Genomic DNA, 144,179 nt, shown 5'->3' on the forward strand with positions numbered 1-144,179 from the left:
AATACCAACTATATATATTATTTGTGAATGTTATTTCCTTGCCCTGTGGGGCACAGCTGAATAGCTATAGACCTGATTCAGCTGGCAAACACTACTGTTATTTGTTGTCGTCGTCCACTGCTCGAGCCCATCAGAAAGAAAACGAGAACACCTGCCGTCAGCAGCTCTAATATCTACACAAGTTGATGCCAAGACACTGCCAGAAGAAGAAGATGATTGGTGGACTATGATTAGCATCCAAGTTGCAGCCTAACACCTTTATTCAGCAACAAAAATAAAGAGTGTGCGACCACAAAAAACCATCCAAGTTTCCTTTCAAAAGACGCTGAAAGGTTTTGCTGAAATTTTTGTAGTTTTGCACCTCAAATTACTTTTTTAACTTAATTCTAGTGCAATCAAAATTGCCTTTGATATATATATATATATATTAGTAAATGGGTACATTGAGTGTAGTTGTCATGGTTTTTAGCACTTCCTTTTTTATGAATTAATTAAATTAATCGTAATATATGTATAAACATTTTTGGTATGAAGATTTTTATAAGATAGTTATCTTATAAAAAATCGTCATAAATACACTCCTGGAAATGGAAAAAAGAACACATTGACACCGGTGTGTCAGACCCACCATACTTGCTCCGGACACTGAGAGAGGGCTGTACAAGCAATGATCACACGCACAGCACAGCGGACACACCAGGAACCGCGGTGTTGGCCGTCGAATGGCGCTAGCTGCGCAGCATTTGTGCACCGCCGCCGTCAGTGTCAGCCAGTTTGCCGTGGCATACGGAGCTCCATCGCAGTCTTTAACACTGGTAGCATGCCGCGACAGCGTGGACGTGAACCGTATGTGCAGTTGACGGACTTTGAGCGAGGGCGTATAGTAGGCATGCAGGAGGCCGGGTGGACGTACCGCCGAATTGCTCAACACGTGGGGCGTGAGGTCTCCACAGTACATCGATGTTGTCGCCAGTGGTCGGCGGAAGGTGCACGTGCCCGCAGCGACGCACGGATGCACGCCAAGACCGTAGAATCCTACGCAGTGCCGTAGGGGACCGCACCGCCACTTCCCAGCAAATTAGGGACACTGTTGCTCCTGGGGTATCGGCGAGGACCATTCGCAACTGTCTCCATGAAGCTGGACTACGGTCCCGCACACCGTTAGGCCGTCTTCCGCTCACGCCCCAACATCGTGCAGCCCGCCTCCAGTGGTGTCGCGACAGGCGTGAATGGAGGGACGAATGGAGACGTGTCGTCTTCAGCGATGAGAGTCGCTTCTGCCTTGGTGCCAATGATGGTCGTATGCGTGTTTGGCGCCGTGCAGGTGAGCGCCACAATCAGGACTGCATACGACCGAGGCACACAGGGCCAACACCCGGCATCATGGTGTGGGGAGCGATCTCCTACACTGGCCGTACACCACTGGTGATCGTCGAGGGGACACTGAATAGTGCACGGTACATCCAAACCGTCATCGAACCCATCGTTCTACCATTCCTAGACCGGCAAGGGAACTTGCTGTTCCAACAGGACAATGCACGTTCGCATGTATCCCGTGTCACCCAACGTGCTCTAGAAGGTGTAAGTCAACTACCCTGGCCAGCAAGATCTCCGGATCTGTCCCGCATTGAGCATGTTTGGGACTGGATGAAGCGTCGTCTCACGCGGTCTGCACGTCCAGCACGAACGCTGGTCCAACTGAGGCGCCAGGTGGAAATGGCATGGCAAGCCGTTCCACAGGACTACATCCAGCATCTCTACGATCGTCTCCATGGGAGAATAGCAGCCTGCATTGCTGCGAAAGGTGGATATACACTGTACTAGTGCCGACATTGTGCATGCTCTGTTGCCTGTGTCTATGTGCCTGTGGTTCTGTCAGTGTGATCATGTGATGTATCTGACCCCAGGAATGTGTCAATAAAGTTTCCCCTTCCTGGGACAATGAATTCACGGTGTTCTTATTTCAATTTCCAGGAGTGTATAATATAATTAAATTAATATAATGTTATTGTAATATAAGTAATTTAATTATTTTGTAAGTAAGGACTTTAATAAGAAACATGAAAGTGCACTGTATGTATTCACTTATGACTCCTTCATTCTGCTGCATCCTCATTAGTTCAGGAAGTATATTGTCTTCTTCATATGGTCGTCGAGTACCATTGCTTCCCAAGCATCGTGCAGGCAGCTATGGACACAGTCCTCAGCTGCATTATTACAGGTAACATAGCTGTTAAACTCTTTTTTGTCCAACACAGCCATGTCACCCATTGAACATATCATACAAAATAAAGGCTTAGGTCTGTCCTGTATGGCAGCTCAGCACAGACTGAAGCTCCTTCACAAATTGAGGAGGAGAGGGAGAATGGGAGAGAGGGAAATGGGTAGGTCCAACAGCGCCCTCTGGTGGTAGTGTGGTGAACTAGGTCAGCTTGTCTCCAAACCTCAATGTGAACACACACAATTTGATATTCCCACCAATAAATTTGAATTTCCCACTATTTCCAAAGGTGGGAGTGGTGAGGGGAGGGGAAGGAAGGGAGGAGATGTAGCACCAATTTCCCTATTTTCTTATCATCAACACTTATATCTACATCTACATATATGCTCCACAATCCACCATACGGTGCGTGGTGGAGGGTACCTCCTACCACAACTAGCATCTTCTCTCCCTGTTCCACTCCCAAACAGAACGAGGGAAAAATGACTGCCTATATGCCTCTGTATGAGCCCTAATCTCTCTTATCTTATCTTTGTGGTCTTTCCGCGAAATGTAAGTTGGTGGCAGTAAAATTGTACTGCAGTCAGCATCAAGTGCTGGTTCTCTAAATTTCCTCAGTCGCTATTCACGAAAAGAATGCCTCCTTTCCTCTAGAGACTCCCACCCGAGTTCCTGAAGCATTTCCGTAACACTCGCGTGATGATCAAACCTACCAGTAACAAATCTAGCAACCCGCCTCTGAATTGCTTCTATGTCCTCCCTCAATCCGACGTGACAGGGATCCCAAACACTCGAACAGTACTCAAGAATAGTTCGTATTAGCGTTTTATAAGCGGTCTCCTTTACAGATGAACCACATCTTCCCAAAATTCTACTGCCGACCGCGGTGGTCTAGCGGTTCTGGCGCTGCAGTCCGGAACCGCGGGACTGCAACGGTCGCAGGTTCGAATCCTGCCTCGGGCATGGGTGTGTGTGATGTCCTTAGGGTAGTTAGGTTTAAGTAGTTCTAAGTTATAGGGGACTTATGACCTAAGATGTTGAGTCCCATAGTGCTCAGAGCCATTTTCAAAATTCTACCAATGAACCGAAGACGACTATCCGCCTTCCCCACAACTGCCATTACATGCTTGTCCCACTTCATATCTCTCTGCAATGTTACGCCCAAATATTTAATCGACGTGACTGTGTCAAGCGCTACACTACTAATGGAGTATTCAAACATTATGGGATTTCCTATTCATCTGCATTAATTTACATTTATCTACATTTAGAGTTAGCTGCCATTCTTTACACCAATCACAAATCCTGTCCAAGTCATCTTGTATCCTCCTACAGTCACTCAACGACGACACCTTCCCGTACACCACAGCATCATCAGCAAACAGTCGCACATTGCTATCCACCCTATCCAAAAGATCATTAATGTAGATAGAAAACAACAGCAGACCCACAACACTCCCCTGGGGCACTCCAGATGATACCCTCACCTCCGACGAACACTCACCGTCGAGGACAACATGCTGGGTTCTATTGCTTAAGAAGTCTTCGAGCCACTCACATATTTGGGAATGTAATTCACATGACGGCTTGCCTGCACCACCTGTAATGAATCCATAGACATCCCACTCTATACTAGGTAGGTTGAAGTCGCCTCCGACTAATACAACATGATCCGGGTACTTCTGCAATACAGAGTGTAGACTCCCTTTGAATGGTTCTAGAACTGTCAAGGTGGAACCTGGTGGCTGGTAATAACACCCAACAATTAACTTTATTTCTCCTAGCCTTCTTAAACGTATTCAGATAACTTCACAATCACACTCTACTTCGACCTTAGTAGACACAAAATTTTTGTCAACTGCAATGAAGACACCACCACCTACGGTGTCTAATCTGTCTTTCCGATACACGTTCCCACCCTCACTAAATATTTCAGAACTTCCTATCTCAGGGTTCAGCCAGGTCTCAGTCCCGAGAATAATTTGCGCGCCACACGCTTCCTGGAGGGCACTAAATTCAGGAACTTTATTCTGAACAATCTGAAAATTTACTACTAATATCTTAATAGCTGAAGGTCTTTACACTGAGTGCGTCCTGATTTCCCTGCCTGCACATCGACTGGTGAGTGTTCATCAGGACACCTCACACTACTGCCTAGCCTAAAAATCCCCGTGTGCATGCCACAAGTACTCTACTACCCGAGTAGGTGCTTCCTTTGTGTAGTGCACCCCTGACCCATCTATGGGGGTCCTACACTTCCCCACCCAATAGCGCAAGTCTAGAAATCTTCAGCCAAGACTATCACAGAGTCGACGAAGCCTCTGGTTGAGACCCTCCACTCGGCTCCAAACCAAAGGACCGTAATCCACTCTGTGAACGATGCTGCAAATAGAGAGCTCTGCTTGCACCCTGCGTGCGAGGCCAGCGGTCTTCACCAAATCCACCAGCTGCCTGTACGAACTGAGGATCGCCTCAGAACCCAAGCGACAGGCATCATTGGTGCCGACGTGAGCTACTACTTGCAGGTGACTGCACCCCGTACGCTCGATAGCCGCAGGCAAGGCCACCTCCACATCTTGGATGAGGGCCCCCGGCAGACAAACCGAGTGCACGTTGGAATTCTATCCAACCCTGTAACCTATTTCCCTAAGGGGCTCCATCACCCACCTAACGTTGGAGCTCCCAATAACCAGCAAGCCTTTGCCCCCGTGTGCCTGCTCGGGCCTGCTGAAGGAGCGGCCACCTGCCCACTGACAGGATGAACGGGCGAGGCCAGCCTCCACATTGACCCTCTGCCTCGAGCAATGCGAACGCGTTGCAGTCCGCCACTCACCCTGAGGTGAGGGCGGCCCAAACGTGCCGGGTACACTAGAAGGTGCCTCGACGGCCGAGTCAGCGGACGCAGCAAGCGACACCTGGGGTGTCTCAAACGACGCGCCAGACCCTCCACCATCGCTGCACCTCGAGGCAGCAGCCTGAAGGCGGCTGACCATGGCCAACAGCACACTCAGCTGCTCACAAACCGCAGCCAGCTCCTCCTGCACCCGCACATAGCATACACACACCCTGTCCGTCCTACTGCTAATATCTGGACGTATAGAGTTGCGACAAATAAAACAGCAATATGCGACTGCACAGTTGCGTCACCAGCGCCAGATTGAGCTGCGATATATGAACAATTACTTACGAACCAAGCAATCAAATGACCACGACTACGCCACTATACAGATACTACAATGTGATCGTACCCCTGTCTTAGTACAAATGACAACCGCCTAAGCAATGTTACACTCTACCGTTATTAGAATTTGATACTATCCCTTTCTAATTCGAAAATACGCAAAGATCCGAAAAATTTCACCATGCAAGCACACAAACACACAAAGTAATTTGAATTAAAACTGCGGAACTAATACGAAAAATTGAGTATATGATTAGTTTCTGCTACTGCTGCTCGCACATGTCACTCTGCAAGCACAAATGAAACTGCACTAGCCTCTGTCTGCTGCTAAGTGACTCTACGAAATAAACAGAAAGTACTGGCTGTCCAAAACAAACAACTGACTAACGACTCCGCGAATTTATACATTACAGCTATCAAAAAACAATATAACTCCTCTCAAATACGAGAATACGCAAGGATTTTATGTAATTAAATATGCAAGCGCACAAACACTCGGAAAGAAATTAAGAATCAAACTACAAAACAAATATGACAGCTAAATATGTGCCTTGCTACTGCACTGCTGCTGCACTACCGCTGCACTGATACTTCACCAGCAGCTGCTTATCAGAATCTGAATGTCCCTCAATTTTTTCTAGGTGGGTGTTGGGGGAAAACCTATGATGTTATAGGAGCATAGGTAATTAATTGGTCAATTAACTAATTAATTTGATGAATTAATTTGATAGCTATTTGATATAAAAAATGCACCAGTACCATATTTATTCCACTACTGACAGTAACAGTATTTGAAGGCACTGAATGTATGAATGGGCCTGAAACACTAACTGATCAAGTTGATTGATTGTTTGGGGAAGGAGACCAGACAGCGTGGTCATCGGTCTCATCGGATTAGGGAAGGATGGGGAAGGAAGTCGGCCGTGCCCTTTCAGAGGAACCATCCTGGCATTTGCCTGGAGTGATTTAGGGAAATCACGGAAAACCTAAATCAGGATGGCTGGACGCGGGATTGAACCGTCGTCCTCCCGAATGCGAGTCCAGTGTCTAACCACTGCGCCACCTCGCTCGGTACTGATCAAGTATTTGCCGATAAGAAGAAGTCTAATCATATCACTGAAGTAATAGATACTGGGTTCTCAGATCATAAGGAAGTCGTTTGACCTTAAATAACATAGCCAATAAGAATCCATTCGTCTGTGATAAATACAGAGATAGGAGAATTATTAATGAAGACAGCATAAGACTCTATAATTAAATGTTAAAAAATATGACTTGGGACGTGGAATTAACCTGTGATGTATAAAAGAAATTAGAGTCATTTCTTGCAAGTTATAGGCATTGTTATGATGTCTCACTTCGTATCAAGTGAACTAGAATTAAAATTAAAGCAAAGGCATCGGTAACCCAGTGAAAAACCATATCAGCATAGACCCTCAGTAAGTTGACCAGTCTGCCAGAAATACTAGTGCATTAAAGCCATATGTGAAAATTTACAAGAAATTATGTAAGCCTGCCGGAGTGGCCGAGCGGTTCTAGGCACTACAGTCTGGAACCGCACGACTGCTGCGGTCGGAACTTCGAATCCTGCCTCGGGAATTGGTGTTTGTGATGTCCTTAGGTTAGTTAGGTTTAAGTAGTTCTGAGTTCTAGGGGACTGATGACCACAGCAGTTTAGTCCCATAGTGCTCAGAGCCATTTGAGCCAAATTATGTAAGAAAGTTACAATAGCAGCTAAGAAACTTAATGATGACACATATATCAGGAAAGGTGGCGTCAAAATAACATCAAACTAGGAGATAATAAATAGGAACATAAGTAAACAAAAAAGAAAAAAACAACAAAGTGAAGGGAAGACTGTTGAGTACCCACTGCATATAGCCAACATATTCAACAAATGTACACAAATACAGCAGCAAAACTAACTCAAAGTAAATTCAATTTCAGCTCAGTAGTGTAACTCCCTATGAATGATAAAACCATGTTTCTATATCCTGTTATTGCTTTTAGAGGTAGGAAATGCTGTAAATATGTTCAATATAAAATGTCATGTAGCAGTGATGATATTCCAGAAAAAGTAATGATGCAAAGTGGAAGATACATAGATTCCCAGCTTGCTGACATAATTAATGTATCATTTAACACAGGATTCTTCCCAGAAAAGATAAAATATTCCACTGTCAAGCCAATGTACGAGAAGGTTGAACAGTCTGATGTTATCATTTACCGACCTGTATCACCGTTATCTGTATTTACAAAAGTAATTGAAGGGGTAATACGAAATAGACTGTCTCATTTTCTTAATAAAAATCAAATATTAGTTGTTGCCTTGCCTTTTATAAGCCCATATTCACTCGGCGGCAGGATCTGATTTATTTCCAACCACCATTCTAAGCGATTTTTAACCAGGCGCTCTAAAGCTCTGCCGATGCACAAATAACGAGAAGTAAGTCTATATGACGTGGTCTACAACCCATATTTATGTGGCTTCAATATAGGTATCACGACTTGAGTTGGTCAGTCTTCTATTACTGCTTTCTTCATCCAAATCTGGTTAAATACGTATAATACTTTTCTGAGTACTACGTCAGGGCGATTTTCTGTCATCCGGCAGAAAAAAAAACTTTAATTTTTTCCATGGATCAGCGAGGACGATAAATAGTTTAAACAAGAAGAGAATAGAAGCTTTCGAAGTGTGGTGCTACAGAAGAATGCTGAAGATTAGATGGGTAGATCACATAACTAATGAGGAGGTATTGAATAGACTTGGGGAGAAGAGAAATTTGTGGCGCAACTTGACTACAAGAAGGGATCGGTTGGTAGGACATATTCTGAGGCATCAAGGGATCACCAATTTAGTATTGGAGGGCAGCGTGGAGGGTACAAATCGTAGAGGGAGACCAAGAGATGAATACACTAAACAGATTCAGAAGGATGTAGGTTGCAGTAGGTACTGGGAGATGAAGAAGCTTGCACAGGATAGAGTAGCACGGAGAGCTGCAACAAACCAATCTCAGGACTGAAGACCACAACAACAACAACAACAACAACAGATTAGCGAGACTAACACTATTATTTAAGGATTTGGAAACATTTTTCCAGCTATTCTTTTTACAATCTTCTAACTGTCTTCTAACTCTCGCATCTATTTTTGATATGCAACGACGTTTTCCAACGTGGATTATTTCCGAAAATTACTGAACGCAAGTTTTCTTTGTGCTATAGCTCTAGAGCATTCTGACGTCCACCAGACAGGGGTCGATGCTACAAAACAATTACTTTCTTCTTTAGTGGAATGGTAGTTGTTGCAGCTGCTTCAGTAATTGATATGAGCTGTTGAAAGGCAGCTTTCGGACCAGACAAATTGTTACAAGACTGAAGCTCCTCCTGGACTGTAGAAGTGTACTTTAGCCAGTCAGCTTCCTTGATATGCCACCTGCTGTTTTGATGTATAATGTTAACTGGACTGATAGAATAACCTATCGCAGTTTCCATTGGGAGACGATCCGAGCCAAGAGAGTCACGTTTGACTGTCTACTTCGTTACAAGGCAAAAATCAGCAGAGCGCAACGTCAAATGAACGGCTGACGGTCGTCTGTAAGGATGATGTATCATGGTAGGGGAGCCATCGTTTACAAGTACTAAACTGAGGTTTTCGAGAAGTGTAAGCAAATGTTTGGCAACTACGTCGTCTATTTTACGTTGAAGTCTGCATAAAGGAGAAATGGTGTTTGAAGCTAGCCAATAATCTGATCCAGAACGCGGTTTCGTCATTTACAGTGGAGAGATTTGTAAATGACGGCAATGGTAAATGCGCCGTTGGGAGGATGAATTCCAGCGTCTACTACTTGGCTGCCTGCCGCCCTAAGATTGATGTCAAATTTTTCAAACTGACTTGTATCCCTGATTAAAATGGACACACCTCCTTTTCCATCCTCTCTGTCGTATCTAAAGGCCTGGCCAGACAGAATCCGGCCTGCCGCTGAGACGGACGGCGCAACGGGAGGCCGGACCCGACAGCGGCCATGGACGCCACACAGGCAACGGCCGGCCGCAGCGACTCTTGATGCGTCAGCTGTTACACTGTGGAAAGGGCCGAACCCCATTATTAAACTTGCATGCGTAGCGCGATTGTCTTGGCGTTAGACGATTTGGAAGCTTCACGCGGGACGCGTTATCTTTGTGCGAGGAAATGAGTATCTCGCACTAGCGATACGAAATGGCACCAAGGAGAGGAGATGTTGGGTGCATGACATTAATAGCAAGAGAGAAAGCTTAGGAGAATACCATCGTCTGTGTATTGATCTAGAGTATGACGAAGATAGGTTCTTCATATATTTTCGTATGTCGCGAGAATGTTTCGAGGAACTGCATCGCCTGATAAAAACGTAGCACCGAGAAGTGCGCAACGAACTGGAGGAAGCCAGTTCATACAAGGCACACACTAGCCATTTGTTTGAGGTAAGTTTTACCACTTGTGGCCTCTCTGTTCTTAAAACAGAAGTCATATAATTTATTCCATTTCAGTTTTGCTGTATCATATGACATGTTCGGCGGAAGAAAGTGCTATCCCACAACGTAGTTAGGAGTGGAGTGATAAATTTATCTGCAGTGTTTACGAATACAGCAAACGATAGTAACATCTAGTTCCGTATGTTCCGCTAGAGAGAACTTTCTACTTAATAGAGTGCTTTGTTTCATTGTATTCATAACATTGTCATTGAATTTAAACAAACATATCTTTGGTCGTTAACTTATCCATTCGTTCTATCGGCATAATTTATTTTAATCTTTTCAACATACTTGACTACAGGCGACAGTCACCAGACCACAGCTTTTTCTTTTCGGTTAGGACGTTCAACAGTCTCAGAAATTGTGAAACAAGTGAGCCAGGTAATATGGACTGTTCTACAACCCAAGTATTTACCTACTCCTACAACAGAGATGCGGAAGAAATCTGAAGAAGGATTTCTAGAACTTTGGGGGTTTCCGAACTGCCTTGGAAGCATAGACGGAAAGTGTATCAGGTTAAAATGCCCGAAGGATAGTGGATCCCAGTTCTTCTGTTACAAACAATTCTTTTCGTTGGTTCTCCTGGCAATCGTTGATCCATACTACGAGTTTACAGTAGTTGATATTGGAAATTATGAACGCCACAATGACAACACTATTTCTGAGAATTCAGCTTTCTATCAAGAGTATATCGAGGGCAAAAGTATTCTACCACCAAATCAGGATCGCGTGTATCGTACAAGAAGTTGTATTGTCTCACCTCCTCTATAAGTCTGTGTTCATGATGCGTGCACTACGAGCTGCAAGACAAAAACCGCCTCACGCTGCTGCTTCCAGTGTGACAGCAGAGCGGTTGACTGCGCCAACAGAGGCAACCAGCCGCTCCGGCTTGCGGCGAATCTGTAATCTGTGGCAACCCGGCGGCGGCCGGTGCGGCAGCCCGCACGCCGGTGCGTCAGACCCGCACTCTGTGACCGCCGCCATACAATAACGAGAGATTCAACAGTGCGGCCTGCCCGCTGCGGTTCAAGGCCACAGGCCGGACGGCCAGGCCGCGTTCTGTCTGGCCAGGTCTTAAGTCCACCCCCGTTAACTGAGCGGTTAGCGCGGCGGCACCCGGGTTCGATTCCCGGCTGAGGCAGGAGATTTTCTCCGCTCAGGGATCGGGTGTTGTGTTGTCCTCATCATCATTTCATCACCATCTCCAACGCGCAAGTCGCCCAGTGTGGCGTCGAATGCAATAAGTACTTGCCCTCGGAGGCCGAACTTCCCCGAATGGGGGACTCCCGGCCCACAATGCCGTACGCTCATTTCCATTTGTCGTATATATGCATTGCATGACCTTTGAATTGTATTTGATGGAGTGGCTTAAACCAAGTTTCGTAAAGACACGCGACGGATATGTGGCTGCAGCTAAGTTCCAAACGAAGACTTTCTCTATTCGTGATAGCCGATCGTGAATTCCACTGGAAGGCTTTAAAAGACATTGTCAGATTTGCAGATGTCTTCAACAGCATTCCCTATGAGATCCCGTGTCGTTGTCATGTCTATTTCAGTTTTTACGGAAAGAAAAATCCGTAGTATTAAAGTACAAAAGCTGTCAATTACAGCTTTTCAGTCTCTTTGAGATGTGACTTGGGAGGGTGCTGGTTGTTTCGTACTGAACTCTGTGGACTCTGAAATTCGTATATCATGTCAGAACGGCCGCGCTTGTACGGACTGCTAGTGGTTGTTTTATTTTTGTAAGACCTGGGAGCTGAAACCCTTATAACTGCATGCTTAGGCCTCTGCTGTAGCAAGTTTTCTGCCATGTTCAGAGCTTCTGGTTTCCTCCATAGCTTAGGCCAGGCACTAGGGGCGAGCACTCGAATTGGCAGTAGCATGCACAAAAATATGGACTCTGGGGCGGAGCATCAAACGCTTAGAAGTGTTGCAGGCTTCGCTACGCTAAGCTTTCATATGCTGGTGGTAAACTGGGCAAGAGTGGTCGGTAGTGGCGTTGTTTCTGTTACAATACAAACAACTGAGCGCTCCTCTATGTGAGCACTATGAGGCTCCCGTGCATCTGGCACAACAAGCACTACTAACACATAATGTACTTATATGGAAATATCTAAGACCATCATGCTACTGCAAAGCTGACTGGACATAAGGTCCTACCGGGCAGTGATTAACGCACAAACACACGTGCTGGGGAAATTGGTGAAATTTAAGTGTTATGACGCATGTAGGTGTGGGAAGGTATTTCACCTCAACGTCTTCAATTATTTTTTTGGGAACCTTTTCGCTCTTGTGACTAAATGTTCAGACTTTATTTCTGCAAGGATGCCATCGTTAAATAACCGTTACCAACTCTTCGAATAACGCCCCGCCTCTTTGTGAGACAATTGGGGGTGTAAGAATCCACACCTTACTGATGAAATAAATCAAGCAACTGCAACATATTTGCTGACTGTCGAGTTTTGGTTCCAGTTTTACACCTGTTTGTGCAAATTGTTCAGATAAGAATTGCATGCCTTAAATTGTTATTTTCTTTAATCAAAATTCTTCCCAGGGCCATTGGCGCCGACCGCTGTGGCCGAATTTGCATGATGCCACTACATTGATTGCCTCTTCGTCTCTGGTGAAAAATGATGGAGCCATGTTTCATCACCTGCCAGAATTCTTACAAAAAATTCATCTCCACCGTTCTTGTACTGTTCCAAAAGTTCGCTGCATACCGTTTTTATTGTTTCTTTGTGAGCCACTGTCAACATCCTGGGAACCCACCTGGTACAAACCTTTTTTTTAACGTCAACAGTTTCAGTATTCTGCAAACACTTCCTTCCCCTATCCCAACGTAGCGTGACAATTCGTTCACTGAGATGCGTCTGTCAACAGTCACCAATTCATTAACTCTCTGCACATTGTCTGGAGTGTGTGCAGTACGAGGCCTGCCGCTGCGAGGACAATCCTCAATTTTGCCGTGCCCCCTTTTTCGCGTAACCTGCTTGCCCACCGACTAACTGTACTGCGATCGACAGCAGCATCTCCATACACCTTTTTCAACCTCTTGTGGATGTTTCCCACTGTCTCTTTTTCGCAGCACAGGAATTCTATGATAGCACGTTGTTTCTGACGAACGTACAGTGTAGCAGCCATTTTGAAGACATGCTGTGACGGCGCCACTCACGGGAACAGGTCGAACTAAGTTTGAAAACAAGCGGGAAGGACATATCTACACAATGTAAAACTTTCACACATGCAGAATGAAAACTGTATTTTTCCAGAAATAGTGTGCATTTCTTTTACAGTGACCCTCGTATCACAGACACATCCATTTGACTCTTTAGAGCTGTCATTAAACCCGCCCAAAGATATAAACAACCATGCATGAACAGCAACTATTAGACGGAGGGGGTCCGACAGCCGATCAGTTCCAGTCATTCCACCAGGAAGGCGGTACACAGCTCGTGTTTTCTGTAGTTCAACCATGCCTATACGGTCAATACGGCGGTTCGATCGCGTCGGCATTGTTAATTTGTGCCAGAAAGAGCTTTCAGCAAGGGAATTGTCCAGGCGTCTCGGAGTGAACCAAAGCGATGTTGTTCGAACATGGAGGAGATACAGAGAGACAGGAAATGACTATGACATGCCTTGCTCAGGCCACCCAAGGCCTACTACTGCAGTGGATGACCGCTAACTACGGATTATGGCTCGGAGGAACCATGACAGCAACGCCACCATGTTGAATAGAGCTTTTCGTGCAGCCACAGGACGTTGTGTTAAGACTCAAACTGTGTGCAAAAGGCTGCATGATGCGCAACTTCACTGCCGTCGTCCACGGCGCGGTTCATCTTTGCAACCACGACACCATGCAGCGCGGTACAGATGGGCCCAACAACATGCCGAATGGACCGCTCAGGATTGGCATCACGTTCTCTTCACCGATGAGTGTCGCATATGCCTTCAACAAGACAATCTTCGGAGACGTGTTTGGAGACAACCCAGTCAGGCTGAACGCCTTAGACACACTGTTCAGCGAGTACAGCAAGGTGGATGTTCCCTGCTGGTTTGAGGTGGCACTATGGGGGGCAGACGTGCGTCGCTAGTGGTCACGGAAGGTGCCGTAACGGCTGTACGATACGTGAATGCCATCCTCCGACCGATAGTGCAACCATATCGGCAGCATATTGGCGAGGCATTCATCTTCATGGACGACAATTTGCACCCCCATCGTGCATATCTTGTGAATGACTTCCTTCAGGATAACGACATCGCTTGACTAGAGGGGCCAGCATCTTCTCGAGACATGAAGCCTATCGAACATGCCTGGGATAGATTGAAGAGGGCTGTTTATGGACGACGTGACCCACCAACCACTCTGAGGGATCTACGCCGAATTGCCGTTGAGGAGTGAGACAATCTGGACCAACAGTGCCTTGATGAACTTGTGGATAGTAAGCCACGACGAATACAGGCATGCATCAACGCAAGAGGATGTGCTACTGGGTATTAGAGGTACCGGTGTCTACAGCAATCTGGACCACCACCTCTTAAGATCTCCCTGTATGGTGGTACAACATGCAATGTGTGGTTTTCATGAGCAATAAAAAGGGCGGAAATGATGTTTATGTTGATCTCTATTCCAATTTTCTGTACAGGTTCCGGAACTCTCGTGACCGAGGTGATGCAAACTTTTTTTGATGTGTGTACTTAAATAATCATTTTGTTTACAACACAGCAGTAAGCAAGTGCTTTGTGAAATTAAATCTTTATTTCATTTTCTTAAACAAAACAAAGCTGACAGTTGTTAACTAATTTACTTTATCACTTAGTTCACTGTCTTTTAAAGGCAATTAGGTTCATGTTTTGCATCTAGCTCTATTTCTCTGGACTAATATTTTCAGCATTCTCACTAGTTGAGCAGTATAGACCGTAATGGCTTTTGTCAGTAATGGCAAGTGATTATCAGGTTACCATTGACGTCTCACGTGGCCGTGATGTGAATGCTTGACGTCGAATTCGGTCAGTGTTAACTTTGCAGAAACCTCAGCACATGCTATCCTATATTTTGTTTGTTTGCCATCTTTTCGACGCAATGGCTTGATCCAGAAGCAGTCCTTACACCGTCATTCGTGAACCTGCGTATTATAAACATAAAACTTGGAAGTCACTGAGTGCACAGAACGAAACAAAATGTCACATTTAAACTAAAAGTATACATTTAGATACAGTATTCACTCACAGAACATAACAGCTAACTTTCCGCTTCTGCTTGTGCTTCCGTAGGTAACACAAAAACAAAACAAACACGGTCCGAACGGGCCGTCGACGCCCAACGGTACCGACCAGCCGCCGTGTCATCTTCAGCCCTTAAGCCGTCGGCACACGGACCGTGCATCCGAACGTTGAGCGTTGAGCGTGCCGAGTTTCTGACGTCATAGCGTGGCATAGCACGTTCGAGAGTCTTTCCGAACGTGCAGAGCAATATCTGGCATGTCAGATATTCTGAGCGTGCGTCTCAGCGTTGACCAATGAGATGGCACAACGCCACCCACGTCACACGCACGCCGTCTCCCTTCAGTACGCCATATTGGCGTTCATTTCAAGCCTATATGTATATATGCTGTTTCTAAGCACCAACAAACTGAGAATCACTGGAAAGCCGTTGTTAGTTGTGTGATTCGTTCCAATAAAATAATGAGAAACATCATATTCGTGCCAAAAGAATTATTGTAACTTGGGTATTATGAGATTAGGCTATTTGAAGGCAGCGACACACTGAAGATCCACCAAAAACGCATTGTCCTTCGTACAATTTGATATAATTAAATTTAAATTAGTAACATAATTATCTACATTAAGGTTTTTAGCAAGGGATAAGACATATGGTTACGCACAAAGCGTGAATTGTTTGTTTAGCGTAATGAGTAGCGTCCGTGCACACATTTGGTATTTTGTTGGAGCGGTGGTTCGCGTCTTTACACTTCCAAATTTTTTTTCAAACATTTGCGTTTTTATTAGGTTCTGATACTTTATTAATAGTTTAATATAAGTTTATGCTATAATATTTGTTGTTATGTAAATATAAGTTCGCCTTTTTTTGAGGGTCGACTTTGTTCGATTGGCTTAATCAACAGGACAGGTTGTGCTACTTGTATGAAGATATTTTGCTCCTTTTTCTTTTACGCTTCGTAATTCACTTGTTGCTAAGATTCTGTTACTGGGTAGGAACAGTGATTAAGTAAGACTGACCTTGGGGTTTTACTAAAATGTGGGAATGATGAAATAATGTTTATCTTTTGTGGAGAACTATTGCAAATTTGTATCGCACTGTTTGTAATGGAACTTTTATAAGCCTGCGTCCTTATTGATTGGACATGGTACTTTCCTTTTCGTGGACGATGGAGGGAATGTGCGTTTTAATAGAGCTAACGTGGGAATTTTACGCGCTCCCGTTGAGTAAACAGTGTGACTTACGAACTAGAAACATCCCTCAACTACCGCTGGAGTGCGTTGCGATCGCGTATACCACGTTGGGGCCCACGTACCGTATGCACAAGTCGCATCGTTTCTGAGCGTTCAGCAGCACGTTGAACTCGGCACGCTCAACGTTAACGTTCAACAGCACGGTCCGTGTGCCGACGGCTTTAGGCGTCACGAGGGGCATATGGTCAGCACATCGCTCTCCCGGCCGTTGTCAGTTTACGTGATCGGTGCCACTACTTCTCAATCGAAGTAGCTCTTCAATTGGCCTCACAAGGGCTGAGTGCACCCCGCTTGGCAGCAGCACTCAGCATACCCAGACGGTGACCTATCCAAGTGTTAGCCAGCGCTTTAACTCCGGTGACCTGACGAGAAACAGTGTCACCAGTGCGGCAAGCTGTAGGCAACACAAGTAATAATTTTTTCATTTCAAGTTATTATTTCGATGAATAACACAGAAATATATTTGCGCTACTCGCAGTGTCTTGATCTCCACAGCATGGCGGAGTGCGTAAGTCGCTGGCTTCACATTTACGGCGTGGGGCGTCTCCATAGATTCTAACCTTCTCTCTATGTATTCTCTACCCTATTCATCGCTGGGACACAGAAGAGTCAACATGGCAGCGAGCTTAGTGCTTGGCGCCGCGCGGGATTAGCCGAGCGGTCACAGGCGCTGCAGTCATGGACTGTGCGGCTGGTCCCGGCGGAGGTTCGAGTCTTCCCTCGGGCATGGGTGTGTGTGTTTGTCCTTAGGATAATTTAGGTTAAGTACTGTGTAAGCTTAGGGACTGATGACCTTAGCAGTTAAGTCCCATAAGATTTCACACACATTTGAACATTTTATTTTAGTGCTTGGCAATATACTTTTCTTGATGTATCAGTAGTGCGCTTGGATTCACGAGTTAGTTAAGTGCTGATCATTACAGCTAACAAATCGTTCATAACAAGTGTTTACATAAGTCAGTGACAGATTACTCTCAGCGGCTATAGTTAAAATGAAAACTATGACGTGATCCCAGCCGATACCATCCAAGGCACTGCATACAGACCATGCCATCAGGCCAATGATGACGCAATCTCCGACAACAGTGCACATTACAGACCAGCGTCAGAATTATCGAATGGAAGGAGAACATCCTTCATCGCGTACAATTGTCTTGTTGCAGTCGGCGACACACAACACCCAGCGACAAAAGCCAGACCGGCCGGGGTGGCCGAGCGGTTCTAGGCGCTACAGTCTGGAACCGCACGACCGCTACGGTCGCAGGGTCGAATCCTGCCTCGGGCATGGGTGTGTGTGATGTCCTTAGGTTGAAGTAGTTCTAAGTTCTAGGGGACTGATGACCTCAGCAGTTAAGTCCCATAGTGCTCAGAGCCATTTTTTGACAAAAGCCAAGTCACCAATCACCACCATAACAACAGATACCAGCTCCTGATGCAAATGGGCCAAAGGACGCCAAGCAAAGTGAGATGTATAGTAGTAAGGCTATAGTGGATGTTGTGTGGTAGTTGTAGCCGAAAACAATAACTTGTGTGCTGCTTCATTAAATAGTCAATGCAATGGGCAACATATTCCCCAACAGTCGGGTAGTAACAACTTTGACGTTTCAATGCCCACAGTGGCCACTCCTGCAGGAAGTAGCACATTCCCTAGCAACAGGAAATATGCTATTGTGGATAATACATATCAATTAACAGACATGGCTCCATCTGTTGTATATGCAGAAGACAGCAATGACAATGCTGGAAAGTTATATCCAATGGCTCAAAATGGTTCAAATGCCTCTGAGCACTATGAGACTTAACATCTGAGGTCATCAGTCCCCTAGACTTAGAACTACTTAAATCTAACCAACCTAAGGACATCACACACATCCATGCCCGAGGCAGGAATCGAACCTGCGATCGTAGCAGCCACTTGGTTCCGGACTGAAGCGCCTAGAACCGCTTGGCCACTCCGGCCGGCTAGAATCCTATAGAAACGGGCAATGATCGCTGCATTCCCGTATTTGTCGGAGAGTTTGAAAGGTCTCTGTTGGATTCCTTTCATGTTAATTTCTTAAATCTGTTGTCATTTACGGCATAAATTCCTCTTCTAAAATTTACTGTGGCGTTTCTGACTAACTGGGAGGAGACTGAGTAGTGGAACGTGTTACTTTTACACATAAACAAGAACGATCTATCACACTACTGCACTTTAAAACACAGTTTACATGTAATTCATGTCACACAGTCTCATACGGAACCTACATCCGCTTTCTTTTATATACTGTATATGATAAGATACTGTCATCCCCCTTCCCTTCTGTGTGAGAGGATGAATGAGCAAACGTATTTCTAGTTGCATGCTTGAGGGTAGCAGACAACCTGTCTGCTAGAGAACAGTAGGACCAACGCCGAAACAGATAGCTACGCTTTCTAAAATCAAAGAGGTTTCTATCCTTAGTATGGTCCTGTCCGTCTCTTGTCATGTTGGTATAGGAAGCTGCCCCTCTGGCCACTTCCGTTTGTATTTGTGAGCCACCCTCAGAAAGGGACCAGGTCAGTCTGTCCGTGGCGAGCGTCTGAAGTGGTAAGATCTCCAGCTAAGCGCGTGTCTGCTAAGTCTGTAGGACAATGGATTTCTTAAGTTCAGCCTGGTTTAGCTCTAAAATATCTAATGTTATCTTAAATTGCAACGCAGTGTATTTCGAGTGTGAAGTTCAGAATATCTTCCAGTAGTTACTTTGTCACTACTTTGTGAGTAAAGTGGAACCACGTGTTGATCAGTAACTCTAACTAAGATCATCAATCTTAAATGCGAATGTGCGTGAGATTATAACGTCTCATCTTGACAATATTTTTCAATGTAGCAACTTTTCTTTATGTTCAACCCACGTGGGGTGTACTTTGTGAGACCAGTACCACGTGCTTATACAATTGTTTGACCCATCAGGTTAATAGTAAGACGTTAGTAACCAGTTCGAGGTTTCTCTTTTGTAAATTGCTTTTCGATCTAATTTATTTTAATTATCAAAATTATTGTGAAGTTACACTCTTTGTGTAAACCAAGTTGACCACGTGAAGCATGTGGTGTATTCATCAAAGTAGCCCTCAGCTATTCTTTTCGGGAAGATTTCACAGAGAGTTAGTGTGTATTTAGTATTCCAGTCTGTGGTAATTACATGACGGACAGGATTGCGCTACGAACGTAACTTCTTTGGGTGAAAATTGAATCGGTTGGTTGTGGTTAATTTCCTCTTGCATATGTTTCAACGTTCTTCGTGTGTTATTTTATGAATGCAGTGTTGTATGTAGTCTCCCAATCTTGGCTCCCTATTTGATGTGTTCCGTAAGATTACAAACTCACATTTACACAATCCTAAATAAGGTACCAGCTTAGTTATGACTCAAGTTTAATATGCTTAAATTTCAATGATCAATGTTAAAATAAATTTCCAAAGATAAACTGATTTATTTCTTTTTATTTAAATTCTCTTTTTTATATACATATCACCGGTTGTCGTATGACTATTAAAAGATTATAATTAATGTTAGTCTGGTTGGGAATTTGGTAAGCTAGACTGGATACCTGGTGAAACAGTTGCGCAGTAATGCAAGGTTAACTTCCCCAGACAGCTCACAGCTTTTAAACCGCTTTTATTGTCTATCACCACCGCTTACACCACAAATAAAGCAACAAAGTTACAAGTTTTCACTTCTGTGCTTCTAATACTTGGGCAAAATCCTTCAAGAAAAAATATTCGGTAAGCCGGAAAAATATCATGAATTCGTCAGCAAAAGTGATGTCGCAACTTTGGACGAAACAGTGGCAGCAGGAGAGAAGTTTCGTATGCAGATGAGACATCTAATGCCACATTTCAACATCGACTATACATATAATTAACACCGACCAGACCGGATGCCAGAATGAGTCAACGTACAACAGGTCTCAGGATGTCAAAGGGGCAAAGATTCTTATGGTGAAGAAGTCAATCTATCGAAGACCACCCACTCTTACACAGCGCAGTACAGTTTAACTGCTTCAGGGAAATGTTTACCCTTGTGTTTTTATGTTTGCAAGAGCCTGCGAATAAATTCAGTCCTAGGGTTGCCGCCACTCTCAAAAAATTAGAAGGCGCATATGGAAATGTTGTCGTTACTTGTTCTATGTCAGGGAAACGAACAAAAGAGCTTTATGCAACATTCTTGGAAACAACATTGACGCCATACGCCGCAGACAATTAATTTCTTCTGTTGGTGGATTCTTGGAGCGGCCAAAGAGATTTAACATTGTATGATGAGACATTTACGAATGAGCTAGGCGAAGCAATGTGTACCATGAAGGTCATTCCACCAAAATGTACACCGCTGGTTCAACCGTATCATGTATATTTCTATCGCCAAGTCAAAATTCGAATTAAAAGACTGCAAAGTGCCCCTGAATTGCTCCGACAACAGCGAGAAATATCATCAAGAGAGGGTGCAATTAAAATACATTCGATCGTGCAGCATCAATTCAGTGCTCCTGTGTTCACCCCTATGATCCAGTACGCTTGGTTTGCATCCTAACTGATAGCGGACAAACCGTAGTTTCAAAACTAGAATGAAGTGTCCTTTCCAATGACCCATGTTTCGGCAAAATGTAACTGCTCAAACAATGCCTCCATTAAACGTGCCTGGTGTGAAACATATATACGTTTCACATGTTTTTATGATAGATGTCATCATAACAATTGCAAACCTTCTACTGTGATAATGAATAAAAAGTAGCACATGCAATCACAAGAATCTTTGGAAACTTTATTTTCATTAACACTTTCGCCTAGTTATATAAATATACTGCTTGAATGTGTTTAATTTCTACGGAAGAAACGAAGTAAAATAAACATGGGAAAAAACAGAAAAAGAACTGACGAAGCAGCTGGGATCGAACCCAGGTAGCTTGTTATGTAAGCAATGCGCTTCACCATTACGCTACGCCGTTAACGACAAGCAGAGTGCCGAATAAGATATATGTTATTGGAAAAACTTTCGAAAGCATTTTCTCTTTCCTAAGGCCCACTCAGTCGAAATATTTAATGCAAGTGTTGTGGAGGCCCACCTCCTTCTACACAAAGAATTTGGGAGAAATCGGTGTGTCCCGATTAGCGACATCCCCTTGTAAGTTAAAATCATAACTGAAATATACACTGAAGAGCCAAAGAAACTGGTACATCTGCCTAATACCATGTAAGGCCCCCGCGAGCACGCAGAAGTGCCGCAGCAAGAGGTGGCATGGTCTCGACTATTGTCTGAAGTACGCCTCGAGGGAACTGATACCATGAATCCTGCAGGGGTGTCCACAAATCCGTAAGAGTACGAGGATGTGGAGATCTCTTCTGAACAGCTTGTTAAATGGCATCTCATATATCCTCAATAATGTTCATGTCTGCGGAGTTTGGTGGCCAGTAGAAGTGTTTAAAGTCAGAAGAGTGTTCTTGAAGCTCTGTAGCAATTGCGGATGTGTAGGTTGTCGCATTGTCCTGCTGGAATTGCCCACGTTCTTCAGAATGCACAATGGACATGAATGGATGCAAGTGATCAGACAGGATGCGTACGTACGTGTCACCTGTCAGAGTCGTATCTAGATGTATCAGGGCTCCCATATCACTCCAATTGCACACGCCCCACACCATTACAGAGCCTCCACCAGCTTGGACAGTCCCCTGCTGACATGCAGGGTCCATGGATTCGTGAGGTTGTCTCCATACCCGTACACATCCATCCGCTCTATACACTTTGAAACGAGACTCATCCGACAAGGCAACGTGTTTCGAGTCGTCAACAGTCCAATGTCGGTGTTGACCGGCTCAGGCGGGGTGTAAAACTTCGTGTCGTGCAGTCATCAAGGGTACACGAGTGGGCCTTCGGCTCCAAAGGCCAATATCGATGATGTTTCGTTGAATGGTTCGCACAGTGACACTTGTTGATGGCCCAATATTGACATATGCAACAATTTGCGGAAGGTTTGCAAATTGCTTCAGTCATCGTTGGTCCCATTCTTGCAAGATCTTTTTCTGGCCGCAGTGATGTCGGAGATTTGATGTTTTATCGGATTCCTGATATTCTCAGTACACTCGTGAAATGGTCGTACGGGAAAATTTCCACTTCATCACTACATCGGAGATGCTGTGTCCCATCGCTCGTGCGCCAATTATAACACCACGTTCCAACTCAGTTAAATCTTGCAGCAGCATTAACCGATCGCCGGCCGGAGTGACCGAGCGGTTAAAGGCGCTACAGTCTGGAATCGCACGACCGCTACGGTCGCAGGTTCGAATCCTGCCTCGGGCATGGATGTGTGTGATGTTCTTAGGTTAGTTAGGTTTAAGTAGTTCTAAGTTCTAGGGGACTTATGACCACAGCAGTTGAGTCCCATAGTGCTCAGAGCCATTTGAACCATTTGAACCATTAACCGAGCTAACAATAGCGCCAGAGACTTGTCTTATACAGGCGTTGCCGACTGCAGCGTCGAATTCTGCCTGTTTATATACCTCTGTATTTGAATACGCATGCGTATACCACTTTCTTCGGCACTTCAGTGTATATCTATGATTATGCAAAACTGTCAAACGAAATTTGTTGTACGTAAAATGACAAAACGTTCTTAGAGGGGGGAAAAGGTGTAAGAGAAACTGAGGCTGTACCTGAAGGTAAGTGAACCTTTTTATTTTAACGGGATTGTTTAAATGTAGCTAAGCTCAGACAATTTCCATGTGATATTCTTGTGTTCTTCCGACAAAAAGCACAATTTCAGTGGTGACATTATGGAATTCATTTTGTTAGCGAACTGATCGGAAGGATCTCGTACTGTGAACTAATACAGCTAATACGAGGGTTGCCCAGAAAGTAATGCACCACATTTTTTTTTCTCAGCCGAAAACAGTGCTACGAATGCGAAACGTTGCGTATGTACTTATTGAAGTCTCCTGAGCGGGCCAGCAGGTGTGGCCGTGCGGTTCTAGGCGCTTCAGTCTGGAACCGCGTGACCGCTACGGCCGCAGGTTCGAATCCCGCCTCGGGCATGGATGTGTGTGATGTCCTTAGGTTAGTTAGGTTTAAGTAGTTCTAACTTCTAGGGGACAGATGACCGCAGATGTTAAGTCCCATAGTGCTCAGAGCCATTTGAACCATTTTTCCTGTGTGAGTTTCCGTCATTTCCGACAGACAACGTAGGTGCAGGGCAGTTTCAAAATGGCGTCTGTAGGTGATGTACGTTTCAAGAAACGTGCAGAGAAAGAAACTGTGGGGAATATTCACAAACGCTTGTGCAAAGTCTATGGAGCATCTGCTGTCGACGGAAGTACAGTTAGCCGCTGGGCACGGAGGGTGAGGTCATCAGAAGGCGGTTCGGCGGAGCTCCACGATTTGCATCGGTCGGGGAGACCATCCACGGCTGTCACACCTGACATGATGCAGCGAGCTGATGCTGTCAGTCGGGAGGACAGACGTATTACGACTCGGCAGTGGGCGCTGCATCTGCCAATCAGGTAAGGAAGTTAAGGGGACCACACCGTGGTTCAGGTCGAAAAAATTAATTTTCAGTTCTCATCATATTTCGATAGATTTAGGTTTTATTCAAGCTCTCTGAAAAGGATTGCGCCGAAAAATTTTTTTTCGTGCATTTAAAGACCATTTTCCTACCACGTGTGTTTATGTGTCACACCCACTTTTCTGCATATATTTTAGATCTTTATATCCCCTACATTGCATGTAAGGGAGGTTTTTTTTTTTTTTTTTTTTTTTTTTTTACTCCCGAGTGTGTTGGCTATCCTTGGAATGCAACGGTCGGTATTCTTTTGTTTCTGCTGTTTGTAAACAACATGCTTTTAAACACGCGGCTAGTTCTGCTCAAGTGTGATTGCGTGTAGTTGTTATATTTACGTTTGCAGTGCTTGTTTACGTGTGTTTTGTTGTGTTTATTGAAGATAGGCATTTTCAAGAAAGGACAATTTAGAGGAAACAAGTTTAGAAAGTTTCTGTACAAGGGGTTATGTCATAGATTGTGTCGATCAGGAGAAAATTCGTGGTGCAAATACAATAGGGCTCAGGCAACTGGAGAATCTTTTTCTCGCCAGCATCCTCTTCCTGCTGCAGTTATTACAGCAATTAAACCTATTTTCAGAGACTTGGCTCATCCTGACCTTCTAAGGAAATGTCTGCATGGGCAGGCACAGAACCCAAATGAATGTTTCAACAGCATAATTTGGAACCGCCTTCCTAAAACTGTATTTGTAAGCATGCATACAATGAAACTAGGAGTTCATGATGCTGTTATTACATTCAATTGTGGTACTATTGGAAAGTGTTGGGTACTGAAAAAGCTGGGAATTAATCCTGGTGAAAATATGATCACTGGGCTGCAACACTGCGATAAAATGAGGATAGCCCATGCAGACAGGACTGCATCTAATATGGCCAAGAAAGCAAGACAAACATCCAGGAAGGTGAAAAAGAAGCTGGAAGACCTACTAGAGGCCAAAAGAAGGACCATCATATGTAGCAGGACAGTTTTCATTAACTGTAAGTAACAAATTTCAAAAGTTTTTTCTTTAAAGTCAATTTCCCACAAACTAAAATTTTCAGGACATATGTCCCATTATATGAGAAACTGTCACAGATAAATGCACGAAACTTTCAGACAGTCTGCATAACATAAAAAGCCACCTCTCGTACTACATTCATTAATATTCCTCCATTAGGAAGTTCACAAAAAATATTTTCTGCAGAAAAAACTTAATATTTTCTGTTAATAAATTTAAAAATGTATTCCTTAAAATCTATAAAATGGATAAAGTAGATTTTAGTACAGTTGACTCTATTAGCCTCATGCAGCATACAGTAAAAATATTAAGGTCCTGCATCAAATAGTTTTTTTTCAGAAATGGGTCAAATACTTGTCTAAATTAACATGGGTTAGATAGGCAGGGTGTGGTCCCCTTAACACAGTGAAGCACTGGCTCCGTCACCAGGACAAGGACTGGTACCGACAGGGCATACACGCCCTTGTTTCGCGCTGGAGGAAGGCCGTAGAATGGGATGGAGATTATGTGCAAAAATAGGGTGTGTAGATAAAACACCATTCTTTCGTGTGTGTAATTCTCATTATATTCAATAAACAATTGTTGTAAAAAACTGCGGTGCATTACTTTCAGGGCAACCCTCGTAGTTAGTCTTAAAAGAAAACGATTGGCTGTTGTTCGATGATGTAATCCACACTCAACGAATGAAATTTCCTATCAAAGAATTAAGTTCTCAACTCTTTGCCTATCAGCATTCCTTCACGTAAGTATGTCGTACCTAAGTAAACTCTTTTACGTAAACCTTACCAGTGACCGGTTGCCACAAGTCCGCGCCTATTGGGAGCGACTAGGGGAGTGGCCAGGGTGAGTAACGTCCAATGAAGCTGACTGATTGGAAAACGTGACATCATCAGTTTGTGTAGTTGCGATGTCACGCCTTTCCACCAATCAGCATGTAAGACGTTGTGGGTTATTCTGGTTGCACCAGTGATCTCATGAAGCATGACTCCCACTTCGAACTGTGCGCCGATGGCCAGCAGAGACGTGTGTGGAAACGTCCTGGGCAGCGGTGGGATACCAACCTGATTGTCGCCCGCTGTATGGCACGAAAATCAGGAATAATAGTGGTGAGTTCCATTTCTTTTCATAGAATACCACCGAGCGAGGTGGCGCAGTGGTTAGACACTGGACTCGTATTCGGGAAGACGACGGTTCAATCCCGCGTCCGGCCATCCTGATTTAGGTTTTCCGTGATTTCCCTAAATCACTCCAGGCAAATGCCGGGATGGTTCTTCTGAAAGGGCACGGCCGACTTCCTTCCCCATCCTTCCCTAATCCGATGAGACCGATGACCACGCTGTCTGGTCTCCTTCCCCAAACAACCAACCAACCAACCAACCATAGAATACCCGTTTGGTTGTCATCCGCGGCATCCTTACTGTACAGCGCAGTGGTAGATCGACGATATTCTACATCCTGTTTCGTTGTCCTTCGTGGCAAGACAACCTGGGCTCATATTTCAGCAAGATAATGCCTGCCCATGCACAGCGGGAATTTCTGCTACTTGTCGTCGTTCTTATCAAACCGCATCTTGGCCAACAAGGTCAGCGGATCTCCCCAGTTGAGAACGTTTGGAGCATTATGGGCAGGGCCTTCCAACCAGCTCAGGATTCTGACTATCTAATGTGGCAATTGGACAGAATTTGACACGATATCCCTCAATGAGATCATGTAATAACTCTTTCAATCTATGCTAAGCCGAAGAACTGCTTGCATAGGGGAAACTATGCAGTTTTTCTGAACTTGTAATCCTATGTTTGTTTGTACAAGTAAATCACATCTACCGATTTTCCTCCCATTCGGATAATTCCTTTGTGGTGCGTCGTTTTTTCTGCTTGGACTGTATTTGTTCAAATCTAATTGTACTTTTAACCAAATCTGAAGCTACTAACTCTCCTTGCTACGAAAGCTAGTTGTCCGTGTCAAACGCAGGAACTTCCTAGTATGGTGTTTGCATCTAGTGAACAGTTAATATAACTGTTTTAAACGATTTCAGCTATTCCAGAAAAACTATTAATAGAAAATACCAGCCACAAGAACACTTGCTTCTCTATCCGAATATTTTTGTGACAGTAGCCTAAAAAATTATCACATCACCCTATTTTGAGCTCATGAGTATGAAATGATCGAAGGTGTAGTAGTTTTTGATATTCAGAACTTATTACATTGGAATGTAGGCTTCCACGAATGGAAGGATTGCAGAAATGTAGTGCCTAATAAATATGTAACAACTTTATGTAAAATACTAGTCAGCTGTTCCACACTTGCATCAGATCTTATGGTTTATTATAGATTACACGCCTTGTCCATTGAATCTGGTGAATAAAACACAAAACACAAAAAACTTTAACATTTTCTGTCACATTTGCATTACAAAGAACCATCAAGCGTATGATTAGTTTTATTCTGGATTTTTTTCTCTCATAAGTTAAACAACCACTGGGATATTTCACCAGTTCACTTGCATAAAAACAAGAACCAGTTTAAATTTCTTACTTCGCAAATTCTGCTTGACAGTTTCTGAATATGTAATGAAAAGAACATTTCAGGATTCAAGTAGCAGAAAGAAACTGTCAGCTGTTTTTCATCTCAACACACACACACACACACACACACACACACACACACACACACACACACACACACATATATATATATATATATATATGACAAGCGAAACTGAATTTCTTATTTGTCCTTTTGCCAACTTTGCATAGTAATGGACATGCCACAAAAGTAGAAATATTAACATACAAACAGGAAGGTAGAAGAGGGTTTGCTGCTAAAGTGAGCACACCGTCGTGTCCAAAACGTGACTACTCTCTCAGATTCAGAATAAGAGAATTTGCCAGTTGACCGTCGTGAGAGGGAGACTTGATCTGGTTTCATTGTTAAATTCCCTTGTATGCAAGGTAAGGAATGGGAAGTGACTTGGAAAATAAACCCCGTTAGAAGCGATTAACAACTCCTAAGTTTATTCAGAACTATTACAACGCCAAGCTAACTGCCCTGGCTGAGATGTAACCAAGAAGTGGCCAAGTCTTAACACAGAGACGATGATGGCCTATCATCGTATTGTTTGCTTTACAGTGAATCTGTCAGCGGCACCCACTACAAACAGAGTCCCACAGCGCACTGCCTAAAATCTCATCAGATCTGGCCACTACCCTTGCAGCGACCTCTGACTAGTTCTTCCAGCTGCCTGCAGCTTCTCACTTCAGCCTATAACTCCTGAAGTCCTAACTTCTGCCTTAGAGCGTCTTGCTCCCCAATTTTGTCCATCCCTTCGATCCGCCTGCCCCTGACATGGCGTCATGACGGAGGTCTCTCGACACCGCATTGGCTCTTTTTAGGCGTTGTTCTTCAGTGGGTCTTCAGAGGCTGAGTGGAGGGGTAGAGTCCGTTTTATTAATAATTTTGATGTAAGACCTGGCTTTTTCTGTGCCCAGAATGCACAAGGATGGGAGCAGCAAATCGGCCATGGCCTTGTCAACGGAACAGTCTCAGGATTCACCTTAAGAAATTTAGGGAAACCACAGAAAACATAAATTGGAGTGGCCAGATAGGGGTTGGATCCCCACTCATATGAATATGGGTGCAGTGCTTTAACCACTGTGTCACATTGCTTGGTATGCCTAAAGGGTGAATAATTTACATGATAAATTACACACACATTGCAACAAAGTTCTGTTGCACTCACCGAAGCAGCACAGAACATTATTTCATCGTGTAAAACTTCGTGGTAAATCGATCATGAACTTTTCTAGATTTCTGCTAACAAAATTTTCAATTATCCTACGCCTGTCCAAATATTTATATATGATATGCACTCTAAGAAAAAAATACTCACCACTAAGGAATTACTGAATGGGATGCAAACTGGTACATGTGATGTAATTTACAGACAAACGTACGATTACAATTTCAGAAAAATTGGATGATTTATTCAAGAGAAAGAAATTGACAAATTGAGCAAGTTAATAACGCGTTTGTTCACCTCTGGCCCATATACAGACGGTTATTCGGCTTGGCATTGATTGATAGAGTTGTTGGATGTCCTCCTGGGAGATATCGCACCAAATACTGTCCAACTGGCGCGTTAGATCGTCAAAATTCGGAGCTGAGTGGAGGGCCTTAGCCATAATGCGAAACGTGTTCTCAACTGGGAAGGGACCTGGCGACCTAGCTGGCCAAGGTATGGTTTGACAGGTACGAAGACAGGCAGTAGAAACTCTCACCGTGTGTGGGCAGGCATTATCTTGTTGAAATATAAGGACAGGTTGGCTTGCCATGGAGGAAAATAAAATGGGGAGTAGAATATCGTCAATTTACGATTGTGCCGTAAGGGTGCCGTGAATGACAATCAAACGGGTCCTGGTATGAAAAGAAATGGCACCCCAGAATGGCACTCCTTGTCGCGGTCGAAAGTCATGTTGGTATTCCGCCGCTGTCCGAGGCATCTCCACTCATGTTATTGCTGGTCATCAGCTCTCAGTCTGAAGTCGTCTCATCACTGGTTACAATTCTACTCCAGTCAATGAAATACCATATTCATGGCGGATAGCAATTATCGAAATGTTCTACACTACTGGCCATTAAAATTGCTACACCAAGAAGAAATGCAGATGATAAACGGGTATTCATTGGACAAACATATTATACTAGAACTGATATGTGATTACATTTTCACGCAGATTGGATGCATAGATCCTGAGAAATCAGTACCCAGAACAACCACCTCTGGCCGTAATAACGGCCTTGATAAGCCTGGACATTGAGTCAAACAGAGCTTGGATGGCGTGTACAGGTACAGCTGCCCATGCAATTCAACACGATACCACAGTTCATCAAGAGTAGTGACTGGCATATTGTGACGAGCCAGTTGCTCGGCCACCACTGACCAGACGTTTTCGGTTGGTGAGAGATCTGGAGAATGTGCTGGCCAGGGCAGCAGTCGAACATTTTCTGTACCCAGAAAGGCCCGTACAGGACCTGCAATATGTGGTCGTGTATTATCCTGCTGAAATGTAGGGTTTTGCAGGGATCGAATGAAGGGCAGAGCCACGGGTCGTAACACATCTGAAATGTAACGTCCACTGTTCAAAGTGCCGTCAGTGCGTACTAGAGGTGACCGAGACGTGTAATCAATGGCACCCCATACCATCACACCGGGTGATACGCCAGTATTGCGATGACGAATACACGCTTCCAATGTGCGTTCACCGCGATGTCGCTAAACACGGATGCGACCATCATGATGCTGTAAACAGAAGCTGGATTCAGCCGAAAAAAATGACGTTTTGCCATTGGTGCACCCAGGTTCGTCGTTGAGTGCACCATCGCAGGTGCTCCTGCCTGTGATGCAGCGTCGAGGGTAACCGCAGCCATGGTCTCCGAGCTGGTAGTCCATGCTGCTGCAAACGTCGGCGAACTGTTCATGCAGATGGTTGTTGTCCTGCAAACGGCCCCAACTGTTAACTCAGGGATGGAGACGTGGCTGCACGATCCGTTACAGCCATGCGGATAAGATGCCTGTCATCTCGACTGGTAGTGATACGAGGCTGTTGGGATCCAGAACGGCGTTCCGTATTACCCTCCTGAACCCACCGATTCCATATTCTGCTAACAGTCATTGGATCTCGACCAACGCGAGCAGCAATGTCGCGATACGATAAACCGTAATCGCGATAGGCTACAATCCGTCCTTTATCAAAGTCGGAAACGTGATGGTACGCATTTCTCCTCGTTACACGAGGCATCACAGCAACGTTTCACCAGGCAACGCCGGTCAACTGCTGTTTGTGTATGCGAAAGCGGTTGGGAACGTTCTTCATGTCAGCACGTTGTAGGTGTCGCCACCGGCGCCAACCTTGTGTGAATGCTCTGAAAAGCTAAGCATTTGCATATCACATCATCTTCTTCCTGTCGGTTAAATTTCGCGTCTGTAGCACGTCATATTGTGTCTGTTGTAGTAGAGAGAATACACGATATAATCTGTAGGTGACTTTGAGGTGTACTGGGGGCAATATGTAGTACATGGAGCTGCCACCTCTGGAAGTAATATTGCTCTAGCTGGCTAGAGATCGGTTCAAACTGATCATGGATGCCAGGCACTGGTACGTCATTCCCTGGCTTCAACTCCATTCCAGAGTTCAACAATCTTCGTGGCTGTTGAATGATGATGTGCCAAACTTCGGCAAGTCAAGACGTGATATTTGCAATGGGTGAAAAACCTGTGAAATTTTTTGGGCTGGACCACACTCGAACACCTTCTGTATTGAGGTTCAACAGGACAGGACAGCACAGGCAACATGCTACTTTTCGTTACCTTGGTGAAAGACAACGTCACGGACACGCTGAAGTTGAGGCACACTTTCTACATACATACATACATACATAAATACTTGTTCCATAGATCATGAATACGACATTTCGTAATGATGTGAATCGTTTTACTATAACGCAAGTTTTCTTTACACAAAAAATTAACAATTTTTATACAGTTACTACTTCATATCTAAAAATTCATCTGTTGAGTAGAAGGAGTTGCCATTCAGAAATTCTTCTAATTTGTTTTTAAATGTTAGTTGGCTGTCTGTCAGACTTTTAATGCTATTTGGCAAATGACCAAAGATTTTTGTGGCAGCGTAATTCACCCCTTTCTGTGCCAAAATTAGATTTAACCCGGAATAGTGAATGTCATCATTTCTTCTAGTGTTGTACCTATGCACTTCCCTGTCATTTTTGAATTGCCATGGGTTAGTAATAACAATTTCATACGTGAACATATGTATTGTAAAGGTACTGAGAATATCCCTAGTTCCTTAAATAAATGTCTGCAAGGTGATCTTGGGTGGGCTCCAGTTATTATTCTGATTACATGCCTTTGTGCAATGAACACTTTGCCTCTTAGTGATATATTACCCCAAAATATGATGCCATGAAAACAGTGAATGGCATAGTAGGCTAACTTACTGATATCTTTATCACCAAAATTTGCAATAAACCTAATAGCATAATTAGCTGAATCTAACCGTTTCAGCGGATCATCAATGTGTTTCTTCCCATTTAATTTCTCATCAATGCACACACCAAAAAATTTTGAATGTTCTGCCTTAGCAACAGGCTTCTGTTCATAGTCTCTATTTATCAATAGTGTTACACCATTTGCTGCACAGAATTGTATATACCGCGTTTTCTCAAAATTTAGTGAGACTCCATTTGCAGAGATAACCACTTAATAATTTTCTGAGAGACATTATTTACAATTTCTTCAGCTGGTTCTTGGTTATTGGGTGTGATTACTATACATATTCATGAATATAGAGTGGCAAGTCATTAATATATATTAAGAACAATAAGAGGCCCAAGACTGAACCATGTGGGAGACCATTCTTGATATGTCCGCAGTTAGAGGACTGCTGATTTTTTCAGACTATCTGTACAGTTAATTTCAACCTTCTGCATTCTTCCTGTTAAATATGAATTGAACCATGCCACAATACTTAAACTTACCTAGAAGAATTTCATGATTCACACAATCAAAAGCCTTTGAGAGATCACAAAATATCCAAACGGTTGACATTTGGTTATTCAATGCATTGAACAGTTGATCAGTGAAAGCATGTATAGCATTTTCTGTTGAAAAGCCTTTCTGAAAACCAAACTGACATTTTTTTAGCACTTCATTTTTAGAAATATGTGATGCTGCTCTTGAATACATTACTTTTTCAAGAATTTTTGGATAAAGCTGTCAGAAGTGAGATTGGGTGGTAGTTGTTAGCATCAGACCTATCCCCTTTTTTATGCAATGGTTTAACAATAATGTATTGCAGTCCATCTGGGAAAATGCCCTGTTTCAGTTAGCTACTACATTTGCTGTTGAGAATCCTACTTATCTGTTGGGAACAAGCTTTTAGTACTCTGTTGGAAATAACATAAAATTCATGTGAGTTTTTACTTTTGAGTGAACTTATTATTTTCCTAATTTCAGTAGGAGAGATGGGTTGAATTTCAGATTTATCAAATTGCAGAGGTATTGCCTCTTCCATGTACTGCCTTACATTTTCTTATGAATAGCTGGATTCTATTTTCTCTACAACACTTAAAAAATGATTATTAAAAATGTTTTCTACTTATGACTTCTTGTTCACAAACTTTTCATTGAGTTCGATAGAAATACAGTCTTCCTGTGCTCTCAGTTACCTTGTTTCCGTTTTGATCATATTCCAGATTGTTTTAATTTTGTTATCGGATGTGCTAATCTCAGACATAACGCACATACTTCTGGACTTTTTAATAAGTTTCTTTAAAGCAGTGCAGTAGTTCGGGAGTGGAATGGTAGAGAGATAGTATGATTGTGGTTCGATGAACCCTCTGCCAAGCACTTAAATGTGAATTGCAGAGTAATCATGTAGATGTAGATGTAGATGTTTCACTGTTTCTGGATTATTATTCCTCCTAGCTATAAGATATATTTCCCTTTTCTGTTTATAAGATATTATTATCCCTTTAGTAAGCCACGGCTTTTTAGATGGTTTCTTACAATTATATTTCACTGTTTTCTTAGGCAAATTGTTTTCAAATATACTCACATAGGTCTCATGAAATAGGTTAAATTTTAAATTAGCATCAGGTTTCCCATACACCTCATCCCAGTCTAAATGTTGCAAGCTTTCCCTAAAATTTTCAATTGTTAAATCGTTAACTGAATGCACTGTTTTGGAGGACTGTTTAGCATTACTGTATGCTCCTGACCTTAAGACGTCAGAAGTGTAATGGCTGCACTCCAAATTAACAGCTATGAGAGTCAGAGGTAATAGTTTTGTATACACAACGTGAGGCATAGCACCTTACATCGTGCGTATTGAAATCGCACATAACAGCAGTGAACAGAAGTGCAGTATGTGTCACGTGCAGTACAGGTGGCGTCAGGTGCCCGAGTGTATGTAGTTTTTATGCGATGTGGTAGAGATAGCTAGCGGACGGACACTGTTTGAATTGCAGTCAAAATACTGTCATTTTTATTTGCAGTTCTGTTTGTTTAATTTTCTAATTGTTTATTCGTCGTCGTCGGCTGATACTCGTATCCGAGTTTTCATTTCTCTCCTGAGATTTCCTTTGTTACGGTTCAGGCGTGGAAGTGTCGTTGATGGCTTATGTCATGTATTGGAAAATTTGACTCGTTCCACATCATTACGAAATATCGTATTCATGTTCCATGGAACTAGTATTAATCTAATCTAATCTAATCTAATCTAATCCAATCCTAGCGTGGAACAGGCGGCCACAGACATTGCAGCTGATCGAAGGTGGAGGACGTGGCTGAGCCTGGAGGAGTTTACGTCTCCGGCGTTTGCCATTCTCCATTCTTCGACGTTCCAGCTCAAAGTTTTGAAGAGCATTTGAGGTAACTGAGCGCCAGCAACTTCGGTCTTCTGCTATTGTGGACCAGTTACTCGGATCGATGTTCAAGTTTTTCAGATTTTTCTCGTACTGATCCTTATAACGTTTGAGAGGGGCACCTCGTGGCCTTTTACCTGTGCTCACTTCGCTGTACAGCATTTGGCGTGGAAGTCTGTCATTTTTCATCCGCTGGACATGTCCGACCCATCTGAGTTGATGCCCAATGATAAGAGCTTCCATGCTATACATTTTTGCTTTCTCAAGAACAGCCGTGTTGGATATGAAGTCATCCCATTTCAGGTTCATGATATATCTTAGCTTCTGTTGGTTGAAGCGATCTAGTTTCTTCAGATCACAGCGATATAACGTCCAGGTTTCGCAACCATATAGCAGGTGGAAATGATAACAGCTTTGTATACCATCAGTTTGGTGTACAGTGTTTGCTCTTCATTCAGGAAGACACGCTCTGTAAGACGTCCAAATGCTACATGGGCAGCACGTAATCTATTCTCTACATCTTTTCCAGATGAGCAGTTAGATGACAGTATGCTTCCCAGGTAGAGGAAATGGTCCACTTGTTCCAAGGGTGTATCATAAATGGATATGCTGAAGTCAGGAACGGAGGAGCCAGGAGTTGGTTGCGCCATCACCTTTGTCTTTGGAATATTGATGGAGAGACCAAATCGTTCGTACGCCCTGCTGAAGGAATCAACTGACAGCTGCAAATCTGCAGATGAATGAGCTAGAGAAGAATTGTCATCAGCATACTGCAGCTCTGTCACACGAGTGGTACTGGTGAACCTTTTTGAATGGAGTCTGGACTGGTTGAATAATCCTCCATCAAACCTGTACTACTGCATTGTTTACGGTTGTCTCGTAAAGCATAGCTGCCAGATACAATGCAAATAATGTTGCTGCAAGAACGCATCCTTGTTTAAGCCCACTTGTTATTGGGAATTCACCAGTCGTTTCATTCTGGCAGAGGACCTGTCCAGTCATATCATCGTGGAGAGCTTCAATCAGGTCAACAAAATGTTCAGGGCAGCCGAAGCGTTTTAAGACCATCCACATGGCTTCTCTGGGAACTGTATCAAAGGCCTTTTCTAGATCGTAGAAAACAAGTAGTAAAGGCTTTTGCTGTTCTCTGCACTTCTCCTGTAGTTGTCGTGCACAGAAAATCATGTCAATTGTCCCTCTTGAAGGTCGAAACCCGTATTGAGACTCAGGTAGTATAGTCTCTGAAAGTGTCTGGAGGCGATTTAAAAGGATTCTTGCAAAAATTTTGCCAGTGACAGAGAGTAGAGATATTCCCCGGTAGTTACCACATACGCTTCTGTCGCCCTTCTTGAAGATGGTGACAATTGTGGAGTTCTTCAAGTCAGCTGGTACCTTGCGGGTTTATTGATTACTATTATAATTGTGCTCAGTAGCAGCACTCCGTCTTCAGACCACAAGTGGCCCATCGGGACCATCCGACCGCCGTGTCATCCCCAGTTGAGGATGCGGATAGGAGGGGCGTGTGGTCAGCACACCGCTCTCCCGGTCGTTATGACGGTTTATTTGACCAGAGCCGCTACTATTCGGTCGAGTAGCTCCTCAATTGGCATCACGAGGCTGAGTGCATCCCGAAAAATGGCAACAGCACATGGCGGCTGGATGGTCACCCATCCAAGTGCCGGCCACGCCCGACGGCGCTTAACTTCGGAGATCTCACGGGAACCGGTGTATCCACTGCGGCAAGGCCGTTGCCTAATTGTGCTCAGTAATGAGAGTGAATGAAGTTGTGAATGTGAAATAATGTTTTATGTAAAGTTTTTATACAATACATTGAAGTAACTGATTCGTGAGGAATGTTCGAGAATTACGTGTGTGTGTTAGTCGCCCGTACTGGGGAATAAGTTATAAACTATTTCGTCAGTTTATGGTACTAGGGAAATGGGCTTATGATTTCGGTAAAGTAGTTTTGTTAAGAGGGAGTTAATTTTATATTTCTGGGTTTTCAAACTTTATTTATGTTACTTAATTGTTCTCATTCAGAGCCAAATTTTAATTGGTTCTGTATATATGCGCGGGAATGAGCAGCTTGATGCTGCTTTCTGATTGGCTGTGATATTTCTCAGCCAATCAAAAATTAGCGCATTTGTGCGTGTATTGGGAACTAAGTAGAGTCGTGGCTTCGATCTGATAGTGATCACACCTAGTGATAGGTGCTCCGATGAAAATTATGAATATCGTGATATTTCGGTACCAAAACGTTTGAGAAGCATTGTAAAATGTGGAAGAGAGTTCCATTTATTGCACGGTGTGAAATTCAGAACTTTTGATGACATTTTAAATAACTAAATTCCGCGTGGCGTGTTGCTTACTCGCGAACATGAACATTTTGTTACGTGACACTGATTATACTCGTAGCTACATCTGAGCGAGCTATTCCAAAAGAAACAATCCGTTTGTAAGCTTTCTGTGAAGGATAACTAATAATTACCATAAACTGGCTACAGTTATGAATGATATGTGTGTGTGTGTGTGTGTGTGTGTGTGTGTGTGTGTGTGTGTGTGTGTGTGTGTGTGTGGACTTTTCAGACTTTTTAGACCTTAGAGTAAGCCTTGGTAGTAACTGATGCATGCAAGCTTTGCAAATACTCTGATTTAACTATTATTCACCCTCCACCGCCGGCCAGGGTGGCCGAGCGATTCTAGGCGCTACAGTCTGGAACCGCGCGACCGCAACGGTCGCAGGTTCGAATCCTGCCTCGGGCATGGATGTGTGTGATGTCCTTAGGTTAGTTAGATGGCACCCCATACCATCACACCAGGTGTTGGAGCCCTTTAACGGCGACTAATGGAATCGTTGAACGTTCGTTTTCCTCGGAGTCTTCACACTCAGATGCTTCATCGTGATGTTGTACGCAGAACTAGTACTAATTTGCACAGACTGTAGCGCCAGAAATGCATATGCACGTGCAGACACCCCGTGTTAAGTGTTGTCGTTGAGATCACCTCTCTTTGCTGTCACGTCAAGTGAATCTACACACATCAAAAAGAGTTTTGCATCACCTCAGTTCCGAGAGTTCCGGATCCTGTACAGAAAATTGGAAAAGAGATTAACATAAACATCATTTCCACCCTTTTTATTGCTCATGAAAATCACACACTGCATGTTGTACAACAATACAGCGGGAACTTCAGAGATGGATGGCCAGGTTACTGTACACACCGGTACCTCTAATACCCAGTAGCACGTCCTCTTGCACTGATGTATGCCTGTATTCGTCGTGACATACTATACACAAGTTCATCAAGGCACTGTTGGTCCAGATTGTTTCACTCCTCAACGGCGATTCGGCGTAGATACCTCAGAGTGGTTGGTGGGTCACGCCGTCCATAAACAGCCATTTTCAATCTATCACAGGCATGTTCGATAGGGTTCATGTCTGAAGAATATGCTGGGCACTATAGCCGAGCGATGTCGTTATCCTGAAGGAAGTCATTCACAAGATGTGCACGATTGGAGCTCGAATTGTCATCCATGAAGACGAGTGTCTCGCCAATATGCTGCCGATATGGTTGCACTATCAGTCGGAGGATGACATTCACTTATCGTACAGCCGTTACAGCGCCTTCCATGACCACTAGCGGCGTACATCGGCCCCACATAATGCCATCCCAAAACAGCAGGGAACCTTCACCTTGCTGCACTTGCTGGACCGTGTGTCTAAGGCGTTCAGCCAGACTGGGTTGCCTCCAAACATGTCTCCAACGATTGCCTGGTTGAAGGCATATGCGTGTAACACCATAGCTCTTATGCTGTACGAATTTATTTTGCTTTTGTTTCATTTAATGTTACATCATTGAGCTTCTGTAGATGTGTTTGATTGAATAGATAACACAGAATTGTATACTCCTTTCTTTGTACAAACTTTGATGTCATGGTTTGGTTCAATGCAAAGTAGTGTATCTGTACTTTAAATGCTTTGTCCCATTTGGAGGGAACAAAACTTACTGTATATGATTGTAATTTTGTGTGAATAATTTTTGGTATAAATGTCAATATGTGAAAATGTTCTGTTTTATTTAATGTGTTTGGTTGCTGTTATGTAAACTGCTGATCCTCACTTAGGGTTCTTAGTGAGTTTGTATGTAAAAGGTGCAGTGGTTCCCCTCGGGAACGGAACTGTGTAACGCGCGCAAATTGTGGTTGGCCTAGGTAGAAAAGGTGGAACTGATAGTCAGTCGGGGACAAGCTACGAGTCGGGGGCGAGCTACCAAACTATGCTCTGCCATGTAAAAGATGCATATTGTGCTGGTTCCGAGAGAGGCTTTTTCTGCTACTTTCCAATGCCTCGGATGGATGGATAAATAGGTGGAACTATTCTGGAATTTGTATCTATCATCGCCACCAAGAAACGACAGAGTCTAGCTATTCTACCTGCAATTCCGCCTACCAACATGCAGTTGCCACCACATTGCGCAATCATTGTATCGGAATACTACAATGATGTACAGTGAAGGATCAGCTTAATGGAAGTGTTAGTGTGCTCAAATATAAGGTAATTTATATCTGAATTTATGTACCTACCTTGATTTTTTCCTTATCATTACACCTCTCAGGTTCCTCTCCGTTTGAACTAAAGTGATTACCGAGTGTCCCTACTGAAAGAACATTAAAAACCAGTGTTTCTTTTCTAATTAATGCCTCTTGAACATAGTAAAGAGAAAGTTAAAGTTAATGTGGCAAAAGAGTGAGTTAAAGTCAATGATGCTTGCTGAAAATAATTTTCCTAGTAAAACTGCTTATTAATGTGTTGTTGCCAACTTCAAATTAAAAGTTCTTAAGACTGAGGCTTATAAAGTTTTGCACATTACTGCCTGTTGTAAATCGCAGAAGGTGAGTCAGTATCTTACATATATGTTAATTTTGTGTCTCACTGTAGTAAAAGTAGAAAGCTGCAGTTGTGAAACGTTATATACTCATGTTTGCTAAGAGTTTGTCTCTCTTGTGTATTAGAAGTGCATATTAATAGTAATGTTATAAAGACCATTCACTTTGTGTACGCCCTGAAAGTAATAGTGTGTTTCGGTATCTGTTATAATTTTGCAAATAGTTTGTGCTGCTCTAACTGTTGGTTTCAATCTTACCGTAAACATATGTATGTGTCAGATTTCACTGCACTCGCTTGTGACAAAGTATAGGTTGTGTTTATCCAATATAGTTACTTATACCTACTTTCTTAAACGAGAATGTTAATTATTCTCTTGCCTAGTTAGGCTGACGATCGTTTTCTTTATCTGTTAAACAGTGCAGATAGGCAAAATTTTGTTCGTACTGTTCAAATATTTACGTAATTCTGACTTTCATTTCCGATAAGCCACTTCCGTTAGGTACAACACGGTCAACTTAACTAAATTCCTCTCAGGGGGTAACACTGCTCTGTTGCTTTATACCATTATTACTCCAACAAAATAATTCTGTTTTGCAAATTGCCTCCAGTTTTGAGGTTATGGTATAGCAGTAGCAGACAGGAGTGTTATATGCGACACTCATCGGTGAAGAGAACGTGATGCCAATCCTGAGCGGTCCATTCGGCATGTTGTTGGGCCCATCTGTACCGCGCTGCATGGTGTCGTGGTTGGAAAGATGGACCTCACTATGGGCGTCAGGAGTGAAGTTAGTAGCGGTCATCCACAGCTGTAGTAGCCCTTGGGCGGCCTGAGCGAGGCATGTCTTCGACAGTGCCTGTCTCTGTCTCTCCTCCATGTCCGAACAACATCGCTTTGGTTCACTCAGAGACGCATGGACACTTCACTTGTTGAAAGCCCTTCCTGGCACAAAGTATCAATGCGGACGCGATCGAACCGCGGTATTGACCGTCAAGGCATGGTTAAACTATAGACAACACGAGCCGTGTACCTCCTTCCTGGTGGAATTAATGAAACTGAGTGGCTGGCGGTCCCCCTCCGTATAATAGGCTCTGCTCATGCATGGTTGTTCACATCTTTGGGCGGGTTTAGTGACATCTCTGTGTGGTGTCACCGCCACACACCACACTTGCTAGGTGGTAGTTTTAAATCGGCCGCGGCCCATTAGTACATGTCGGACCCGCGTGTCGTCACTGTCAGTAATTGCAGACCGAGCGCCACCACACGGCAGGTCTAGAGAGACGTACTAGCACTCGCCCCAGTTGTACGACGACTTTGCTAGCGACTACACTGACGAAGCCTTTCTCTCATTTGCCGAGAGATAGTTAGAATAGCCTTCAGCTAAGTCCATGGCTACGACCTAGCAAGGCGCCATTAACCATATCTGGAGAGAGTCTCACTTGTATCATCAAGAATGCTGTATACAAATGATGAATTAAAGTTAAGTAAACAGAAGCTACGTACTTTTCTTTATAGCATTCATAACGTATCCTGTTTCAGACCTCACGCCAGCCGGCGTGTGTAACGCGTGCATTTCGGCTACTTCCGAGTGGCGTGGCTGTCTTGCAACGCCACAGCACTCTGAACTGTCAAAGGGACGGTGTCGGTGAAACAATATCCACAATCAACGTCTGTCTTCAGGAGTTCTGGGAACCGGTGTAATGCAAAACTTTTTTTGATGTGTGGGTATTAATGGTCGTTGTTTTGAAATTCCAGTTGACCTATACGCCATCGCTCTGTCTGATTGACTGTGTGGATAATTGGCTTGTTGTAAACAAGTTCATTTCGTGACTGCACTACGTGAAACCGCAGTACGATCTTGCATGATCGAGTGAACAAAGTCTTTCCTCCGTCACTAGTTGCGTTGTCATTGAGAGCTTGGCGTAGATTGTGGTGTCCTTCAATCCATAGATTCCGCAGTCGCAGAAATGTCATGGGGTCCTTAACAACGCTAGCAGTAGTAAACATAGAATGAGAAACTGCAGTCTCGCGCTTCGCTCTGAGCGAGCATAAAATGGACAAGTTTCTTAAAAGTTCTGTGTAGCCCTCCACGCCTGGTACAAGTGGCAATGGCAGAAGCGAATCAAAATCGGAGAAAAAAAACTTTATGAAGACAGTTATCTGAAGTATGGTTTTACTATCATGAGCAATAAACCTCAATGTGTAATTTGCGGTGAAGCATTGTCACGTGAGAGTATGAAACCATGAAAGCTTCTGCGCTACATCTCAACTACACTCCTGGAAATGGAAAAAAGAACACATTGACACCGGTGTGTCAGACCCATCATACTTGCTCCGGACACTGCGAGAGGGCTGTACAAACAATGATCACACGCACGGCACAGCGGACACACCAGGAACCGCGGTGTTGGCCGTCGAATGGCGCTAGCTGCGCAGAATTTGTGCACCGCCGGCGTCAGTGTCAGCCAGTTTGCCGTGGCATACGGAGCTCCATCGCAGTCTTTAACACTGGTAGCATGCCGCGACAGCGTGGACGTGAACCGTATGTGCAGTTGACGGACTTTGAGCGAGGGCGTATAGTGGGCATGCGGGAGGCCGGGTGGACGTACCGCCGAATTGCTCAACACGTGGGGCGTGAGGTCTCCACAGTACATCGATGTTGTCGCCAGTGGTCGGCGGAAGGTGCACGTGCCCGTCGACCTGGGACCGGACCGCAGCGACGCACGGATGCACGCCAAGACCGTAGGATCCTACGCAGTGCCGTAGGGGACCGCACCGCCACTTCCCAGCAAATTAGGGACACTGTTGCTCCTGGGGTATCGGCGAGGACCATTCGCAACCGTCTCCATGAAGCTGGGCTACGATCCCGCACACCGTTAGGCCGTCTTCCGTTCACGCCCCAACATCGTGCAGCCCGCCTCCAGTGGTGTCGCGACAGGCGTGAATGGAGGGACGAATGGAGACGTGTCGTCTTCAGCGATGAGAGTCGCTTCTGCCTTGGTGCCAATGATGGTCGTATGCGTGTTTGGCGCCGTGCAGGTGAGCGCCACAATCAGGACTGCATACGACCGAGGCACACAGGGCCAACACCTGGCATCATGGTGTGGGGAGCGATCTCCTACACTGGCCGTACACCACTGGTGATCGTCGAGGGGACATTGAATAGTGCACGGTACATCCAAACCGTCATCGAACCCATCGTTCTACCATTCCTAGACCGGCAAGGGAACTTGCTGTTCCAACAGGACAATGCACGTCCGCATGTATCCCGTGCCACCCAACGTGCTCTAGAAGGTGTAAGTCAACTACCCTGGCCAGCAAGATCTCCGGATCTGTCCCCCATTGAGCATGTTTGGGACTGGATGAAGCGTCGTCTCACGCGGTCTCCACGTCCAGCACGAACGCTGGTCCAACTGAGGCGCCAGGTGGAAATGGCATGGCAAGCCGTTCCACAGGACTTCATCCAGCATCTCTACGATCGTCTCCATGGGAGAATAGCAGCCTGCATTGCTGCGAAAGGTGGATATACACTGTACTAGTGCCGACATTGTGCATGCTCTGTTGCCTGTGTCTATGTGCCTGTGGTTCTGTCAGTGTGATCATGTAATGTATCTGACCCCAGGAATGTGTCAATTAAGTTTCCCCTTCCTGGGACAATGAATTCACGGTGTTCTTATTTCAATTTCCAGGAGTGTAAACATTCCAAGGAAGCTGATAAACCGTTGGATTTCGTCTAAAGGAAACTGCAAACACTGAACCAGCAGCAAACTACTACGATTCAGGTAATAAAATAGTTATGTTACTTGTTGATTTCAAATAGTATTAATGTTTCTGATTTTTTTTTATTCGCTTTTCGCTTGCCGCGGTGGTCTCGCGGTTCTAGGCGCGCAGTCTGGAACCGTGCGACTGCTACGGTCGCAGGTTCGAATCCTGCCTCGGGCATGGATGTGTGTGATGTCCTTAGGTTCGTTAGGTTTAAGTAGTTCTAAGTTCTAGGGGACTGATGACCACAGCTGTTAAGTCCCATAGTGCTCAGAGCCATTTGAACCATTTTTATTCGATTTTCTGATTTAACAATATTTTTATCTGATTTTTGGTATCTAGTGTCAACGAGAAAGCGTTACTAGCTAGCTACCAAGTCGCATTCTGAGTAGCTAAAGCAGGGAACCCACATACTGATGCAGAGAATCTTATTTTGCCAGCAGCCCTGGATGTGGTTGAAATTATGTTAGGTAAGCAAGAGACAAAAAAGCTAAAAGGCATACCACTTTCTGGTAATACCATTGAACGCAGAACAAACAATATGGCCGGTGACATTTGAGAACAGTTAGTCGAAAAATTAAGGAAGAGCCCACATTTTGCTTTGCAGTTTGATGAATCTACTGGTGTTTCAGATTGTGCTCAATTTATAGTATTTGTGCGCTTTAAAGCAGATGAAAGTATCATGAAAGACAGTTTATTTCGCAAAGCACTACCTGCTAACACTACTGGCCAGTGCTTGTATGACATGGTTTTAGAAAGCACTCGCAAATACGAGATTCATTGGATAAAATGTACCGCCATTTGTAGTGATGGTGCTAAAGCTATAACTGGCAGTAAAAGTGGGCTCGTCGCGAAATTGAAATCAATAACGTCAAATTTTTCGTGGACAAACTGCTTTCTTCATTGAAAAGCTCTGGCAGCCACGATTTCAACTTCTGATTTAAATGATGTGCTTAAAGAGGCGATCAAAGTTGTAAACACTATTAAAGGTAAAGCGTTGCAAACTCAACTGTTCAGGATTATTTATGAAGACGTGGTTCCGCTCCATCAAAATCTCCTTTATCACACTGAGGTCAGGTGGCTTTCCAAAGGAAATATATTGACACGAGTTCTGCAACTAAACGGTGAATTGTTAATGTTATTATAAGATTCTAAATCTGGGTATGTGAATTACGTTTGTGACCCTGTTTGCTTATTAAAATTAGCATGTCTCGCGGATCTTTTTAACCACCAAAGTATTTCAAACAAGAGCCTCCAAGGGAAAGAAGAAAACATTATAACAGCTAAGGATAAAATCAAAGGATTCCTCGCAAAATTTAGTTTGTGATCAACGTTTCTACAGAAGATGATGTTTGAGTCTTTCCCTTGTATACAGACGGTTGTCGAAGAAATTGCTATGGACCAGTCGGTGGTACTAAGTTCTCACATTCCTCGCATGATACAGAGATTGCATAATTTGAAAGAGAAACTGTTAGTTACTTTCCAGAGCTGAACTCTGACGCTGACAACGGTCATAGATGGATTTTAAATTCTTTTTTAGATATGTCAATACAACTGGCTGATCTGAGCACGATGACGAAATAAACACATAGTTCTAGCAGCTGACAGAATGATTAAAATGGAATTCAATTTTCAAAAGACTGACGTCTTCTGGATAAAGAAAAGAGTATCCACAGCTTGCAAAGGAAGCTATGAAATTATTAGTGCCATTCGCCACTTCCTACCTTCGTGAATTAGCGTTCTCTTCAATGGTGAACATAAAAAATAAGAAGTGGAATAGACTTCAATTAGAAAATGATTTGGTGGTTTGTGTCTCAAAAATTGCTATTGTTGTTGTTGTCTTCAGTCCTGAGACTGGTTTGATGCAGCTCTCCATGCCACTCTATCCTGTGAGAACTTCTTCATCTCCCAGTACCTACTGCAGCCTACATCCTTCTGAATCTGCTTAGTGTACTCATTTCTTGGTCTCCCTCTGCGATTTTTATCCTCCACGCTGCCCTCCAATACTAAAATTTTGATCCCTTGATGCCTCAGAACATGTCCTACCAACCGGTCCGTTCTTCTAGTCAAGTTGTGCCACAAACTCCTCTTCTCCCCAATTCTATTCAATACCTCCTCCTTAGTTATGTGATCTACCCATCTAATCTTCAGCATCCTTCTGTAGCACCACATTTCGAAACCTTCTATTCTCTTCTTGTCTAAACTATTTATCGTCCATGTTTCACTTCCATAGATGGGTACACTCCACACAAACACTTTCAGAAACGACTTCCTGACACTTAGATCAATACTCGATGCTAACAAATTTCTCTTCTTCAGAAACGCTTTCCTTGCCATTGCCAGTCAACATTTTATATCCTCTCTACTTCGACCATCATCAGTTACTTTGCTCCCTAAATAGCAAAACTCCTTTACTACTTTAAGTGTCTCATTTCCTAATCTAATTCCCTCAGCATCACCGGACTTAATCCGACTACATTCCATTATCCTCGTTTTGCTTTTGTTGATGTTCATCTTATACCCTCCTTTCAAGACACTGTCCATTCCGTTCAACTGCTCTTCCAAGTCCTTTGCTGTCTCTGACAGAATTACAATGTCATCGGCGAACCTCAAAGTTTTTATTTCTTCTCCATGGATTTTAATACCTGCGCCGAATTTTTCCTTTTGTTTCCTTTACTGCTTGCTAAATATACAGATTGAATAGCATCGGGGATAGGCTACAACACTGTCTCACTCCCTTCCCAACCACTGCTTCCCTTTCATGTCCCTCGACTCTTATAACTGCCATCTGCTTTCTGTACAAACTGTAAATAGCCTTTCGCTCCCTGTATTTTACCTTGCCACCTTTAGAATTTGAAAGAGAGTATTCCAGTCAACATTGTCAAAACTTTCTCTAAGTCTACAAATGCTAGAAACGTAGGTTTCCCTTTCCTTAATCTTTCTTATAAGATAAGTCGTAGGGTCAGTCTTGCCTCACGTGTTCCAACATTTCTGCGGAATCCAAACTGATCTTCCCCGAGGTCGGCTTCTACCAGTTTTTCCATTCGTCTGTAAAGAATTCGCGTTAGTATTTTTCAGCTGTGACTTATTAAACTGATAGTTCGGTAATTTTCACATCTGTCAACACCTGCTTTATTTGGGTTTGGAATTATTATATTCTTCTTGAAGTCTGAGGGAATTTCATCTGTCTCATACATCTTGCTCACCAGATGGTAGAATTTTGTCAGGACTGGCTCTCCCAACGCTGTCAGTAGTTCTAATGGAATGTTGTCTACTCCCGGGGCCTTGTTTCGACTTAGGTCTTTCAGTGCTCTGTCAAATTCTTCACGCAGTATCATATCTCCCATTTCATCTTCATCTACATCCTCTTCCATTTCCATAATATTGTCCTCAAGACCCTCTATATACTCCTTCCACCTTTCTGCTTTCCCTTCTTTGCTTAGAACTGGGTTTTCATCTGAGCTCTTGATATTCATGCAAGTGGTTCTCTTTTCTCCAAAGGTCTTTTTAATTTTCCGGTAGGCAGTATCTATCTTACCCCTCGTGAGATAAGCCTCTACATCCTTACATTTGTCCTCTAACCATCCCTGCTTAGCCATTTAGCACTTCCTTCCACCTTTCTGCTTTCCCTTCTTTGCTTAGAACTGGGTTTCCATCTGAGCTCTTGATATTCATGCAAGTGGTTCTCTTTTCTCCAAAGGTCTTTTTAATTTTCCGGTAGGCAGTATCTATCTTACCCCTCGTGAGATAAGCCTCTACATCCTTACATTTGTCCTCTAACCATCCCTGCTTAGCCATTTAGCACTTCCCGTCGATCTCATTTTTGAGACGTTTGTATTCCTTTTTGCCTGCTTCATTTACTGCATTTTTATATTTTCTCCTTTCATCAATTAAATTCAATATCTCTTCTGTTACCCAAGGACTCCTACTAGCCCTCGTCTTTTTACTTACTTCATCCTCTGATGCCTTCACTATTTCACCCCTCAAAGTTACCCATTATTTGTCTAGTGTATTTCTTTCCCCCATTCCTGTCAATTGTTCCCTTATGCTCCCCCTGAAACTCTGTACAACTTCTGGTTCTTTCAGTTTATCCAGGTCCCATCTCCTTAAATTCCCACCTTTTTGCAGTTTCTTCAGTTTTAATCTACAGCTCTTAACCAATAGATTGTGGTCAGAGTCCACATCTGCCCCTGGAAACGTCTTACAATTTAAAACCTGGTTCCTAAATCTTTGTCTTACCATTATATAATCTATCTGATACCTTCAAGTATCTTCAGGCCTCTTCCATGTATACAACCTTCTTTTATGATTCTTGAACCAAGTGTTAGCTATGATTAAGTTATGCTCTGTGGAAAATTCTACCAGGCGGCTTCCTCTTTCATTTCTTAGGCCCAATCCATATTCACCTACTACGTTTCCTTCTCTTCCTTTTCCTACTGTCGAATCCCAGTCACCCATGACTATTAAATTTTCGTCTCCCTTCACTACCTGAATAATTTCTTTTATCTCATCATACATTTCATCAATTTCTTCATCATCTGCGGAGCTAGTTGGCATATAAAGTTGTACTACTGTAGTAGGCGTGAGCTTCGTGTCTATCTTGGCCACAATAATGCGTTCACTGTGCTGTTTGCAGTAGCTTACCCGCACTCCTATTTTCCTATTCATTATTAAAGCTACTCCTGCATTACCCCTATTTGATTTTGTATTTATAACCCTGTATTCACCTGACCAAAAGTCTTGTTCCTCCTGCCACCGAACTTCACTAGTTCCCACTATATCTAACTTTAACCTATCCATTTCCCTTTTTAAATTTTCTAACCTACCTGCCCCATTAAGGGATCTGACATTCCACGCTCCGACCCGTAGAACGCCAGTTTTCTTTTTCCTGATAATGACGTCCTCCTGAGTAGCCCCGCCCGGAGATCCGAATGGGGGACTATTTTACCTCCGGAATATTTTACGCAAGAGGAAGCCATCATCATTTAATCATACAGTAAAGCTGCATGCCCTCGGGAAAAATTACGGCTGCAGTTTCCCCTTGCTTTCAGCACGCAAGCCTCCCCACCAACGGCAAGGTCCATGGTTCATGGGGGGGTCTCCAAAATAGAACCACGATTAGACAAATTATTAATAAATAAACAGTCACAGCATTCTCATTGAAACTGTTGTATTTTTATTGTAGTCTAGGACCTATAAACCTTGCTTACTGTCATTTGGCTAAGTGACACCCGTGGCAGATATCGCTGGTGTCGATACTTTTTAATAATACAAATGAGAGACGTAAGTCATCAGGCATCAAACTGCAGTTGAGCCGATAAAGCGCTGTGCATTTGCGTATAATCGCTGAATCGTACCATTATTATTGTTGACATTACTCTTGACGGTATGGCTTATGCTCCGCGGGAAAGAAATGACAATGAAATAACAGAAAACGCGGAGAAAAAAAGTGCGTAATGTTTTACATCAGTATTATTATTATTATTATTATTACGACGAACAAAGTACATTAGACGCTCCGAAAAAGACAACGCCGCCGACAATGCAGTATTAAGCTGTACTGTTAGCGAGACTCCTCACGCTGCAATTATTGTAACCGATACCTCCTTTCGGGTCTCCTCGACGATGTTGCCAAATTCTCTGTGAGGGTGTTGCAAGCAAGACTCATGTTACTCCATGACCTTGAAATACCTCTAAATGAATTCCATTTTAGAAATGTCGTCGTAAACCAATACGAATTCAATAAACCTGCGCATTAACCAATACGTAGGCAGATGTTTCATTCAGCTAGGCGTATTCTGTGTTCATGACTAATTTTGAGGACTTCTTGTAAAAAAGGATGTACGTTTTACAAACTGTTTGATATTTTTTCGGAATGGTATGCATTATCCTTATTATGTTTCGCAAAACGAGTGTTTCGCAGTGCAGGTGAGACTCTCAAGTGAATTATCCTCGTTAAACGAGGTGCCACTGAATAGTCAATTTGTAAACAAGAAGATCTTTTTTCGAATTTCTCACAGTTACTTACTGGATCTTCTTCATGTAGTTATCGATCTGTTCCTGAAAACAGTTTTCCAGTTTTGTGTTTATATATCGCTAACACAGCGTATTTATTATAAAACAATCTACTTTATGCTCAATTCAGCATCAATGTTAAACAAGGAATTACATAATTTTAATAAAAAATACCATTTTCCATGGGCCTATGTTTTTGTATTGCAGAACCCCTAGTTTTGAGACTTGTAGCAGGATGGTTATTTCATTTACTTTTATTCAGTTTCAAAGGAAGACAACATTTCCGTTTAATTATTTGCAGAATATGTAGTATATATTTTTACAAATGATGGTACTAGTTTTTTGTAAGATATTTTTTAAGTCTTTTATAAAGCACTACCAAAAAAACAATGATTCACTTCACGGGGATCACCACAATTAACTACACGAAAGAAATGAGAAATTAACCAGGTGACCAGCAATGACGATTTTGTGGGAATCCCGATGAAGCCACAGAAGTAGGAAAATAGAAACAATGTTAAAGTGCAGTGTGTGAATTAAAGTCTGAGTTGAGCTCAGGCATCCTAGATCCGCTCGGTAGAAATTGCTGTACTTCGTGCCTTGTCTTATTGCTCCCAATCCTAGCGATCTATTGTTTTGTTCGAAGCTTGTTACTGAAATGCATTGTAGTAACCATCTTGCACTTGAGCTGTGTGCGTGTTGTTTCAGTCATTTTGTATTACATTTGAAGTTGAGCATCTTTTAAATGCGCTTTCATAAGCTGTTCTCGTTCCGTGTGATTTTTTATCACTGCAGATAAAAAAAAAGTCATGTGACTAGGGCCTGCCGTCGGGTAGACCGTTCGCAGGGTGCAAGTCTTTCGATTTGACGCCACTTCTGCGACTTGCGCGTCGATGAGGATGAAATGATGATGAGTAGGATAACACAACACCCGGTCCCTGAGCAGAGAAAATCTCCGACCCAGCCGGAATCGAACCCGTACCTTTTTTTTCTCATTGTTGATCGTTGTGTTTGGCCGTTGCGGACGTCACATGACATCCGTTCAAGTTTGTTTGTTGATCCTTCCACTCAGTTTTTTATTACAGAGGCCAACCAGCTCTCTGACCGAACACGCTAAGCTACCGTGCCGGCTCTGCCCTTAGAATTGACATTCTGTCACGCTGACCACTCAGCTACCAGGGGCGGACAGCACTGCAGATGAATGGCACGTAAACTGAGTCGTCAGTAATACACAAGACTTTCACCTCTCCCTGCAAACCTCTCAGAGGTAAATACTGTTTGTACAAGACTTAGTGACTCTCGCCGTCCTAGTTCCAATCCGCAGAAATGGGAGGAGATCGATAAACATCGTGTTGCTTTTCACTGTTGCAAGTGTTTGCGGATTTGAACACTTCAACAGGCTTAAATTAAATTCGTATTCATTATTATAAAAAAGTACCAGATCTGAACGTGAGTGAATTTGCAAGATGCTTTCACAAAACTTTGTCACTTTCGTGTGGCATTTATACCAAAGCAGATGATCGTCATGAAACATATGTTACCAGCCATGCTGCAACTGCTTTCTCCTGCGACCGCGACGCCCTGAACAAGGCTTTGCGACCCCCCAGGGGGTAGCGACCCACTGGTCGAAAAACACTGACTTACAGTATGCACATGGGATTACTCCCACCTACATTGTGCGCCTGCGCTGAAATGCTAATCTTTTGTAAATCCCAGCATGTAGTACACTTCTCGTTAGTTTGACGTTAATTGCATGTCGCCTTCGCGGTGTTGCGTTTCTGATGGCCATCCATATACAGTGTCATTCAGCTAACTGTTCAACTCAAATATCTGCAGAACCATTTACGAATTTTTAATTATGTTTTCACTCACATGAATTGGGAAAAAGTCCTCGCTAAACGACGTACAATAATTTTTCATAGCTGTATTAATTAAAGAAACACATTTACCAGCTCCATTTTTTTACATGGATGTGTAGCAATTTCTACTGCTAGTAACGTAGTTCTGAAAGAGACGAATTCAACGGCGTTTCACTCTTCAAAACCTGATTAGTAGTTTTTGAGTAATAACAATACTTGGAACTTAGGATCTACCGGTTATGATCATGAAACGGATTGTTATTTTATGCGGAAGTTCACTATTTCATACCCAAATAAGAAAATACGTCACGTCGGTTAAAGAGTAAACAGAATATTGTACCGCCACGATACCAGTACAAAAGGTGTAGAGAGGAAATTTAGCTTTCAGTATGGCTGTTCAAATGGTTCAGATGGCTCTGAGCACTAAGGGACTTAACATCTGTGGTCATCAGTCCCCTAGAACTTAGAACTACTTAAACCTAACTAACCTAAGGACATCACACACATCCATGCCCGAGGTAGGATTCGAACCAGCGACCGTAGCGGTCACGCGGTTCCAGACTGAAGCGCCTAGAACCGCACGGCCACACCGGCCGGCTAGTATGGCTGTGTCCTTCACGTGTGTCGATTGCTGGTTGGATTGGAAAATAAATGTCTTTCATAAACAAAAAAAAAGAGATATGTTACATTTCATAGATAATGCAAAATAAATACGAAGAGATAGCTGAATTGTACTTACGAAAGTATCGTTACGGATGGTGTCCAACAAGACCGACAATTCAGTGAATATGCAAAAAATTGCCGGCCGCAGTGGCCGAGCGGTTCTAGGCGCTACAGTCGCAGGTTCGAATCCTGCCTCGGGCATGGATGTGTGTGATGTCCTTACGTTAGTTAGGTTTAAGTAGTTCTAAGTTCTAGGGGACTGATGACCTCAGAAGTTAAGTCCCATAGTGCTCAGAGCCATTTGAACCATTTTTGCAAAAAATTGTTATTGGAAGGCCATTGAAATACTATGCAGAGGGTAAGGAGCTAGCACACAACTGGTGGAGCGAAGAAATACACGTGGCTCATGATCCGGTGTCAACTCTGGAGAATTGGAGAGTGGCACTCCAGCAGAGTAACCAGCACGTTTGCAGAAGACGCAGAGAATTCTGTCGCTCGGTTGTGTTACAACATCGGGACAACAAGTTCTTTCTTCAAAGAATTATTTTTACCGATTAAGCTATCTTTACGAAGCATGTGCGGCGGGTCGGGTTTTAATTTCTCGCGTCTAATCGTCGTTGTCATTGTGCAGGCTGCAAATTAAAATTCACCTACCCTAGAACGCCGTCTACTCAATGTCCCTTCACTCGGCAACGTAGATACTTACAAGATGATGTAAAAGCAGCGCTGATAAAAAAACATCACCTAATATCTACAATTACTGAGGCTGCGCAACTCTAGTTATGAAAGAAAGTTATGTAGAAATACTGTCATCCAATTTTATCGGACAGTAAGAAAATGGATTGGTTTCTGAAAAATAATGTCAGAAATTTCCACACAATAATGTTTATTTTGTCCTTGACAACCAAAGAAAAGGTACTACTCAGTCCACATTTAAACTATTGGCTATTTCCTTCCAGTTCATGATTCATACACACATTTCATACACACAGCGGCCAGAAATCTGCTCAAACCCGACTCAAATTAAACAACGTTTTCACAGTCATTAATTTCACCCCTCTTGTGAGTTATTACATTCGGTCCTTCTTGCGGATTTCTAAAAAAGAAACTGCTCGTCAAAAATGCTCAGTAGTTGAATACTGAAACATGCCATGCGGATTCTATGAAGGCCAATATTTCACACGCGAATATCTGTCAAACAGATTTAGTTCAAACCTCTGAAATTGCGCCAAGCGGTCCTCAACAACAACTGCTATTGACTTAGCTCACCAATAACTCAAACACTAAGTAATTCTTCATCTTACACATTATTTTTATTGGCACTAGTAACATGACCGTCCGCGTTCAAAGCTAGCGTGCGACTTTCTTCTTCCAGCCTCACTACCAATATATCTATCAGGTAACGAGCGGGAACCGTCTCAATTCTGATTGGCTGACCATACTGACTGCCATTCAGAATACTCGCTCGTGATCATACCAGAGCCAAAACTGGTCTGCACCAATCATTATACACAGACGCATTTGCGTCAATCTGACATACAAATATTGTAGTAAGGTTTAATAAACGAAAACGAAAAGACAGTAATTCTGGAAATATTCTTTAGATACAGATTTTACTCCAGCTGACTTTCTGGCTGCTCTACTATAATAGCAATCACACCTAGACATACGTCATCAGCAAAGTGGGTAAATCCCCCAGGATCATTTTCCCACGACAGGCTTGTGTAACTCTTGCGCAATATTGAAATTTGACGAATGTCCTATAAACACTCTCATTTACTCACAGGCTCACATAACACATAATAAAATAAATATTGATTTTAATAGTTCTTTCTGAAGTTATTCTAGATTTCATATTACGAAAATGGTAAGGTATTTGAAATTTTTTAAATTAAATTTCAATTAAATAATTCTATACCCTGATACTTCAGGTGAGTATTTCAATTGACAGCCAAAAACAAGCCATAAATGTTCCCAGGCGAATTTCCTTTCTTAAGAGTAGTTTTTCTAACTTTAAAGTAAATTTTTTTATCTCCGAAAATACGCCCGCTAGAAAGCTGAGATTTTCACACTACCTTTCTATTAATAACAAAGTGCAGTATACAAATTTTGAAAGCGTTTACACAACAACTACTATCCTTTATTTAGATTCTTATAAATGGCGAATGTACGCGTTCAGTAAGACATTGAATAGCTTTCCCACGGCAGGCAGTGACGGATGCACGTGTGTCTCCCGGGTAGGCCGCTAGATGTCAGCCTCCGAAGTTACATACAGCAAGCTGTCCTGAAACAAAAGTTTGCTCGGGAACAACTTGCGACGCTACACATGGAAAGCTAAAATATCCCAGTGTTGTCTTGAGTAGGTGTGCTCTTATCTTTGCAGAATGGGCATTTGTTATGTCGTAAAATAGGGATCTCCTTAAATCCCGTGACATGTCTTCCAATAACTTGGGCTATGTATCTGTCAGGAACTGTAGATATTTGTGGCTATTTGGCGTCCCATCGATAAAGCAGACACCAATGATGCGATACTTGAAAAAACCGCACCACACGTTGACAGGCCAAGGTCATGAATTCTCCCCTAAACATTACTGTATATTGTGACGACTGAATCTTGTACAGAATCGCCGCACGATTTGCACCTTTCATAAATGCTATTCAAAGGACTGTAACTGTGGTTCAAGGTCATCGCCGTTAACCTGTATAAGGGGCGAAATTTGGAAAGGAAGAAATGCGTTGCAATCTAGTAGTCGCATGTCGCAGAAGACTCCTTCACATTATAACACTTGCACATTCAGAATGCCTCCTAATGACATGTTGATCGAGAGTTACCGCTGCTATATTGTTAGCTGCTTTCTCTCGTCAAAGACAGATCGTGAGGGCTTGCCAATGTCAAGATACTTTTCAGTGTACAATTGCACCATTGTTCTAACAGTCTGGCGACAGGCGCTATAAAAGAAAACTATGTCAACTTGTCCTAATATCGTATACATTGTGAAGTCTTAACAGCTTCACAGGCAACTTATCTGGTTGCTACAATAGCACATCGCGGTTTGATGAGCTTCAATCGCACAGGTAGACAAACGAACTATACCTGAGAAACATGTTTGCTTGCATTTGTTGCAGTAGGGGCAATGCTCGTGAGAACTCATCTCGTGATTGCGGTAAGACGCTTTGCGACGCTGGCATATGGTTACTATTGACCAAGTTCCACACACGTTATGTAATAGATGTTGTCTTCGATGACTCTTTCAAATGTGGCAGCAAACAGAATTAACTTTAAAAATTACTTGCATACGTCAGGAAATTCGTCACATTCATCTCTACAACTTAGCGAAAACTACATCTCAATTAATTTACATGTTCTAGGTATATTTGGATGAGTGTTTAAAAAATATCCCATTTTACACTCCTGACAAAAAAAGTGAAGCATCCAGAAGAAAAAGAGGATACGAAAGGATACTGCACGGGTTGAGAGGGTAATATGTCAGTGATTACAAAGTCGACTCAAATGAAATGGTTCAAATGGCTCTAAGCACTATGGGACTTAACCTCTGAGGTCATCAGTCCCCTAGACTTAGAACTACTTAAACCTAACTAACCTAAGGACATAACCCACATCCATGCCCGAGGCAGGATTAGAACCTGCGACCGTAGCAGCAGCGTGGTTCCGGACTGAAGCGTCTAGAACCTCTCGGTCACAACGGCCGGCAGAGACGACTCAAACGAATTCAGTGTATTATATAAATATGTTGTGGTGTTCAATGTAGCTTTGACTGTATGTAAATTACATATAGAAGAGAATGCTTTGGTCCGAGAGGAGAAATGTAATCTGTGCAAATTTCTGCTAAGAGGGAAGTGAAAAATGAAAATGACAGTTGAAACTTGAGCGTGGCAGTATAAGGATAAGCACAAGGACATACTGTTTCTTTAGCGAAAAAAGTGATAATTTTGCCGAAAAGTGCCAGTTTTTTTTAAATTAATAATTGGAAGGTGCAATGTGGAGAAGCAGATTACAGTACAGTGGCAGTGGAAGCAGTCTAAGCGCGCAGAGGCTGTCGAAACGAAGAAGTTCAAATGGTTCTAAGCACTATGGGACTTAACATCTGCGGTTATTAATCCCCTAGACTTAGAACTGCTAAAACCTAACCAACCTAAGGACATCACACACATCCATGCCCGAGGCTTGGTTCCGGACTGAAGCGCCTAGAACCGCTCGACCACAGCGCCCGGCGCCGGCTAAGTATCATAGCAATATTGTTGCTATGGAATAACAAATCTTAAGAGGAGACAAGAGTTTTTCGAAATTATCAACATAGAAAAGACGACAAAAGAAAAAGCACACGTAAGAGACAAGACTGATCAACTGAAGATTCAGAAGAGCAGCGTCTCGATAATCTTCTGTTTTGCTGCGTCGAAGATTTCAGACATTGAAAATGTTAGAAGAGAAAAATCGTCAACAGAAAATGAGAGTATACTCTGAGGCAACGGAGACTGCGCACGAAACAGATAAACACGTTATTTAACATAAAACAGGCGGTTGACCGAACTACAGTTCTTATCAGCGAAGTTTACAGAGCAAGGGGATGCAAAGGAGCAACAGTGTGAATTAGTAGCATTTTACTGAATTTATTTTTTCATTTTCAATGCGAACCATCGTCGTCTTATCGCCTTTCCGTGGACGTCTGACTTACTGTAGCTCTTGCGATATTCAGCTGCTGCAGAAGATACATCTCAGGTCAGGGTGCAATTATATTTCCCACCTGGCAGCCATTAGTTTCGACACGTCAGTATCTATTTACATTGGAGCCAACCATTATGCAGTAGGCTTCACGTAGAGAAAAATGACAATGAAAAATAATGGAACTGACTATGTTATTTCAGAACAGTAGCAAGAAACTCAAACATATTCTATTTTTCACTAAAACATTTAATTTTTTTACGGTCAACTGCTTTGTCCCTGAATTTAAATAAAGCAGTGAAATCATGGTTACATGTGAGCAAAGCGTAAAATGAACCATTATTGTTCCCTTGAGCTGTCGTTAGTAATTTTGCGGTTTAGTTTGTTTTGTGAAATTCGTTCATTTTATCACTTCACATAAAATTGTATTAACAAAACTGAACTTAACTAATATTATTCCATACTCTGCAATCTTTCGATAAGCATTTCATTTGCAAGTTTCATTTTGATTGTCATTTTGGATCAGACTGCTCAGTAATTTTCAATGATTGAAACGATGTGATTTTATGTGGAAAACTATGTCCAGTCATAAGGATGATGTAGATTAATGAGGGAAATTGATATTCGCAGAGCCACAGTCGTCAGAAGGAGGTATTCCCGATACTTCGCTCAGTGTCAGATGTTACCAGATTGGTGCTGCAATCATGATATTTAATTGTAATTAAAGCGATAAATATGTGGCTGTTTTCCTAAAACGACTATGCTTGGTGTCTGTGCACGAGCTGGAGGTAGCCAGTGACTAGAACTAATGGACGTTTCTGGCTTAAGGTGCGAGCTGCCACTGAGCCTCCCAAACCCATTGTTTCAGGTGCAAGTGCGCAGTTGACCTAACCGTGTCGCCCTCTGGCTGTCTAAATGGCGATCTATTAGTCAGTATGTATTGGGCAGCCTTAGCGATCGCTTGTGCTGTGAGTGTTTGAGCTTGCTGATTATTCCGCCCCCTCTCCCCCCCCCCCCTCCCAACGTAAATTGATCCGTTGACGGCTGGACAGTCACGGCAGCACTCTCTCCGACACCTGGACGTCTGCAACGGCCGGCGGGCATGATGATGCCAGGAGATGAGCGGTCAGCTGCTGGCGTGGCCCCTGCACTGTTGTTGCCACAGAAGTTTCCATGAACTCCGACATCTAACTGTGACGGCTGCTGTGGAATGGGTCGTGGTTTAAGTGTATACGTTTACAAAGTGGCCTGTTTTTACGGTCGTGGTTGCTGTGTTTGGCACTGAGTGCTTCTCAATTCAACCCAATGGACTCTGTCTTACAATGGAAAGGTGGACTGGTATTTGTTTAAATAAAGGTGGGTTTTATAAATTATAGAGTGCAGCAATCAGCCGTCCTTTTTTTATTTTATTATCAAAATCCAGGTTTCAGTTAGCAGCTATCCGTTCTCAATGCGCTATTTTTTATACTCAATCCATGTAAGTCCCTGTTGTTCGGGCGTCAGTCATAGTTCTTTGAATACAGTTTGTATTCCATTCTAAATATTAATAACTGTATTTTCTAAGAAGTATCTAGATCAGATAGTTCGGATGCCCACTCATGATGAAAATATATTGGATAGAATGGCAATAATTGGACCAGATGTACACTCCTGGAAATTGAAATAAGAACACCGTGAATTCATTGTCCCAGGAAGGGGAAACTTTATTGACACATTCCTGGGGTCAGATACATCACATGATCACACTGACAGAACCACAGGCACATAGATACAGGCAACAGAGCATGCACAATGTCGGCACTAGTACAGTGTATATCCACCTTTCGCAGCAATGCAGGCTGCTATTCTCCCATGGAGACGATCGTAGAGATGCTGGATGTAGTCCTGTGGAACGGCTTGCCATGCCATTTCCACCTAGCGCCTCAGTTGGACCAGCGTTCGTGCTGGACGTGCAGACCGCGTGAGACGACACTTCATCCAGTCCCAAACATGCTCAATGGGGGACAGATCCGGAGATCTTGCTGGCCAGGGTAGTTGACTTACACCTTCTAGAGCACGTTGGGTGGCACGGGATACATGCGGACGTGCATTGTCCTGTTGGAACAGCAAGTTCCCTTGCCGGACTAGGAATGGTAGAACGATGGGTTCGATGACGGTTTGGATGTACCGTGCACTATTCAGTGTCCCCTCGACGATCACCAGTGGTGTACGGCCAGTGTAGGAGATCGCTCCCCACACCATGATGCCGGGTGTTGGCCCTGTGTGCCTCGGTCGTATGCAGTCCTGATTGTGGCGCTCACCTGCACGGCGCCAAACACGCATACGACCATCATTGGCACCAAGGCAGAAGCGACTCTCATCGCTGAAGACGACACGTCTCCATTCGTCCCTCCATTCACGCCTGTCGCGACACCACTGGAGGCAGGCTGCACGATGTTGGGGCGTGAGCGGAAGACGGCCTAACGGTGTGCGGGACCGTAGCCCAGCTTCATGGAGACGGTTGCGAATGGTCCTCGCCGATACCCCAGGAGCAACAGTGTCCCTAATTTGCTGGGAAGTGGCGGTGCGGTCCCCTACGGCACTGCGTAGGATCCTACGGTCTTGGCGTGCATCCGTGCGTCGCTGCGGTCCGGTCCCAGGTCGACGGGCACGTGCACCTTCCGCCGACCACTGGCGACAACATCGATGTACTGTGGAGACCTCACGCCCCACGTGTTGAGCAATTCGGCGGTTCGTCCACCCGGCCTCCCGCATGCCCACTATACGCCCTCGCTCAAAGTCCGTCAACTGCACATACGGTTCACGTCCACGCTGTCGCGGCATGCTACCAGTGTTAAAGACTGCGATGGAGCTCCGTATGCCACGGCAAACTGGCTGACACTGACGGCGGCGGTGCACAAATGCTGCGCAGCTAGCGCCATTCGACGGCCAACACCGCGGTTCCTGCTGTGTCCGCTGTGCCGTGCGTGTGATCATTGCTTGTACAGCCCTCTCGCAGTGTCCGGAGCAAGTATGGTGGGTCTGACACACCGGTGTCAATGTGTTCTTTTTTCCATTTCCAGGAGTGTATATGAGGATGTTCATACTCAAAATGGTATCAGTGATTTTGAGGCCTTTGTACAAAAGGCAGCCTGTGAAAATGAGACACCTGGGAAAAACGTAAATAAAACATTTTTCTGCTCAGAGAGAAAACTCTCAATGCTCTTATGGAAAAACGTTTGTGGTAACCTATGGTACCATGATTGTACCAAGGCGTGCTTCTCTTTGTCCAAAAACATGGAAATCAGATGAGGAGAGATCGATATCGTATGGAGGATGTGTATGGGCTTCCAGCGAAACTTTTACAGAGTATTAAAACGAGCTTGGCAATATGTAGATGGGCATTTTGTTGCCAATGTTATTTAGACTACGCTGCAGAAATTTCTTGGTAAGCACTTACATGTACTCCATACAATCCCGAACTCTCTATTCATACGATTTCCATATTTTTGGAGCCCTGGAGAGAGAAATTTATGTCGTCGATTTGTTTCGGACATAGAGATACAGGCCTGAGTGAAAAGTGATTAATCGGGCAGATCTGTGTAAATTTTTCTTACATTGCAAGTGATAAATGAAAACTGCAGTGGAAACTCGTAAGTGGCAGTTTAAAGACGGGCAGAAGGCCTTGTCGGTTTTCTAGCGGGGGAAGTGACAATTTTGCGAAGAAGAGGCAGTTTTCTGTGTAATAATAATTAATAATAATGGGAATGTGTAACGTGGAGAAGGGAATTACAGTACGCAGAGAATGGTAACTGTTTCAACGTGCAGAGGATTTGGTGGGAACCATTCTGGAAGTGTGGTTAATGGGAAGCACTGAACAGTAATTCCAGGAGACAGTAGGACTGCAGCATTCTAGTCCCCACCTACCGATGAATGCTGGTCTGAGCACACGGGACAAGATGGTGCTGGGCTGCCCGGCCACGGTTTTCACGCGCTCGTGGATCCGGCCGGAAAACCCCACTTTTGGTCGGCACTTTATTCTGTAGAGCTGCGGCCGCTGACGGACGCGCGGCCATTGTGCAGTCCTCCCCCTCCCACCTCGCCCCCCCCCCCGCCCCCCTCTCCCCAGATACGACTGTGCCTTGTGTAGTAGACTACTATACTAGTGTATTAAACAATACCTTTTTTTACGTGTGTAGAACAGAGTTTCGACGCGATGTATGTGCATTCATTTATTTCAGCTTCAATTTGTAAACAATATTCCCGTGCAATATATTTTCTCGAGTGTATTTTGCCATGATGCATTTCCGTTCCGCGTGCACCTGGGAAAACAGTACAGTGTTTTACGTGCGAGTGCATTTGAAGCAAATTATTTAAAGAAACATAGGCAGGTGTATTGAGGTGTTAAACACTTTACCTAATTTGTTTATGCACGCAAATATTCCATTGTAGTGGAAGAAGACTGAGAGGTTTCACAAATGTGCCGCAATCATTTTTTAAGAGTCTGTGCTCAAGTACTTCGGAATACACTGCAAAACTGAAACAAACTACTGGGTAGTGATCTTTTTGAAAGTGTATTTAGAGTCATATTCAGTTGGATTTAGTATCTCCTGAAGCAGCTTCTGCTCAAAGAGAAGGATATTTCCCATAAAAGCGTGCGAAGTGTGTCTAGGATGGTTTCATAAGTGTGGCGCGATTTCTTTTTGAGTCCGTGTTCAAGTGCGGTAGTAGTATTCCTCGGAATAAAACGTGTAACTACATCGAAAATTGTTTAAATATTCTTGCATCATCTACAAAGCTCTCTCTCTCTCTCTTTCTGCAGTCGTACCGTTTAGTTCCTGTGACGTCTTCAAGTTATGCATGGGACAATATTCCGCACATTGCTTTAACACCAGATGTAATAACTCTCGTAGCAGTTCGCGTTCAACGACAAAGTGGGTTTATAGAAAACGCAGAGAATACTGTCGCTCGGTTGCAGTGCGACATGGCGACAGTAGGTTCTTTCGTCAAAAGGTGTCTTTACCGATTAAGCTACCTTTACGAAGCATGGAAAGCTAAAAGTGTAGAAAGGTGAAAATTGATCTCCCAGTGTTGTCTTCAGTCGGTGTGCTCTTATAATTGCAGAATGGCCATTTGTTATGTCGGTACAACAGGTATCGCCTTATATCCCGTGACATGTCTCCCAATAACTTCGGCAGTATATCTGTCAGAAACTGTAGATATTTGCGGCTATTTGGCGTTTCCATCGACGAAACAGATACCAATGATGCCACGCTTGAAAAACCCGCACCACACGTTGACAGGCCAAGGTCGTTGTTTTCCACTTCTCTCAGTAAACGTGGATTATCACCTACAAAATACTGCTTATTGCGAAGACTGATTTGCTCATGAGTTGTAAACGATGCATCTTCCATAAACAAAATATTGCACAGAATCGCCGCGTAATGTTGCATCCTTCGTAGACCCTATTCCCGACAATTATTCTGTAACCACGTTTCAAGGTCAGTGCCAGCAATCTGTTGTTGTTGTTGTGGTCTTCAGTCCTGAGACTGGTTTGATGCAGCTCTCCATGCTACTCTATCCTGTGCAAGCTTCTTCATCTCCCAGTACCTACTGCAACCTACATCCTTCTGAATCTGCTTAGTGTATTCATCTCTTGGTCTCTCTCTGCGATTTGTACCCTCCACGCTGCCCTCCAATACTAAATTGGTGATCCCTTGATGCCTCAGAACATGTCCTACCAACCTATCCCTTCTTCTGGTCAAGTTGTGCCACAAACTTCTCTTCTCCCCAATCCTATTCAATACTTCCTCATTAGTTATGCGATCTACCCATCTAATCTTCAGCATTCTTCTGTAGCACCACATTTCGAAAGCTTCTATTCTCTTCTTGTCCAAACTATTTATCGTCCATGTTTCACTTCCATACATGGCTACACTCCATACAAATACTTTCAGAAATGACTTCCTGACACTTAAATCTATACTCGATGTTAACAAATTTCTCTTCTTCAGAAACGCTTTCCTTGCCATTGCCAGTCTACATTTTATATCCTCTCTACTTCGACCATCATCAGTTATTTTGCTCCTCGAATAGCAAAACTCCTTTACTACTTTAAGTGTCTCATTTCCTAATCTAATTCCCTCAGCATCACCCGACTTAATTCGACTACATTCCATTATCCTCGTTTTGCTTTTGTTGATGTTCATCTTATATCCTCCTTTCAAGACACTGTCGATTCCATTCAACTGCTCTTCCAAGTCCTTTGCTGTCTCTGACAGAACTACAATGTCATCGGCGAACCTCAAAGTTTTTATTTCTTCTCCATGGATTTTAATACCTACTCCGAACTTTTCTTTTGTTTCTGTAGAAGGTGCGAAATTCGAAATGGATGAAATGTATTGGTATGTAGTAGTCATGGAACACTCCTTCAGATTATAACACTCGCACATTCAGACTGCCTCGTAGTGGCATTTAGATCGAGTGTTACCACAGTTAAAACCATAGTTGCGTTCCTCTTATCAAAGACAGATCGTGCGGGCTCGTCAATGCCAGGATACTTTACAGGGTACAACCACACCACTGTTCTAACTATCTGGCTGTGCTGACGCCTTCGTCAGCACTCCAGACGGCAGTAAGAAACATTGTTAAAAAAATGGCTCTGAGCACTATGGGACTTAACATCTAAGGTCATCAGTCCCCTAGAACTTAGAACGGCTTAAACCTAAATAACCTAACGACATCACACACATCCATGCCCGAGGCAGGATTCGAACCTGCGACCGTAGCGGTTGTTCTGTTCCTGACTGAAGCGCCTAGAACTGCTCGGCCACAGCGGCCGACGAAACATTGTCTAGCAGACGCTGAACTAAGCGCGTCTATGACAAGAGAAGACCAAGGCATGCCCCCAGGCTGCACGCCAATAACGCCCCCTGGGCAGCGGGCATATAGGCCGCCGCTGCCGATCGAGTTGTCTTAATCGCTCAGTCGCAACCGCAGTACCTCCGTACGTCGGGACTGAGTTCGCATTGTACCCCAATACGTCGCTCTGTGCGCTACTTGTCCTCAGTGATAGTCGTCGCCTCGCACCTTAGCTAGCTGAGAGGGAACGTTAGTCATTGTATATAGTTGTGATATGGACACATCTTACTGACTGCTGTATCCACATCATTGAAGTTAAGTACTCACCTGGTTCCTGTGATAAAGTGTATTTTAACCATGTGTGCGTTTTGTGTTGTAGTGAGAGGAAACCGGCCACGCACCTATCATACCACCCTCTGCTAATCCAGCCAGGAACCACAAAACATTACAAGAGGGCACAGCCACAAGTAGCGACGTGTCTGTTCTACGGGTTTTGTTTGCTTTTCATGTGTTCTACGTTACAGCAGGGGAGCTGTCGTTACAGTGATTTGTTTTTGTTGTTTCATGTGTTACAGGAGGGGAGCTGCAGAACTAACCTATTTCTCTTTTTAGAGACTTCGCACATAGCTTTCCTATTTGTCTTCTCATATTTTGCTGTAATTTGTTAGCGTTAGAATAGCTATCCCGCCCGCTCCACCCCCTGCCCCTGGGCCTCAGCCACAGACTGCTGCTGTGGAACTAAATCAGATTTTTCAGTTTCAGGCTCAGCAAATCGACACGTTACTAATAGTAGTAGTATAGTGGGCTTACGAGCACAATTTTGATATCAAATTGATGTGCAAATTAATTAAATTGATCAATTAATCACCCCCACCCATCCCCGACCACGCCCACCCCCGCCCTCAGATAATGTCACGTGCTTTCGCAGCTGCACGTGTTCCCGATCCCCCCTCCCCCTCCCACTCCCACTCCCCTCCCCACCCCTCCCCCTACTGCAACCTACCCTATTGGCAGGAATTTCGAATTCTGATTGGAAATTAAAAATGGCGGTGCCCTTTCCGGAACTCCAACCCTGGTCCTCCTGGGCGGAAAGCCCAAGTGTACTCCCCTAACACTATTTTCGAATTTTGGCGGGAAATTAAAACTGACGGTATCCTTTTGTGGGACTCCAATCTTGGTCCTCCTGGGCTAAAGGTCAAGTGTAACCCCCCCCCCCCCCTAACACAATTAACCACCAGAGGCGCTTGGAATTGACGGGAAATTAAAAATGACTGTGCCCTTTCCAGGACTCGAATCCTGAGTCCACTCGATGAAAAGCTTAAGTGCGCACTCTAACAGATCCGGGAGAGGAAGGTTAGGTCAGTGTACTTCATTTATTTTATTCGGGAAACTGACGCAAAGATCGATCCTAATTACGTAATTAATCACAAAGATCGAGCCTAATTACACAACTACACTACTGACCATTAAAATTGCTACACCAAGAAGAAATGGAGTAGATGGACGGGTATTCATTGGACAAATACACTCCTGGAAATGGAAAAAAGAACACATTGACACCGGTGTGTCAGACCCACCATACTTGCTCCGGACACTGCGAGAGGGCTGTACAAGCAATGATCACACGCACGGCACAGCGGACACACCAGGAACCACGGTGTTGGCCGTCGAATGGCGCTAGCTGCGCAGCATTTGTGCACCGCCGCCGTCAGTGTCAGCCAGTTTGCCGTGGCATACGGAGCTCCATCGCAGTCTTTAACACTGGTAGCATGCCGCGACAGCGTGGACGTGAACCGTATGTGCAGTTGACGGACTTTGAGCGAGGGCGTATAGTGGGCATGCGGGAGGCCGGGTGGACGTACCGCCGAATTGCTCAACACGTGGGGCGTGAGGTCTCCACAATACATCGATGTTGTCGCCAGTGGTCGGCAGAAGGTGCACGTGCCCGTCGACCTGGGACCGGACCGCAGCGACGCACGGATGCACGCCAAGACCGTAGGATCCTACGCAGTGCCGTAGGGGACCGCACCGCCACTTCCCAGCAAATTAGGGACACTGTTGCTCCTGGGGTATCGGCGAGGACCATCCGCAACCGTCTCCATGAAGCTGGGCTACGGTCCCGCACACCATTAGGCCGTCTTCCGCTCACGCCCCAACATCGTGCAGCCCGCCTCCAGTGGTGTCGCGACAGGCGTGAATGGAGGGACGAATGGAGACGTGTCGTCTTCAGCGATGAGAGTCGCTTCTGCCTTGGTGCCAATGATGGTCGTATGCGTGTTTGGCGCCGTGCAGGTGACTGCATACGACCGAGGCACACAGGGCCAACACCCGGCATCATGGTGTGGGGAGCGATCTCCTACACTGGCCGTACACCACTGGTGATCGTCGAGGGAACACTGAATAGTGCACGGTACATCCAAACCGTCATCGAACCCATCGTTCTACCATTCCTAGACCGGCAAGGGAACTTGCTGTTCCAACAGGACAATGCACGTCCGCATGTATCCCGTGCCACCCAACGTGCTCTAGAAGGTGTAAGTCAACTACCCTGGCCAGCAAGATCTCCGGATCTGTCCCCCAATGAGCTTGTTTGGGACTGGATGAAGCGTCGTCTCACGCGGTCTGCACGTACAGCACGAATGCTGGTCCAACTGAGGCGCCAGGTGGAAATGGCATGGCAAGCTGTTCCACAGGACTACATCCAGCATCTCTACGATCGTCTCCATGGGAGAATAGCAGCCTGCATTGCTGCGAAAGGTGGATATACACTGTACTAGTGCCGACATTGTGCATGCTCTGTTGCCTGTGTCTATGTGCCTGTGGTTCTGTCAGTGTGATCATGTGATGTATCTGACCCCAGGAATGTGTCAATAAAGTTTCCCCTTCCTGGGACAATGAATTCACGGTGTTCTTATTTCAATTTCCAGGAGTGTATATTATACTAGAACTGACATGTGGTTACATTTTCGCGCAATTTGGGTGCATAGATCCTGAGAAATCAGTACCCAGAACAACCACCTCTGGCCGTAATAACGGCCTCGATACGCCTGGGCATTGAGTGAAACAGAGCTTGGATGGCGTGTACAGGTACAGCTGCCCATGCTGCTTCAACACGATACCACAGTACATCAAAAGTGGTGACTGGCGTATTGTGACGAGCCAGTTGGTCGGGCACCATTAACCAGACGTTTTCAATTGGTGAGAGATCTGGAGAATGTGCTGGCCAGGGCAGCAGTCGAACATTTTCTGTATCCAGAAAGGCCTGTACAGGACCTGCAACATGCGGTCGTGCATTATCCTGCTGAAAGGTAGGGTTTCGCAGCGATCGAATGAAAGGTAGAACCATGGGTGGTAACACATCTGAAATGTAACGTCCACTGTTCAGAGTGCTGTCAATGCGAACAAGAGGTGACCGAGACGTGTAACCAATGGCACCCCTTACCACCACGCCGGGTGATACGCCAGTATGGCGATGACGAAGACACGCTTCCAATGTGCATTCACCGCGGTGTCGCCAAACACGGATGCGACCATCATGATGCTGTAAAGAGAACCTGGATCATCCGAAAAAAGGACGTTTTGCCATTCGTGCATCCAGGTTCGTCGTTGAGTACACCATCGCAGGCTCTCCTGTCTGTGATGCAGCGCCAAGGGTAACCGCAGCCACGGTCTCCGAGCTGATGGTCCATGCTGCTGCAAACGTCGTCGAACTGTTCGTGCAGATGGTTGTTGTCTTGCAAACGTCCCCATCTGTTGACTCAGGGATCGAGACGTGGCTGCACGATCGGTTACAGCCATGCGGATAAGATGCCTGTCATCTCGACTGCTAGTGATACGAGGCCGTTGGGATCCAGCACGGTGTTCCGCATTACCCTCCTGATCCCACCGATTCCATATTCTGCTAACAGTCATTGGATTTCGACCAACGCGAGCAGCAATGTCGCGATACGATAAACCGCAATCGCGATAGGCTACAATCCTACCTTTATCGAAGTCGGAAACGTGGTGGTTCGCATTTCTCCTCCTTAGACGAGGCATCACAACAACATTTCACCAGGCAACGCCGGTCAACTGCTGTTTGTGTATGAGAAATCGGTCGGAAAGTTTCCTCATGTCAGCACGTTGTAGGTGTCGCCACCGGCGCCAACGTTGTGTGAATGCTCTGAAAAGCTAATCATTTGCATATCACAGCATCTTCTTCCTGTCGGTTAAATTTCGCTTCTGTAGCACGTCATCTTCGTGGTGTAGCAATTTTAATGGGCAGTAGTGTATATACATAGCGCTACACAAGGACTGCATAAAAGCGCAACACAGCTCAAAAACTGACGATACCATACAACTGTTGCTGTCGAATGTAAAATGATTCTGTCTTTCTTTTTTAATAGTTGCTTTACTATAGGAGTCGAGCTGATCTTAAATAGTCCAGCGCAAAACGGCGGGCGACTTCCCTACGAGGCCGGGACTATCCCTTGGTGGGGATAGCGGTCATTTATCCCGCTTCTGAGGGATGCCGGCGTCGCGCTTTGAACTGAAGACACTGCGGGAGGGGTTTTCTGTTTCGCAAACAGCCGAGTTTTGGAATACCCATCTGGTTCGTCCTCCGGGTGGGGGGTTATGCTCCTTAATTTCCCTTTTGTGTCGTCTAGCACAGTCGTCTGAAGGCATGCAGCGTATCGCGAGTGGTGCAAAGCAGTCGCTCTCTGTCTAGGGGAGGCGGTATGTGGGGGCTCTGGGCGAAAAAGTTGCACTTGAGGCGGCCGTCCTTTTTACACTAGACTCTCGCTAATCCGGACCTCAGTAGTCCGACCTCTCAGTAATCCGGCGCACATCGAAAAACACCTGCACAATGAATTATCGTGCGTAACAATGCTTAGTTAAACAATGCTTTATATACCGTATTTGAAATTGTAGCTTTCTTTACAGTTCGGAATCATGTCTTCTAAAAGGAAACACGTTACGCTAGACCTCAAGTAGAAACTCTAAATTTTAGATAAGTTAAATCAAGGCCATTGCTGCTGAGTTCAGTGTTGGACGAGCAATTGTTTATGACATCAAAAGGAAAGGAGATGAAAAATGGTTCAAATGGCTCTGAGCTCTATGGGACTTAACTTCTGAGGTCATCAGTCCACTAGAACTTAGAACTACTTAAACCTAACTAACCTAAGGACATCACACACATCGATGTCCTAGGCAGGATTCGAACCTGCGACCGTAGCGGTCGCGCGGTTCCAGACTGTAGCGCCTAGAACCGCTCGGCCACTCCGGCCGGCAAAGGAGAAGAATTTAGACAGTATTCAACACAAATGGATACTGAGTTGGGAAAACGGAAGGTTATGTGAAAGAGTTAGAATGAAGAAGTGCACGTAGCTGTTTATTGATGGTTCATACACCAACGCAGTAAAGGAATTCCAGTCACTGGTCCGATTATAAAGGAAAAAGCAGCTGCATTTAACAAACAACTTGGCGGTAGTAACTTGTTTGCCGCGAGCGACGGTTGGCTATCAAATTGGAAAAAACGAAGTGGCATTCGGCAGCTGACAGTCACCGGGGAAAGTCGCGCTGCAGTCATGGACTGTGCGGCTGGTCCCGGCGGAGGTTAGAGTCCTCCATTGGGCATGGGTGTTTGTGTTTGTCTTCAGGATAATTTAGGTTAAGTAGTGTGTAAGGTTAGGGACTGATTACCTTAGCAGTTAAGTCCCATAAGATTTCACACACATTTGAACATTTTTGGAAAGACGCTCAGCTAACGATAAGGATGCTGATGAGTTTGTAAGGAAGATATGGAAGATAATAGAGGAAGAAGACTTAACTGCTGATGCCTTGTATAATGGTGATGAAACAGGACTTTTACAAGATGCTCCCTTCGAAAACATTAGCTGCCAGGAATGAGAAGGAAACTCGTGGTTACAAGCAACAGAAAAGGCGCGTAACATTAGTGGCGTGTTGTAATGCAAATGGGAGTCATAAACTACCGCTTATGGCGATTAGAAAATCCGAACATCCACGTTGTTTTCAAGACACTGACATAAATGCTCTATCAGTGCAGTATTGCGCTGAGAAGAAAGCGTGGATGGACAGACAAATATTCTCTCAGTAGTTCCGTGAAACGTTTCTATCAGCAGTGAGTAAAGAGCTAATGATGAAAAAGCTTCCACTGAAAGCTGTTCTTATAATTGACAACGCTCCCAGTCATCCTTCAGATGTTTCTCTAAAGCCCGATGGTATACAAGCACTCTTTCTCCCACCCAATGTGATATCCTTACTTCAGCCCATGGACTAGGAAATTTTGGAATCAATTAAACGTTATTATCGACATTCACTTCTCGTCTCCTTGCTGAACGAAAGTGAAAACGACTCTATTGAGACTATTCTGAAGGCGTGGAAAGCAATTTACATACGTGATGTTGTTTTCCAAGCAGCTGAAGCATGGGATAAAGTGGAGAGCGCTACCGTAATGTAGAGCTCGAGGAAATTGTGGCCATCCATTGATGCCGAGTTGGATCCAGTAGTGAGTGACAACGATGGGCCAGTCAATTCGGAAATATCAATTACTTTGTACACTGACATGTTCCACAACCTTCCAGGAGGAGAAGAAATTAATGATGACGATGTTACTAAGTGGCTGAACGAGGAAGACGGTGATACGGACCAAACTTCAACAGATGAATAAATAATCAAAAGCGTGCAAGACAGTAATGATGAAAGTGATGAAGGAGAGGACACAGGAGGAGAGAGCATGAAGATTTCTCACACTGCTGGTGCTGAAGCTGCCAAGGTCATCCTGGAGTACATTATGCAACAACCAGATACATGCAGTACCGATGTATTGCTTGTAAAGCGGTTGCATGTTAAAGCATGCCACCATCGCGTAGCGTCATTGCGACTGTTAAAAATTAGGGCCATGTTTCATAGTGAGTGATACGACCGTATAATTATGTAGACTTGGAGTATACACTCAAGGACGAAGGTTTCTTTGAAAATTAACGTATTTTTGGATTTAACAAAGTGTATCCTCTATGTTTTGAAATTGTATCAAATGGTTCAAATGGCCCTGAGCACTATGCGACTTAACTTCTAAGGTCATCAGTCGCCTAGAACTTAGAACTAATTAAACCTAACTAACCTAAGGACATCACACACATCCATGCTCGAGGCAGGATTCGAACCTGCGACCACGCGGTTCCAGACTGAAGCGCCTTTAACCACATGGCCACACCGGCCGGCTAAAATTGTATCCTTCGGTTTAATAATGTACAGTACACTATATCCTCTATATTTTCAAAATACACTCCTGGAAATGGAAAAAAGAACACATTGACACCGGTGTGTCAGACCCACCATACTTGCTCCGGACACTGCGAGAGGGCTGTACAAGCAATGATCACACGCACGGCACAGCGGACACACCAGGAGCCGCGGTGTTGGCCGTCGAATGGCGCTAGCTGCGCAGCATTTGTGCACCGCCGCCGTCAGTGTCAGCCAGTTTGCCGTGGCATACGGAGCTCCATCGCAGTCTTTAACACTGGTAGCATGCCGCGACAGCGTGGACGTGAACCGTATGTGCAGTTGACGGACTTTGAGCGAGAGCGTATAGTGGGCATGCGGGAGGCCGGGTGGACGTACCGCCGAATTGCTCAACACGTGGGGCGTGAGGTCTCCACAGTACATCGATGTTGTCGCCAGTGGTCGGCGGAAGGTGCACGTGCCCGTCGACCTGGGACCGGACCGCAGCGACGCACGGATGCACGCCAAGACCGTAGGATCCTACGCAGTGCCGTAGGGGACCGCACCGCCACTTCCCAGCAAATTAGGGACACTGTTGCTCCTGGGGTATCGGCGAGGACCATTCGCAACCGTCTCCATGAAGCTGGCCTACGGTCCCGCACACCGTTAGGCCGTCTTCCGCTCACGCCCCAACATCGTGCAGCCCGCCTCCAGTGGTGTCGCGACAGGCGTGAATGGAGGGACGAATGGAGACGTGTCGTCTTCAGCGATGAGAGTCGCTTCTGCCTTGGTGCCAATGATGGTCGTATGCGTGTTTGGCGCCGTGCAGGTGAGCGCCACAATCAGGACTGCATACGACCGAGGCACACAGGGCCAACACCCGGCATCATGGTGTGGGGAGCGATCTCCTACACTGGCCGTACACCACTGGTGATCGTCGAGGGGACACTGAATAGTGCACGGTACATCCAAACCGTCATCGAACCCATCGTTCTAGCATTCCTAGACCGGCAAGGGAACTTGCTGTTCCAACAGGACAATGCACGTCCGCATGTATCCCGTGCCACCCAACGTGCTGTAGAAGGTGTAAGTCAACTACCCTGGCCAGCAAGATCTCCGGATCTGTCCCCCATTGAGCATGTTTGGGACTGGATGAAGCGTCGTCTCACGCGGTCTGCACGTCCAGCACGAACGCTTGTCCAACTGAGGCGCCAGGTGGAAATGGCATGGCAAGCCGTTCCACAGGACTACATCCAGCATCTCTACGATCGTCTCCATGGGAGAATAGCAGCCTGCATTGCTGCGAAAGGTGGATATACACTGTACTAGTGCCGACATTGTGCGTGCTCTGTTGCCTGTGTCTATGTGCCTGTGGGTCTGTCAGTGTGATCATGTGATGTATCTGACCCCAGGAATGTGTCAATAAAGTTTCCCCTTCCTGTGACAATGAATTCACGGTGTTCTTATTTCAATTTCCAGGAGTGTAAATAAAAAACAATATAAAGAATAAAATAAATTTCAGACACTCAACAGTCCGGCACTTCCGCTAATCCGGCACCCACATATGCCAGCAATGGTCGGATTAGCGAGAGTCTAGTGTATCTCCTATTGTTTAGTTGCCTATATACGCTTCATCATGCAGGCATAGCGCCTCACCACTGTAGCTTCAGCGAGGCCGTATCCAGCCCCCTCCCATCAGGCAGCATTCATGACGGCCGCCTGGCACCCCGCGGAACACGCCTACCCGACGCATCCTGATCAGCTGTGGGCCTATTGACATGAAAGGCGCCGCACCACGCGAGCTAACCCGAGCGTTGTTAGGTGGTCTAATGGCGCAACCGCTACACATGCACCACTGAGTCACGTGTGCGGCGGTCACTACTGATGCCCACGTGTCTGCCTCCATCACGGGGACGGCAGACAGCAGCTGGAATCTGTATATAATTCTGCTCTCAAGGCGCGCTTTGTTGGTCATTACCGGTTTCGAAGGTCAGCGTCTTCCGCCACAGCTCTATCCTAAGGAAAATATTTTTCGAGGACTGCAGCTGGCACTGGGCGTGTCAGATTTTGCATCTGTCCTCAAACAGCTGCACCAAACCTGTTCGAAGAAAAAAAAATACAAGTTATAACTTGCTGGTATGGCACTCTGTGTTTCTATTGGTCCTGTACAAAGTACAGGTTGGAGCCTGAAGCTATATAAAGCCCACCTCCCACCACAATCATCATCAGTCTTTGACAGCGCGTAGTGTGATTCCTACACCATGAAACGCTCAGCCAGCAGTGATGCCAGTGGCAGTGGTGGTGGGAAACCGCCAAACATGAGTCAACTGCCATTTAAGTGTTTATAAAAACCATTATGAGTTCAAATTGTGACAGTTATGACATTTTGTAGCAAAGTATTAAAATTTTTTCGAGATTATATATATTCTAAATAAGTACCAAAATATCTAGGCAGGACTATATAAGCATTATGTGCTGGGAAAAAAATTATACAAAAATTAAAAATGTGCAATATACACTCCTGGAAATGGAAAAAAGAACACATTGACACCGGTGTGTCAGACCCACCATACTTGCTCCGGACACTGCGAGAGGGCTGTACAAGCAATGATCACACGCACGGCACAGCGGACACACCAGGAACCGCGGTGTTGGCCGTCGAATGGCGCTAGCTGCGCAGCATTTGTGCACCGCCGCCGTCAGTGTCAGCCAGTTTGCCGTGGCATACGGAGCTCCATCGCAGTCTTTAACACTGGTAGCATGCCGCGACAGCGTGGACGTGAACCGTATGTGCAGTTGACGGACTTTGAGCGAGAGCGTATAGTGGGCATGCGGGAGGCCGGGTGGACGTACCGCCGAATTGCTCAACACGTGGGGCGTGAGGTCTCCACAGTACATCGATGTTGTCGCCAGTGGTCGGCGGAAGGTGCACGTGCCCGTCGACCTGGGACCGGACCGCAGCGACGCACGGATGCACGCCAAGACCGTAGGATCCTACGCAGTGCCGTAGGGGACCGCACCGCCACTTCCCAGCAAATTAGGGACACTGTTGCTCCTGGGGTATCGGCGAGGACCATTCGCAACCGTCTCCATGAAGCTGGCCTACGGTCCCGCACACCGTTAGGCCGTCTTCCGCTCACGCCCCAACATCGTGCAGCCCGCCTCCAGTGGTGTCGCGACAGGCGTGAATGGAGGGACGAATGGAGACGTGTCGTCTTCAGCGATGAGAGTCGCTTCTGCCTTGGTGCCAATGATGGTCGTATGCGTGTTTGGCGCCGTGCAGGTGAGCGCCACAATCAGGACTGCATACGACTGAGGCACACAGGGCCAACACCCGGCATCATGGTGTGGGGAGCGATCTCCTACACTGGCCGTACATCACTGGTGATCGTCGAGGGGACGCTGAATAGTGCACGGTACATCCAAACCGTCATCGAACCCATCGTTCTAGCATTCCTAGACCGGCAAGGGAACTTGCTGTTCCAACAGGACAGTGCACGTCCGCATGTATCCCGTGCCACCCAACGTGCTGTAGAAGGTGTAAGTCAACTACCCTGGCCAGCAAGATCTCCGGATCTGTCCCTCATTGAGCATGTTTGGGACTGGATGAAGCGTCGTCTCACGCGGTCTGCACGTCCAGCACGAACGCTGGTCCAACTGAGGCGCCAGGTGGAAATGGCATGGCAAGCCGTTCCACAGGACTACATCCAGCATCTCTACGATCGTCTCCATGGGAGAATAGCAGCCTGCATTGCTGCGAAAGGTGGATATACACTGTACTAGTGCCGACATTGTGCATGCTCTGTTGCCTGTGTCTATGTGCCTGTGGTTCTGTCAGTGTGATCATGTGATGTATCTGACCCCAGGAATGTGTCAATAAAGTTTCCCCTTCCTGGGACAATGAATTCACGGTGTTCTTATTTCAATTTCCAGGAGTGTATATAAAAGATTTAAGAAATTGATCCAAAATCATCAAAAGAGTTAAAAAAGTAAATGAAGGAAAAAATAGTTTACCATATTATTTCTCGCTTTTGAACTTTATGTGCATGTCTGAGTGGATGAGTGCATGTGTAAATAGATTAGTTTTTAAGTTTCACCTACCACTAGCTATCCAAGTAATACTAGTTTTAAGTGTGAGTTATGCCCAGTTCATTTTAGTGCAGCTGTTCGGGATGAACATTTTAGGGCCATCCATTTCATTGTATTATTAAATTATTTCAGCTGCTTGAGGTGGAAAATGTTTAGAGCCACCCAGTTCAAACTATAAATTAAGTCTTCTGTTTCGGTGGATTTTCACTAGTAATAGTACTAGTTTAAGAGGAACTATAGCTCTGCAATAGCTGTAACCAGTACTGCAATGTAAAGTGCAAAAACATTTTTCAATCAGTACTGTTATTTTAAAAAATTATGAACTTTAAATAAAAAAATTCAAACAGTTACAAGAATTGTGAATTTAAAAGCAGTATTACTTCGTGCACTGTAAAAACAACAAGATTTGTGGATGTAAAGGTGTATTAATACTGTGAGTATTTATGTCGGAATAAGAAATTGTTATCTGTTACCATACGTCTTTGTTGTTATTTCACAAATCCCTACCCTTTCACATGAATATAAAGGCTGTGCAAGATGCCGTAGATATTAGTTTAAAGCATGAGGGAGGTGACGTTTAAGATGGAGGAAAACAAAATATATGCAGTGAGTTCATGGGATTTTGCCTATCGTGCTGCACGTATAGGTTTTTGGGAACAGGCGACGCGTGATCGTGTCCGCTTCCAAAGACATGTAGCAAAAATGGCTGAAATTATATCTCGTGTGTTTGAACAAAGTCACAGACATAGGATCTGGGCAAAGCTACGTGCTATCTAAGTAGGAGCTAGGTAGAAAGAAAGAAAAACACAGAATGTGAGGTAAAAAATTAATTTATTTTCATTAATCCAACTTAAAAGTAATTTTATATTTTCATAAACAGACACAACACTATTTTCACACAGCTTCTTCTTCTTGAGCTTATGGATAGCAGGGCGCTCGTATAATTCCAGGTCCTGAATAGACGCAAACTTGAAGATTCGCTGCATCCATGCGATCTTTTCCTCGCCTTTGACGCAGATGATGGTCTCAGGATGATCGAATATTCGAAGTGACGTCATCATTTCTTTATAAGGTATACCAGGATCGTTGCAGTGGAGTCCATGAAAGAAAAGTGTTAGCCACTCCTCCGTGTTTGAGCACAGTTCACACACTCAAAAGGCCTCGGTGGTGCAATTCTTGCTGAGAATGTCTCTGTTATACCAGCATCTTCTGTGATTGCTATGAGTGCAACATCTTTAAATACGAATTTTCTACACTTTTATCATACAAACTTTGAATGTCGACAACGACGTTCACACTGCAAGTTGTCATTGTGAAATGCTCTGGGCATATTACAGCACTTGGTCATTTGTACAGCACGCTGTACAACACCTGTAAGTAGGCAACAGTTAATGACACGGTCATGTAGAACTAAAGAGTACGTTGCAGTGTGTTCTGGGAGATTTGATAAAGATTCAAATTCGATCTGTACATCTATCGACCCTGATTTAATTATCTCATTCTGCTTATAACAGTCTATCATGATGATTGGTGCCAGCTCCTTGAATTTTCATGGACTGAGTAGGCATCTTTCCTCTTCAACACCTTCATAGTAAGAAGCACGGAATCTTGCACACATGTCAAATCCTAGACTGTATACATTCCGATCCTACTGTAGCAGTAAACTGTCATACGGATAGAATTCGGAATTCAAGTAGACTCTGGCATTAGTTAAATTACAGCTGTCAAATACGGTGGAATCATTTGCTAAATCCCCCCTTCTATTGGTCTGGAATGAAAGTATGATGAATCTTAGTGTTTCCAGCTTCACTGAGGTTTTAATAGCCCATGTTTGTCTGCTCGCTGTCGATAGCACTGGGTACTGAAAAACCTATTATGGGCAGAAAGTTAATGGCCGATATGTACCGGTATTCAGAACTTTTGAAAGCTTCAAACGGTCCTCTTCCACCACAGTAATGGGTGGCATTTTCCATATAATTTTATTGATGATGGTCTGATTCTCCTCTTGAGCTCCTTGAATGTATGAGTTGCTATCTGTTGCGCTCCGTACCAGAATAAGCTCCTGTTTAGCATTCGTAATAATTCGCTGCATGTCCTCAAAGTACCCCATAAGCATTTTTAGTGGCAAGCATGCAGTAAATCGGCGGTACTCTTCTGCTGTTCTGCCCACAGGTTCGTCTATGAACCATCCTGCATTTTCTAAGCCATTCAAATCTGAGGGTGATGATGAGACATAAGTATTGAGGGTTGATGCTATGCCGACATTACGTGTACGATCAATCTCTACCCCATTAAGTTCATAACGTATTTCCTGGAACAGGAATGCCAAAGCATTACGTGTAAGCCTTGATCCCACTGTATGACTACCATCCTTTTTCTTAAAGGATCCATCCAAATATATGAAACTCTTGCATGCAAGAGTTAAAGCGTCTTGATGCTGGATGACAATCCTAGTTTCATCGTTCTTGTTAAATGTCGTTGAACTTGTCATAGATGTAGTCGCACAATGATTTTCTCACCACGAGAGTCAAGAAGCTGGTTATCTGATCCACAATACGCAGCTCCAGATAGGCAATGTCTGAGTTTTCACTGGAAGGTATATAGCGGTGGTAGGAGTCTCAAAAATCTTATACCCTGTTCCAACTGATTGGAAGAATCCGTAAATTGAACGAACCAATCTATCGTTGAGATATGAGTTCGTTGCAATGTTGCACTCAACACGGATTGTACTGAAAGGGAGAATATCCGCTGTCTGACCAGGTTTGTAAAATTTATTGGGATCCGTCTTCAAAAACCCGTCCCTTTGTGAAACCCAGTAATGGGTCTATTGAACCTTTCTGCTTAAAGTCAATCGAAGTAGTCACCGTCCTTATTTCAGATTTAAGTGTACTGATGTTTGCATAGAGCCCAATCCCGCTTCCAGACTGTTTTAAAACTTCGTTTTAATCGTCAATATCGCATACACCAGGTTAAGTTTCTACAATTTCTTCTTCACCATTAATTTCCAGATGCAGTTTATTGTTAGCCTCTGCGATATTTGGGCTGGTGTTGTATGTCTCCAGTCCAATCAGCGCGATGCTCCAATTTCCAACCCTTAAATCAACTGGTGGGAAGTAATTCGCATGTAGTACAGACGATCGTTCTTTTAATGTCAGAGTGTACGACATTGCATCTAAACGTCGACTGGTGAATGGGTGCTTAATACCCGGCCTTATATATCATACGTAAAAGTCATACGCATAGATGACCACACAGGAATGTATCAAAGTCTTGGTAGCGTCGAAAATTGTAGAACACATGTCTGCTGCCGGTGAAGTATCGTTGTAATTCTTCTGGGGGTTGCAGGCCGCCGAATGAGTCGAAATAATAGACGTTATTTGTATTTCTTTTTTTAACATATGCTACCCAGTGAGTTCCAGGTCCTCCTGTCACAATTCCGCATTCTCCTGATTTCCACATAGTCTTCGGTAATGTATTCCGCATAAACACACTTCGGAACCTCGGAATGTTGAATTTCTTCGTAACAAACTTAAGCAGATTTGTATTTGTAAGCGCGCTGTCTGGTAGGACTGCTAGGGGGCTTTTTTTTGTTTATGAAGACAGCTAGTCCTTTCTTGTATGGTTTCAAGTACAGCCCTTTTCGATGGCTGCTGCCTCCATCATGCGGTTATGTTATATCTTCGTGTCTCCTGCAGTTGCTCATGAGAGCTTTGTGCATTCTTGACTGTCCTGGCAATAGCGCTCCCACCCAGTGAACCCACCGCCGAGAGACCGGCTAAGGCAGGAATAAGGAAGGGAATAATTCCACCTGACGTCCTGGGTATTGGTAGAATCCTGGGTGGTTTAATCGATCTTTTTTTCTCACTCCTTTCTGCTTCATGGTGCTTTTAGCTGCATACAACGCTGTCAGGATACAATTTTTCATGCACCCTTTGGTTTTCATCTTCTTCCTTAGCGCCCAAGGTGCAGCGCTCGTAACTTGACTGAACTTCTTCACACCCACACCCAATTTAACTTTACCACTCATAGTTTTTTCAACTGCAAATGCTGCAATGCGTTGACCTATACCAATATCCTTTCTCCCACGCATTGCCTTAGCTCTATCAGCTATAATTCGATCGGCGGTGTGATGATCTTCATTTACTGCGTAAGATATGTTATGTTCCGTTCACGCTTCGTCGAGTAGATTTATTCCCTTCACCGTGTGCCATTCGTTTTTGAAGTTTTGTTTCAGGTCCACAGTAGTTATAGCCAGGAATGTGTAATTCCACTGGTAGTTTGTCGAAAATACTGCCTCCTCCTCTAACGCGTGTCCCATCACTCATGTTATGCTACTGAGGTGCTTGTGGTCTTCGCTCTTTGTTATATAACAAATTGTCAGTGTCGATTCACCGGTTTTGCGGGAAAACCAAGCCATTTAACCAAGGCTCTATTCCCTCGACGCCGTATGACCCTCTCTACGAGATACACATCTGGTTCCAAGCTCTTCTGTAACTCTTGTGTGTGAAAGCAACTTCAGTACCACTGCTGTCCTTTTAGAGGTAGGTTCTAGGATTCGTTCTCTGTACTTTGGAAACTGTGAATATCTTCGTTGATCAGTTTGGCATGTACTATTTTTCAAACGTTGTCTTGTGTTTTGAAATACGTACTAAATCACCTACATTAAACTGCTGTTTGCTCGGATCTACCATTTTAATACGATTGTATCCTGTATCTAGAAGTTTATTATCACGAACATCGATTGGCCTCATTTTTATTGTGCGATGTTTGGTTCGACTATACTGTGCAATTAATTGCGGGAGGATATCGATCCATCTGTGTGAGTCACGAAGATTGAATTGCATCCACATCTGGGCTTATACTGTTCTGTTCAGACATTCCACGATACTCGCCTTCAGATGGGTGAACGTCGAGTGGTGATGTATTCCATACCGCACCATCACAGCCTTGAAATATTTATTGCAAAACTCACCGCCGTGATCTGTCTGAAGGTTGTCTTGGGATTAAAAAATGGTACAAATGGCTCTGAGCACTATGGGACTTAACATCTGAGGTCATCAGTCCCCTAGATCTTAGAACTACTTAAAACTAACTAACGTAACGACATCACACACATCCATGCCCGAGGCAGGATTCGAAACTGCGATCGTAGCGGTCGCGCGGTTCCATGTCTTGGGATTCGATTCGTCCCCCTCTGCAGCAATCCATCAAACACATGCGCGACTTCCTTCCCTGTTTTCGCTTTCACAGGTAATGCCCAGGCATATTTAGAATAATTACCAATGACCTTTAAAATATATTTGGATCCGTTATTCACACGTGACTATTCTCTCACTGCGGGAGTCGATTCCTCGCTCTTTTCTGCTGCATGTCAATACTACCACCACTGCTATTTTTTCACCATCCAAAATAGGTCTTATAATGGATTTGTATTTCACATTGCTTCGACTTTTTGCATTCTTATGCAGATCAGTTAAAAGCAATATTTCACGATATATTTCCAGATCTTTAGGCGAATAAGGTACAGTTTTTGTGGGTCTTACGAAAATAAGGTTCAGTAGACAGGGTGTTCCTGGAAATTGTTTATCGTCGATCTGTATCGTTTTTTCATTTAAAGTTATAGACTGTGTGCCCAACATGTATGGTTTCGCACGACTAACATAGAATGTCTATCCTAGCGTTGCTGTGACGGTTAATGATATCGGCAATAGCGTCATCGTCGTCGTTGCGGAATTTCGCTTAGAGTTTATCGAGAGATTCAGTAACTGATTTGAAAGTTTCTCGCAGTGTCTGCTCCCACTTCAAATGCCCTAACCTGAGCAACCGTAACTTCTCGCGAACGACCTTCCGTGCCTCGATGACTGTATGCTTAGTCGACATCTCGGTGTATACTAATCGGACTTATGTGCAGCGTGAGGTTTTATGTATCCGCTCTTCTTTTATGCTGCTCCCCTTCTAGGTAACAGCTATTTCCCCCTCAGTTAAGTTACCTATTTTCTTTACAATTGTGTTAACCCATTCGTACAATGTCCCGTTCTCAATGACAGCTATCTCCCCCCCCCCCCCCTTCAGTTAAACTGTTTACTTTCTTCTCGATTGCATTAACCCGATCATTCAGTGTGTTGTTCAGTCTCAGAGAGGTTTGACAATACATCTCTAGTTCTTTGCGTACACCTCCAACGTTATGCTTGAGTGTTTGAATTATCAGATCAACATACAAGCGAATGTTTTGTCTATGTACACCCATCCTATCAAACTGAGCCCCTGGCATATGTGCGAATTTATCCATAATGATTTGTAAGTAGAGGGACTAGACTGGCACCAGTGCATTTTGTTAGTGCGGGTTGCCTACATCAGGGACAGGTATGCCCTCAGGGGAAAACCGTTCTCCTTTGATTGACAGATATTTAACCTATTGTTCTCCTTTCATTGACAGGTACTCAACCTATTGTTCTGCTAAAAGGACCCTTCCTTTTGATTGATAGGCACTTGACCTATTGTTTCCCACACCCGCTCCCCCAACCCCCTCCTCACTCACTGCTACTGGTACTCTTTCAGGTCTGAGTTATTGGAATGAATATGCCCTCCTCTCACTCTTATCAATTTGATTGACTATCTAATTAAACTGATAAATTAATTAACATCTCCTCCTCTTGTAATCCCCCCTCCTCTCCCACCCCCGGCCAAGAAATTAGCGGGAAAAAGACTCAGTTGATGGGTCATTCTGAGGGAAATCGATTGCTGTGTGTGGAATATGGTTTATTTCAACAATTTAGAGGATTCAAGGCAGTGTATGAAATATATAGAAATTGGTGGAGAGAAAGGATCTCATAACAGGAAATTCAAGGGTATATTATTTATTTATAAAAAATACAGTTTTTGGGGTTTGGATTTCTCTTGCTCATCATTCTCTGCTGTCTGGAAACATGTAGGTCTTGCAACAAGCAATTACATGGGGTAAACATGCTGCACAACTGAATGTTCGGCACTGTACTCTGGGTGTCTTAACCTAATGTTTGGGCCTTTGTCAGCACTTAACCTATTGATCTGTTAAGTGATTTTCCATGCACCCCCCTTTCCTTGAACTATTTTACCGCCTCTTATACCAAATTAATTATCAATTATGTCCTCCCACCAATTTCTGGTACAATTCTCAAATTTCACATGCTTTTGAACGCCATTTCTGGCGCATTCTTCTTTATCAGCCAGCCCCTTCAACGGTTGTACTGCGTTTTATATAAAAATTATGCAAATAAGCGTAGTGTTTTGCATTTAACCCGCTGTTCTGCTCCATGTCATCCACGCACACACACCCTCCCATGAACTATTGTACTGCTAACACCACGATGATATAAAAAATTTATAAACATTAATTACATCGATATTCTTCGAATGTATGGCGTTGTCTTTTTTTTAATTCATGGTATCCTATCGGTGTCAGTCAAATCGATGGAATATAGTTTAAACAAAAGATCGCTAATAAAAAAAGGCGCCAACCCATTCACCGCCCTCCGTCCCCTGTGTACTGGACTGCACAGGACCCTACCGCACACGCTCCCAGATGTCGGGATGCATCTGCAGCTGCCAAGGCATTCATACGTACTCGTTTGGGTCACGCAGGCATGAGGTGGTGCCATATTTTTCATAGTTGACACCTGAGAAATTCTTTTCGAAATACGTGTTACCCTAAGCACCACTGCTGATGTGAGCGAGCGGGAGCGAAGACCTATTTTCAGAGCGGCTAACCCTCACAGAAATCCATTCCAGAATAGCACAGGCTGCTTTCTCTCTAGCGATTCTAACAGGACATGCATGACATGTGGCTGATGCAGCGCTGTGTGTAGCTACACTACTGGCCGTTAAAATTGCTACACCATGAAGATGATGTGCTACAGGCGCGACATGGAACTGACAGGAAGAAGATGCTGTGATACGCAAATGATTAGCTTCTCAAAGCATTCACACAAAGTTGGCGCCGGTGGCGACACCTACAACATGCTGATATGAGGAAAGTTTGCAACAAATATCTCATACACAAACAGCAGTTGACCAGCATTACCTGGAAAAACGTTGTTGTGATGCCTCATGTAAGGAGGAGAAATGCGTACCATCACATTTCCGACTTTGATAAAGGTCAGCTTGTAGCCTATCGCAATTGCGGTTTATGGTATCATAACATTGCTGCTCGCGTTTGTTGAGATCCAATGACTGTTAGCAGAATATGGAATCAGTGGGTTCAGGAGGGTAATATGGAACGCCGTGCTGGATCCCAATGGCCTCGTATCACTAGCAGTTGAGATGACAGGCATCTTATCCGCATGGCTGTAACGTATCGTGCAGCCACGTCTCGATCCCTGAGTCAACAGATGGGGACGTTTGCAAGAAAACAACCATGTGCATGAACAGTCCGATGATGTTTGCAGCAGCATGGAGTATCAGCGCTGAGACCATAGCTGTGGTTACCCTTGACGCTGCATCACAGAGGAGCGCCTGCAATGGTGTACTCAACGACGAACCTGGGTGCACGAATAGCAAAACGTCATTTTTTTGGATGAATCCAGGTTCTGTTTACAATATCATGATGGTCGCATCCGTGTTTGGCGACATCACAGTGAATACACAATGGAAGCGCGTATTCGTCATTGCCATACTGGCGTATCACCCGGCGTGATGGTATGGGGTACCATTGGTTACATGTCTCGGTCACCTCTTGTTCGCATTGATGGCACTTTGAACAGTGGATGTTACATTTCAGATGTGTTACGACCCGTGGCTCAACCCTTCATTCGATCCCCACGAAACCCTACATTTCAGCAGGATAATGTACGACCGCATTTTACAGGTCCAGTACGGGCCTTTCTGGATACAGAAAGTGTTTGACTGTTGCCCTGGCGAGCACATTCGCCCGATCTCTCTCCAATTGAAAACGTCTGGTCAATGGTGGCCGAGCAACTGATTCGTCACAATACACCAGTCAGTACTCTTGATGAACTGTGGTATTGTGTTCAAGCTGCATGGGCAGTTGTACCTGTACATGCCATCCAAGCTCTGTTTGACTCAATGCCCAGGCATATCAAGGCTGTTATTATGGCCAGAGTTGGTTGTTCTGGATACTGATTTCTCAGGATATATGCACCCAAACTGCGTGAAAATGTAATCACATGTCAGTTCTAGGATAATATATTTGTCCAATAAATATCCGTTTATCGTCTGCATTTCTTTTTGGTGTAGCAATTTTAATGGCCAGTAGTGTACATAACATCGCAAGAACATCTAGCGATGTTCTCAATATTATACTGAAGTCACATGACTATCTAAAATAAGAACCAAGTCGAACTCTCGGAAATCGTTTAGTGCCCCAGAAATACTTAATGTGAGTGAGCGATCAGTAGGATACTACTGTGTGCTTGATATTGAGAAGTACTGCGAAAATGGTATAATATAATGGCAAACCATGCCAAAATACATATGTTCTTGTAATCCCAGAGTCTGGAAATGGGTGTAGAAAAGCAAGCAAGGAAGCAGGTTTGGACCAGAAACAGTAACGTGTTTGTGCCAAGGGCGAATGAGCCGAAATTTGCAGAACAGTTGTGATAGTGACTTTGGTCTGCTGAGGGCACACTGGTCACATTTTGGTGGTAGATGACCACCGACCTCGCAGGGAAATATCTAGTGCTGTGAGGAGTGTAAATGGTGCTGTCTGTCTTCACAGTATATATATGAATGATGTAAAAGGGCTGATTTTGTATGGCACAGGATACAAATTGTATGTTTACTACATAGACACGGTACACGGTGATATGTTGCTGGGTTGGAGATCGGTTTCACACTCTAATATTCCATCTCCTGTCCTCAGTGGGAGAGCAGTGTAATTGAGTAAGAGTTTTTCAGTATTTGACGATATGTAGGGACACTTTGCATGGTTTAATTGTTGGTGCAATATGGCGATCTGAGTAAAATAGTTTTTTTGCCGCTGAAAGCCTCATCTGCAGAAAGAAAAAAATGCAGTTGATGCTTCCACACCGGTGGCATCAGTAATTTGGCGGCTACATTCGATAAGAGCGAATCATAATGTGCAATTCAATCACAAGGCACCCTTTATACTGGGATATAGGAGTCTTTATATAGCAGTGAGATCGTTGACGTATGATGAAATCAGGAAGGGTCACATGTGATGGACGGGGTGCCACATTTGGATACCAAGGAAGAACGCATACGAAGTTATTGTGCGCTATATTCGTAAACAGGGTCAGTTACGGCAAGAATTTCCGTGCATACAAGCTGAGACATGACAAAACCTCCTACAAAGGCACATGTTAAGTATTTCTGGGGCACTTACAATTTCCGAGAGTTCGACTTGGTTCTTATTTTAGATAGCCATGTGGCTTCAGTATAACATTGAGAACGTTGCTGGATGCGCTTGAGATGATATGTAGCTATGCGCAGCAATATGTCAGCAACACATTATGCATGTCCCATTAGAATTGCTAGAGAGAAAGTAGCGTGTGCTATTCTTGAACAGATTTCTGCAGCATCTGTGAGGGTGAGCCACTCTGCAACTAGGTCTTCACTCCCGTCCGGTCGCATCAGCAACAGTGCCTAGGGGAACCCGTATTTCGACAGGAATTTCTCAGGTGGTAAGTATGAAAGGGATGTCGCCGCCTCATGCCTGCGGGACCTGAATGGGTTCCTGCGCGTGGCTTGGCAGCAACCGGTGCATCCCGACTTCTGGGATCAAGTGCAGTAGCGTTCTGTGTGGTATAGTGGATGGGGGGGAGTGGGGAGGGGGGCGGGGTGGGTGGTGCGTGCATTAGCGCCTTCTTTTTATTAGCGATCTTTTGTTTCAACTATGTTCCAAGAAATTGACAGACACCGATAGGATGCTGTGAATTAAAAAAAAAACTGCGCCATACATGTGAAGAATATCGATTAAATTAATTTGCATAATATTTTTATATCAACGTGGTGTTAGCGGTACAATAGTTCATGGGAGGATGTGCGAGAGTGGGTGACATGGAGCACAGCAGCAGGTTAAGTGCAAAACACTACGCTAATTTGCATAATTTTTATATAAAACGCAGTACAACATTTGAAGGGGCTGGGTGATAAAGAAGAATGCGCCAGAAATGGCGTTCAAAAGCATGTGAAATTTGAGAATTGTACCAGAAATTGGTGGGAGGACATAATTGATAATTAATTTGGTATAAGAGGCGGTAAAATAGTTCAAGGAAAGGGGGGTGCATGGAAAATCACTTAACAGATCAATAGGTTAAGTGCTGACAAAGGCCCAAACATTAGGTTAAGACACCCAGAGTACAGTGCCGAACATTCAGTTGTGCAGCATGTTTACCCCATGTAATTGCTTGTTGCAAGACCTACATGTTTCCAGACAGCAGAGAATGATGAGCAAGAGAAATCCAAACCCCAAAAACTGTATTTTTTATAAATAAATAATATACCCTTGAATTTCCTGTTACGAGATCCTTCCTCTCCACCAACTTCCATATATTCCATGAACTGCCTTGAATCCTCTAAATTGTTGAAATAAACCGTATTCTACACACAGCAATCGATTTCCCTCAAAATGACCCATCAACTGAGTCTTTTCCCGCCAATTTCCGGGAGAGAGTGTGGGAGGGGAGGTGGCATTATCAGAGGAGGAGAGCTTAATTAATTGATCAATTTAATTACGCTACTGGCATTAAAATTGCTACACCAAGAAGAAATGCAGATGATAATCAGGTATTCATTGGACAAATATATTATACTAGAACGGACATGTGATTACATTTTCATGCAATTTGGGTGCATAGATCCTGAGAAATCAGTACCCAGAACAACCACATCTGGCCGTAATAACGGCCTTGATACGCCTGGGCATTGAGTCAAACAGAGCTTGGATAGCGTGTATAGGTACAACTGCCCATGCAGCTTCAACACGCTACCACAGTACATCAAAAGTGGTGACTGGCGTATTGTGATGAGCCAGTCGCTCAGCCACCATTGACCAGACGTTTTGAATTGGTGAGAGATCTGGAGAATGTGCTGGCCATGGCAGCAGTTGAACATTTTCTGTATCCAGAGAGGCCCGTACAGGACCTGAAACATGCGGTCGTGCATTATCCTGCTGAAATGTAGGGTCTCGCAAGGATCGAATGAAGGGTAGAGCCACGGGTCGTAACACATTTGAAATGTAACGTCCTCTGTTCAAAGTGGCGTCAATGCGAACAAGAGATGACCGATGGCACCCCATACCATCAGGCTGGGTGATACGCCAGTATGGCAATAACGAATACACGCTTCCAATCTGCCTTCACTGGGATGTCGCCAAACACGGTTGTGACCATCATGATGCTGTAAACAGAACCTGGATTCATCCGAAAAAATGATGCTTTGCCATTCGTGCACCCAAGTTCATCGTTGACTACACCATCGCAGGCGCTCCTGTTTGTAATGCAGCGTCAAGGGTAACCGCATCATGCAGATGACTGTTGTCTTGCAAACGTCCCCATCTGTTGACTCAGGGATCGCAACGTGGCTGCACGATCCGTTACAGCCATGCGGATAAGATGCCTGTCATCTCGACTGCTAGTGATACGAGGCCGTTGGGATCCAGCACAGCATTCCGTATTACTCTCCTGAACCCACCGATTCCATATTCTGCTAACAGTCATTGGATCTCGACCAACGCGAGCAGCAATGTCGCGATACGATAAACCACAATCGCGATAGGCTACAAGCCGACCTTTATCAAAGTCGGAAATGTGATGGCACGCATTTCTCCTCCTTACACGAGGCGTCATAACAATGTTTCACCAGTGAACGCCAGTCAACTGCTGTTTGTGTATGAGAAATCGGTTGGAAACGTTCCTCATGTCAGCACATTGTAGGCGTCGCCACCAGCGCCAACCTTGTGTGAATGCTCTGAAAAGCTAATCATTTGCTTATCACAACATCTTCCTGTCGGTTAAATTTCGCGTCTGTAGCACGTCATCTTCGTGGTGTAGCAGTTTTAATGGCCAGTAGTGTATGTAGCAATTAAGTTGATAAGAGTGAGAAGAGGGCAAATTCCAATAACTCAGTCCTGAAAGAGTACCTGTAGCAGCGAGAGGGGAGGGGAATTTGGGAAGGGTTAGGGGGGCAGGGGGAACAATAGGTTAAGTGCCTGTGAATCAAAAGGAAGGATCCTCTTAGCGGAACAATAGGTAGCTATCAATGAAAGGAGAACAATAGGTCAAGTACCTTGAGAGGTTCCATGCCCTCTTTTGCATGTCTCCTTTCATTTTCATCAATTTATTAATGTTATATGTTATTGCACGGTAGTAACAGACCGAATAAGGTTATTGTCATGAGGGTATTTGTACTGAGAGTTCAAAAAATACATTTCACTTTATTCCTATACATGTTGGGTAACTTCCCTGGGTGGCTTGTGCGAGGCAAGCATCGGAGGACGTGGCACGCGGCATGTGCGGTTGTGGGCTGCACTTTCCTGAATTCTGAGGGGTTCGTAGAATAGGCTTAAGCGCCTGGCAGAACGACTAACGTCGGTTCAGTTTCGCCTATTGTATGCACTGTGAAACGACCTGCGAGACGTCTGAGTGTCGCCGCAGTTTATGTGTTTACCGTTCCGGCGCGTCCGGAGCTAAGATTCCTGGCAGTGACTGACTGCATTGTCCTCTTGATTCTGAGAATACTTGTCGACCGTGCCCTGCTAGGTGCGACTGTCTGGCACTGGATGGCCGGTGGTCTAGGCAGGTTGTTTTTGTACCCAGTGAAACAGCAGGTTCAGTGCCCTCTGCTGAATAGCAGAGGCATGATTGGTCAACTTAAACTGAGGCTAGTTGACATCATAAAGCCCTGCTCGAAATTTCAGGGAATGGTTGGCGCGAATGATGTTCTGAGACAGTGTGGGGGAATTTTGGAGTCAGCACTGAATGCTGATTCGCGGTTTTTCAAGGAGAGTAGGGAGTTGAGCAATGCTGGTTTCGCTCTTGCATCGCATCTCAGAATGGAATTCAGGATCTGATCTTCCTCAGAGTCGGACAGTCTTGCGACTTGGTCGCTCGTTTTCGGAAGGCCTTAGAATTCTCAGACAGCTTTCGCGGTCAGGGCTTGACACAGTTGCTGCACGGCAGAAGTCGGCACCTACATCATCAGGACGCTGCTACCGACGACGTGCTGCAGATTTCAGTACTGGTGCAGTATTTTGCGACTCCGGCGTTGTAGGACCTTATCAATTTTATACTGGACCCCTCAGCAGCACGCGCGCTCACGTTTCTACAAGTCCACCTTGCTTGTCCCTCCATGTGATCCAATTTGAGCTCTCACTACTAATTGCGATACTGCTATATAATCGGGAGATTAATGTTTGATTCATTAGGACCTCCAGTCATTATCGTCAATCTGTTGCATCACAGCCGGCCGGAGTGGCCGTGCGGTTCTAGGTGCTGCAGTCTGGAACCACGTGACCGCTACGGTCACAGGTTCGAATCCTGCCTCGGGTGTGGATGTGTGTGATGTCCTTAGGTTAGTTAGATTTAATCAGTTCTAAGTTCTAGGTGACTGATAACCTCAGAACTTAAGTCGCATAGTGCTCAGAGCCATTTGAACTATTTATTGCATCACAGAGTGTAGGAGCCCCTTGTTCTCGAGCCAACTCTAATTCTCATACTATTTCAGTATACCTTATCCTTTAACATACTGTTTGTATCGATAATCATGTGCATTTATGTTCAGATGAATAATAAATCTCATTGTAATATTTAATCCGCATATCATTTCGTAGATATAGGCAGAATCCCATTTCCTGTTGTTTATTATGAAAAAGTTCTCTTTTTTTTTTAGTACATTACGATTTTTATTAAGTTATTGTGAGTGTGCACTCATTTTACCAATTAGCAGGGTCCACCATCATTTCCTTCCATTACTGTTGTGCACATAATTAATCAGCTGGTAGATAAGGACGGGGTCGAGTGCATGTCTCGTTCTCATCCAAAATTAGTCTGAATTAAAGAGGTACAAACTCTTCTCCACCCCGGCACCTTGCAACCGGTCAATCAAAGGAGAGCAACAGGTTTGACCCTCAGTTGCTGTCTGCCCCTGGTGTAGGCAACCCGGACTAACAAAATGCACTGGTGCCGGCCTAGCCCCTCTACTTGCATATATTGATGTACTCATATCTTTGCATAGATGTGTATGATGTCCTTAGGTTAGTTAGGTTTAAGTAGTTCTAAGTTCTTGGGGACTGATGACCTCAGATGTTAAGTCCCATAGTGCTCAGAGCCATTTTTTTCACATCTTTGCATGGTTATTTATATACGAACTCCTGGAAGTTTCATCTGTACCTGCCGTTATTCAGTTTTCTTGTTTTATCAATAACGAGAAACCCATACTGTGATTGATTCCAGCAATCTGCACATATCTTTAAAAATCATTTAATGGCATGTTGGTCCTATGTAAGCCTGGTAAATGTGTTTTAAATCAGACTGTCCTGTTGGAATGCTATAATTAGGTTCGCATTATCCCTCACCAACTGTTTTGGGATTCTGGAATATGTCTAACTCAGATAAAATACATCAACATCCATATGGCGACCGAAACAGAAACATCGCCTAATTTGATCTTGGTATTCCAGAGCAACATCATTAAATATGAACACTGTGTTTGGCTTTACTTCTTCCGGAGGAGGGATCTCACTGCTCTCACTGAATGTCTTGTGTGTCACACCATATACACCCTGCAGAATCTCCTGTAATAGTTAGTATTTGGGCTGAAACAGTGTTTTTGAAAATACACATACATGCTCAAAGCGGCCTCCATCCGTATGTGTTATCAGCGACATAAGAACATTTGTCTTGCTGCAGTTGGATGGACCTACAATTATTGCACATATGTTGTCGGGAAGGAGTACGCCATTCTTCTTCTTCTTCTTCCACTCTTCTTGTGCACCATCACAGCTCCAGTCGCTTACAACAAAGTTTTGATGCTTCACCCACCCTGCCATGACACCTACTACGTCAGGTACTGGCGTGCAATGGTTTTTTTTTATAGAAAATAACGGAAGAGCCAGTTCTGACAAAACTCTACCATCTGGTGAGCAAGATGTATGAGACCGGCGAAATACCGTCAGACGTCAAGAAGAACATAATAATTCCAATCCCAAAGAAAGCAGGTGTTGACATGTGAAAATTACCGAACTATCAGTTTAATAAGTCACAGCTGCAAAATACTAACACGAATTCTTTACAGACGAATGGAAAAACTGGTAGAAGCAGACCTCGGGGAAGATCGGTTTGGATTCCATAGAAATATTGGAACACGTGAGGCAATACTGACCTTACGACTCACCTTAGAAGAAAGATTAAGGAAAGGCAAACCTACGTTCCTAGCATTTGTAGACTTAGAGAAAGCTTGTTGAATGGAATACTCTCTTTAAAATTCTGAAGGTGGCAGGGGTAAAATACAGGGAGCGAAAGGTTATTTACAATTTGTACAGAAACCAGATGGCAATTATAAGAGTCGAGGGACATGAAAGGGAAGCAGTGGTTGGGAAGGGAGTGAGACAGGGTTGTAGCCTCTCCCCGATATTATTCAATCTGTATATTGAGCAAGCAGTGAAGGAAACAAAAGAAAAATTCGGAGTAGGTATTAAAATCTATGGAGAAGAAATAAAAACTTTGTTCGCCGATGACATTGTAATTCTGTAAGAGACAGCAAAGGACTTGGAAGAGCAGTTGAACGGAACGGACAGTGTCTTGAAAGGAGAATGTAAGATGAACATCAAGAAAAGCAAAACGAGGGTAATGGAATGTAGTCGAATTACGTCTGGTGATGTTGAGTGAATTAGATTAGGAAATGAGACACTTAAAGAAGTAAAGAAGTTTTGCTACTTGGGGAGCAAAATAACTGATGGTGGTCGAAGTAGAGAGGATATAAAATGTAGACTGGCAATGGCAAGGAAAGCGTTTCTAAAGAAGAGGAATTTGTTAACATCGAATATAGATTTAAGTGTCAGGAAGTCGTTTCTGAAAGTATTTGTATGGGGTGTAGCCATGTATGGAGGTGAAACGTGGACTATAACTAGTTTGGACAAGAAGAGAATAGAAGCTTTCGAAATGTGGTGCTACAGAAGAATGCTGAAGATTAGATGGGTAGATCACATAATTAATGAGGAGGTACTGCATAGGATTGGGGAAGAGAGGAGTTTGTGGCACAACTTGACTAGAAGAAGGTAGGATATGTTCTGAGGCATCAAGGGATCGCCAATTTAGTATTGGAGAGCAGCGTGGAGGGTAAAAATCGTAAAGGGAGACCAAGAGATGAATACACTAAGCAGATTCAGAAGGATGAGGGTTGCAGTAGTTACTCCGAGATGAAGAAGCTTGCACAGGATAGGGTAGCATGGAGAGCTGCATCAAACCAGTCTTAGGACTGAAGGTAACAACAACAACAACAACAACAACAACAACAACAGTGAACACTATGCCCTTTCCATGATACCAACCATTTCAGGTACTGACGTGCAATGGGCTTTTATGGACAATTTAGTTAAATGACATAATTTTCGGCTGTTGCATGTTTCCAGTGAAAATACTGGTACTTGCAGTATAATAAGAGGCAAGAATTAAAAAAACACATACATGGTTGTATACATTTTTTTATTCAGTAATCATACACAGGATGCACTTCATCAACTGGTTCTTTCTTTATCTTAACGCCAGTACAGAATACAGAAAATAAAGCCTTCTTGTAAGCACAGAATTCAGCATGTATTTCTCTCAAACTTATTGGTAGTACATATGTTTTCACCGGCACCATACTGGCCCACTGTTCGAAGTCATCTACATGCACACTGTTCATACTTAGATACTCTGCAGTGTCTCTATACACAGCTTTAACACAAGACAGTCATTTGTTCAGTCTTTGCAACACAATGCATAGCACCATCTGTAGACCGAAAAAAGATTTAACGGTGGAGTGCTGTAGATAAACGGACGTGTCGCGTGATTTCACTCTGAGTGCAGAGTCATTGTACACTTTTGTAATGGGTAGAGTTAGAGCAGTACAATAAATGTCTGGAGGAGGACGGCTCTGGTGATAGTCGGCAGTGAACTTCTGCATGATATACGCTTTTGCACGACAGAGTTCATCCCATTCCACCTCCATAAACCGCGATTTAATACACACTCTGTCTCTATCACAATACGTCACTCTCTGTCTGTGGCTGCTTCTATACCAATACGTAAACGTTTCGAACCACTAGCGGTTAAATTGTACACTGAAGAGAAGGGTATTGGTGCACAGGGCTTAACTGGTATCTTCTCATCCACTACATCCTCACTCTGTCCATGCAGAATCACTGGAATATTCTGCAATAGGGCGTAGGATGGAGGGCAGTACCGACCTGCATCATGCTGATTAGGACCTCTGGTGCACTTCAGCGAGTCAGGGGCTGGGTGGATGTCCTCAACCAACAATAACAAATGGTCAAATGTGTGTGAATTCCTATGGGACCAAACTGCTGAGGTCATCGGTCCCTAGACTTACACATTACTTAAACTAACTTATGCTAAGAACAACACATACACCTATGCCCGAGGTAGGACTCGAACCTCCGGCGGGAGAGCTACATTAACTGCTGATTGTCCTGCTCCATCAAGCTGACAAGTTGCGCAACAGGACCCCAGGATGCTGCTGCTGCTGTGGGTCCGGATGGGCTGGGACACATCGCTGTTGCAGACCCCAACAGGCTGGAGGATGCCACATCCGCTGATGAGCAAAGAAGAAAAACCATTACAAGCGATGACAGAAGCACAAAGACCCTCACACGGCGGTAAACACAGACATTAAGCAGCGGTTACTTACTCTTCCGTGGCTTCTTCGTATTCCGTTGTCGTTGCAGCTGGTCGGCGCTGGAGGATCTCCACTAGTGCTTCATTCTGGGTGACTGACCGCAACTGAGGCTGCAGGGCTGCTGGACCTGCCTTATATCCCCAGCTGGCCGGGGTGGCCGAGCGGTTCTAGTGGCTACAGTCTGGAATCGCGCGACCGCTACGGTCGCAGGTTCGAATCCTACCTTGGGCATGGATGTGTGTGATGTCCTTTGGTTAGTTAGGTTTAAGTAGTTGTAAGTTCTAGGGGACTGATGACCTCAGAAGTTAAGTCCCATAGTGCTCAGAGCCATTTGAACCATTTATATCCCCATTGTGAGATCTGATGCTGCATTGCTATTGGCTATTACCAATTTCAAGCGTCTCTGGCTATTTAATTATGTTCAAGGGGGGGGATGGGGGTTGGGGGATACACTTGGGCTTTCCGCCCAGGAGGACCAGGGTTCGAGTCCAAGAAAGGATACTGAAAATTTTAATTTCCCACCAATTCCTGGGTGGGGGGTGGGGTGGGATGTCAACACAGCACTGCGACAAAGAACTTACCGACAAAGTTCGAAATTACCGCCAAAATTCGAAATTACCGCCAGTAGGGTAGGTTGGGGAGAGCAGGGCTGGGGAAGGGGCACGGGGAGGTGGGGTGGGGCACACGTGCAGATGAGAAAACACTTGACGTCATGTGGGGGCGTGGGTGAGCATGGTCGGGGGCAGAGTTGGGCGGCGGTGATTTGATCAATTTAATTAATTTGCATATCAATTTTGTAACAAAATTGCGCTCGTAACCCCACTGTACTACTACTATTGCTGTCCACTGTACAGCAATTGCTTGCCGCACAAACTGCATAGGCTGCCCAACCGACCTACCAACCGATGCAAGTGCCACCAAACAACATTCCAACGTTTCGGAACTTGGATGAGAAAGAAGAGGAATGGCTATAATATCTCACCAAGTTCCAGGCCCCCTGGGAAGTCCATCGAATTCAAGGTGCTGCAAAATCTCATTTCCTGTCCGTCGCGGAAACCCCTGTGTTTCGCTTAATTGAAGAACTGTTCACTACGTCGTCTCCCGACACACTGTCCCACAATGAAGTTGTAGGTGCAATAAGTCAGTATTACGAACAGCAGATTTAGGTCGCGGCAGCCACATTTCAGTACTTTCGCTTTAAGAAAAACCCGGAAAGACGTACCGTCAGTGGTACACCGACTTAGAAGGTCTCACTAGGAAGTGTAAATTCAAGTGTAGGTGTGGCAACTTTTATAGTGACATGATGATATGTGATGCGACCACATACAGTGTCCCAGATAGCAGGATTAGAGAACAGATTCTCAAGTACTCAGATCCTTCGCTTCACCAAGTGTTACAAATATAGAACAAATCGATTCCGGTGCCATAGCTGCCGATAAATTTGATCAGATCCCGATTTGTCGGATCGGGTCATCTCTCGCCCGCGACCGCCACACTCAGCTGCCACAACGCGCGCGCATACAGGTGCGCAGACAGCCTAGTAAAAAAAAGTAGCTACGCCTGTAAATCTTATTACGTCTTGCCCTCGCTGTTTTGCTCGCCATTAGCGGCGAAACTGCCCGTCGCGCAACGCGACATGTTCCTCTTTTGGAAATAAAGGCCATGCTCAAGCAGTTTGCTTGCAACGGCAAAAAAAAAAAAAAAAAAAAAAAAAAAACGCCATTTCTGCCCGCTCTCGCAACAACAGGCCTCATGCACGTTCTGTGTATGCAGTGTTTTCAAAACCGACTACAGGTTCGAGCAGTAATTCAAGTAAGGTTCTGCCCTCATCTCGCCCCAGTGCAATGCGACGCCATTCCAACAAACTATTTGTAACACTCCAAATTGCTGGCCGTCGTGTTGACTTTCAGCTGGACATAGGTACTTCTGTAACTTTGCTTAATCGTGCCACGTACAAACAGTTAGGTTCACCACGCCTTTCTACATCAAGCAAGCATCTCACTGCTTTCAACGGACTGGAAATCCCAGTGCGTGGACAGTGTAGTTTGCCTGTCACTTGCAAATTTCACACTAGGACAGTGAAATTTAGTGTGTTGCAATCAAGAGACAGTGAAAATAACTTTGGCTTCGATCCGTTTGACTTGTTTGGTCTTAGCATCCAAGACAATGTGCTTTCAGTGACTGCTTTAATCCAAAAGACAGTGTAGCTAGTTTGCTTAAGAAATTTCCTGAATTCTTTTCTGATGGACTTGGAAAAGCAAATAATTTTGTAGCGCACATTACCCTGAAAGACAATGCACAGCCTAAGTTTTTCCGGGCTCGGCCCGTTCCCATTGCTTTACGAGACAAAGCAGGCAGTGAATTAAAAGAATTGCAAGATAGGCCGGCCGGAGTGGCCGTGCGGTTCTAGGCGCTACAGTCTGGAACCGAGCGACCACTACGGTCGCAGGTTCGAATCCTGCCTCGTGCATGGATGTGTGTGATGTCCTTAGGTTAGTTAGGTTTAATTAGTTCTAAGTTCTAGGCGACTGGTGACCTCAGAGGTTAAGTCGCATAGTGCTCAGAGCCATTTGAACCATTTGAATTGCAAGATAATGGTGTGATTGCTCCAATACAAGCTAGTCAGTGGGTAAGTCCATTGGTGTTGATGCTCAAGCCGCCTGGTCGCATTCGCATGTGTTGACTTCAAAACTACAGTCAATCCACACACAATAATTTACACTTATCCATTGCCTCAGCAGGAGGAGCTAATGGACAGGCTTGGCGCAGCCCGTTACTTTTCTAAGATAGATTTGCGTGATGCCTATTTGCAAATACCACTAGGTGGAGAATCACACATAGTATTTGTTGTCAATACACACTTAGGCCTGTTCAAGTGTTTGCGTTTGACCTTCGGCAGTGCCTCCGCAACCGCCGTTTTGGAACAGCTCACTGCTCAAGTGCCTTTCTGCTTGAATTACTTTCACAATATTGTAGTCTCAGGTCGTACGCCAGAGGAACACGTTGCTAATTTGCGTACTCTCTTTCGATTGTTGTCAGATGCAGGACTTAAGTGTCGTCTCAAAAAGTGTGACTTATCAGACGGAACTTCAGTACTAAGATCATATGATAAACAGTTAGGGTGTGCACCCCCTCCAATCTCATTTGCTTGCGATCCGGGACCTTCTGTTCCTCGCAGCTACAGTCAGATCTAGGCAAGATGACAGACTACATTCGTTTCATTCCGAACGCTTCACAGATCACGGCTCCATTGCATCGTTTTCGGCGGAAAAATGTGCCTTTCGTGTGGACAAAAGAATGTCACGACGCATTTCAGAAACTCAAAAATGCCTTGCCCAGTGACAAATGTTTAGTACATTTTGATCCTGCCAAGCCAGTGATTCTGCAAGTAGAGCTTCCTCTCACGGAACAGGCGCAGAATTGGTGCACAAGACAGACCTATTCCTTTTGCCTCAAACTCAGTGCAATTATTCACAATTTGAAAAAGAAGCTCTCACTATCATGCATGGTGTGACAGAATTCCATCACTATCTGTTTGGTCGCAAGTTCTGTTTAGTGACAGATCACAAGCCGTTGCACTCCTCGTTTCATCCGTCAAAGCCGGTTCCTACACGTACTGCTCAAAAATTGCAACTTTGGGCATTGCTTCTATCACAGTATCAGTACGAAATTTCGTACAGACCCACGGCAAATCATGGCAATGCTGACACCCTTTCTCGCCTTCCGATCGGCCCCGACTCGGATTTGGATTCCTCTGACGCATCTTGCTGCCAGATCAATGCGGAGGACTGAATTGCTGCAATTTTTTCCATTGAATTACAGGAAAATTGCACAGGCTACGGAAGCTGATTCTGATCTGAAGATTTTGTTGCATTACATGTCTTGGCCTCGCTCATCGAACAGTATTCAGAACTCAGTAGTGCGCCGATACTTTGCTCGTCGGCGTAACCTTTCAGTACAACCAGGTGTCATCTTAGTACAGTCTGACAGTGGACAATCGCGTGTGCAGATTCCCACAGTGTTGCAAATTGATGTGTTACAACTGCTTCACCAAGGACATTGGGCAAATGTTCGAATAAACAGTTAGGCACCAGCACTGTACTTGGCAGGGCATGGACGCTCACATTGAACAGATGACGCCACAGCGTCATTGGTCCGTAAGCTTACACACTACTTAAACTAGCTTACGCTGTGGACAACACACACACACACACACACACCCACGCCCACGCCCGAGGAGGACTCGAACCTCTAACGGGGAAAGCCGCGCGGACCGTGACCAGACGTCCACAGACCGCGCGGCTACTCCGCGTGGCGCCGCCATATACATTCGCAGCTTAGCATAAGATTCAATCACCATGGTAACGAGTGCACATTGACTTTGCAGGACTTTTCTGAAACACTCGTTGGCTTATTGTGGTAGACTCTTTTAGCAAGTTTCCATTTGCGGTGCCTATGAAGTCTACCACGTCACATAACACCATTCAAGTATTGCTTTCAAGTTTTTGCATTGAAGAATTACCTGAATTCATTGTTACGGACAACGGACCTCAGATCACGCCTCATGACTTTGAACAGTTTTGCGAACGAAAAGGCATTCGTCATCTAACAAGTGCTCCGTTTCACCCCCAGTCCAAAGGAGAAACAGAAAGCTTTGCTCGCAGCTTCAAACAACAAATGGTCAAGGTTCGCATCTTCCACACACGGGAACCGGCGCTGCAACTCTTTCTCGCCTCCTATCGCTCCCACCCACGCGGCGGAACTTCTGCATGGCCGCCGCCATCGGACGCTGCCTCACTTGCTCCACCCACTGCAGCATCCGCCACCGCCTATCTTGGTCTTTACAGGGTTTTGGCCGACGTCAGCGCTGGGAGCGTGGCGAGATACAGAAACCCATTGGCATATGTTGTTGTGGTCTTCAGTCCAGAGACTGGTTTGATGCAGCTCTCCATGCTACTCTATCCTGTGCAAGCTTCTTTACCTCCCAGTACCTACTGCAACCTACATCCTTCTGAATCTGTTTACTGTATTCATCTCTTGGTCTCCCTCCACGATTTTTACCCTCCACGCTGCCCTCCAATACTAAATTTGTGATCCCTTGATGCCTCAGAACATGCCCTACCAACCGATTCCTTCTTCTAGTCAAGTTGTGCCAAAAGTATCTCTTCTTTGCAATTCTATTCAATACCACCTCATTAGTTATGTGATCTATCCATCTAACCTTCAGCATTCTTCTGTAGCACCACATTTCGAAAGCTTCTATTCTCTTCTTGTCTAAACTATTTATCGTCCACGTTTCACTTCCATACATGGCTACACTCCATACAAATACTTTCAGAAACGACTTCCTGACAAATCTATACTCGATGTTAACAAATTTCTCTTCTTCAGAAACGCTTTCCTTACCATTGCCAGTCTACATTTTATATCCTCTCTATTTCGACCATCATGAGTTATTTTGCTCCACAAATAGCAAAACTCATTTACTACTTTAAGCGTCTCATTTCCTAATCTATTTCCCACAGCATCACCCGATTTAATTCGACTACATTCCATTATCCCCGTTTTGCTTTTGATGATTTTCATCTTATATCCTCCTTTCAACACACTATCCATTCCATTCAACTGCTCTTCCAAGTCCTTTGCTGTCTCTGACAGAATTACAATGTCATCGGCGAACCTCAAAGTTTTTATTTCTTCTCCATGGATTTTAATTCCTACTCCGAATTTTTCTTTTGTCTCCTTTACTGCTTGTTCAATATACAGATCGAATAACATCGGGAATGGCATATATATGTATCTAATTACAGATCCCGATGGTTTGCAGCACCGTCACCGGAATCAAATTCGCATTTGCCGTTTGCCCCGTGATTCTGCTGCTTTTCTTCCCCCAGATTCAGGCCACAGGGGTCCACGCGCCCTTCGCAGCCGCCCGCTGCTGCCCCACGGCACCCCAGGACGAGGCAATGGACGTCGCGCAATGGACGTCGCGCCCTAGCCCCCGCCGTCGCCGCTCTCCGACCCGATGGATCGCCATTGTAGTGGCCGTCGCCGTCCAGGAGACGCCCTCAGGACTGAATATTTATCCTGACAAGGGAACCTCCCCATAGAACCCGCCCCCCCCCCCCCAGATTTAGTTGTAAGTTGGTGGCACAGTGGATACGCCTTGAAAAACTGAACACAGATCAATCGAGAAAACAGGGAGAAGTTGTGTGGAACTATGAAAAAATAAGCAAAATATACAAACTGAGTAGTCCATGTGCAAGATAAGCAACACAAGGACAGTGCGAGATCACGAGCGCCGTGGTCCCGTGGTTAGCGTGAGCAGCTGCGGAAGGAGAGGTCCTTGGTTCAAGTCTTCCCTCGAGTGAAAAGTTTAATTTCTTTATTTTCGCAGTTATGATCTGTCCGTTCGTTCATTGACGTCTCTGTTCACTGTAATAAGTTTAGTGTCTGTTTTGCGACCGCACCGCAAAACCGTGCGATTAGTAGGCGAAAGGACGTGCCTCTCCAATGGGAACCGAAAACATTTGATCGCAAGGTCATAGGTCAACCGATTTCTCCACAGGAAATCACGTCTGATATGTTCTATACGACACTGGTGACGGCATGTGCGTCACATGACAGGAATATGTTGTCGACCCACCTAACTTGTACACTTGGCGAATGGGTAAAAGGATTCTTCTACCTTGCTCGATTTAGGTTTTCTGTGGATGTGCCAAAAAAGTGATGAAAATATAAGAGTTTATCACATAAACTGCAACAAATGAATGCAACAGTTTCACAGTCGCACAGTTTTACCTGTGCTCTGTCAAAACATATGTTTTTAACTTTTTCAATTTTTTCCGTGTGTAGACCGTCAAATCCTGCATATGTCCAAGCAAATCTGAACATGTCCTGGAATTTTGGAGAGCGAAGCTGATTGTGTGTGAGTGCCTGAACATTGATAATTGTCTGAAAATAAAAAATTAAAATTTTCATTCGAGGGAAGACTTTAACCAAGGCCGGCCGGAGTGGCCAAGCGGTTAAAGGCGCTCCAGTCTGGAACCGCCAGACCGCTACGCTCGCAGGTTCGAATCCTGCCTCGGGCATGGATGTGTGTGGTGTCCTTAGGTTTAAGTAGTTCTAAGTTCTAGGGGACTGATGACCTTAGAAGTTAAGTCCCATAGTGCTCAGAGCCTTTAACCAAGGACCTATCGTTCCACAGCTGCTCACGTTAACCACAGGACCACGGCACTACTTGGCTTATATTCTCCTTAATGTTGCCTATCTTCAGCATGGACTACTCAGTTTGTATATTTTGCTTATTTTTTTCATAGTTCCACACAACTTCTTCCTGTTTTCTCGATTGATCTGTGTTCAGTTTTTTCAAGGCCTATCCACTGTGCCAACTTATAACTAAATCTGAGGGGGTTGCGATGGGGAGGTTCGCTTGTGAGCAGTGTGTTCAGGGGGACGTTCCACTGCTCTCCCTAGCCAGATGGCGGGATGCGACCGGAAGTACGTCGTCCACCACAGCTACGGCTGGGAGCCTCATCTCTAAGTCCGGCTTCCTGCCTCCCCCGCCTCCCTTCCCCCTCCCCGTAGTCGTTCGCATCGCCAGCACACACGCTGCGGCGTTTCGGAGGGAGGAGGAAGGTGCTGAAATATGCCTTCGCCAGCACACCAGTCGGCATTAGGAAACTTTGTATAGCAGGCGCTGAACTAGGCGCGCCTATGACAAGAGAAGACCAAGACACGTCCGCAGGCTACGCGGCGATAGCGCCTCCTGGGCAGTGTGCATATAGGCCGCCGCCGACGACGACCGAGCTGTCTCAATCGCTCAATCGCAATCTCAGTACCTCAGTACGTCGCATCAGGACTCAGTTCGCATTGCACCTCAATACGTCGCACTGTGCTCTAGTCATCCACAGTGATAGTCGTCGTCTTGCACCATAAGCCGTCGGCACACGAACCGTGCTGTCGAACGTCAACGTTGAGCGTGCCGAGTTCAACGTCTTGCTGAACGCTCAGAAATGAAGCGACTTGTGCATATGGTACGTGGGCTCCAACGTGGTATATGCGATCGCAACGCACTCCAGCCGCAGTTGCGGGATGTTTCTAGTTCGTATATCACACTGTTTACTAAGCGGTCGCACGTAAAATTCCCACGTTAGCTCTATTAAAACGCACATTTCCTCCATTGTACATATGCTAGTCATGTTGTTCTATATGTAACAAACAAATAAAAACTTCAGTATCCATGTACATGTTTTAAGAGGAAAAGGAAAGTACCATGTCCAAACCGTAAGGACACAGGCTTATAAAAGTTCCATTACGAACAGTGCGATACAAATTTGCAATAGTTCTTCACAAAAGATAAACATTATTTCATCATTCCCACATTTTAGTAAAACCTCAAGACAATTCTTACTTGATCACTGTTCCTACCCAGTAGCAGAATCTTTGCATCATGTGAATTACGAGACGTAAAAGAAAAAGGAGCAAAATATCTTTATACAAGTAGCGCAAGTTGTCCTGTAGATTAAGCCAATCGAACAAATTCACTCCTCGAATAAAGGTGAATTTATATTTACATAAATCAAATATTATACTATATACTTATATTAAACTAATAACAAAGCATCAGAACCTATTAAAAACGCGAATGTCAGGGAAAAAAATTGAACGTGGCGAGACGCGAACCTTCACGCGTTATGACGCAATTATGTGACGCTAGTCACTACCCTAAATCACTAACGCATTCGCAAACCATCCTAGCGTGTTGCGACTTCCTAAAAGCTTTAATGGTAGCTTTGTTACTAATTGAAATTTAATTATAACAAATTGTACCAAGAACAATGTGTTTTTGGTGAATCCTCAGTGTGTCGCTGCCTTCAAAGGGCATGCTCTCATAATACCCAAGTTACAATAATTCTTTTGCCACGAATCTGACGTTTCTTATTTTATTGCAATTAATCATACAGTTAACAACGGGTTTTCGAGTGATTCTCAATTTGCTGGTGCTCAGAAACAGCATGTATACGTATAGAATTGAAATGAATGCCAATATGACGACTCACAACTCTGTGCTGAAGGGAGATGGCCTGCATGTGACGTAGGTGGCGCTGTGCCCCTTATTTGTCAACGCTCAGACGCAGGCTCAGAATATCTGACATGCTAGATATTGCTCTCCACGTTCGGAAAGACTCCCGAACGTGCTATTCCGCGCAATGACGTCAGAAACTCAGCACGCTCAACCTTCAACGTTCGGACGCACGGTCCGTGTGCCCACGGCTTTAGCTAGCTGTGAGGGAACGTTATCCGTTGTTTATAGTTGTGATATGGACACGGACAAGATTCAAGAATTAGCACATCTTATTGTTGCTGTTAACCACAGATCTTCAGATTGGACATCACTGAAGTTAAGTAATCAACTGGTTCCTGTAATAAAGTGTATTTTGACCAAGTGTGCATTTTGTGTTGCAGTGAGAGGAAACCGGTCACCCACCTGTCATACCACCCTCTCTTCATCCAGCCAGGAACCACAAAACATCGCAAGAGAGTACAGCAACAACACTGACGACATGCGCTGTACAGGAAAGCCGTGTCCACTTGTCCGAATGTTCTATACATTGTCAAGTCTTTACAGCTTCACAGGAAAGTTGTCTGGTTGCTACAAAATCAGAGCACGGAATAAAGAGCTTCAAGCGCACATGTAGGCAAACGGACTGGACCTAAGTAACGTGTCTGCTTCCATTTGGTATAGTAGGGAAAACGTTTGTGAGAACTCTTGCCCTGATTGCGGGATGGTGGTCTGCGACTCTTATATTGTTACTATTTGACCAAGTTCCACACTTGGTACATAGTAAATGTTCTCTTCGATGGCTGTTTGAACTGTCACAGAATAAAAATTTGTTGAGAACGAGACGGAGATTTTCTCTGTCGCAAAGTAACATAGCGAATTTTCAATAATAAACGATGTACGCGGCGATAAATTAATGGAATTTTCTGTATCAGTATTTTTATATACATGTAAATTACTTCAGTGTATTATGAATATATGTTATGGCGTTCAATACGGCTTTAACTGTATGTAAATTGTGTGTTGAAGACAATGCTTTTGTCCCACAGAAGAAATATAATCTGTGCAAATTTCTACTAAGAAGGAAGTAAAAACTGAAAAAGACAGTTCAAGCTGAGGCGAGGCAGTACGAGGATGGACGGGACATGTTTCTTTAGTGAAAAGTGATAATTTTGCGGCAGAGTGGCAGTTCTCTTAGTAATAAACTTTTGTCTCCTGCGTAATACAGACTATTATGAAAGTGATTGTTATCAATCATTCGCGTTTGTGAACTGGTTGGGTTGGGTTGTTTGGGGGAGGAGACCAGACAGCGAGGTCATCGGTCTCATAGGATTAGGGAAGGATGGGGAAGGATGTCGGCCGTGCCCTTTCAAAGGAACCATCCCGGCATTTGCCTGGAGCGATTTACGGTTCAAACGGTTCAAATGGCTCTGAGCACTATGGGACTTAACATCTGAGGTCATTAGTCCCCTAGAACTTAGAACTACTTAAACCTAACTATCCTAAGGACTTCACACACACATCCATGGCCGAGGCAGGATTCGAACCTGCCACCGTAGCGGTCGCGCGGTTCCAGAAGGAAGCGCCTAGAACCGCTCGGCCACACCGGCCGGCAGCGATTTAGGGAAATCACGGAAAACCTAAATCAGGCTGGCCAGACGTGGGATTGAACCGTCGTCCTCCCGAATGCGAGAAGAGTGTGCTAACCACTGCGCCACCTCGCACGGTTTGTGAACTGGAATGTGTATTCAGGTACAGTTTGTTAAAATCATTGACTAAGAGGACCAAAGGACATATTAAATCTGAAATTAAAATGATAATAAAGACACAGAAGAAAACTTCATCACGTGGGCAACCATTGTTGTGCTTAAAAGTGTGTCCGTATATCAGCTCGCAAATCAAATTCCTGTTTCCTTTCTAAAGAGTTCTAAAAGCTCTTATCGGCAAAGCTGACAAAGCAGGAGGGTGCCCCGGAGCAACAGTATGAATTAATAGCACTTTTATTATTTAATTTATTCATTTTGAAACGACCCATTGTCATCTTATCGCCTTCCCGTGGGCATCTGACTTTCAAAGGCTCCTGCGATAGTCAGCTACTAGACAGGATACATCTCTGATGAGGCAGCAATTAGAGGAAGGTTGCCAAGGATGGGCAGTCTCCCACACGATTTCTCTGGGGATCCTGGCAATAGGTGCACACTGCTAGTTATTAGATAAAACACGTGTCGCTGTCTTAGTCGTGAGAGGTTTAACGAAGACACATAGCAACAGTGAAAAGACGTACGATTAGCACAGTGTTCTTGCAAGTGACTCGTATTAATAATTTAACCGTCGTACTGATGTGTCAACAGTGATCAAATTTCGATCCGTCATTGAAAGTATGAGGAATTCACGTCCTTCTGTCATAGTCACAATATAAAGTTACGGCTGTGGTCAGAGAATAGGTACTGCTAAGCGATGAAGTGCGAGTTGCCTTGATTGAGCCATATCGGATTTTGTCGAATCTTTGGCCTAAATGGGCCCCTATGAACAAAATTAAAGTAATTGTTTGCAATATATGTTTTCTAATAGTTTTGAAGAGTTTTGATAATTAGTCAATTTTTTTTACCTTCGAAGGCGAAATTTCCAATCTTAGCCACCTTCGTTTCGAAGACATGTTATTCGGTTTCATTTGCATAAAATCCCCTAAAATATAAAATAAGAAATGTACTGACACATACTTAGATGTGTGTAGTATTTAACAGCTGTTACAGTATTGTCGATCCACATGGGCTAATGAATGAAACCAGTCGCCTTGATAGGGCCGATGATACACGTCTTTACCTCTCAGCTGTTTTATTGATAGTGGGTATTTCTGACTTTTGTGTCTACACACTGAAGCGCAAAGTATAAAGTTCGAATTATTCTGAAAATAAAATATTTATTACAATACGTTAGGTTTTTATTACAAATTTCCTTCACGTGCCCCATTGATAGCAACGTTCCCTTACATTTTCCTGGTGGCAGTCGTTATCTTCAAAACAGTGATTATTTACATTGGAGCTAAACATTATGTAGCAGACTTCATGTAGAGACCAATAACATTGAGGAATGCTGAAACTGAATAAGTCATTTCAGAACAACAGCAATAAACTCAGCCGGCCGGCCAGCCGGTGTGGCCGTGCGGTTCTAGGCGCTTCAGTCTGGAACCGCGTGACCGTTACGGTCGCAGGTTCGAATCCTGCCTCGGGCATGGATGTGTGTGATGTCCTTAGGTTAGTTAGGTTTAAGTAGTTCGAAGTTCTATGAGACTGATGACCACAGATGTTAATTCCCATACTGCTCAGAGCCATTTGAACCAATAAACTAAAATGTATTCGACTTTGTGCTAAAACGCATGATTTTCTCGTAGTTAAATAGTTTGTTCCACTATTTAAATAAAGCTGTGAAATCATGTTTCCCTGAGAGCAAACTGTAAAATGAAAGACCATTATTCCTTTCAGCTGCCATTAGTAATTCTTCAGATTAAATCTGTTTTATAAAACCCCATTCGTTTTATTACTTCACAACAAACTACATTATCGTAAGTGAACTTGACCAACACGATTCCACACTCTCCAGCCATAATATTTCGATTAACATTTCATGTCACCAGTTTTATTATGATTGTAATTTTGCATCAGATTGCTCAATAAATTTCAATAATTCATATTAATTTATGTATTCTTAGTTCAACACAAGAATAGTCATGCTAATTGTGTCGAAACGCAGCAGTTTTCACAGACACTAATCGCATGGGGTCGTTGAAAGCTCGACATAGATTGTGGCTTTCGTGAATCCATAGCTTCCAAAGTCGTACGAATGTTGTGGATTCCGAACAAAGCCAGCAGCAGTATCGCAGGGCTACAAACTGCTGCCCTGATGGGCCACGATCATTGTGTTGTCGAACTACAACGTGTCGTGGCAGATTTTTCACGTTCGCACACGAAGCGTAGCAATCTTTTCCTAACCCACCATCATTCAAATGCGACTTCGAAATGAAATTTGAGAGCACTCTCTCATTATATACATTGTGCGGCAGCGCTGAAATGCTAATCATTTGTATATCCAAGCATATAGTACACTTCATCTTAGTTTTGTCGTTCTTTGCATGTCGCCTCGACGTTGTTGCATTTCTAATGGCCATCAGTATACAGGGTCATTCACCTAAGCTGTTGAACTCAAATATTTCCAGAACCGTTTCAGAAATTGTAATTTTTGTTTTCACCTGTATGAATTCCTCACTAAACGATGTATAGCATCTTTTCATAGCTGCATTAACTACAGAAACATATCTATCGATTCCACTTTTTTAAATGGATCGTTTGTAATATCTGCTGCTATTTAAGTAGTTCTGAAGAAGACGAACTCAACGGCGTTTCACTCCCCAAAATGCGATTAGTAGTTTGTGAGTAATTACTGTGTTTAAAACTACGGATCTACCCGTTACGAATATGAAACGTATTGTTTTATGCGCCAGCTCGCTATTTCGTACCCGTATAAGAAAATGCGTCTCATAGGATAGGAGGAAACAGAATTTTTTACCGCCATGAACCGCTAGAAAATGTATTGCAGAAATTGATCTTTCACTGCGTTGGATTGGAAAAGTAAATATCTTTCATAAACCACAAGAAATTAGATATGTTACTTTTTACAGGCAATGCAAGAGAAATACGAAGAGAAAAACTGAGTTGTACTCACGAAGGTATTCCTACAGACGATGTCCAACAAGAATGACGATTCAGTAAATATGCAAAAAATTCTTATTGGAAGGACACTGCAATATTATGCAAAAGTTAAGGAGCCAGCATGCAACTGGCGGAGTGAAGGAATAGATGCTGCTCGTGATCCAAATGTCAACTCTGGAGAAATGGAGAGTGCTTCTCCAGCAGATTACCCACCGCGTTTACAGAAGACGTCGAGATTTCTGATGTTCAGTTGTGGTAAGACATCAGGACAAAAGGTTCTTTCTTCAAAGAATTAACTTTGCCGATTAAGCTATCTTTACGAAACATGGTAAGCCGGAAGTTTAGAAGGGTGAAAACTGATCTCCAAAAGTTCTCTTGAGGAAGTCTGCAGTTATGTTTGCAGAATGGGCATCTGTTACGCCAGTGCCACACGGATCGGCTTATATGTCTTCCAATAACTACTACAGTATATCCGTTAGGAACTGTACATATGTGTCCATTTAGCGTCCCATCAATAAAGCTGACACGATTGATGCGATACTTGAAAAACCACACCACACGTTGACAGGCCAAGGTCGGTGTTTATCCACTTATCTCAGCCATCAAGGATTCTCACCTAAACATATTTATTTACTCATGGGTTGAAAACGATGAATTTACCATAAACAAAATCTTAAGTAGAATCACCGCATGATTTTGCACTTTCATGGACCCTATTCGAAGGACCTGCCATTAACCTGTAAAAGGTGCGAAATTCGGAAAGGATGAAATGCGTTGGAATCTGGTAGTCGCAGAGCACTCCTTCAGATTACAACACTTTCACATTCAGAGTGCTTTGCAGTCCCATTTAGATCGAGTGTTACCGTTGCTAAAATGTTAGTCGCGTTTCTCTCGTCAAAGATAGATAATGAGGGCTTGTCGGTACCAGAATACTTCTCAGTGTAGAACCATGTCACTGTTTTAACTGTCTGGCGACATGTGCTACAAAAGAAAACCATCTCCACGTGTCCGAATGTTGTATACATTGTGAAGTCTAAACGGCTTCGCAGGCAAGTTGTCTGTTTGCTACAAAAGCAGAACACGGACTAACGAGCTTCACGCGCACAGATAATCAAACGAACTACACTGAAGAACCAAAGAAACTAGTACACCTGCCTAATATCGTGTATGGCATCCACGAGCATGTAGAAGTGCAGCAACACGACGTGGCATGGACTCGACTAATGTCTGAAGTAGTGCTGGAATGAATTAACACCATGAATCCTGTAGGGCGGCCCATAAATGCGTAAGAGTACAAGGGGTGGAGATCTCTTCTGAACAGCACGTTGCATGGCATCCCAGATATGCTCAATAATGTTCATGTCTGGGGAGTTTGGTGGCCAGCGGAATTGTTTAAGCTCAGAAGATTGTTCCTGGAGCCACTCTGTAGCAATTATGGACGTGTGGAGTGCCGCATTGTCTCGCTGGAATTGCCCAAGTGCATAGGAATGCACAATGGACATTAATGGAAAGACAGGATGCTTACCTACGTGTCACCTGTCAGAGTCGTATCTAGACATATCAGGGTTCAAATATCACTCCAACGGCAGACGCTCCGTACCACTACAGGGCCTCCTCCAGCTTGAACACTCCCCTGCAGACATGCAAGATCCATGGATTCGTAAGGTTGTCCCTCTGGACTCGTCCGACCAGGCAACATGTTTTCAGTCATCAACAGTCCAATGTCGGTGTTGATAGGCCCAGGCGAAGCGTAAAGCTGTGTGTCGCACAGTCATCAAGGATACATCGATGATGTTTCGTTGAATGGTTCGCACGCTGACACTTTTTGATGACCCGCACTGAAATCTGCAACAATCTGCGGAAGGTTTGCACTTCTGTCACACTCAAAGATTCTCTTCAGTCGCCGCTGGTCCCGTTCTTGCAGGATGTTTATCCGGCCGCAGCGATACCGGAGATTTGCTGTTTTAGCGGATTTCTGATATTCATGGTACACTCGTCAAATTTTCGTACGGGAAATTCCCCACTTCATCGCTACATCGGAGATGCTGTGTCCCATTGCTCGTGCGCCGTCTATAACACCACTTCAGAGTCACTTAGATCTTGATAACGTGCCATTGTAGCAGCAGTAATTGATCTAACAACTGTGTCAGACACTTATTGTCTTATATAGGCGTTGCCGACCGCAGCGCCGTATTCTGCCTGTTTACATATCTCTGTACTTGTGTACGCATGCCTATACTAGTTTCTTTGGCGTTTCAGTGTATATGTACTAACATATCTCTTACAGTTTGGTACAGTAGAGAAAACTGTTTGTGAGAACTCTTCTCGTGACTGCGGGATGGTGTTTGCGACACTTATGTTGTTGCTGTTTGACCAAGATCCACACATACTATGTAGCAAACGTTGTCTCCTATAGGTCTTTCAAATATCACAGAAAAAGATATGTAGTTGCATTTAGATAAACAATTTTCGTACCATAAGACCCCAGATTTTAACATTACACGCATACTTCAGGAAATTCGTCACATTGTCCTCTACAGCTTAGTGAAAACTATACATCGATATTTATATACATTGAGAGTGTGTTTAAAGAATGTCCCACTTTACAGTCCTTGCAAAGAAAGTGAAGCACCCGGAATAAGAGGACAAAATGAAACTGCAAGGGTTGAAGGGGTATTTGATGTTACTTCATTGATTAAAAAAAAACAGTCAAACTTACAAAGAACTTAGTAGTACGACCCCATTTGTATGTATGAAGTCCCACCCTCTCTGAAATGGATGCAGGCTCCGATTCGGTTGGGAAGAGCGTCTGGAAGTAATTGTACGTTCTGCTGAGGCAAACTAGGGCACAACTGTTGTAACTGGTCCGTCATATACTTCATACTGGCACTGGAACGTAGTTTACGTCCGAGCCTTGCCACACATGGTTCAAAAAAGGTTCAAATGGCTCTAAGCACTATGGGACCGAACAGCTGAGGTCATCAGTCCCCTAAACTTATAACTACTTAAACCTAACTAACCTAAGGACATCACACACATCCATGCCGAGGCAGAATTCCAACCTATCACACATGTTCCATAGCAGAAAAATCTGGGGATCTTGCTGCCCAAGCGCGTACATCAACATCACGGAGATATTTCCAGAATGAGATTTTCACTCTGCAGCGGAGTGTGCGCTGATATGAAACTTCCTGGCAGATTAAAACTGTGTGCCCGACCGAGACTCGAACTCGGGACCTTTGCCTTTCGCGGGCAAGTGCTCTACCATCTGAGCTACCGAAGCACGACTCACTCCCGGTACTCACAGTTTTACTTCTGCCAGTATCTCGCCTCCTACCTTCCAAACTTTACAGAAGCTCTCCTGCGAACCTTGCAGAACTAGCACTCCTGAAAGAAAGGATATTGGGGAGACATGGCTTAGCCACAGCCTGGGGGATGTTTCGAGAATGAGATTTTCACTCTGCAGCGGAGTGTGCGCTTCTTTCAAGAGTGCTAGTTCTGCAAGGTTCGCAGGACAGCTTCTGTAAAGTTTGGAAGGTAGGAGACGAGATACTGGCAGAAGTAAAGCTGTGAGTACCGGGCGTGAGTCGTGCTTCGGTAGCTCAGATGGTAGAGCACTTGCCCGCGAAAGGCAAAGGTCCCGAGTTCGAGTCTCGGTCGGGCACACAGTTTTAATCTGCCAGGAAGTTTCATCACGAAGATAGTTCATAGACACACGTGAAATGTGTGAGTAACGAGCACTGTCCAGCTGAAAAATGATGCCACGATACTAACACACTAGACGTAGTCCATCAGTAAGCAGGATGACCGTGATGTACCATTGTGCTGGCGTAGTACCCCCGGTCACTAGCAGCCATACTGCGGACAGTCTTGTTGGCTCCCAACACACACCGGAGGCATCCCAAGGCGAGGGCCGCAGATTTGGCTGTTGGATCGCCGGCGCTTGTTGTCGCCTGCGATCTTAACCACGATGTAGACGGCGAAGAAGCATGCAGTGGGCCACCTTGCGGCTCCCAGCGAGTGGCGCTGAGGCAATGAGGACGAAGGCCACTGAGTCAGCTGCAGGCGCATCCTAACGTCGTCAAAATACCGCGGCTGTCCACGGCCGGCATGCTGCAGTATGTTGCTGAGGTAGCCCTTCCACGCCAAGCTGTCTTGCAGACAGCAAAGTGGTCTCCTCGGCATTTCGGGACCCTGTAATGCGAGGAACATGGCACTACAGCTGGGAATAATAAAATACTTGAAGATCACGGCCGAGTTTTAATATGGCTCTTCCTGACAGTTTCCATCCACGTCCAACATTCCTCCACCACACGCCAACATCTACATTTGGCCGTGACAGCTACATATGGCGTCAGAACAGCACGCATCGTCTGTACAGTACGACGTTCCAGCCCACCGCCTGCATTACAGTCACAAATTGTGGCGTGTGTTAACCAATTTTTCCTTTTGAGTGTTGGACGTTTCCTTTCTTTGCGTTGTCAGAGTAAGTGTTAGTGTGTTTGGGGCAGCAAGATTTTTTTTCATGGCATTTAATTACCTTTGTATTGGGTTGAGTATGATGTTTTATTTATCTCCTCCTACTACATTATCGCATAAAATGTAGGATGAGATACTGAGCTGCAGGAAGTCAGTTTATTATTGTAGTTAAATGTTTAGTTTCTGCCGCGCGGGATTAGCCGAGCGGTCTCAGGCGCTTCAGTCATGGACTGTGCAGCTGGTCCCGGCGGAGGTTCGAGTCCTCCCTCGGGCATGTGTGTGTGTGTGTGTGTGTGTGTGTGTGTGTGTGTGTGTGTGTGTGTGTGTGTGTGTCCTTAGGATACTTTAGGTTAAGTAGTGTGCAAGCTTAGGGACTGATGACCTTAGCAGTTAAGTCCCATAAGATTTCACACACATTTGAACATTTGTTTTGTTTCTGTAGTATTTTATAGGTTGAAATGGGACTAACTGGGAACTAAAGCAAAACAATGACAGAGTCAGGGACGCAAGGTGTGTCGAAACCAGCAGCAGTACGGATTTTGTTGGAAAAGGTAGCACAATTGACAGCAGACAATACGCAGTTGAGAAATGAATTAACATCTAGGAGTGAGCGGGAAACCGCATCTGATCAGTCGTTGTTGCCTATGGTGCTGCAGCAGGAGATTGATCCAGCTGCCGTGAGTTTGATTATTCCGTTTTCTGGCATGGCGTCTGAGGATGTGCTTTCGTTTGTGGAACACTTGGAAACTTCAGCGGTGATGAGTGTTGGTCTGATGAACAGTTGTTACATGTAGCCAAGATTAGATTAATGGCTGAAGTAAAGACATATTTAAGGTGTTCTCAGGCGTTAAGGAAGGCAGGACAGTTTAAACAGTTGAAGGAGGGGCTTTTACAGAGGAACAAGAAACAGAATAGCGCTCGGTACTTTAGGGAGAGGTAGAGTACGAAGTGACAGGGGGAGACAGTAAAGAAATTTGAAGACAGAATAAGAGAAATTAACGAGTGTACTTACGAATTGGGTCAGAGCGATGAAGCAAATGATGTTCTGTTGCAGGAGACCGAGCAGAGAGCACTTGTATTTTTGAGGGGGTTACCGGCGCACATGGCGCGGAAAGTGCGTGAAGGGACTCAAAGATTTGTATTAGTCCATTCAGCTGACAATCCATTGTCAGGAAATAGACGTGGCAACGGGGGTACGTGATAGACAAACAGTGTTTACGGCGGGTATAAAATGTTGTGGTCGTACGGGACATGTGCAGAGGCAATATACCCAGTCATCGAGGAATAGAGGAAGGGGTGGAATCAGCAGCGTGGAGGTTGGAGAAGTGGAGTTAGTAGAGGTGGACAATCGTTAAACGGCAGAAGGGGCCCAAGACCCACCTAAGGGAGCTCCCATTTAATTTCAATGTTACAAATACGTATGTAGAGGTGGAATTTTCAGTGGTAGGATCCACAGGAACTAAAAAGTTTAAGATTCTGTTGGTCACAGGGGCGCAAGTGTCAGTGGCTACTAAGAGCTTAATGGGACGAAAGAAGTTAGACCCACCACGTTATAGGTTGCGTGGAGTGGGGGATAAGGAGGTCACACTATTTGGGGTCAGTGCCGGTTGACTTTGGCATAGGGAAGGGCCGATTTGATGCATGCATGGAGATAGTACCATGGGTAAGCGAGGGCTACGACATGATCCTAGGAGTAGATTTCTTGCACCAACATCATGCCAAAGTTGACCTTGGACAAGGAACTGTGGAACTTGGTGGAATGTTATTTCAGCTAGGGGAAACTGTTGTCGACGCAGAGCTGTCGCGACGGGCGTTCAACATAATGAACAAACCAATTGAGCAACGTACATTAGCATTAAGGCTTAATTCGCATGAGTGTGTTTCTAGTGGCACCGGGAAGTCGCTTGGGGTAAGTGTAGAGTCAAGTCTACCTGTGGGTATGGTATGTGTTATTGAACCACTGGAGGATAATGAAGTTTTGAATCCATTAGGTTGTAGTATTGTACAGGAGGGGAACGATGGGCGAGTAGTTCCTCTGAACGTAGATAATTTTAGCACTGTAGACGCGAATTTGGGAAAAGGAGTTTTAGTAGCGAATTTAGATGTACCAGATGATGAAACTGGTGTTCGAGAGGTAGGCGTAGCGATCAACCACTAACTTCTGATAGAACTGAATTGCGTAACAAAGTTAAGCTTTTGAAAGGAGGAGAAGAAGAGCATATGGAAGAATTGTCGGGGGAGTTTAAGAATTTGTTTTTTCCGCGAGGGCTGTTGCCAGCAACTCCATCAGTTCAACATAGGATAACAACATGGAACGAAGCACCTGTTTACCATAAATCATACAGAACACCGAAGTATTTGCAGCCGATTGTGTAGGATTCAATTGATCGGCAGCTTGCGGATGGTATTATAGAGCATAGTAATAGTTGCTGGGGATCCGGCATTGTCGTTGTGTCTAAAAAGTCTGTGGATAGAACTAAGAAATACAAGTTCTGTTGTGACTGACGATACCTCAATAATAATACAGCAATGGACGCATACCCCATTCCAAACATACTGGAGACTTCGGATCACTTAGGACAATGGCAGTATTTTTCTACGATGGATTTGACAAGTGGTTATCAAAATGGTTCAAATGGCTCTGAGCACTATGGGACTCAACTGCTGTGGTCATAAGTCCCCTAGAACTTAGAACTACTTAAACCTAACTAACCTAAGGACATCACACACATCCATGCCCGAGGCAGGATTCGAACCTGCGACCGTAGCGGTCGTGCGGTTCCAGACTGTAGCGCCTTTAACCGCATGGCCACACCGGCCGGCGACAAGTGGTTATCATCAGTTAGAGATGGCCCTAGAGGATCGTCCGAAAACTGCTTTCTCTACTCCTGGAGGCCATTACCAGTACATTAGAATGCCATTCGGTTTGAAAAAACACTCAGGCAACTTTTCAGAGGTTGCTAGACAGTGTGTTGCGGGGTTTGAAACCACGGCAGTGTCTTGTCTATTTGGGTAACATTATTGTGTTTTCAAGTAATATGGAGCAACATAGACAGCAGTTAAGGGAAGTCTTTATGAGGGTAAGAGCAGCTCGTTTGACCTTGAGACTGGAGAAGTGTCATTTTGCATTGGAAGAAACGAAATATTTAGGTCATATCATCAGTAAGGAGGCATCCCAAGGGGAGGGCCGCAGATTTTGCTGTCGGATGGCAGGCGATTCTCGCCCGTGATCTTAACCACGATGGCGAAGAAGCATGCAGCGGGCTGCCCTGCAGCTCCCACCGAGCGGCGCTGAGGCAACGGGGACGAAGGCTGCTGAGTCGGCTGCCAGCTCATCCTGACATCGTCAAAACACCGTGGCTGTACACGGGTCGCAGAGGTAGTCCTTCCGCACCAAGCTGTAATGCAGACAGCGAAGTGGCTCTCCTTGTCATCGTGGGACCCTGTGACGCAGACAGAGAGGAACACAGCACTGTAGCTCGGTATAATAAAACACTTGAAGATCACGGCTGAGTTTTAATACGGCGCATTCTGACAGTTTCCTTCCATATGCAACATTCCTCCACCGCACGCCAACGTCTACATTTAGCTGTGACAGCTACACATGTAAATTATGTAAAAGAGTAAGTTTTGATCTGACAGGAGAACTGCAATCTGTTGAAATTTCTACTAAGAACGAAGTGAAAAATGAAAAAGGCAGATTAATCTGGGGCATGAAAGAATAAGGATAGACAGAAGAACATGTCGTTTTTAAGTGAAAAAAAGTGCTAATTTTGTGGGAGTGGCAGTTTTCTTCGTATTAATTGTCGGAATGTGCAATGTGGAGGACAGAATTACTCTACGGTGGCAATAGAAGCAGTTTCAGCGTTCGGTGTCTGCAGAAACCGAGTTGCCAGCTATTTATCATAGCAACAGTGTTGGACTGAAATAACAGATCTTAAGAGGAGACACGTTTTTCTTGAAATTATCCACAGTGAAGAGAAGACAAAAGAAAAAGCAGACGTAAGACACAAGAACCAAGAACCAAGAACTCAACATTCAGCAGAACATCGTCTCGATAATCTCTTTCCTGGGGCGAAGATTCTAGCCATCGAAAGTGAGAGAAGCTAAAAACCACCATGACAAAGTGAGAGTCTACAATACACCAACACAGACCGTGCACGAGAGATAAACACTATTTCACTACAACGATGCTACTATGATAATTAGCTGGAATTTTTTTCGTTTCATTCCTCCTTGCACAATCAAACTGCTCCCATTGTCTCCGTCTTGTAATTCTCCACGTTACATATTCCGACTACTAATATACAGAAAACTGCCTCTTTTCCGCAAAGTTATCACTTCCATCCCTGAGAGACCATTACTCCTCTTCTGCCTGTCTTTAAACTGCCACTTCCCTGCTTCAACGGCCTTTTCCATTTATCACTTGCCTCCTAAGAAAAATTTGATCACATTTGCCTTGGAAATCATATTTGTACCGAGGCCTGTATCTCTTTGTGCGCAGCAAATCGACAGCCACGAATATCTTTCTTCGGGGCTCCGAAAATATGAAATCTCAAGAGGAGAATTAGGGACTTTATAGAGGATGTGTAAGTGCTTACCAAGAAACTTCTGCAGCATAGTCTAAATAACCTTGGCAACAAAATGCCCGCCCACATAATGCAAAGCTTGTTTTGAGTACGCTCCAGAAGTTACGCTGTAAGCCCTTATACGTCCTCCATACGATCCTGTTCTCTCTCCATGCGACTTCCATGTTTTGGAGACCCGAAGAAAGACATTCGAGGTCATGGATTTGCTTTGGAAGAAGAGGAGCACGGCTTGGTACAATCATGCACCATAATCAACCGCAAACGTTTCTCCTTAAGGGCACTGACTTTCTCCTCTCACATCTGGGTAAATTTTTTAACAGTTATGACGATTACTCTTGAAATAATAAACAGTTTACTCACGTTCTTTCCAAGTGTCTAATTTTGACAGCCTGAAAGTCATTGATACAATTTTGAGTATGGACATCCTCAGACAGGTGTGGTCCATTTACTGCCAATAGATCCAATATAGCCCGCATCTCGTGGTCGTGCGGTAGCGTTCTCGCTTCCCACGCCCGGGTTCCCGGGTTCGATTCCCGGCGGGGTCAGGGATTTTCTCTGCCTCGTGATGGCTGGGTGTTGTGTGCTGTCCTTAGGTTAGTTAGGTTTAAGTAGTTCTAAGTTCTAGGGGACTGATGACCATAGATGTTAAGTCCCATAGTGCTCAGAGCCATTTGAACCATTTTTGATCCAATATATTTCCATCACGAGTGTGCTTCCGAACTACCGGATCTAGATACTTTTTATTAAAGGCAGTTTGTACTGGTCAACACTTCAGAAGTGTATTTATTCGTTTGGAGATCTGTATGATTTAAATCTTCTTCAATGACACGATGTTTCGGAAACATACATTTTAGTGAGATGAGTTTTCCTTTAGCCAACGGTCTTCCAACAGTAGTAACACCGATTCCCGTCAGACAACCGAATTTAAGCGCTGTCGGATTGGGCTAGCTATTGGATGGGTGACCACCGGGTCTGCCGAGGGCTGCTGGCAAGTGGGGTGCACTCAGCCCTTGTGAGGCAAACTGAGGAACTACTTGACTGAGAAGTAGCGGCTCCGGTCTCTTAAACTGACATACGGCTGGGAGAGCGGTGTGCTGATCACATGCCCCTCCATTTCCACATCCAGTCATGTCTGTGGTCTGAGGATGACACGGCGACCGATCGGTACCACTGGGCCTTCATGGCCTGTTTGGGTGAAGTTTAGTTTAGTTTTGAGTTTTTCTTTAACGTTTTCGGTTACATCTGAACATGAGTCCGTTAGTCAGTACATAGATACCATTATAAGATTAGGCTCACACGTGATATTGTGACTTGCCTAAGTAATCTGGCTTATAGCTTCAATTTGTATCTCAGAGGATCTGAGTCCGTTGTCTCCTGCGATAAATACACTACTTCTGTTTAGCATACGGCTATGCTTTCGATACACACTTTTATTTACCACAAAAAATCTCACCTTTGTCAGTTTCGATTTTTAACTACATTTCCGTACCTTGTATTGGGTGCACTCCATATCTTTTCAAGAGTACTTCCAATCCTTGTACGTTGTTGCGAATGCTTCGACTGCTGATGAGTGAAGTGGTTGTCGCTCAAGCTAAAAAAACCCTCGTGAGTATCCCACACACAATCAGCTGGATGGATAGGACTTCTGTAGTGCTCCACTGACCCATGTACGGAGACTCGACAGTTTTCGAAGGTAAAGCGCAAATCTAGGAACTCTTAGAACTTTGCAGCTTGTAACAGAATCATCTAAGCTTCTAGTTCATCCTGCCCACTCGTCATTAATAAGATAATGTCCGTTCTGGTACATTTTTTTTGTGAATATTGTATATATTCATGGGCAAGAATACAACAGTGGCAAAACTATTGCTCTGTTAATTGATTAATCACCCAATGGGCATAATGCATCCTGGAAAACACCCCACCCCCTCACCCTCTCTGTCCCTCTCCTCCATCCTTCTGCAGGATGCCCTCCCTCTCCCCAAAACAAGCACACCTTCGGTATCAAATTAAATAACTAATTAATAAAATTGATCAATTAATTACATGCTCCTCATCCCGGGAAATCCCCCAGCCCTCCTCCCAGTTCCCCCACTTACGCCTCTAGTCCCCCATCTGGAAACTGGCGGGAATAAGACAGTCTGCTGAAGAGGAAGAACATTTCAATGTTTTTGGTACTACCATGATGGAAATTTCTAGTAGAAGCTCACGCCCTCCCTTCCTCTCCCTCACCTCCCCGCAAATGAAAAAAATGGCGAGATATACTCAGTCTGTGTTGAGCTGTTGGACTGGAAGTTGCAAGTATTAAAATGGCTCAGAGCACTATGGGACTTAACATTTGAGGTCATCAGTCCCCTAGAACTTAGAACTACTTAAATCTATCTAATCTAAGAACATCACATACATCCATGCCCGAGACAGGATTCGAACCTGCTACCGTAGCGGTCGCGCGGTTCCAGACTGTAGCGCCTAGAACCGCTCGGCCACCCGGGCCGGCTGCAAGTGCTACCCTGTACTAATTACGTAATTACTCTGCTTCAGAATGAAGGTGTTGTCTTATTGGAAATTTTCGTGTGTCTGCTCACCTTGACGTGTGGTAATCGACTGAGCTAGTGCACAATGCCACCGCAAGACGATGTCACACCTCCCACCCCACACCCCCTCCCTCACCATCCCTCCCAGGAAAAAATGGCGCGAGAAGTCTGTTAGTCTGTGCTGAGCTTGTGGGCTGGAAGGATCTCACGACAGGAAATTCAACTAAATTGCAGTGGGCATAATAATATAGTGTTTATTTATAAAATTCAGTTTGATTACCAATTCCCTGGGGTTATATCTCTTTACTTCGTGGGAAAAACTCATCATTCTCCGAGTTTTTTTTTAATTTAGGAGAATGAAGGTCTTGTAAAATCCGTAAAAAAGCAATTAAATAAGTTGATATCCCTTAACACAGGATTGGATGGGAAAACAAGACTTGAAAGGGCAGACCCACAATTGTCAACATTTGTCACTTAGAAAGTCTTATTTATTTTTAATAGACATAATACTTTAACAAGTGCGTGAACAATACATGCAAATTTAAGTACGCTTTGCAATTCACCACCTAAGTATAACCAATAATTAAAATCAATGGCATCATAAGAAGCTTAAAAAATATATAATTTAAAAAGAAATCAAACTATCTCAGCCCTTAAGAGTAACTTTTCAGTCACTATTTAATGACAGCGAAGTAAAATATTTCTGTAAAACGCATTCCCCAAGCCATCAACACACAATCTTGGCATTAGGGTAGGTAGACACAAATAGGTTTGACGGGCGATCTAAATCTGAACAAGTGGAAAAATAGACAAATTTTCTTCAAAAATGAAACAATATGTACATGGCACTAGGTGACATTGTTTAAATATGAATTACTAAAAATCAGAACTTTCAAAACGACCTTCACATTACGGGAAATTTTTGTATGTAAGACACTTCTGTAGGAAACTTATGCAATAATGTTCACTAGCAATCAGAGTGAAATAAGTATAACTGGCTGTATTTATAGCTCACAGTAACCAGAGAACGTGACGTCTACATATACAGGCAGGCGTTAAAACAATAACCCTTAGACAGGAGAGCGAAAAGCTGACAAAACTCAACCTCATCTGTAGACAGCCGACACAAATTTGTACACCATGGTGCGGCAGCGCACCAGATACCAGCCTACACTGCAAACGCCGTGGTGTCACGCTAACAGGCCTCCCGCTCATGGTAAGACCGCTGTAATCACGTGAGGGCACAAACTTCAGGAAAACAGTTAGCAGAAGCTGTCGACAAGAATACCTTAGTCTAACCACAAATACCGGGTGATCAAAAAGTCAGTATAAATTTGAAACTTAAGAAATCAAGGAATAATGTAGATAGAGAGGCAAAAAATTGACACACATGCTTGGAATGACATGGGGATGTATTAGAACTGAAAACAAAGTTCACAAAATGTCCGACAGATGGCGCTGGACAGCAAAACGTCAGCGACTGCGCATGAAAATCGTGTATAAAATGAGCTGTAATGAGAGAGAGAATCAGATGCGCCAGCAGTCGAAGCATTTTGATGTTACCTGAAAAGGCGCTTTTAGTGAAGCTGTATTTCAGAATGGGGAATGTGCTAGTTCAGCGTTACGATCCTATCGCCATAGGAAGGGGATTCGAACGGGTAAAAGTCCATTGACAAATGCAGCTGTGGCGAGAATGGTTTAGAAATTCGAAGCCACGGGTTGTTTAGACAATAGACCCCGTAGTGGCCGACCGAGCACAAGGCGTAATGCTGCTGAGACAGTTCAGGAAGAAATGGAGACTGTAGCAGGTTCGTCTATGCAAGGGGAAGTCAGCGCTCGTGCAGTCGCACGTCGCACCGGCATTCCATACACTACTGTTTGGTTGGCACCGAGGCGTACCCCCCGATGCTATCCGTACAAAATCCATCGGCATCATGAACTGTTACCTGGCGATTTAGTGAAGCGGAGGGCATTTGTTGTGTGGGCGTTTCAAAAGATGGCGGAAGATGACGATTGGTTGAGTAACGTGTTGTGTACCGACGGAGCTCATTTCACGCTCCGAGGGTCTGTCAACGCTCACAACTGCAGAATTTGGGCTACCGAAAATCCTAGAACTGTCGTGGAAACTCCATTGCACGACGAGAAAGTCACGGTATGGGTTGGATTTACCACATCTACCGTTATCGGGCCTTTTTTCTTCGAGGAAATGCGTGATTCTGGTTTTGTAACTGCTACCGTGACAGGTGAGAGGTACGCCGATATGTTACAGAATCGCATCATCCCCAGCCTGGCTGATAAACACCTGCTGGAACGTACGATGTTTATGCAGGATGTCGCTCCACCCCATATTGCTAGACGTGTCAAAGATCTTTTGCGAGCGTCGTTTGGTGATGATCGTGTGCTCAGCCGCCACTTTCATCATGCTTGGCGTCCCAGGTCCCCAGACCTCTGACCTCTGACTACTGCCAAAGTCATCCATGAATTACCAGTAACCACCTCATTTGTAGTGCAAGAAAAATTAATCTTACATCCTACAAAAGTAACTGGACCAGTAAGTAATTCTTGTTGCGAGACGTCGTTTGGTGTAATATCAAAGCTGCTAACAGTCTTGTACACAGGCATTCTGGAACGACGATATGCTCTTCTCCTCCTGTAAGGCATGGCTGTGTGCAACGTGCGGCTGCCTCGAGTCGAATGAGATGCAGCTGCCTCACTGAGCCCTAAGCGGATGTACGTACTGATAAGACTGGGCGCGGCAGGAAGCAGCGCGCTGATAAACCGCAATGGCGGCACCGGAAACGGAGCAATTCTGCGGATCGCGCTTAGTTAAAACTGTAGCGCGATCCGCCGCGGCCTGGTGGCGCCGAGCGGAACCTCGTTCAAGGTCACCCGCCTCTAAGGCGGCGCACACAGCCATGAAGCGATTATTGGCTTTGGGATTACCTGAAGTCGCAAGTGTATCGTGATCGACCGACGTATCTAGGGATGCTGAAAGACAACATCCGACGCCAATGCTTCACCATAACTCTGGACATGCTTTACAGTGCTGTTCACAACATTATTCCTCGACTACAGCTATTGTTGAGAAATGATGGTGGACATATTGAGCATTTCCTGTAAAGAACATCATCTTTGCTTTGTCTTACTTTGTTATGGTAATTACTGCTATTCTGATCAGATGAAGCGCCATCTGTCGGACATTTTTTGAACTTCTGTATTTTTTTTTTTTTTTGTTCTAATAAAACCCCACTTCAATCCAAGCATGTGTGTCAATTTATACCTCTCTATCTACATTATTCCGTGATTTATTCAGTTTTCAAATTTATACTGACTTTTTGATCACCCGTTGAATAAAGCCAAGATAAGCCAAGGCTCTTCTAACGTTACTCCCAGAAAGGCACCCTTAAAAGCTAATGCTCAGAAGCCAGAAAATTATTCAGCCCTCGCAGTTTTTACGTAAAAAGGAGTTTAAAGCAAGACATTTACAACACGACTTGCCAATGTATCTCAGATACCAAAGCTAACTCGAACCAGACAAAACGAAGTGAGCAAATTAAAGTCCAGAAAACATACTTTAAATGAAAGGCCTTATCAGTGCAGATCCAGCAAGGGACCATTAATATAATCAGTGTCTTAAAGGACGCATAAGCTTTACCTCTATAATTAATGGTATTTCGCATAGCCTTCCAGCCACCAACAAGTACATCAAAGTACTAAGCTTACACAATAGGATCAAAACAGTTCTAACACATATTACCAATGACCTCTAAAATCACAGAATTTCATTTTAAGGAAAACACATATCTACACTCCTGGAAATTGAAATAAGAACACCGTGAATTCATTGTCCCAGGAAGGGGAAACTTTATTGACACATTCCTGGGGTCAGATACATCACATGATCACACTGACAGAACCACAGGCACATAGACACAGGCAACAGAGCATGCACAATGTCGGCACTAGTACAGTGTATATCCACCTTTCGCAGCAATGCAGGCTGCTATTCTCCCATGGAGACGATCGTAGAGATGCTGGATGTAGTCCTGTGGAACGGCTTGCCATGCCATTTCCACCTGGCGCCTCCGTTGGACCAGCGTTTGTGCTGGACGTGTAGACCGCGTGAGACGACGCTTCATCCAGTCCCAAACATGCTCAATGGGGGACAGATCCGGAGATCTTGCTGGCCAGGGTAGTTGACTTACACCTTCTAGAGCACGTTGGGTGGCACGGGATACATGCGGACGTGCATTGTCCTGTTGGAACAGCAAGTTCCCTTGCCGGTCTAGGAATGGTAGAGCGATGGGTTCGATGACGGTTTGGATGTACCGTGCACTATTCAGTGTCCCCTCGACGATCACCAGTGGTGTACGGCCAGTGTAGGAGATCGCTCCCCACACCATGATGCCGGGTGTTGGCCCTGTGTGCCTCGGTCGTATGCAGTCCTGATTGTGGCGCTCACCTGCACGGCGCCAAACACGCATACGACCATCATTGGCACCAAGGCAGAAGCGACTCTCATCGCTGAAGACGACACGTCTCCATTCGTCCCTCCATTCACGCCTGTCGCGACACCACTGGAGGCGGGCTGCACGATGTTGGGGCGTGAGCGGAAGACGGCCTAACGGTGTGCGGGACCGTAGCCCAGCTTCATGGAGACGGTTGCGAATGGTCCTCGCCGATACCCCAGGAGCAACAGTGTCCCTAATTTGCTGGGAAGTGGCGGTGCGGTCCCCTACGGCACTGCGTAGGATCCTACGGTATTGGCGTGCATCCGTGCGTCGCTGCGGTCCGGTCCCAGGTCGACGGGCACGTGCACCTTCCGCCGACCACTGGCGACAACATCGATGTACTGTGGAGACCTCACGCCCCACGTGTTGAGCAATTCGGCGGTACGTCCACCCGGCCTCCCGCATGCCCACTATACGCCCTCGCTCAAAGTCCGTCAACTGCACATACGGTTCACGTCCACGCTGTCGCGGCATGCTACCAGTGTTAAAGACTGCGATGGAGCTCCGTATGCCACGGCAAACTGGCTGACACTGACGGCGGCGGTGCACAAATGCTGCGCAGCTAGCGCCATTCGACGGCCAACACCGCGGTTCCTGGTGTGTCCGCTGTGCCGTGCGTGTGATCATTGCTTGTACAGCCTTCTCGCAGTGTCCGGAGCAAGTATGGTGGGTCTGACACACCGGTGTCAATGTGTTCTTTTTTCCATTTCCAGGAGTGTATATAAAACAATCAATGACGTGCAACAGATTTTGAAACTGTCCCTAAGGTCTCATAAATCTTCCAATTTTACGCCACAACTTGGCCCATAAAAATTCATAGTTCCCAAAAACACATAAGGTAAACTAAATGTATACCAATGCACTATGAATAAACCGTATGGTAACTGTACCATCACATTAAACTTCAACAAATCTCAGAGACCCATGCAAGGTAGGAACAGAGGTAAATATATTAAGCACTGCCCAAGACGTACTGTCCAGTCCAAACACTTAAAATTTCAGTCAACAAATGTATGGCCAAATCCGCAATTACGGCTATCCAATACAATTGGAGAAGAATCCCAACAACAATAAAGATGAAGATTCCTCCAAGCCATACAATGGCTCTCTTGGTGCACAGAGCTTGTTTATCAAAGAGATGGCCGCCGCCAGGCAGCGTCGAACTCCAGGACTTTGCTCTTACTAACTCCCGGCGGTCGCGGAGGGCTTGTTTTGTATGTCGCCGTGGGAACGATAAGTCCAGAGACACTACACTACAGTGATACCACCTATCGAGTTTCCGGTAAATCGGACAAATAAACGAGCCAAAGATTCGACTAACAAGCACGGCTCAACATCCCCCACTAAAGCAGAAAATGTTGCCACCTCCGTTCTTCTAATTGGAACAGAGAGATAAGCTAACTAGCTTGTTTCACCTGACTAACATGAACTTTGCTTGTAGTCAGATCATAGACCAATACGTTGATTGGGCCCAACCCCCTGATAGTGGAACAAGGCCCTATAAATCGAGGTGCGAGTTTTTTAGTGATTCCACTTGACTGCCCCCCACCAACATTAAAATTGCGTATAAACTCTTTCTCCCCCATTCTACCCTGAAAGGGTGGCCTCCCTAGCTTGTAACGCCTATGCTGATGACGATGAGCTAAGAGGATGTTCCTCCTTGCTCTACTGCAATTTTGCTTAATGAACTCCATAATTAATATTCCATAAGTTGCATAGAGGAGAATTAAGTGGGTAACAAGCATGAGTACAGCCGGAACCACTTTGGAGGCCTCAAGCAGACAGGATTAAATGACATGTTAATTCAGGGGAGGGAAGTGTCCCACACAGTCTCGGCTTTAGCATGACAGATAATATCTTTAAATTCCTATTCTCTTTCCGTAAAGGAAGGCTGAGGGCAGTATAGGATGGTGGTAACGTGTTTAATAGCCTACTAAAGCAAAAACCTTTAAGTTTTCTGGAGATAAAGGAGGGAGTTTTCACTAAGCAAAGACGTAGGGGACCAAAGAGAGAAAATATATTAGTTAAGTGACAAATGGTGAGAGAGGCGGTAACTCATCAGCTAGGAATCAACCAAACAAACCTGAAGATGGCATCCACAACAACAGTATATAACGATTCCCCCCCTCCTTTTTTTACAGGGAACGGGATCCACATAACCAATAAATAATGTATCCATTGGACATTCCTCACATTTGGAATGCAGAAAACTCTTACTTGGCTTGCTATTAGGTTTAGCGATTTAATATAATCCACATTCCCCAACTCCGTGGCAGATATCTTTATTCAACGAAGGCCACGTAAGGTGGCGCACCCCATACCAAGGGTCTTACACAGCCCCTAATGCCCTCTCAACAAAGAAACACTGATGGGACAACCTCCCTAGGCAAACAAATCCTAAGCTGACCTGAGTAGGGGGACTAGGCTGTTTCTGCTGCATTTTGGTAGTGTGAGTTGCCTACATCAGGGGAAGGTATGCACTCAGAAGCAAACCCATTGCTCTGGTAAGTGCAATTCCATGTCAACCTATTGTTCTACTTTAATTGACAGGTACATAACCTATTGTTCTGCTAAGCACTTTTCCATGTGACTGCACTTAACCTATTTACTCCCACTCCCCACCCCTTGGTGCTACAGGTACACTTTCAGGTCTGAGTTATTTGAATAGCCCCCCCCCCCTCTCACTTTTATAAATCTGATTGACTAATTAATTAAATTGATCAATTAATTAACCTATCTGGTTAGAAAGTATCACACTCCCCTTGTAACCTCCAGGCAAGACCCAGCGTAAAAATACAAATAATATTTACGAAACAAACCAATTATACATCGACATAAATGTATAAATATATATACATACAACCAGTAAAACAATTACAATATACAAAGAGACAGAAATGTCATATCTTGAGGTAACAAAGCAAGGAAAAAAATAGTACAATAGATGGAAATAGGAGGCTATGCATTTCCGGCGTTACACCCTCCCAAGTGGGAAATTCAAATTTTGCCAGATTTTCGCCAGTGCCTCACCCACCTAGACTTGGAATGAAATAGTTAAAGTCTCCACCACAATCCTCAACCGACCACCACGTCCCCTTACGAAACAATGTTTGCAGGCTAACGTGTACTAACGTGCACAGCGCACGACCTCATCCAAGATGACGAAAGTGCCACAACCCCCTGAATGGAAGTTTGAATTTTGGCTGGAAAAAAGGGCAGAAAACAGAGCAAATGCTCCCCAAATGTGGAGGTGACTGGTTACAGTCGAGTACAGTGCTGTATTACACCTTCCGATCAGTGCATTTGGGCTAAGTGTTGGCAGCTGTGCTACATTTACAAGCAATTTTAGAGCACAGAATGAGACGCTATGTCATGATCGCATGGGTAGATCTGATATAAAATCGGTAGAATTGCGGAAAATAAGGTGGGAATAGGACCGAATATACATCAAAATGCAGGGAAATTGAGGGAATACTTGCGTATCTTCCGGTTCACGCCGAACAATTTGTACATTGGAACAAGTATGTGGCAGCAAGAGGAATCCGAGAAAATGCCAACATCGAAATGAAGGGAATCTGGGAGGCAGTCAATTTTCCTCCATTGAGGCAGCATTATACTGTGTCTATTAAGGTAAAAGTGATACATGCGAGACTGACTACTGTATTTGATGCTTTTCAGGAACACAGAACCATCTCCCTCTAAACTTACTTGCATCTGCGTTAAAAGGATAACAGAGTGGATGGAGTGATCGATTGAGATGGAGCTGTAACGAGGTACGATTTAATAGTTGCCTGATGATGCATTCTAGAGAAGGAGAAGTTGCTGCAGGTCAATTTTTCCACAGTTCTGTTAGGATGCATGAGTCGCGTAACATAGCCTGCGTTCTATTCGTATACAGCGACATGTTCTGTATGTGGTTTAAAGTACTGTCTACTTGCGATCATTAACGTTAAACCTGTCAGTCATCAGAAGAGTTCCATCGCATGTGTGATGAGACGTGACACACTCCTCTAAATGAACTTTGATTTATGCGAAGTACTCCATTCCCCTGTCGCATCTTGGGTGTATAATCTAGACTTTAGCATCGCAACTAACTCAGCAATAGGTGCTTGTGAAGCACTGCATTCTCCGTGTACACATTCGCCTGGCAGGTGTGCTGTTGACAGAGTTAGTGATGTAATGACTGGTAATTTTCACATGTCGGACGCTACTGCTATGCGTTTGTTTCCTTGTAAGAGTTATTCACCGTTACTACCGATCATTTTATATAGGGCTGATGCAGGCATAGTATAATTTCCGAACCGTGATTGGGTGTGAACAGTGGGCTCTATATATCTCCGGAAAGCTATACTGTACCCATATCACACATAGCCAATGTTTTAAGGAAGTAGTTTTTTCGTTTTATGGTTCGATAACATAGTTTATTGTATAGAAACCGGGAAGAAGGATGTATGTCCTGCACTTGAAATATATTTCTTACATTGGAATATTAACAGCGCTACATTCCATATGACTGATAGGTTGGAAGCACAGGCAGTCTAACATTATAGCTCATTTTAAGTGCGGAACGTTGTAGCCCTAGGAGTGTGTGTGTTTATGTTCTCTCTTACTAATACCTTCCAGGTACCGGTCCTAGACTCTAGAACAATACTTTAGAGTATGTTCTGTGACTCTCATCCGCAGAGAGAGAGAGAGAGAGAGAGAGAGAGAGAGAGATCGTAAATTAAGCACTGTTCTCGAGGTGTTAGAAATATGTAGAGCTCTGTCTAGTATACTTTGATGATTTGTGTGTTCAAGAATTAACACTGAATAGACGTACTGAGCAGTCACCTATCTACATTCGCGGTGATATTCGTGAAGTAGAGAAGGGGCAGTTTAGCTATGATACTGAAATTGGGGAAACATGCTGTCACATCTTAGGCCGGTGTTGATATTACTGTAAAATTGCTAAAATTGTTCATACTATCAACTGTGATGCTTATTATTACAGTACATCGGCGGTGTGTTTTCCATCCCATCCGTACATTGGCGCGCTATTGGTTGCCACAATGATTGGCTGACAGCGCTTGTTTGAGTTGGGGAATGAGTTTTGTGGATGGGGGACACCTTCTGGGGGTTGCTAGCACCGAAACAGTGATCGCATTCATGAGGGCAATATGAGGAATCAGTCGAAAGGGAACGCAGAGCCATCATCTATTTCATCACTGTGGCAGATAAGCTTAAATGTAGAGGTCGTCAATCACTTTCAGACATTAGTTTGGAAACTCTACAACGCAGCCAAAAATGATTTACACCGTGCAATGTCTAGTTTTCTGCGAGAGGCCGTGGATCAGAGCGTCTTAATGTCAGTTTAGGACCTGACACAGACCTCGAAGTTGTGGCAGAAAAAGAAAATGTATGGTAGTGTACAAAGCGTGTTAGAAAACAATGTTTGAAACAACGACACAGGGTCACAGGGAGCGTCTCTTGCAACTTACAGTATAGTCTGTGGCATACGGTCGTCATCCTACAGTACAGTTGATGAAACCTTAAACTGGTCTGTGAAGTTGATCAATACCAGTATATTTAAGAGGGTCGTCACACGTGCTCGATACCTGCATGCATGCGGTATTTGGTTTCGATGTATGGGAGGAGAGAGACATATTAAAAATCTTATCTTATTCTCTATCGGATGAAGTTAGTTGAGCTTTTATAGTTCATAATTTTTCTCTGGCTGATGGAATAGAATAACGAAGACAGAATGCTGGGGTGATAGATGTGAATGGACCCTGAGGGACTCTGATCTGTAGTACTTGCTTGTAGTTTGGAGAAGCAGCACAATGCAACAGCAAAATCCACGTCCTTCCCTCAGTTCCCGTATTGTCTTTTATAATATCTCGTGTTGCAGGATCAGGCTCCATTTCCGTCGAATGATCCAAACAGTTCTGTCACAGCAACTCAGCTTCGCTTGTTTCTACACGGGTTGCCGAAGGTGGTAGATGTAGCTTTCTCCACCTTCTACTCAGTTTCGACTCACATTGGAACAATCACATACACAAAGCTTTAGGGATGGTAGCGCAGAGTCTGAAGGGCAGTTGCAAGATACATAGGGGCTACCTAAACACACATTGAAATTTTACTCTAGCAGATAGGTTCAGCGATTTTATCACGAGGCTGCATCGCGGGCTACATGTAAACGCGCTGCTGGTGTAATATACACTCCGGCGATCACCATCTCGGTATCTGTCCGGATAGAAAAACCACATCATTCGTACCTACTGCCATGATGGATTTATAAAGCCGGTATAGCTTTTAACATGGATACTTGTGTGCACCTGTAAAACCAAGACCGCTTGTGACACTAACATACAGTAGTTGTTGCGATCGGATTTTTTAAACATATGAGACGATTACGGCTCTCTAAGACACAGTGGTATCACTCACAAGAAAAACTTATGAGACATGTCTAGCTATCGCTGATTTTCTCTCAGTATTATTCTGTACCGTAGGTAATCAGTTATTGATGAAGTATTATACTTAGTGGTAGGGGGTGCATGATAGGTTCGCCTTGAGCATCAGGCTTATAAAGTATGCGTTTGTGTTCCGCCATATGCAAAGGGAATGACTATGTCCATTCATAAGGAAGGTATGGATTTGACATCTAGTACTGTGATAGCGAAGGGAAGAGTATGTCAGGTCATAGGAATGGTACTGACATACCTATTTACAGAGCCATAGCCATCAACAGGGTTTATTTCCGATACTTTGCTCACTGTCGAATATCGTTCAACAGAGACTGCGATCGTAACATTTAGTTGTAAGTACAGGGATGAAATACATTTGTCACCGATTTCTTAGGATGATTGATCCTACCTGTGCGTCCTCAGCCTCTAGCTCCAGTGACCTGTGAAGGAGTGATTCATGTTTCCCTTTAACAGTAGGAGCTGTCAGAATGGAGAGGCCTGTTGGAGTGTAGGAATGTATATGAATCAACATGTTGTCCTCTACACTACCGAATAGCGAACTAATGGTTCAAATGGCTCTGAGCATTATGGGACTTAACATTTAAGGTCATCTGTCCCCTAGAACTTAGAACTACTTAAACCTAACTAACCTAAGGACATCACACACACATCCATGCCCAAAGCAGGATTCGAACCTGCGATCGTAGCAGCCGCGCGGTTCCGTACTGAAGCGCCTAGAACCGCTCGGCCACCGCGGCCGGCAGCGAACTAATACTTAGTATGTGTTGCATAGCTTTCATGATCGTATGGAAATTTGAGATTGAATATGGAGGTTCGTTTGCACTGAACCGTTATTCCCTCCCATGTAGATCGTTCGGTTGACTGCTTCTGCACGTTTGGCGCCCTTATTTAGTTGAGGGAAAACCGATTGTAGTGTGTGCATCTAGCATGTGGAAGACATTTATCGGATCTCTAGACATGAGAAACACCTTCGTCGACCTTGTAAATTATAGGGGTGATCTGGAATATGCTACATCTTGGGCATCAGTATTCACGAGTGGAAATATCAGTTTTCTCTATTTTTCTCGAGTTTCTGCGTAAATGTCTTAGCAGACGTGATAAGTTTCTAGTTAGTCAGTGGTATACAGCATGTCCCCACCTAGCTTACGTTTCAGGTTTTGTTGAGAAATATTTTCCAGTCTATATCTTCGGAATTATGTTGCGTGAGCGATCGGTAGGATACAGCTATGTGCTTGATATCGAGAAGTACCGTGAAAATGGTATATTATGGCGAACCATTCGAAAATACATGTGTTCTTGTAATCCCCGGGTCTGGAGATGTGTGTAGAAAAGCGAGCAAGCAAGCAGGTCCGGACCAGAAACAGTAACGCGTTTGTGCCGAGGGGGGGGGGGGGGGGGAAAAAAGAGTCTGCATTTGTAGAACAGTTCTGCGAATGACTTTGGCCCACTGAGAGCGCTGTGGTCACCTGTCGGGGGTCGATGACCGCCGACTTTGCATGGAAATATCCAGTGCTGCAAGGGGGATATATGTCCTGTGTCTTCACGGTATATGTACAGATGACGTAAAAGGGATGATTTCGTATGGTGCAGGATAGGAAATATATGTTTACTACATCGATATGGTACGTGGTGATATATTGCCGGATTGGAGATCTGTTTTGCGCTCTAATATTCAAGCTCTGTCCTCAGAGGGAGATCAGTGTAATTGAGTAAGAGTCTTTCCGTATTTTACGATATGTCGGGCACATTTCAGGGTATAGTTTTCGATGCAATATGGTGATCTGTACAAAATACAATCATAATGCTCTATTCATTAACAAGGCGTCCATTGTGCAGGGATGTAGGAGCATCTACAAACTGCTTCGAACAAGATGGAGACAAGGTATGTATGGAAAGTTTTGAGAAAGCAAGTGTTCAAAAACAAATTAAAGCAGACCACCCATCTCTGGTGGGGATGCCGTCACTTATCCGCCACTGTGGCATTAGGACATCTCTAGACCTGTAGCTGTAGGATACCGAAAATTCAGGCCATTTTATCTCTTCTGTAAGACAGTGCTTCGAATTCTGTTAGTGTAATTGTTCTGATTTCCCCCATCTGTGCTTAGAGAGTGCTCTCTTTGCAAACAACAAGAATGCTTTTTTGATTAACGTTTTCGCGAGCGTGCACAGGCTTTTAGCGGTGAGAACGTTTGCGTATGTTGAAAGCAGAAAGGGCAACACATGATGGACGGGCTGCCACGTTATTCTGCGCTATTTTCGTAAACAGGTTCTGTTAGGGCAAGAATTTCCGTGCATACAAGAAGAGACATCACGAAAACTCTTACAAAAGTGTAATGTGTCAGGCAAATCCAACACCTTCCATGAAAACCCTGACATGACAAGCAAATCCAGTAGTATGTCACATAGCTCCGAATAAATCGTGACATTAAATTAACCAAAGTAATACGAGTAACGAGGGAGCAAATGGAATACCACAGAATGCCTAAATGCATGTCATACCTTCCCACCGTGAGACAGACACAGTTCCAAGGGGAGACACGAGAACAGAAGCCGAGAGCAGAACTGTGTTAAGTTAGAAGGCCCTACGATAAGGGACGGACACCCACGTCGCCAGCTAACCGTTAGGACCATCCCCCAGCCCATGTTAAAAGCTAGAGCCTTAGCGTGAGACTTTTTCGCGTCTCTGTTACGTCAGGACCACCCCCCAGCCCATGTTAAAAGCTAGAGCCCTCCAGAAGAACAGTATAGATCTTACGATAACACTAAAGGACCACACCAGCTGCAAGATTTAGCGTGAGACTTTCGCGTCTCTGTTACGTTGCAAACTTTAAAAACATTGCCCCACCACGTAAAGTATAACGTTTCTCATTGGATAGACAGAATTTTTGTAGGCGGAGCTTAAGGTTAAAATTTTTGACCCTGATTGGTCAGATGAAAACACAGCCAGATAGTTTTTTTTTACCTAGTTCGGTAAATTGTAGTAAGGAGAAGTTAGGAGAGAGTTGCTTCCGAGACGGCGAGGTGAGCGGAGCTGTGCTGCCCGTCGCCCCCTGACGAACACCGACAAGGTAATGAACGCACGCGATGTCGCATAACAGCGCATAAAGCTTCACTCAGAACTGCAGAAGTCTCATCTGTTACACCCCCTTTTTGCGAAATACTAGTGTCGATCGTCAATTAAAGCTCATGGTGTTCACATTTGCCACTTGAAGTAAAAATCTGAAACGCGATGATTTTTCTGTTATATAGTTATTGAGAAGTCACATCAGCCACTGTAATTTACGACAAGTTAGATAAGTAATTAAAGATAATTGAGGGTCACTGTAGACCATTTTGATAGTTTTCTCTTTTGTGAAACTTAATTTAAACCTAGATTATAGATGTGATATGGCATAGGTCATCCTTCGATCCATTGTATAACTTGGAAACCCATTCAGGGAATATTCGTTCACATTTTTGTTGAACGCAGTTGGTTTTTACCATACTGTATTAAAACATTTCCTTTTATCAATAGTGCAATTTATAAACAATGTTTTGTGAGTAGAATAAAATTTCCAGTGGTAAACTTAACTGCTTTTTCGACGTTATTTTACCAGCTAACTAAAAATAGGAAAGCCTTGAACCCCTTCCACTAAATTTAGTTAGTATTAAGATTCTTTTACAGGGAGTGCAGTGGAGCTGACGCTGAAATCATTGAGTATTTGGTTATATCATCGCTAGTCTCAGTGAGCTCTTCTGAACTCTACATGTCATGTGTGGTCTGACGTCTCCTTACCAGCAAGAGGTCCCAGGTTCAAACTAGTCAATTCCCTAAAAAACACGCTCAGAGCGTCGTTGCGCGAAAGTGGTAGGGAGACACGATATAGAACAAACAGACACCACGCAGAATGTTAGAAAAGCACACGTTAAGTGTTTCTGGGACACTATGCAATTTGCGAGAGTTCGCTATAGATACCGAAATTCATTCCAGAACCACAGCCATTACCTGTACATTGATCGGTGTCAGACAGTAGCAATGGTAATATTTAATTGTAGTTACAATGGTAAATATGTTCCTGGCTTTCGATATTCTTGTGACTCTTGTATGTATTTGATGATCTGTAGATAACTATTGTGGTGTTTAACTGTCAGAGCAATTTAGCGATCTGCGCAAAATAATTTTAACGCTGAAAGTCTCGTCTGCAGAGAACAATGGCGGTGGCTAACGGCGGCGGTGGCGGCGTCGGCATCGGGCGTCGAGTCGCTGGATGTGTTTTTTATTAGCAATATTTTGCTTAAACTATATTCCATCGATTTCACCGAATAATAGGATGCTTAGAATTAAGAAAAACTACCCCATACATGTGAGGAATACTGATTTAATTAATTTGCATACATTTTTATATCAATGTGGTGTTAGTGGTACAGCAGGTTATGTGCAGAACACTAGATTAATTTGCATAATTTTTATATAAAACGCAATACAATAGTTTAAGGGGGTGAATGAGAGATGAATGCTTCAGAAATGGCGTTCAAAAAGTATGTGAAATTCGAAAAGTGTACCAGAAAATGGTGGGAGGAGATAACTGATTACTTAATTTGGTATCAAAGGCCATACAATAGTTGAAGTGCAGTGACATGGAAAACCACTTAACAGAACAATAGGTTCAGTGCCAACAAAGGCCCAAACATTACGTTAAGACACCCAGAGTACAGTGCCGAACATTAAGTTATGCAGCATGTTTGTCCCATGTAATTGCTTCTTGCAAGACCTATATGTTTCCAAACAGCAGAGAATGAAGAGCAAGAGAAATCAACCCACACAAACTTAATTGTTTTATAAATAAACAATATACCCTTTCCATATACTCCATACATTGTCTAAATTGTTTTACAGTATTTCATACAGAACAATCGACTTCCCTCCAATAGACCGATCAACTAAGTATTTTTCCCGCCAATTCCTAGGAATAGATGCCGTTCAGATGACAGGTTAGTGGAGGTAGCCAGACTGCCCTCCCTCCCCCCCCCCCAAAATACAAACTTCCAGCCAGGGGGTAGTGGGCGGGGTAGTGGGCGGGGTAGTGGGCGGGGGGAGGGGGGAGGGTTACTGAGGGCGGTTTTAATGACTTGAAAGGCAGGTTGCTGATTCCCTCCAAATAAATTTCTTTTTTTCGAAGATTAAGGGGCACAGCAAAGGTGGGCAAAATTAGGAACAAATTTCCAAAAATAACTGGCAACGATAATGAATGTGGCCACACCGTTATCCTAATGTGGAGGAAACCTTTTCAAATCAGAGGTATGGTCTTTATCAATTCTAATCGCTTTACTGGAAACCAGATGCCGTAAAACAGAAATATGCTGCCTAGCAAGAGTTATCTTAGATGGTTTAACAGTTAATCCAGCAGAACGAAATCTAACATTTGCACAAGATGACCTTCATGTTCCTCGAAGGAGCGATTATACACGACAACATCGTCAAAATAATTACTCCTTCCACCTATCTGCTTTCCCTTCTTTGCTTAGAACTGGGTTTCCATCTGAGCTCTTGATATTCATACAAGTGGTTCTCTTCTCTCCAAAGGTCTCTTTAATTTTCCTGTAGGCAGTATCTATCTTACCCCTAGTGAGATAAGCCTCTACATCCTTACATTTGTCCTCTAGCCATCCCTGCTTAGCCATTTTGCACTTCCTGTCGATATCATTTTTGAGACGTTTGTATTCCTTTTTGCCTGCTTCATTTACTGCATTTTTATATTTTCTCCTTTCATCAATTAAATTCAATATTTCTTCTGTTGCCCAAGGATTTCTACTAGTCCTCGTCTTTTTACCTAGTTGATACTCTGCTGCCTTCATTACTTCATCCCTCAAAGCTACCCATTCTTCTTCTACTGTATTTCTTTCCCCCATTCCTGTCAATTGTTCTATACAACCTCTGGTTTACTCAGTTTATCCAGGTCCCATCTCCTCAAATTCCCACCTTTTTGCAGTTTCTTCAGTTTTAATCCACAGTTCATAACCAATAGATTGTGGTCAGAGTCCACATCTGCCCCTGGAAACGTCTTACAATTTAAAACCTTGTTCCTAAATCTCTGTCTTACCATTATATAATCTATCTGATACCTTCAAGTATCTTCAGGCCTCTTCCATGTATTCAACCTTCTTTTATGATTCTTGAACCAAGTGTTAGCTATGATTAAGTTATGCTCTGTGCAAAATTCTACCAGGCGGCTTCCTCTTTCATTTCTTACCCCCAATCCATATTCACCTACTATGTTGCCTTCTCTTCCTTTTCCTACTATTTAATTCCAGTCACCCATGACTATTAAATTTTCCTCTCCCATCACTATCTGAATAATTTATTTTAGCTCATCATACATTTCATCAATTTCTTCGTCATCTGCAGAGATAGTTGGCATATAAACTTGTACTATTGTAGTAGGCGTGGGCTTCGTGTCTATCTTGGCCACAATAATGCGTTCACTATGCTGTTTGTAGTAGCTTACTCGCACTCTTATTTGTTTATTCATTATTAAACCTACTCCTGCATTACCCCTATTTGATTTTGTATTTATAACCCTGTATTCACCTGACCAGAAGTCTTGTTCCTCCTGCCACCGAACTTCACTAATTCCCACTATATCTAACTTTTACCTATCCATTTCCTTTTTTAAATTTTCTTTCCTACCTGCCCGATTAAGAAATCTGACATTCCACGCTCCGACCCATAGAACGCCAGTTTTCTTTCTCCTGATAACGACGTCCTCTTAAGTAGGCCCCGCCCGGAGATCCTAATGGGGGACTATTTTATCTCCGGAATATTTTACCCAAGAGGACGCCATCATCAGTTAACCATACAGTAAAGCTGCGTGTCCTCGGGAAAAATTACGGCTGTAGTTTTCCCTTGCTTTCAGCCGTTCGCAGTACCAGCGCAGCAAGGCCGTTTTGGTTAGTGTTACAAGGCCAGATCAGTCAATAATCCAGACTGTTGCCCCTGCAACTACTGAAAAGGCTGCTGCCCCTCTTCAGGAACCACACGTTTGTCTGGCCTCTCAACAGATACCCCTCCGTTGTGGTTGCACCTACTGTACGGCTAACTGTATCACTGTGGCACGCAAGCCTCCCCACCAACGGCAAGGTCCATGGTTCATGGGGGTGGGGGGCATTAATGGTAGGTCATCCTATTCCAGTGAAATATTTATCCCTATAAACATAAAAAAGTTGAAAATTGTCAATGTGTGAAAAAAATGTAAAAAGCTTAAAAAAAGAAAACAAACTTTTACAGTGAAAGAAAGTCAATTATGTCGTAAACACCACAGATATACATAATTGATTTAAGCAAGGAAAAAAAGAAAAAAATATGTTCACTGATAAAAACTAAAAAAAATTCTAGACTGATATATTAAAAACGACATATAAATGTAAAAAATTGAAAAAGAGGGGAATATAATTAACAACCTGCATGTGGTCTTTCCTGCATGCTCTTACACTGATAATTTTCCCACGTCAATGAGAGAGTAACCCATGTCAGCTGATTGAAAGCTCCCACTAATTTTCTGTTACGATTTGATTCAGAAGGCTGATGCGATGTTGTTTATTTCCTTGCTTTCAAATTTACAACTGTGTGCTTCTGGAGCAACGTGGAGCGACCACAGAGCAATCCAAACAACAAACGAAGTTCAATATTTTTCAAATTTGGATGATAATTCCCTGAGGCACTTTCGAGGGTTGTTTAGCCTAGGCGACATTCCATCCACTTCCCAACGATCAGCTGCCGAAGCATTTGCAACAACGTTCAAGGATTCGAAGCACTCATAGAAAGATGTGGAGTTCACGCAATACAATGTACAGAAATGCAGATGAAAATCTAAACTGACAGCTGTGAGAATTTTTGTGGTAAATGGAAGGGTATTGAAACGTCCCCTTTGAAAAATTATAAATGACTGTGCTGGTAAACTTCTACGTTATCTGATTTTCAAACAGCTGAGCAAAACTCAACGTACTCAAACAGTTTTCTCTTTACTTATTCCGATCATCACTAAACTGACACACAATATTTTTAGCGCAACGTAATCTGACTTTCAATAATCCCTACAAATAATGGCCTTGACTAACAATAAGCTATACTTTTCATGAATCACTTACCTCACAAAAATCTCCGTTACTCGAACTACTGCAATACAGGGAGTGCCAGTACTGCCAGCTAAAGAAAAGATTCTAACTACTGAAGGCACTAACTACTGATAGGCATCGTTAGCAAATGAAAAAAGAGAAAAAAAGAAAACAAACAATGTATTTACCTTGACAGCGTTCAAAAGTCATTATATATATATATATATATATATATAATCCATCCAATTAAACAAATTTCCTTTTTTTGACGGACACACGTCCAGATCGTCCGCTCAAAACTCTGGCATATCTCTCCCCGCATCCACCACTGCTGGCGGCTCACCTCCAACTGCCCAACACTACAATAGCGAATATTCCAACAATGCCAGCCAGCCACAGACTGCACACAGCACAATCAGTGATTTTCATACAGAGCGCTACTTGGCGTTACCAACATCAAAACCAAACAGGCTACTTACAGTATATCGAAAGCATAGGCGTGTGAGAAATGGAAGTAGTGAATTTATCGCAAGAGAAAATTATATTGTCATCATTGGAGAAGTTTTCAATCATACACATATCGATAGGAATAATTACAGGAAAGATAGATTAGGCAGAATTGGTGGTGGAGTGTTTGTGTCTGTCAGTAGTGGTTTATCTTGTAGTGAAGTCGAAGTAGATACTCCGTGCGAATTGGTATGGGTGGAGGCTATACTTAACAGCCGAACTAAGTTAATAATTGGCTCCTTCTACCGACCCCCAGACTCCGATGTATAGTTGCTGAACAGTTCACAGAAAATTTGAGTCTCGTAACAAATAAATACCCCACTCATACGGTTATAGTTGGTGGGGACTTCAACCTTCCCTCGATATGTTGGCAAAAATACTTGTTCAAAACTGGTGTTAGGGAGAAAACATCTTCCGAGATTGTCCTAAATGCTTTCTCCGATAACTATTTCGAGCAGTTAGTCCACGCGAATTGTAAATGGTTGCGAAAACACACTTGACCTCTTAGCCACAAACAATCCAGAGCTAATAGAGAGCATCATGACTGATACAGGGATTAGTGATCACAAGGTCGTTGTAGCTAGGCTCAATACCGTTTCTTCTAAATCCACCAGAAACAAACGCAAAATAATTTTATTTAAAAAAGCGGATAAAGTGTCACTAGAAGCCTTCCTAAGAGACAATCTCCATTCCTTCCGAACTGACTATGAAAATGTAGACGAGATGTGGCTCAAATTCAAAGATATAGTAGCAACAGCAATTGAGAGATTCATACCTCATAAATTGGTAAGAGATGGAACTGATCCCCCATGGTACACAAAACAGGTCCGAACGCTGTTGCAGAGGCAACGGAAAAAGCATGCGAAGTTCAGAAGAACGCGAAATCCCGAAGATTGGCTAAAATTTACAGACGCACGAAATTTGGCACGGACTTCAATGCGAGATGCCTTTAATAGGTTCTACAACGAAACATTGTCTCGAAATTTGGTAGAAAATCCGAAGAAATTCTGGTCGTATGTAAAGTACACACGCGGCAAGACGCAGTCAATACCTTCGCTGCGCAGTGCCGATGGTACTGTTACCGACGACTGTGCCGCTAAAGCGTAGTTATTGAACACAGTTTTCCGAAATTCCTTCACCAGGAAAGACGAATGGAATATGCCAGAATTTGAAACACGAACAGCTGCTAGCATGAGTTTCTTAGGGGATGCGAAGCAACTCAAATCGCTTGATACGGGCAAGTCTTCAGGTCCAGATTGTATACCGATTAGGTTCCTTTCAGATTACGCTGATACAATAGCTCCCTACTTAGCAATCATATACAACCGCTCGCTCACCGATAGATCTGTACCTGCAGATTGGAAAATTGCGCAGGTTGCACCAGTGTTTAAGAAGGGTAGTAGGAGTAATCCATCGAACTACAGACCTATATCATTGACGTCAGTTTGCAGTAGGGTTTTGGAGCATATACTGTATTCAAACATTATGAATCACCTCGAAGGGAACGATCTATTGATACGTAATCAGCATGGTTTCAGAAAACATCGTTCTTGTGCAACGCGGCTAGCTCTTTATTCGCACGAAGTAATGGCCGCTATCGACAGGGGATCTCAAGTTGATTTCGTATTTCTAGATTTCCGGAAAGCTTTTGACACCGTTCCTCACAAGCGACTTCTAATCAAGCTGCGGGCCTATGTGGTATCGTCTCAGTTGCGCGACTGGATTCGTGATTTCCTATCAGGAAGGTCGCAGTTCGTAGTAATAGACGGCAAATCATCGAGTAAAACTGAAGCGATATTAGGTGTTCCCCAGGGAAGCGTCCTGGGACCTCTGCTGTTCCTGATCTATATAAATGACCTGGGTGACAATCTGAGCAGTTCTCTTAGGTTATTCGCAGATGATGCTGTAATTTACCATCTAGTAAGGTCATCCGAAGACCAGTATCAGTTGCAAAGCGATTTAGAAAAGATTGCTGTATGGTGTGGCAGGTGGCAGTTGACGCTAAATAACGAAAAGTGTGAGGTGATCCACATGAGTTCCAAAAGAAATCCGTTGGAATTCGATTACTCGATAAATAGTACAATTCTCAAGGCTGTCAATTCAACTAAGTAGCTGGGTGTAAAAATTACGAGCAACTTCAGTTGGAAAGACCACATGGATAATATTGTGGGGGAGTCGAGCCAAAGGTTGCGTTTCATTGGCAGGACACTTAGAAGATGCAACAAGTCCACTAAAGAGACAGCTTACACTACACTCGTTCGTCCTCTGTTAGAATATTGCTGCGCGGTGTGGGATCCTTACCAGGTGGGATTGACGGGGACATCGAAAGGGTGAAAAAAAGGGCAGCTCGTTTTGTATTATCACGTAATAGGGGAGAGAGTGTGGCAGATACGATACGCGAGTTGGGATGGAAGTCATTAAAGCAAAGACGTTTTTCGTCGCGTCGAGATCTATTTACGAAATTTCAGTCACCAACTTTCTTTTCCGAATGCGAAAATATTTTGTTGAGCCCAACCTACATAGGTAGGAATGATCATCAAAATAAAATAAGAGAAATCAGAGCTCGAACAGAAAGGTTTAGGTGTTCGTTTTTCCCGCGCGCTGTTCGGGAGTGGAATGGTAGGGAGATAGAATGATTATGGTTCGATGAACCCTCTGCCAAGCACTTAAATGTGAATTGCAGAGTAATCATGTAGATGTAGATGTATCTGTTGTTTAGCAAGATACCTTGCTAAAAATTACTAAATAGCTTTTATAAAAAGTTCAAATAGTTCTGAATCCCACTCGTGATGGACATATATTGGATCTAATGTCAACAAATGCTCCAGACCAGTTTCAGGATGTTCATACTCAAAATTGCATCAATGACTTTGAGGCGGTTGTATAGGAGGCAGTCCGTAAAAACGAGACATTTGGGTAAAACTTAAGTAAACTGTTTATTATTTCAGAAATAATCGTCATAGCTTTTACAACATTTACCCTACTGTGAGACAAGTCTGTGAATGTCCTTACGGAAAAATGTTTGCGGTTGCCTATGGTACGATGATGCTACCAAGGCCTGCTCCTCTTCATCGAAGCTAATTGATAGCCACTAATGGCTTTCTTCAGGCCTCCAAAACCATGGAAATCACATGGAGAGAGATCGGGATAGTATTGAGGATGAGTAATGGCTTCCAGTGAAACTTCTGCAGAATACTAAAAACAAGCTTGTCAATGTGTGGACGGAAATTTTGTTGTCAAGGTTATTTTGACTATGCTGCATAAGTTTCTTGGTAAGCCCTTGCACATCTCCTTACAGCCCCGGATTCTACCCTTGGGGCTGCCATCCTTTTGGTGCCCTGAAGAAAGATATGCATGGCTGCCGATTTGCTGTGGACGAAGAAATACAGGCCTGGGTAAAAATGTGATTACATAGGCAAATCTGTGCATATTTTTATTACGAGGCAAGTCATAAATGAAAAAGTCAGTTAAAGCTGGGAAGTGGCAGTTTAAAGACGGGCAGAAGGGGCATGTGGGTTTATTAGTTAAGAAAGTGATAATTTTGCAAAAAAAAAAAAAAAAAAAAAAAAAAAAAAGCAGCTTGCCGTGTAGGCTGGTTCAAATGGCTCTGAGCACTATGGGACTTAACATCTGAGGTCATCAGCCCCCTAGAACTTAGAACTACTTAAACTTAACTAACCCAAGGACATCACACACACCCATGCCGGAGGCAGGATTCGAACCTGCGACCGTAGCAGTCACGCGGTTCGGGACTGAAGCGCCTTAACCGCACGGCCACCAAGGCCGGCTTGTCGTGTAGTAGTAGTTGGATTGTGTAACGTGGAGAATAGAATTACAGTACGGAGACAATGTAGTTTGAGTGCACAGAGACGGGTGAAAGGAAGAATTTTCCAGCTAATTGTGATAGCACCAGCGTCGCAGTGAAATGGGGCAGTTTTTAAGAGGAGACACGATTTTTTTCTTTTGAAATTATCAACAGAGAAGAGAAGACAAAAGAGAAAGTAGACGTAAGAGACAGGATTCAAGAATTGAAGATTCAGCAGCAGGTCTACTCGATAATCTTCTATTCCCTGCTTCGAAGATTCCAGACATCGAAAATGTGAGAAGTGACAAATCGTCATCACAAAACGAGAATACACGCTGCATCCACAGAAACAGTGTAGAAACTGATAAACATGTTGTTTTAACAAAGTACACATAAGGCCGACTGAACTATAATTCTTATTAGCGAAGTATAAAGAGCAAGACACTGAATTAATAGCATTTTCGGAATTAATTTATTCAATTTCGATACGACCCATCGTCAACTTATCGTCTTCCCGTGGGCATCTGACTTACTATGGCTCCTGCGATATTCAACTGCTGCAGAAGACACGTCTCAAATGGTTCAAATGGCTTTGAGCACTATGGGACTTAACATCTGAGGTCATCAGTCTCCTAGAACTTAGAACTACTTAAACCTAACTAACCTAAGGACACCACGCACATCCATGTCCGAGGCAGGATTCGGACCTGCGACCGTAGCGGTCGCGCGGTTCCAGACTGAAGCGCCTAGAACCGCTCGGCCACTACGGCTGGCGATACGTCTCAGGTTGGGGAGCAACAACATTTGCCTATTGGCAGCCATTACTTTCGACATTATGTGGTAAGCCTTACTTACAGATAAATCGCAACGCACAGTAAAGAAACTGGATAATTTTCTTCAGAACAATAGCAATAACCTCAAACGTATATGATATTTCACTAAAACGCATAATTTTCTCGTAGCCAAATGCTTTGTCCCACTGCTTAAATGAGACGGTGAAATCATGCTTACTTAAGAGCAAAGTGCAAAATAAACTATTACCATTCCCTTCAACTGCCAGTAGTAATTTTGCAGTTTACGTTTGTTTTTTGAAATTCGTTTCTTCTATCGCTTCACATCAAACAGTATTACCAAAACTGAACTAAATTAACACGATTCCATTCTCTACAGCCATAATTTTTCGATATACATTTCATGTCACAAGTTTCACTCTGATTGTAATTTTAAACCAGAGTGCTTTCGTATTAATTTGTAAATTCTTAGCTCTCCACATGCAGAATCATGCAAACTGTGTTGACACACAGCTATTCAGTCGAAACAGAGAAAGTATTTATCTATCTACACGGCTACATAAATGTTACTTGCTTTGTGTGCCCGCATCTCGTGGTCGTGCGGTAGCGTTCTCGCTTCCCACGCCCGGGTTCCCGGGTTCGATTCCCGGCGGGGTCAGGGATTTTCTCTGCCTCGAGATGGCTGGGTGTTGTGTGCTGTCCTTAGGTTAGTTAGGTTTAAGTAGTTCTAAGTTCTAGGGGACTGATGACCATAGCTGTTAAGTCCCATAGTGCTCAGAGCCATTTTGCTTTGTGTGATTGTTTGTGTCTGTGGGTGTTTGTGCAATCAAGTCATCTGTCATAACCAAAAGCAGACGTCAGGTTAGCCACGTGTAGTTCAGGCGAAAGTCTTTGTGTAGTAGTAAATTATTTTGACGAAACAGTAGCAGGTTTGGTGGTAACATTTCGTGAGTGTTGATTGACAATTACCTCTGTAAAGTAATATTAAAGTGCGCTCCAGTGGTATTACAGCGAGTATTCCAATATTAATAATTGCATAAGTGTTATTTAGTACAACAGGCGTATTAAATTATTACTGTTTTAAGATAGGCACCACTTTTCTTGTGTCGAGAACGGCCTGCACTCAGTGCTGTTGACGTCATTTCTCACATCTTATCGGCTTATCTCTGAGATTAGTCCTCTAAACATGTTACTGTTTCCAGACACAGCAGTGTCTGCTGCATTCTACGTAAGCCTGTCCGTATTTGTCGTTTCGAGTTTGTGATGGAATCGGAACCGGGTTAGTGATTACTGTGGAGTGTGCTCCAAGTTAACGGTGAAATAAAGTCCAATTACTTCACACGGCAAATTGATGATATATTATTCTACTACGGTTTAGCCAACAG

The sequence above is a fragment of the Schistocerca cancellata genome, chromosome 4, assembly GCF_023864275.1.
Source record: "Schistocerca cancellata isolate TAMUIC-IGC-003103 chromosome 4, iqSchCanc2.1, whole genome shotgun sequence".
Taxonomy (NCBI): domain Eukaryota; kingdom Metazoa; phylum Arthropoda; class Insecta; order Orthoptera; family Acrididae; genus Schistocerca; species Schistocerca cancellata.